The sequence below is a fragment of the Homarus americanus genome, unplaced genomic scaffold (assembly GCF_018991925.1).
Source record: "Homarus americanus isolate GMGI-L3 unplaced genomic scaffold, GMGI_Hamer_2.0 scaffold45698, whole genome shotgun sequence".
NCBI classification, from domain to species: Eukaryota; Metazoa; Arthropoda; class Malacostraca; order Decapoda; family Nephropidae; genus Homarus; species Homarus americanus.
The window spans coordinates 5,426,603-5,570,781 of NW_024735554.1; the positions used below are offsets into that span (position 1 = coordinate 5,426,603).

At 37.9% G+C, this 144,179-nt stretch overlaps 6 protein-coding genes across 19 annotated transcripts in view; 2 read left to right on the forward strand and 4 right to left on the reverse strand.

Annotated features, from left to right (window-relative positions):
• Nucleotides 1–16,354: 16,354 nt before the first annotated feature.
• LOC121871444 (ubiquitin domain-containing protein 2-like) lies at nucleotides 16,355–26,977 on the reverse strand. Of its 2 annotated transcripts, none has more exons than XM_042373748.1 (5): nucleotides 26,787–26,977; nucleotides 25,522–25,764; nucleotides 24,521–24,640; nucleotides 23,764–23,882; nucleotides 16,355–22,670 (listed from the first exon to the last, which is right to left on the reverse strand). In XM_042373748.1, the coding sequence occupies exons 1-5, from the start codon at nucleotides 26,866–26,868 to the stop codon at nucleotides 22,518–22,520; spliced, it is 717 nt and encodes a 238-aa protein (XP_042229682.1). In that variant the 5' UTR covers nucleotides 26,869–26,977; the 3' UTR covers nucleotides 16,355–22,517. The 2 variants fall into 2 exon arrangements, with proteins under 2 accessions (XP_042229682.1, XP_042229683.1); XM_042373749.1 differs by having other exon boundaries at nucleotides 25,522–25,749; nucleotides 26,787–26,976.
• A 5,627-nt stretch (nucleotides 26,978–32,604) lies between these two features.
• Nucleotides 32,605–90,985, reverse strand: LOC121871446 (protein bark beetle-like). 8 transcript variants are annotated; one of them, XM_042373755.1, is made up of 38 exons: nucleotides 90,389–90,985; nucleotides 75,743–75,903; nucleotides 68,769–68,959; nucleotides 68,228–68,364; nucleotides 67,304–67,508; nucleotides 66,605–66,843; nucleotides 66,293–66,384; nucleotides 65,531–65,688; nucleotides 63,749–65,277; nucleotides 63,048–63,211; nucleotides 62,155–62,381; nucleotides 61,604–61,798; nucleotides 60,841–60,963; nucleotides 60,376–60,473; nucleotides 59,858–59,962; nucleotides 59,514–59,649; nucleotides 58,942–59,062; nucleotides 58,004–58,216; nucleotides 56,661–57,737; nucleotides 55,675–55,883; nucleotides 55,213–55,366; nucleotides 54,636–54,932; nucleotides 53,558–53,815; nucleotides 52,924–53,186; nucleotides 51,862–52,073; nucleotides 50,781–51,011; nucleotides 50,075–50,199; nucleotides 49,316–49,441; nucleotides 47,510–47,572; nucleotides 46,072–46,197; nucleotides 45,582–45,759; nucleotides 45,047–45,200; nucleotides 44,638–44,888; nucleotides 42,987–43,180; nucleotides 40,901–40,999; nucleotides 37,760–37,900; nucleotides 37,417–37,479; nucleotides 32,605–33,934 (listed from the first exon to the last, which is right to left on the reverse strand). In XM_042373755.1, the coding sequence occupies exons 1-38, from the start codon at nucleotides 90,701–90,703 to the stop codon at nucleotides 33,652–33,654; spliced, it is 8,913 nt and encodes a 2,970-aa protein (XP_042229689.1). In that variant the 5' UTR covers nucleotides 90,704–90,985; the 3' UTR covers nucleotides 32,605–33,651. The 8 variants fall into 8 exon arrangements, with proteins under 8 accessions (XP_042229689.1, XP_042229684.1, XP_042229685.1 ...); XM_042373750.1 differs by having other exon boundaries at nucleotides 40,901–41,089; XM_042373751.1 differs by lacking the exon at nucleotides 47,510–47,572 and adding an exon at nucleotides 48,781–48,795 and having other exon boundaries at nucleotides 40,901–41,089.
• A 99-nt stretch (nucleotides 90,986–91,084) lies between these two features.
• On the reverse strand, nucleotides 91,085–104,542 carry LOC121871447. The gene is made up of 11 exons (XM_042373759.1): nucleotides 104,383–104,542; nucleotides 102,634–103,023; nucleotides 101,535–101,788; nucleotides 100,864–101,044; nucleotides 99,464–99,564; nucleotides 98,834–98,929; nucleotides 95,559–95,756; nucleotides 95,032–95,281; nucleotides 94,545–94,765; nucleotides 94,103–94,414; nucleotides 91,085–93,913 (listed from the first exon to the last, which is right to left on the reverse strand). Exons 1-11 carry the CDS (start codon nucleotides 104,456–104,458, stop codon nucleotides 91,883–91,885), a joined length of 4,110 nt encoding a protein of 1,369 aa, XP_042229693.1. The 5' UTR covers nucleotides 104,459–104,542; the 3' UTR covers nucleotides 91,085–91,882.
• A 618-nt stretch (nucleotides 104,543–105,160) lies between these two features.
• LOC121871448 (HEAT repeat-containing protein 6-like) lies at nucleotides 105,161–120,990 on the reverse strand. Of its 3 annotated transcripts, none has more exons than XM_042373761.1 (18): nucleotides 120,603–120,990; nucleotides 119,460–119,726; nucleotides 118,018–118,485; nucleotides 117,388–117,628; nucleotides 116,617–116,792; nucleotides 115,608–115,613; nucleotides 114,356–114,528; nucleotides 113,700–113,926; nucleotides 112,215–112,444; nucleotides 111,744–111,875; nucleotides 110,807–111,023; nucleotides 110,286–110,416; nucleotides 109,857–109,935; nucleotides 109,011–109,132; nucleotides 108,085–108,368; nucleotides 107,368–107,698; nucleotides 106,639–106,854; nucleotides 105,161–106,339 (listed from the first exon to the last, which is right to left on the reverse strand). In XM_042373761.1, exons 1-18 carry the CDS (start codon nucleotides 120,762–120,764, stop codon nucleotides 106,067–106,069), a joined length of 3,735 nt encoding a protein of 1,244 aa, XP_042229695.1. In that variant the 5' UTR covers nucleotides 120,765–120,990; the 3' UTR covers nucleotides 105,161–106,066. The 3 variants fall into 3 exon arrangements, with proteins under 3 accessions (XP_042229695.1, XP_042229694.1, XP_042229696.1); XM_042373760.1 differs by having other exon boundaries at nucleotides 115,608–115,616; XM_042373762.1 differs by lacking the exon at nucleotides 115,608–115,613.
• Nucleotides 120,991–126,180: 5,190 nt separating this feature from the next.
• LOC121871449 lies at nucleotides 126,181–133,510 on the forward strand. Its single transcript, XM_042373764.1, has 5 exons — nucleotides 126,181–126,526; nucleotides 129,054–129,482; nucleotides 131,372–131,565; nucleotides 132,133–132,274; nucleotides 132,780–133,510. The coding sequence occupies exons 1-5, from the start codon at nucleotides 126,352–126,354 to the stop codon at nucleotides 133,337–133,339; spliced, it is 1,500 nt and encodes a 499-aa protein (XP_042229698.1). The 5' UTR covers nucleotides 126,181–126,351; the 3' UTR covers nucleotides 133,340–133,510.
• Nucleotides 133,511–135,422: 1,912 nt separating this feature from the next.
• Nucleotides 135,423–144,179, forward strand: part of LOC121871450 (brain-enriched guanylate kinase-associated protein-like) — a 31,330-nt gene continuing 22,573 nt past the window's right edge. Inside the window, exons 1-3 of one of the 4 annotated variants that reach the window (XM_042373766.1) lie at nucleotides 135,423–135,998; nucleotides 139,248–139,312; nucleotides 140,706–140,908. In XM_042373766.1, coding sequence (XP_042229700.1) covers nucleotides 139,289–139,312; nucleotides 140,706–140,908 — 227 coding nt within the window. In that variant the 5' untranslated portion in view covers nucleotides 135,423–135,998; nucleotides 139,248–139,288. Of the gene's footprint in view, nucleotides 135,999–136,018; nucleotides 136,346–139,247; nucleotides 139,313–140,705; nucleotides 140,909–144,179 lie in introns of those variants that run through there. The other 3 variants (XM_042373767.1, XM_042373768.1, XM_042373765.1) reach the window with 3 other exon arrangements.

The following is a 144,179-nucleotide window of genomic DNA, read 5'->3' on the forward strand; positions in this document are numbered from 1 at the left end:
CATATATTAACGTCAACAGTCATTTAAACCTAAAATATATCCCAAACAAATTATATTCATTCAGAAACCACCTTCTTTCAAGTCACTCCAGCTCAAGAGTTTACATCGGGGTAACTTAACCCCAAAACCACTAACATGAACTGTTCCCAGGGACTGCCACACACCGCTAGACAAGGTTGTCCACAGACGTCTCGAGCGGCAACAAGGAAGCGCGCTTTTCAGACCCTCATAGGATTAGATCGGACGCGACGGGTGATGGATGGAGTTGGATCCTGAATAAGTCCATTGGAGCACGAGCAACCAGGCGGGTAATGAGAGAGATGGCGAACATAAGCGATAATTAATGCCTCTTGACTACCTTTGCCCGGCCAGGACTCCATATGGCCATTGGAGCGGACTGATAAGATGGGAATTTATAGCCCGCCTGCATAAGAGTAGGAATTACGAGGATGGCCCAGAGTGTGTTGCGGTGAATGGGTCTAAGCTGCCACCAGTCCCCCCCACCACTACCGTCTTGCTTAACTTCTCCTCCTGCAGAAGTCACACGACAAGGTTTTAATAGTGTACGATACATAAACTTCTCCAGGTGATTTTCAATGTAGGTTGTCACAATTATTATCTAGCAAGGAAGATTTACGAGAGAGAGAGAGAGAGAGAGAGAGAAAACATCTGGTAAAAATTTCTTCCTGGCTTTGTTTTATCCTGAAGTTATAAAATTCGTCAAAACTCACAAAATTATACCTCCATAAATAATAGTTTTTCCTTGATTTTTTTTCCCTTTTCATATTAATTAATATTCCGGTGAGCGGAGAGGAGTGAAGAGCACAATGAAATCAAAAGCCGAGAGTTAAGGAGCAAAATCCACGCTTATGTAGGCATGGGGTGTGTTGATTGGTCCCTGTGTATCCTGACGTCCAATAGTGTCCTCCCAATGTCAGGTAAGCTTAGACCAGTTAGATAAGCTTCAGGTTTTGGGTGTCAGCTTAGGTTAGGCAGGTGTGTTTTATTTGTAGATTTACGTTGGTTTAGGTTAGGTCAGGGTTGGGTTAGGTCGAGTCTGGTTACAGTTGCTGTGTTAGGTATGGAAGGGCCAGTAGAGGACGTCAGTGTGGACAAGGGCCAATTAGCACCTATTAATAATAATAATAATAATAATAATAATAATAATAATAATAATAATAAAGTAATAATAGTAATAATAATAATTCACCATTTACTCTTAAGAAATGCCGCATGCGCGTGGATTATGCCAGTACCACCTTTAATTTTCGAATGTTAATGCCTAATGTATGTAGTAATCTAGAATGCGCTCTTAGTTGTTACACCCTTCTCGATGAGGCGTTTGAGAATACATCACTGGAAGATTCGACAGTCAGTAAGGCTGACAGCTGCATGGTCATGTTTATCAGAGACTCTACAGTACGTGGTAATAACTGGGGGAAGTGGAATGACAGCTGACTGATACCTATTCCCTCTTCCACCTCACTCTCCTTCTGTTTCTCTTCCACCATTATACTTTCTCCCTCTCCCCTTTATTCTCCTCCCCCTTAGTTCTCTTTCTCCCTAAACTCATCTAATGGCTATCACCGGAAAAGAACCTCGGTCGTAAAGTCTAATACACAGAGGCCACAAAGACCGCCCGGCTACATATCAACATCAAAGCGATCGACTTGTGTTAGTATATAAGCGAAATGGATTAACTAATTATTAAGTTCTTCAGTTGACGTTCGGTGAGAATTTCTTGGGGGTGATCACTTAACAGCGGTTGATTTTAATAAAGCAAAGTCACCGGAGAATAAGCGACCTTAACCAGTGACCGTGCTTAAAAATACATCTTATGGCTTATGGTCACAGCTGAAGTTTAGAAAAAAAATGTATTGCAATATGTATTTTATAAATTTGAGGGACTAAGAAATTTTCACTGTTCTTACTGATTGTGTTCTCTGATCCTGGTTCCTCTATGTGCCCACTCACTGATGTAGAAAAGCTAAGGTTCGTCTGGTTAGTTTTTAACGATATAATTCCTGGGTTAAATCACGGCAGTTGTGTTACTGTCATTAATTCTAAATATGTGTTTACCCTCTTTTACACTCCAAAGTTATTTTTCGACCTTACCATTACGCTTAAAATTATTATACAAAATCAAGGTTATGCATTCGGGTCAACATTAAAAAGAATCTGTAAATACTAAGAGTCTCTTTCTCGTTCTTTTCTTTTTAGGACTTATAAATGTTAACTTTAATACTGTATAAATAATAAAACTATCATTGTGAAAGTCGAGTGGATTAGTGTAGACGATCCCAGATGTACTGGACAGTAACCGAGCGTGGACAGTTGGATGCCTCTCTCTGGCATCGTTGAAGTCACTAACTACGTAAATTTGGGCTAATCAATCCGAAATAAAAATAATTATGACACTAGTGGGACAACAGCTTAGCACTCTAGACCTCAAAACAAAACAAACCATTATACAAGACGTGGAGGTAAAATTCAAATTTACCCGTCTGAGGAATAATTGTTCTCTAAGTATAATCTAAAAAAAATAAATACTACAGTACTTTAACGGCACTACTATCTGAACAGTTTCCAAAAGTACTAAACCACATTATGTCATTAATAGCTTATTTCCGTCAGGGTCCTTATGTGTGGCTGAGAGTAATATAACAAAATAGGACAATATTGTATGACAAACATATTAGTAAAAACTTTGAAAAAAAAAGTATTATTAACCTGCAGTCCTAAACTATACTATTACGTGCTTTGTTAACAAGATTAAATGCCTTTGTTTTTATTTACAAGATTAAAGACGCGTTAAAGAGCCGCGCAACAGAAGCGTGAACAATCAGTGATGCTCCCTAGACGACCACTGTACACCACCACCAACACCTCTAAGTCATTTACTGTTTACTCTAATCTTATTGGTTTTTAAGCAAGAATAACTAATCATATCTACCCTAACCAACCAATAAAGGCTCTAGGCTAGGGTATACATTCATTTGGGTTGTGTTACAATGTCTGCTTATAATAATGTTTGGAGATCATGTTGTCTTCCTCCCACTTGCACAACAAACACCTTTTATCCTTTACAAATATTTACGTTATCATCAAATACGACCCAAATCCACCTGACCTAAAAGAAACAATAAAATTACATAAAAAAATCGCTAATATTACGTATAAATCGTTTACACATCTTTAATTATCTTTACTTAACGTCAACCCACGTAAAAGTTTGTACTAGGTTTGAGATCGGTTTTAATGGCATAGTTGCAGGTTCAATTGAGTTCCACGGTATTCATGTTTTATAAAACCTAACCTAACGCCCTTAATGTATTGATTTTGCCAAGTTAGTTTTTGTTTGGTTCCTGTAAAGTTGTAATAAATGACTTCAAGCAATCGAAGTCATTGCCCCCCGACGCAGGCTTTGTTAACATCATAGGGGCATTATACGGGACAGATTTTCATTACACTCGGTTTTACATGCATTATTTTTTATATTGAAACCTAAGGTCGATTAAGAAAATATTAAGTCAACGGAGTTGTGCTGCATAATTAATGTGACAAATACTCCGCGTTTACTCCTACGTTTTTTTTTTATTCACAATATATTTTGGTAACATGAAATTGTTTATGTTTCTAAACTATAAAGCCATTCTGGAACATTCTGAAAACAAATTCCTGAGTATTAGTTTTCAATTTAAAAAAGACGCGCACATATTCAATGTTTTATTTTCTGAAACAATAAATCATTACCTTAACTGTGTTCTGAGAGCAGGCGGAGCGTATCTCTACAGGTAGTTGTAGCAGCAGCAGTGGTTAGTATCCCATGGGTGGGACTTGACATAACCTTTCAGTTTCAGCACTGTATCTAATCACACTAGTAACTCTAACACTCCAGTTATGTCGCCCGTAATCCTTCACCATCCACTTTGTCAGTCGCCCTACTTACACTGATTAACAGACAACTACTTAGCTCTTGAACTGATTCTCGAGTGAATAGGTGTTGTCAGGGCGAAGTACCTCGTTTAGTAGTTAGGTACTTCATTCACTTCTTGTTTCTCTTCAGCGTCTCACTATTATTCTCATTTAATCGTCATTTTTCAACGTTTGTAATCTTTTACAAATGTTAAATGTATAAATTCGTTTTATACATCAGTAGATCTTAAGTATTTACACAATATTAGGTTTGGTCAGTTACGGTCAACTGGCGGTAGGCGTGAACAGAAATCTCTATAGTCTTTTCATAGCTCCGCGTTACATCGTTCTCATTGTAATTTCTAAAATCAAAAGATTGTTTATACTTCATTAGTTTTGCCATTTTAATAATAATACTGTGCATATTAATACAATAGATAATATGCCAATTTTACGTTTTTAACTAAAGTGCATTTCTTTACGGCCGTTATGACCCAGGCGTTGACGACCTGTGAATAAGACCAACATGGGGCGGGTCCAGGAGCGTCCAAATGGCGGGGTCCAACAGGTGTGGGTGGGGGGATTAGGGGGCGTTGTAAGCCCACAGACTTTTTTTTTTTTTTAAATCTGACCAATATCATGAACATTTTGAGGTTTTTTTAAACCCATGTGCACTTGATATTAACAGATATTCTGAGGTTAATAGAAATTACCTTTTACTATACAAAAACGCCTGAGCACAATACTGCATTAAAGAAAATTAATTTTCCCTGGACTGTGAACACTAAATAACATTATATCAACCCCTATTTGATCTATTTTGAATATTTTAGCTAATATTTTTTTTTTAAATATGCTTACATATTCTGGCAAGAGTTATGATTACATTACGAATTTTCCCAGAAGCGTGAAGACATATTATCATCTGTGATGTAAGAAGGACCATCAATATTCAACTAAAGGTTAAAACACTGCACAGACTTGCTAATATTTGACTGAATACAATAAACATCACTATCATTAATCTGTAGCAACATATGCAAAGATGTTTGATAATACAACGCAGCATTTTATAAATTGCATTATAATTATGAATGGAAATACTATACTGTATTCAGTAGAGTACATTCATTCAATATGTAGTGATATTTATACAGTAATAGTTAAACAGTACAGTAATAGCAATTTATTACTATTTCACAAAATCGTACACTATACTATAAAGCATTTATATAAAACAATATCGAGGCGAGACTGAAGGACAATAGATAAATCTAAACTTAAAACAAATTTTTGTGAAGGTCAAAATCATGAAAAAGTACAATGATCAAAAAGCATAGTTTTTCTATAAACAAATATGTAAAAATACAGACAATTTTAATCGGATGAATGATGTACCCACAGCCATTCCTCTCGTCCACATGTTGTTTGTTGTCTTCCATCCACCTCCTTCATATGCACTTCTCATTATCCTGTTTCCGACATTATTCTATCACAACTGAAATTCATTGTCTAAAGTCTTGTTTCTCTCACCAGGGGTATAATATTGCCACCTTTTACAACACTTTAATATCTCATCAAGTCTCCAGACACCGGACATATTAACCCTTCTCTACAACATGTTTTATTTTAGTTAGCCCTTAACCTCAACTTCCCATATCGTGGCAAGCTCTACCTCACAGTCTTATACTATTTCAACAACCAGAAAATCATTGTCTAAAGAAATCATCATATAAAGTGACCTTCCATTAACCTCTCACCTTAATCTGTATATACTGCCAATAATCTCCTTCTCTAGTTGGCCACATTAAATCATTACTACTATAGCGTGCAGTCTACAATCATACTTTAGTCTACCCGACCCTAATCTTACCTAAAATACTAAATCACTAAAAAAAATTGATAATACACATCCTAAAGTATTGGGACAAATTGTTGCCAGCAATCTATCGTGTAAATATGTTGTATATTGCATGCTACAGTAGCACCCATGAAGTCATTATGATAACACGTACCCATCTCACCCCATCATTAATCTCAAAACATTCTACTCACACTTCTGTTTTAACTAATACTTCACCTAACCCTTTACATATATGGCCATAGTACCACACTCTCAATCTATATACAAAAAATTATACAAATTAATTCCTCTCTACTCCTTCTTACACAGTTAATGGAAGAAAATCCACTGTAAAAAATAAGTCTACTTGTACCTACGACTAAATACACCTTAGTATCTGCCACAATGGGATATAAATTATACAATACACAAGTGATACTGACTTTATTAACAATCACAGTAAAGTTCCTCTCATCCTGGCTGAACATGGAGTCTCATAAGATCTATTTGCCATATTAACAGAAACTTTCTCTCTCATTACATCCTGCTGACATTTTATTTCAAATAGCAGAAACTCTTATTCACTGTTGTTCAAATAAAACTCTGCAATACAAACTCGCCTAAGAGTTTTAATTTATAATCCAATTACAAATTATCAGCTGAGAAAATCCCTAAAATATGGCGGCAAGATTATTTTTTACATTTCATGTTCAAATCATATGACTGACTGCTTTCAGACTGATCAGTATATGAAGGTTAAGTCACTCTTAATTTTTTTTGTTTTGTATTTTGTGCTGTGCTTCCTATATTCAGCTCCTGTGATATATATTGTATGTGATTAAAAGCCTTAGGCACTGCAGCAGTAAGGCAGTTTTCCCTCATAAAAAACAAAACAAATTTCTCAGTGAACTATAACCTGAAAGTTGTACATCAGACACCGAACAGAGTTAAGAATAAATGACTCGTATGTGACACAATAATCCATAATAGCTGTGACATATCAACTTTAAAACATATCTATTTTTTTACAACACCCATTTGATAGTAAATGGTAGATACATTAAATCTTACTCTGCATAGTTTACACCTGCCCAAAGGTTACAAATATGTTTTGACCTGGTAAGGTACTCAGCAAACATTGTAAATTTAGGATATGAATGATGAGAAAACCAATTAAGGGAAACCCTAACCTCCTGCCTTTTATAACAAATGTTTGTTGTGTTCACTTCTGTCTAAAGGAATGATGTGGATGCATTTGTAATGGTTATGCACATATTTCTAAAAATTGCTCTTCAATCTACAAACAATCTTGATATGTTCAATTGAAACCAAATAGTAATATTGCTAGTTGCTATATCCATGTTAAACGTTTGTTCTACTAGTACATGTATTCTGATATAGAAAAATGGTGGTATTAAAAGTATTTCCATCTGCAGCAGTTCATAAACTTGTGAAGTGATCCAAAACACATTATATTGCTGCTAATATCATTCAGAAGAATGAACTAACTACAAAGTTTTTTCTAGTGCAATTATATATCAGAATAAAAACTAAGTATTCAAATAACATTGTAGTATACCATTCTGCATACACACAGTGATTGTATATCATTTGTTTCGTTGACGTTATGAAAAGAGTAAAACTCACGACTGATTGCCAGAATAGCAGAGGAAATGAAGGATTCTTTTGGTCATTGAATCAGAACTATAGTAGGTATGGTACAGGGAACAGACTACTGTATAATAGGATGTGTACAGTATAGAGATATGGACAGTAACGAATAATTGCAAGTGAATGGATTACACAAAAGAATCAAGATTACAGGGAACAGTGTAATAAAATGGCTACAAGGGAACAGAAAGTCACAGAAGAAAAGATGCGGTGAACCATGATGGTGAAGAATGTGTTCGTGTGACCCCAAGATGACCCGGGTTAAACAGTATGAGCTTAATGCTGTTTTCATTTATAGTTCTTACATGAATTTTCTGGCACAAAAAAAAAAAAAAGTATCTGGGCAGAGTTTTTGGTTGTCAACTGCTTAAGCCAGAACTGACACGTTGTAAACAATACAATTTTATCACGCCACTATTATATACAATAAATAAACTAGGAGTACTGTTGGAATTAATAATACAGTAATTATACCTGAAGACTGTACAGTACTGTATACAGTGTATATATATAATTAAAGAGTAAGAAAATGTCAAAAGAAAGAAAACAATTAAAAAAAAATCCTATACTGAATATTTCCCTGAAGTTGTAATACATTTTCAGTAGAATACAGGACATACAAATACCAAATTGTTTCCAATTTTACAGTTTACACAAGACACTCACAAAAACCGAGTCCGCACAGGATTTATTATCATCTATTACTTATACATTATTGTCAACAAAATAGCAGAACATCCGTCAAACATTCTCAAATATAACTACTTAAATCATGGTGGTACAGTATTATCACTGAGACATCATCATCATTAATAAGAGGCTAGGTCTTTCTTCTGTACAGTGGAGTGTGTACCATGCTGTGCCTCCAACTGCAAGAGTCATACAAGATCAGTCATTTGCAAGAGTATGACTTACCACCTCCACAGTATACATGACTTGCCACCTCTACAGTATACATGACTTGCCACCTCTACAGTACACATAACTTGCCACCTCCACAGTATACATGACTTGCCACCTCCACAGTATACATAACTTGCCACCTCCACAGTATACATGACTTGCCACCTCCACAGTATACATGACTTGCCACCTCCACAGTATACATGACTTGCCACATCCACAATATACATGTACTAGTGATAGCCTTTCATCCCAAGGTCTTAACGTGCTTTACCTATAACGTGGATGATCTTAATATTAACAAACAATACAGTCATACACACCATTGTCATAAGTAAGAGTAAAATTAATCTTTGAGTCTCTTATACTGATGCTAATTCCAGTTTCTTGAGTTAGGTATGAATTACAACACGCCATCAAGTGTAATGTTCATGGTAAGGAGAGAGTTGATATGAAGAAACAGAAGTAGGTGTATTGGGGTTATGTTTTGTGAGGAGCTTCAATAATCTACTTGTTTATATTAATTTTCCCCCTTGCAATACAAACTGACGTCAGAGTATATGAGGTGCAGATTGCAGAAGTTCATGAAGGAAGAAGAGAGAGAGAAGAAGGATGGAAGAAGAGGCTGACGATGAATTCAGTACCGAGTATAAATGTGAAGGTACGGAAAGAGGATAAAGGCAGCTACAAGAACTTAAGAGATACAAAGAAATAATTCATAGTCAACTGGAAGCAACCTTAGTTTGCCTAAGATAACACACCCCAACTAAATACTGAAATCAAATAATAATAAATAGTCAATAACTAACGTTTTACATATACACCATAGAGTATTTCAGCCTAAGTCAATAAGCATTACAAATAAAGAGATAATTGTTTCCACACATTTTATAAAATAAACACTGTACTGTACGACACAAAACAGTAATATTATAGATAAAGACTGAGAGGCTTTGAGGAAAATCTGAGTCACCTTGTTCTAAATGCAGGAGACTTGGTTATTCATTATACAAAAACAAGAATATTTCATAATACATCACATTACATGCCTAAAAAAATGCCATCACATAAAATGCCGATTTTTAGAAATGTGTTTATTTACCTTATATACAATACATAAAATAAAATAACCACGTCTGATCACTGTGCTGACTTCATATACAAGTTCAATAAATTACACACATACAGTACCTGAAAAACTGTGTCGTATTCAAAGTTGCCGAGTATTGCATAGAAACGAATCTACGGTAATTATCTGCCTCGTACAATAGAGACACTACCTTGAGGCCATAGTTTAGAGTATTTTCCTTTAAGATTGAGGGCTTTTCAACACCTATTATATACCTGTACTGAAATATGATCTCACTTGTAGGAGGAATCTTACTAAGCTAATATAACAAATCAAACAAACCTCCCATAATATAAACCAGATCAAAAGCTTTACTAGAAACAGCTAATTGGAGAGTAATTAATTCAAGAAAAAAGTTAGTCAAGGTAATACAAACTGGAGAGAAAGTTATAGAGTTAATTTCCTGATTAAATAAGTGCTAATTTTCCTAAGTGATTTAAATGCACATAGACTTCATCTGACAGAGACACTCACACAGAATGTATCACCATCACAGGCATAATGTCAATCACTCTCCCACTTGAGCTATATCAATCTGTACCTTAATAACGAGAACACAGTCAGCGTGAAATTCAAAATGGCCAATTAAACCTATGTACCAAGTCTGTTTACTGGTATGTGCCGCATAAACAACGATGGAGACAATTTCAACTTGAGTGAATTTTACACACACTAGATAGATACACAACAACCAAACTACCTTTACAGAATCTATAACAAGAATACCGAGATGATGCGCTACAAGGAAATACTTTGTATGTTGCATAGAATTATCTGGCAATCATATACTCATCCCAAATCTCTGAAGAAAACACTCAACTTTAACGGCAACCGAGATCACTTGTAGAGTACCCGGTTTGTGGTAATGTCCAACCAGATGAAGAACTCTCGTTATGTTGGGACAAATTGAAGAAAGCCGTGGGTTACCATGATTCCAAGCCATGATAATGTGAGTCAATTCAATAAGTGGGTAGAAAAACATCTCTCCTTCAATCAAAGGTCCTCTACTGTATGCTGTAGGTACTACTCAGCATGCTGATTCTGATTCTATGGTCCACAATTCCGTTGCGGGGTAATTAGTAGTCATAATGACGCTTGGAAGATTCTAATGACATTTTCTCAATGCTAATTACTCTCCAACTATGGGTTTCTGAGGTGTGATTTTGTTGTTTTTGTGTAATTCTTAGTACTGTACTGTACTTAATTAGTTAAACCCCTTAAATTCAAATTCCAAAAGAAAAGTACCGGGGTAGATTTCGGCAGAATAAGCACTAAGGCGTAAGGCTAACATTTTCAGTGGTTTCAACCTAAAATTGGATGTAGTTTAAAATTTCAGTATAGATACTGTTATACAAGTGCAAGATGCATATAGTAGTTCTCAGTTAAAGAAAACTATTAAAAATTCCCTATAACTCTCAAAATTGTGCACAAAAAATTATATACTGTATAGTCAATACTCCTTATCATATAGATGTACTGTACAAGACTAAGACAAAGACATTATAAAATTACAGGACTAGCCTAAAATTTTATGGCTATGACACACACACACACATAGGGCACTTATACAGAGGAGCACACACCTATTAGGCTATTACCCTGACATCAATACTGTACCATCTTCACACACATTTATAACCTTATCCTCCATCTGACCTTGAAAAAATAATGAGACTAACACGACTTTTTATTTATAGAGTCAAATGAGTCAAAATAAATCAATACAGCATACATGTCCGCCATTTCTCATAATTTACTTACCTCTCTACTTACGAAATACAAATCTGTCGCAGAAATAAAATGATAGATGGATCTAATTACTGTACTGTACACACCTCATATCAACAGATGAAGAATGTTTATACTTATGAAACAATGTGTTTGGAAAACTTGGTTCAGTAGTTTTGTTTTATCATTGTCCTCAAAATCATGAAGGTATGTAAATTTTGCCAGAAATGGTGCCATCATAAACACCCAAAATTGTATGGTGTATGGCAAGTATACAATGTTTATTACTGTATGTACAGTATATATATATTAGAGATCAGTTTAGTAGACTAAAATAAATTAAAATTAAAAATAAACACAAAATATATCATCCAGTAATAAAGGTTACATAAAGTTCCCGAGTTATAGAAGGATTTGCAAGATCTTTTAAATTCAGTACTGCCTAAAGAAACATCCTTTCAAATAAAGTACTGTGTACTACTCTCTCTACAGTAATACCTAATTATTCAACCTATAAATGTTTCCCAAAGGATAGAAAGAAATTACATTTTGTAGTGTTTGAATGTCAAGCAAATAAAATCTTTAATTATTCTCCTATCTTCAGCCAACTTCCTATTCTGATACTGTATCCTGCACACCACACATTTTCAGGCCCTCATCTTTGTAATGTGACAGTAATATAAATATAACACTAGAAATAACTGGCTCATCCTTATATAAATGCCATATTAATGTAGATATGACTCAGCCTCTTACCTATAAAATTTTATACAGTCTGTGTATTCATTAAACAACAATCCCATTACTAAGAGGGTGTAAGGCAAAGGTATTTCATGTTTACAGTTTACACATCAGTAAACAAAGTAAAAGGTGTGCTTCCCTCTTCTTCACTCTGTCAACTTGACTCCACCCTCAAGACTATGGGGAAAACTGGTGCATCAAACTCACAAGTGCATTACTCTGACATGAAGAGGTGCACTGGACTCAACACACACAGGTGCACCATATCATATGTGATGTCCTAGACTCACAAGAAGAGGAACATCAGATTCAAAGCAACAGTTACACCACTCACAAAACAGGTGTACAATATGGGACTCCATAGAACAAGTAGTGTACCTGACTCACAGCAGACCAAGAAACACTCAACCTTCACTCACTGTTATGACCCCTCGTCCACTCTTGTGCTGGGTGGATCAAAGAGAACACAAACCTCCAAGGGACAAAATAACAAGGTAAAGTGGTGTGAGATGAGTGTAAATAGTGACAGGAAAGGTTCACGACAAGATGCAGAAATACCTGTGCATTCTTACAGATACTCTCAACTTGCAGATTATATCTCCTTACTTGATAACATTTTGATGAAATTCTACCTAATAAGAAACTAAGATGATATACTGTTTTCCTTACATATCTCAAAACTTTGGTATACATTTAATATATCTTCATCATCACACCTTCATATATCATATTAGTGTAGTGGAAATATCTGAATAAACATAATTGTTCAACTTTCTTGGTCATATACAGTGCTGTAATTTTTATTCCTTATTTCCAGGCCCCTCTCAGTTGTGGACCTAAAAGTATATGCCTCCTGAAGACCTGAACATATACCCGTACATGATACTTTTATTAACACCAAAATCTTTTAATACACACAAGAGTATACAGTACAGGTATCTAAAGAAGGCAGATCTGAGTTAAAATCATCACAGTGTTAACAGGTAAATAATGTGGCGGGTTAATATACTAGATGCTAACACCGGCAGCTCTGATCTTTGACTACTCAGCAGCCCACAGTTAGTGAATCTACTTGTCCTTAAGACTGAATCAGTGCATTTTGGTTCCTAAATAAGACATTTCATTTACCAGAATACGTAGTGGTGTGTGTCAATACCTCCGGTGCCCCCATGATGACCCCACCACGGATGTAGGTAAGGTGCCACCATTAATGTTCCTGGACAGTGACAATTAAATTTGATCCAGGACAGTGCCAACAATTGCTAATTTGGTCCAATAATGAGATAATTATTAACTTGGTTCAGCACTGACATACAGTAATTGTTTATAAAAGGAGAATTTCTCGTATATGTTAACTTCCAAAATCTACACACATCAATATCCTCCTCCTCCTTTTCTATTCCCTATACATTGTCAAAATTGTCTTGACCAATCTCCAGGGAGAACTGTATACTTTTAACAGAGTCTATAAACCATAGTACTGTACAGTATGCTCATTCTTATGAGTCAAGTTACTTGTTATGAGTAGCAAGAGGAGCTCCATGTGTGTTCTGGACACAATGTTAGTTGAATTGGTGTGTGTGTTGTTCCGACATGTCTATTTTCCTTAATAATATACAGTACCTCTAAAACAGCCATAGGCAGATTTATCAGGAATAACAGGAGGGATCCTCAACAAGCTGAAAAATTTCTTAACCAAGAACACAAAGTAAGCAAACAAGTGAGCAAAGTATATGAGCGAGACCGGAAAAATATATATCTGTATACTGTATATTTTGTATACATATAATGTGCATATAAATGGTGTTGAGTTTTTTATATAAGTACTACAGTAAAAGCTCCCACTAGTGGATAACTACCACTCTGGACAAGCCTCAATTTGCATTTGTTGTCTACTATTGGAAATCAACAAAGGTAAAATCCTGTAGTGAATGGGCAATTCATTAACTACATTCCATCTGAATATTTTAATCCATTATTGTTGTCTGTTACTTAAAGCCTTCAGGGGAAAACCCACAATGTGTTCAAACTTATTGGCTCATGCTGGAAGAAGGCAACACAAGTGGAGTCCCACCCCACCACAAGGTCTCCAGGTGCCCTCATGCTAAGAGGTGTTTCTGAAGTTAAAACATTCTTGCAAAGAACTTTCAAAGACATTCACACAAATCCTGGTGTGACTAAAAACATTGTGTTATGGTACACTATTGCCAAAAACTTCTCTAAAGAAGAGCCATACAAAGAAAAGGTTAACTGGGAAGGTTTCGTCTGCTGATCCAGAAAAATGGTAGTTGTCCACACCACTTGTCGACCTCAGTCTACAATATGGTATTGTATCAAGTGAAGACTGTGTATCTTTTGAGAGAATATTTACATCTATTGTCTTAGTGTGTCAGGTTAAATTAATATAGATATAAACTAAAAATTTGCCTTCGAATTAAAAGCCCCTACAGCCCCCACAATGGGACCTGTACTTAATAGAAAGTGTCCATTTATGGACAAATAAGTGACTACTGGGAGGACTTAGTGTACTTCACCCCAACTTGATGTGCCATGACAGCTGTATGAAAGTAACATAATATAAAACAAGCTGTTCCCTACCAGTGTCCACCAGTTGCCCATTTTTTATCTAAACCCAAAACCATTTAAAGCATTACAGTATCGTCTATTTTCCTCTAAACTTGTACAAAGTTTGATGAAAAACTCTCAAGTATTTTGTATAGTGACTGGGGATGGAAAATTGTGGACAGACAGACACATGGACGGAGAGCAATCCTGTACTCCCCCTCTGGCTTCACCAGTAGGAGACTAATAATATGTTACCTAATGCAACAATCACAGCAAAGGAAAGAAATAATAGAAATACAGTACTACAAGCAGCATTCAGTATGATGCATAAGAAATGAAAGGACATCTGGTATTACTGCACAATAAACTGTTGGTCGCTGAAAAAGTAACGTTGGAATTGTAGGTAGAGAACAGATGTGTACTTTAAAGACTCACGCTAAAGATCTTCTCAGGAAAGTGAATTGTTGAAGCGAGATCAGATCCCAAAAGCAAAGCCCTGTGTTAGGGAAGTGTACAGAGGTTAGCAGAAAATGATACAAAGTAAATAAAAAAAAGTTGATAATATTTGTAAACAACTGCAGACAACACAAACATGGAACAATAACAAAGTAATTTCATCAGTCAACCTCACTCCATTCATAATCGACTAAGAGTGGCCGAGGTGCCCACCATTTTAAGTACCTCATACAAATCCGAAGGAATAATTAGGATTTACATTCATGGTATCATTATAAAAAATCTAAAAATATAAGCAATGAGAATAATTATCTCCTTCACGGCTGATAACACAGGTTCACGCATGGAAACTTATAATCTAAGTCGCTTTGGGTCTATCCTGCTATCGACACAAAATGGCCTCTTCACCTACACGTAGCCTATATCAATGTATGTAATAAGTCATTTATGTCCAATGTATATTTTCAGCCTTCGGGCTGCAAACTTTTTCAATAAACCGTTTATTATTATTATTATTATTTTTATGTTATCTCGAGACCAAATACATGTACTACTCTATCTTCTACTTACAAACGAACCCATTTACTTTATAATTATGGAGAAATCCCCAGTTTTCAATATGATTAAGTACCAGTTGAGTACAGTACACTACACAGTAATCATGTACAGCCTTCAATATCAGAGACAAGAGAATTTAAAAGCACTATACTATCTGGTTTCTTTCTTCAGAACCTAAATAATCTGTCAAATTATGTTACATTCTTCTGTACCTGTAATATAATCTTACCCTCAAGTAAAAGGCCCATCAAATACACTCATACCACTCTCTGACGGATTCTGTGTAGTGTTATGACTATTAAAATAAGAAAGGAAATGCCAACTGCTTGCAATATATATATATATATATATATATATATATATATATATATATATATATATATATATATATATATATATATATATATATATATATATATATATATATATATATATATATATATATATATATATATATATATATATATATATATATATATATATATATATATATATATATATATATATATATATATATATATATATATATATATATATATATATATATATATATATATATATATATATATATATATATATATATATATATATATATATATATATATATATATATATATATATATCTATAAATTAAAGTTATAACACAAAATAATCTACAATACATCTATCAGTAAAAATTCTATACCTAAATTGGTCAAGATCATATAACAGTTCTTCTTGCATCTGTAAAGTCTAGTGTTTGTATTTACTGTATATGGTAGAACTAATCCCTTAAGACAACATATAGTTCAAGCCATGTAAGTAAAGTCAACAAACACAAAACAAAACAGTACCTTGAGTGTATTCTGTGTTTGTGTGCATGTGTTAATGCTGCTTGCTAAATAATAATAATAAATAATAAAGAAAGTTTAGATCACCTAACAATATTTCCACTGGTAACACAGCTCAGTGAAAGTTACCTCAAGCCACACGAGAGATAGTACACAATAAGTAATTCCTTGACATACCAGTCAGACAGTGGGTACAGCATAAACACACACAATACAAATATATATCAAACATCACCTTGGTAAAGCCTGTTCACATCAGTTACTTCATCCTTCATGGATTAATTGCAAAGAACTAAGTCTCCGTTTCTGTTCTTTCTCATTCAAGATAATAAGAAAAATTACCCGACAATCCTTAAAATATAATTAAATTTCTAAGAGCACCACTCGGGTTATTTCCAGTAAAGTTACTATAGAAAACAATGACAAAGATTCAGATAAATAGAAAAATAGTTTTCCTATAACCTTTCCTTGGAGTACATGAGAATGACCCAACAAAAGCTGCCTCCACACACACACAACAGCATTCCAACAAATTCCTACAAGAAACAAATTCCATCAATGGAACCCCAAGAACTCCCACCTAAACATCACTCAATATACACTTCTCATCTAGTCTTCTTTCTCTTCATCTATTCCACACCACCTCATACACTATCATTTTCTCCACCTCCATTCTCTTGTCAAATATAAATAAAAGTATTCTTCTAACTTTTGTTGCCCATTCCCCACATAATTCATCTCCTCCTAAGTCCCTTTATTTACCCAATTCCATTTCATATTTATATTACAGTACCGGTATTCCTTCCTTTTGTTTCTTTCACTCTCCAATACTTCCACCCTTCTCTTGTATCTCTTTCAACGGTTAACCATTACAGTATTTGATCACTTTCCTTAGTCTATGTCACATCACCACCTTCACTACCAGTCACAGTCTCTTGTACCAAGAAGCTGACAGCCTTGGTAACATTAAAAAAACCCTGCAAACTTTACCTAAAAATTTTCCTTTAAAAGCAATCACTCAAACTCAGGCTAAGACTCCATTACCTCACTCATGTAATAAGGGTTGGCTGTGAACAGCTGCCTAGTACTGTGTGGGACTACTGGAGCTTCCACTATTCTTGTGTTATTACGTGCATCACAGAATTGTTCAACAGGCAGCTACTAAACAGATACCTCACCACATACAGTATATGGAATCATGACGCATATTCAGACATATTCATATACATATCCAGGCTAATGGAATCTAGTACAATTCCTAACAAACAATCTGTTCTCTTGAAAGGAACCTTTCTGTCTCTCTCGCACCTTTCCCTCAACACGATAAACTTTAAACACATTCAAGGATCATTTTCTACTCCCAGTACAGTACTTAGTTTCATGATTAAAATAATGTTGCACAGAACAGGAAAAGTCTGCCTTAGATTATTTTTATAGTACTTTAGTACAATAGTACCTGTATATCCATTCTCTCTTTGTATGCAGCAGACGAGTTCCTTTTAGGGTTAACATCAAATTCTGAACCGATCATGAACTACAGTACAGTACTGTATAATATGTGTCCTTCTAATTTTGAGAGTTAAAGTTTGCCTGCCTTAATATAATGCAGAGTTTTCATCAACCATAACTGTTGGGGCTGATAAAGGAGGAGGACATGAGACAGTTGCTGAACAATTTGCAAATTAGTTTAAGTATCAACAAAGAAAAGTCTTTAAAAATAAAATACATTTTCCTCTAGTAAATCAAAGAAACAATTGGTTTTGAAAATACTATATACGTTTCCAGTAACACAGTTCACTAGGTAAGTGTGAGGATAACAAGTTTTGAGGTAACACTCAAACGTGCTGGACTAAACAGTAATGCTACAAAAAATGCCAAAGAAGTAACTTTCTAAATGCAAGAATAGAACATGAATATCTTTTCTCTGTATCAGGGTTTACAATGAGAATCCCAGCAATAAGGTAATTATAAATAAATAAATAAATAATATTCTAGAAATAATTCTCAAATATCAAGCTTCGAACGAACGAACGCACGCACACATTCATATACTGTATTACACTAAATTTCTTCTAAATTGACAGTTCACCAGCTGGTCGGGCTAATTTATAAACAAAATGATCCTATTTACTAAATGAATGCCGTTATTTCTTTTTATAAACAATACATCATATTTCCTACAATTCTTCAGCTCTATTAACACTAAAATAGTCAGACAGTAACTACATGGATAATTACCAATAAAAAATATCTGCATCAACACAGACTCGAGCTGTTGTAATTCTTTATCTACTGTACTAAGATTAAAGACACAGACGTGCAGGAGGTGTCTCCCATACATATGAATATTCTATAATAAGATCTGGAGCCTCTTACTACCCTGATGAGACACTCTTCCCCACTAGCACCATCAAGGTTAGTGTTGTTTTGCACTAGGCACGGAGATTATCTATTCCTCATGCACCACATGTCTAACTCAATTAATTACCTAATATAAATTAAACAAAATTGAGCACTATAGAATGGTAGCATTTAGCAATATGGAAATATAAAGGACTGATTCTGAAATCCCATTTGATAACTGAGCAAGGATAAGGTGACTCATATATAGTGAGACAAGTTTAAAGGGCGAGAACCAGACTCCCGCAACACCAACTTGTAAATTGTAATTAAACGTTGAAATACGAAATCGAAAAAGGAAACAAAGTGTATATTTCATCACCCCTGAAGCCAGATACACAGTGTGAGTTATAGAGACAGACTTTTCCTGAACTCCCATCCCAGGTAACTCTATGAAGGGACCCAAAATATCATCTTTGTGTCCTCTGACTACATCCTGCACCTGGTAAGACACTATCTTTATACACTGAGTTACAGGTGGGAAAAATAAGGCTGCAGTGCTGGGCAGTGTAGACCCTGTAGGCAGCTTCCCACCACACCAGCCACTGGGTTGTTCAGCAATGACAAACATTCTTGCACTGTCAAGTAAACATATTACAAATACAAACACCTGGGACTGTACAACTAGTCAAACCCTCAACGCATGGTGATGAAGAATCCTCCTCCTCCCTCAGTAGTGCCCCATACAAAGTGTTACCTATCAAAAAATCTGATGCGGCAGGAAAGGACTTTTTTTTTCAATTTACAATATTTTGTTCAAAGTTTTGTTCCAGTTACCAAGTTGTGGTCCCCTTGAAGATGTGTGATTATATACGAGTCACCTGAGACTTAAGTCAAGCTATAAAATACATAAACTTACAGACATAATTTCTGAAGATGAATGGTTGACAAACTCTGACTGTTTCTACCCAACTAAACTGTTGATGACAAAAAATTTACAATGACAAAAATAAATTGACAATTTATAAAGCAGGTCTCACTCTGAGACGAACGACAAACCCGTCAAAAGTTTTTGCGCAATGCACTAAGGGTATTTCACCTTACCAAACTGTATTGAAGATCATAAATTGAACTCCTAAAAGTAAAGAAACAAAGTAGCTCATTCATATCAATCTCAGATCAAAGACTATGCATACATGCTTGACAGACAGCCACACTTTTTAAATGAACCAAGTAGAAATATTTTCACAACCTATTTTTACATTTCACTGAACGGCTGAACCTCGTGGTGAGCCAAATACCACAACAAATGCAACTTTTAGGGACATCATGGCCAAGTGCTCAAGTTCAAATGATAAATTACAAGAGAGGAAAACACATTTACATCCATTACATCAATAATAGTAATCTAATAAAGCCCACAGAGCTGAGGCACCAACAATGAAAGTACCGTAACTTTTGGGAGGCCAGATCCTGAGTTCCAGAAGCTTCAAGATTCCCCTAGCTTAAAAAATATGGCTGTCACAATGAAATATTTTGTAACTGGCTCTACGGTTATGTGTTTACTTCCCAGGCCTGATACCAACCCATAATTATGAGGCTTACACAGCTGTTTGTCTCCCTGCTTCCAACACTGACAAACATTTACCACAACACAACAATCATCACCACCAATTTTACTTGCTGGTAATGTATCAAATAGAACACTATACATAAATGCTAAATCAATAAGTACAAGAATACAAATTCACTGCGTACAAACCCAAGCACAAATCAAGAATAACTGTGAATGAATAGAAGCATTAGTACCTCTAACACACACACTCAAACAACACACAGTACATAGTAGTATATTGAAGACATTTCATTTTAAAAGTTCAAGAATAAGTAGTAAATAATTATATGGATTTAGTACTTTTTCCTCATCACTTTAATTGATTTTTATTTATTTTTTAATATATAACCACAAATTTCTTATATTCCATGATTTTACTTCTGGAATGGGTCTCACATTCACAAAGAATTACTCTTAGTTAAACATGCTTACCATATTGCAAAAATTTAATCCTGAATTATTCCAATTCCTTAAATAAATTTGTCCCTCCAGTGACTTAGTTGAGTTCACTACTGTACTGTCTATAATGTACACTCACCAAAACAAAATCCTGTCAGTCCCCTCTCCCAGCCATGAACCCTGAGACTCGAACCTGTGAATCTGAGACATCACACATTAGATGGTCCACTGTGTGATGTCTCAGATTCACAGGTTCATGAGTCTCAGGGTTCATGGCTGGGAGAGAGGACTGACAGGATTTTGTTTTGGTGAGTGTACATTCATTCATCCAATTACAGTACTTTGATATTTAAAATGGCTATCTCAAATCCAATTTTAATTCCTCAATAGATGGAACTAGACTTAATATTCCCACCAAGCGAGTGAACAGTATACCTAAGACTCAATATTAGTTCATATTGTCATAATCAATTACCACTATATACTGCTATGACATTTGCTTCTTCTCGCATCCTGATTTTAGAATCATTGTGCTTCACTAAAGGTACAGACAATAAATATCAAAATGAGTGTACAGTATTGAGTATTGATTTGTGAGACTGACAATTCTTCTCAAAATAATATCAGTTAATTACCATTATTGATTTAAAAAATAAAATGGCATTGTATCCTCAATCTGTATTGAGACAATCCATAGAGTGCCTTCAGAAAAACAATATATTTCTATTATTATTAAAGATTAAAGACAAGGTCATTAAATATAGAAAAAATAATAAATAATTTTCTAGTGCAAACTTTTGAAAACTCATTTGTGTGATACCCAGCAACAAAAGGCACATACTCCACAGATTGTTAATACCTCAACTTGTAATAACTTTTAACACTATATAAAGAAGTAAAACTGTTTTGAGCTGTGTACTAAAGTCATCAAAAATTCATTACAAAAACAGATCTTTCACTGGCCAGTTTGTAGTACATTTGTTTTACTCCTAAATAAAAGACTAAGAATATCACAAGTCCACTAGTAACAAAACTACTCCACTTTCCATTTTCTTACCATTGTCCCACTAGATACAGAAAGGTTCTACTGTATAAAGGTAACAGCAGCTCCTCATAATAAATAAAACCTAACATTAAGTGAGCAGATGCAATAATCCTCGAGAATGGTGAAACAGATAAGTAAACAAAGTTGTCTTCAGTGTTTATCAGTGTATGTTTCTATCCAAGAACTTGTCCCCCCCAAAATATGTTCATACCTTCAACTCTTACAAACGTTTGCTTTGATGGAAGGCTTGCATTTCACCACCGTCATTATTTCTACCTTCTCGTTAACACTTCTCATGGGAGTTCTTAAGATTCTGTGAGTCCTACTGTAGTTTCAATTCAAATCCTTTGCTTGTACAAAAAAAAATAATCCCACAACTAAAGACACAGAGTCCAATTAACAGTAACTAAACAGTGCGTATAAAAAGCTCCGTACAAAGTCACCATTGTCTACCGTAACTCTGACAACTGAGGCACATTGTCAGTCATACGTTAAAGTTAGGAAACGTACCAAACCAAACGCTGGAAATTATATCAATATTTAAACAAGAGTGTCACTGGTACATCCTCTGCTTAAGATTAAAGTATATGGATCATGGTCAATTCTAACACATCTGTTGAAAGGCAAACAATTACACCTAAAGAATCCTCATCCTTTGAAAACTACGTACGGTACTCTACAAAATAACCCAAGAGCTTCATATACACTTCATTCACTCACTAAATATGACACATCAATTATCACATATAACAACAGCTCCTAGTATCCACCTCAAATCCTCAACTATCAATGGTTGTCATGAAGTCCTCTGTAATAATGGATTGGACGATATAGCTAGGATGGATGTTGCACTCACACACTAGCAGACGGTCACCGAGTAATTTTCCGCCATAAAACCATCGCTGACGACTACCGTTCAGGTTCTCTTGAATCTGGAAAAGTTACTTGGTATCAATTATGTAAACAAAAAGCATGAGACAAAAGTAAGAGACAATATCTATTCGTCACTCTTTTAAGTTGTTCTCAGTGAAATGCAGGAGGTCAGAATCAAAAGAAAACAAACACACACACTTATTGTCATTCATTCACCAGTCAAAAGTAAGACAGATGTATTATAAATTAAGGCCAGCACTGAGCTTCCAATACAAGAGTGGAGTGTAAGCATCCAACCTTGAGGCTCATATGACTGCAATTGAAGTGGATGATCTTGTGTTTTATGACTGGGCTAAACAAATGATGGTCGAGGAGTGTGCAAGCTTGCATAGCACCAATGACTCAACCCTCTTCCCTTGAGGGCAAAACTCCCTGACCAAGTGATTCCTTTTCAGTGAAATAATCCCTTATGATCATCTGGTCTTAACACAAGAGAGATAACCTGGTAGACAGAAAAATGTCAACACGCACTAGCCATTAACCTATCAGAGAACAGTGTTTTTAGACCACCATTCAGCATGTGGCAACATCACCAGCACTGTCACCACACTCTGGGGCGGGGATGGCACCAAACTAAATGCACTCTGAGCCGGATTGGTCTGCTAAAACTGTCCTGCAAATACCGGACAAAAAGAAGTCCCTTACGTGAATATCCAGCATTCAAACTTTCTGATCTGTACTGTTAAGTAAAAAGAAGAAAAAGAAAGAAAAAAGTGAAAAGATGCAATTCTAGAAATGTTATATTGTATTAAGTTAATCCTTTCTAGTACAAGAGATATGATAATTAGTTAATTTTAAAATTTTCTTGCTTATTGTGGTATGCAAAAACTGAGTTTAACTGACTCAGCAGTGCCTGATTGATAACTGTGACAACCAAGTTCCTGCAGCAAGTAATATGATGTTTGTAAAGTACCTAGATATATGATTTGTTCTCCAAAAATGTACTATATAAAGTACTGCTACTTCATTACTTACCAACATTAATTATATCTTCCTTGAATAATAGATAAAGAATTACATGTTAAAATAAATGCAGACAGACACAGGCACAAAACACCTACAGAAAATTACAAAGTAAAAAATGATACATACATCAAGCTTTCTCTTTGATGTAGCTACTGAGTCTGTTGAACGCACAGCCAGCTTTACATCTTTACTGGTTGTGGAGAGACGGACTTTAAGAATGGTCTCTTCTCCCTCCACACTTGCTCCTGAAACCCAAAAGCATAACAAGAGATGAAAATTGTCAACAAATAATAATAACTCAAAATTATTGATCAGAGCTTTACTGTGAATCACAATTATGTTGTTGTTTATAATTTTAGTAAGTTCTGAAGAATAATCATTAATTTGCTGCTGAAATAAGATCTGATCATCAAATGCTAATAAATGACATGATGTAGTGTACAGTACAGCATCACCAATGGTGTGATGTGAACTGGGGGCTGAGGTTGTATATGTGTCAGGTGAGGTCTCAATGTTACCATCACTATATGAAGATGATCAGATAATTTACCCCCACAAACAATGACCTACACCACATAATGTATGCTCAGAACATAAATATTGTCCATTTCTACCAACCAATATTATGATTTTCTCCTAAGATCAAGGATAAAATGTTTAAAGGCATTTTCATCCGTAACTTTGGCCACCACTGTACTTGATTCCTAAACAAGCAACACTGCTATCAGCACATAATGTACTTGTATACTGTTGGCCAAATGATCAATAATTGAACTTATCATGTCTTTACACCTGTAGCCTTGATGTTGTTTGATGTAAGAAATACATTAACAAGCTATGGTAAATTTTCAATACTCGAAAGTTGAGAAACAATTTACCGTACCTGCTTCATTTTCACCATCTTTATCAGGTGTGCGCTGAAGGATGTTGAGTGGGTAGGACAAGCAATAAACAGGTAGCTGGTACCTTGTTCCCAGCTCATCGTAGCAATCAGTCAAGGCACCTGCAATGGACAAACACTTTCTCAATACTGTACAAAAATGGTTTACTATAATTAGATTAAAATTTATCAAAAAACTGTTGAACTATCATACATTCATGAGTTTTAGAGCAAGAACAACTCATATATTACAATGCCACATGCCATGTAGTACAATGTAAAAGAAGAAAAATTAATAGCAAAATTAATGTCACCTGAGGAGAGGCAAATGTAATGATTATTTCATATTTATTTTACTGGAAAGATTAACAGAGGAAATATAACAAATTGGAAAAGTTGTTGTGACTACTGTATTAACTATGTACGGTGCAACATTAAAGAATACAATAACAAAATGGAGGATTTTAAAAAAAGGTAAAAAAAAAAAGTATGTACTGTACTGGTAACCTGTGATACCTGCATTTAACGACTCTCAGGCAGAGCTTGCACTGTTCCCGTGACAGTCTTCACCAAACTATTAGGCCAGTGTAACTTACAGCTCAGTAGCTCCTTGTCACATAAGGCAAGTCAAATCAGCTATATATAAATTCCGACCAAAGTGGTTGTTTCAAAAGCCTGAGAAATTCCAGGTTCACCAGAATGAAACCCTGGGAGTGATTTACTTGTAATAGTCATACAGTAGTGGTTAAAGACAGACTGCAAGATTTGCTAATAGCATGAAGCATTGAGTGTGACACCAAGTTAACCTGTGACTGAATGAATAGGGAAGTGTGAGGTGTGTACAACATACTGTATAGTTGGACAGGTGTTACTTACACAACTGAAATAATTCCAATACAATTTGTGAGATAATTTTCATTAACCATGAGCCACCCAAAATATCACACTAGTGAGGGTTCAGTGTACAGTACTGCACTCATTAGGCAATGTTTCAAGATACTCACCATTAGGAAGTGTTATATTTGCTCCATCAATAATTGCTTGAGCCAAGTCATAGTCTTGATTCTCAATGGCCAGCGCTGCAGCTTTGAGTGCATCCCATATCTCACGACGACCCTCAAAGGCAGGAGCCGTGTCCCAAAACTCGTCTCTCTTGCTCCTCACTTGGCCCTCCGTCAGAGGCATGTCCGACTTCCATCTGATCCTCTCGTGCCGCAGAGGGACATTCTTTCCTATTGATGTACCACCTGAAGTTAAAAAACTTACTATTTTATTGTAAATGCTTTCCATTTATTTCTATCCCTTTGAATTTTTGCTTGAATAATTTCATCAATAGCTATATTGTACAGGTATATAAAACAATCAAAATATGAACTAGAGTTGTCTTTATTAAACACTGTATTCCACTCAGCTGTACTGTGCTGTACTCACCCACACAACAGTCATCTTGGAAGACTTTAAACACCAATACTGTGTCTCACAAGTTGCTGAATATTATAAAAATAATTTACATATGGATACTAATATTCAGATCTAATACAAATCTACCAGAGCACAGAAACACAAAAATTAAGTTGTTACTCGGGAATTTCACTTCACTATCTATACATGGGGACCAGCTGAACCAATTGTTGATAAGGGATTAATTTTAATTTTTATTTAGTATCTGTGACTCCAATCACAATAAAACAAAAAATCTACAATTATATTTATACCAATGCAGCGCTTCATACCATAAGAAAACTTCAACAAACTCTTTCATTATTACTAACAAGGGTAAAATATTAGTTTGTCATCCCTGTATTGTGAACTCCAAACTGAGATTTACAACACATAGTAAGATTTAAATCGTTCAAAACACCTCAGAACAATAGAGTTTGGATATCTAACCTTACCTAAACTAATTTCTAAAAATCCCCGGATGAAGGAAACTAAAATAATACCTAACAGAGCCTTAAGGTAGTGGTGTTACCCCCTCTATACCCTTCACAGTAATGACCATCACCTATCACGACTGGCGGTGTAAGGGGGCAGGATACTCGGGGCAGGATACTCGGGGCAGGATACTCGGGGCAGGATACTCGGGGCAGGATACTAGGGGCAGGATACTAGGGGCAGGATACTCGGGGCAGGATACTCGGGGCAGGATACTCGGGGCAGGATACTCGGGGCAGGATACTCGGGTCATAATATTACGAGACATTTCCGGTTATGATAATACTTGTGGCCCAACAGAAGTTATTGGTTATATTAAGTTAGGTTGACTCACCTCTCATGGACGTGGATCCCTCAGCAGAAGACGTACGGCTTGAGGCCGAGCCTTCCCTGGCCGTGCCTACACACCCCCCCATTTTGCCCAGTCCTCACTCAAGCCACGGTAGAGCAATAATCTTTGCATCTTCCTACCGAGTCCCACCGACCATTTGACAGATGACCAGCAGTGTTAGGACTTTCGTCATTTAGGTACATTTGTTGCTTTATAAAATTTCCATTGGTAAATATATTTTGCGTTTTAATGATTTGCTAAATGACGCTAGAAATTATAGTAAATTTGATTTTATTTTTACTATCATAACTTTCTTATTTTTGATATAGTATGATCGTTAATTTCACCTTTCGCCTAAATAAAAATGTTGGAACAGTCTGATAACCAGCTGATTATATTCATGTTCTATAATAGAAAGATTCAGTAACTGTTCCTGTAAATTAATTGAAACAATAGGTATGTTTAAGATAACGATATTATCTTTAACAAACAAATACGTATCGACTTTATCAGCTATTTATCTTATTTCAATATTCTCGTCATGCCTTTAGGTAAATATTAAAATATTTAAATCAATGATTAGTTTTATTAAATCTTTGATAGTGACAAAACTATCTGAATATTTTGTTTACATAAATGTTCTATATTTTGTATAAAATTCAATTCAAGACATTGAGTAATTTTTCCTTAAAATAAAGTTTTACTCAAAACAGTTGCCATAACTGTGGAGGCTTGGTGCACATCACAAATCACTGGATCAATCAAGTTAAAATATTACCAGGCTGTTCATTGCAAGCCAAGGCAGTTGAGGGTATTAAAATAAATAAGGCTAATGAGGATAGATAAATAAATAAACATGTGTAACCAACATACAATATAAATAATGTATCCTCCAATCTTCCCGGAGAACCGGATTTAAATGTCAGTTCAAATGTTCAATCACAGGGTGAGAGCCATTAAACACTAAATAATTATAGAATTATAGAGGAAGGAACTACTGTACTACCCCCGCATATCTTGGAGTATGTCGCACTAATGGTCATAATTGATAATGTATTAACTGTGATGTTTTTATATCTCTTGTCTACTATGTTTTGCACTTAATGGAGAATCATATACAAATCAAAACCAGTATCAATTACACGCCCTCACGTCTGCAGACCACTTTCAACATTATTCACAATACCTTACAGAGCTGGTGCTGGTGCATCAACCTGTGGCTCAAAATGTTCATCACCAGGAAGGGTATTCTGTAAGTAATGGCAATATTGTTAAACCACCAATACCATTATAATTTTCTGTTTCATCTGTGTGGATGGGTATCCCCAGTACCCCAAATGCCCTCTCTATAACATTACAGGTTTTTATGTGAGAAGTATTATAGTTTTTCTCTTTATCACTGGTGGGCGAGAGCACTGGAGTGAGCAGGTACTTCCGGCAAGGATAGCCAGAGTCTCCAAGAAGGATAAGAAGAAGTTAACCTTACCTGAATGTTTAAAAAATGACCAACTTTACTCACAAAATTAACATTCATATTATGGGGGAGTTTTTTAAAATAGACTATGAAGATGTTAGTTAAAAAACAATTCTGTGTGAATCATGGAAATTAAAAGTTTATATTTTCAATAATTTAATGTACAAATTTACAAGTATAAAAGCTATCCTGCTGTGACACATTTACACAATAATTACTTTCATTTACATACGTTCCTATACAAATAGCTTGTATAACACGTCTCATACAAAAAATGGAATTTTTAACAGACCAGAAATAAAATTTCTGGGTTATATATATATATATATATATATATATATATATATATATATATATATATATATATATATATATATATATATATATATATATATATATATATATATATATATATACACTACAGTATATTGTAATATTTATGGAAATACAAATGGTCCACAATATGGATAACAAGATATCAGAACCAATGACTTAAGTCAATGCACCATCCAAATTTCCAAAGTTAAGTACAGTGCAGTATGGAAATACAGAGACAAACAATGCCACTGTACAGTGATATCCCAGTTAGCCGGAAAAATTGGTGCAGAGCATTTCCGGGGATGAGAGATTTCCAGGTAACAAGACGACTCTCTCAAAGCCAGAAAAAATCCCCCATCCGGAATTTTCCGGGTATCGGGAAAAAAAATTTCTGAATTTTCTGAGAAAATTTCAATTCTGGCTATCAGAGAGTTCCGGGTTTGAGGGATTCTGGCTAACAGAGATATTACTGTACATAAATGATTTCTTTTAAATTTGAAATACAAGTAAAAGTGGAGGAAAAATAATAGATGGAAAAAGATATATGAATCAGGAATAAACTACTGTATAGTGCTTGGTCCTCTTTATGTAGGTTCAGTACCAGCCACATGAGAGTTGTTTAAAATATTACAAATAAACTGTATTTACATCTTCAATATCACATTATTGTGAGGGTGAAGGGTAAATTCCTCCAACTTCCTTCCTATAAAAATCATAATTAAATACAGTGGAAATAACATCCATACATCCTTAAAAAAAAAATTTCAACAAATAAAAAATATAGTAAAAGTTGACTTAATACTATTAGTTACTAGAAGTTGTTGCAGCTGAAGTAAATCTAATGTCTCCCTCAACATAAGTTTGGTAGGGACAAGGCACAGGTGCTCATGAGAAGGCACATGGATGCCAGTGGTGAAAGCGAGTCAAAGGACTCGGGTCAGTGCTGGGGTGCCACTGGTTTACTACAAGTGAGATACAGTGTGTTGTTTCTGGCAGGTTCATCTGGATATTTAAACATACAATGCCATCCAATAGAAAATAGCTGAAAACGTCTCACGTACACAAAGAGTATAAGAAGGGGGGGGGGGGTTAAGGCCATAGAGCAGTACTGTACAGTACACGGTAGTAAAAAATACCTCACCAACCGCTGGGGTTACGTTCTAGCATTCTTTCAGGGTTGGTAAAAGTGTGGTTGGCAAAGGCCGAGTCTAATAGGAAATAAAAGCCAAGAGAAAATGACCCCCCACCCGAGACATACCTAAAATATAGTTCAACGTTAAGAATAAGTACAGGGTGAATGTTGTACTTAAAACAATAGATATTATGCTGATAGAAATACCATACAGTACAATGTGTAGGTATTACCCCTTTCAGTTCTACCTATGTACTTCATACACTTGGAACCAGAGCTCTATGTATGTGTGGGATACTTTTTGATTTTCCCTCCCCATTTCAAATAACCTGGAGCATCCATGAGACCTATAATGATGCCATATGTAACCAGCAGTAAGAACACACCTCACGAACTTCACACCTGCTCAGTTACCTTACAAACACCATGGTGGAAGAATGTTTATCAGAACACCTATCTGGCAGCCTTGAATGATACCCGTGTGTCTGGTAACAGAATCATAAATGTGCAGTGACATGGGAAGACAAGATGCAGTTGTGATGGAAACTTGTGATACAGATAAATATGATAATGAAGTTCAGCTTTGAATATGTAAACAAACTGTCAGCTCAGGGATTCAGATTTGACCCATGCAGCACCTGGAAAATTTTACTGGAAACCCCAACTCAAGGAGATATTGGGAAGACTTAATGACCTAAACTATCTTACAGTTAAGGAAATATAGGACTGCAACATACTAGAAAGTCATTGTATAATATGAAGGATGAAAAAACCAAATTGATTTGAAGATGTTATAGAAGGAAGAGGACCTGGGCACCCTAGATTATGACAAATAAGATAAATCAATTGACTGTTGGATCCACCAAACATTCCCACTGTGCTGGGTTTGAAATCTCCTACAGTTCTCATGGGAATCCCCAGATACTTAAAGCTGGACTCCAAGCTTGGTAAAACAGTGGACAAAATACGGATACTACAAAACACAAATGGTAAACTGTGATTGGCGAGGGTATGTACTGTAACCATGTTTCATTGAAGAAGATTTTTTTTAATATACAGTAGATTTTATCCACACAATCAATAACACAGCAGAGCATTAGAGTCAAATATTAAAACACTGAAAATTGACTCAAATGGGTGTTGACTGTCTATGGCCGTAACCCCAAAACATACATCAACACTATTGAGGGACATTACCACCATGTAAGTAAAGGGTTTATTGTATTTGAACATTTTTAACATTATCATCATAACTTAAATGTGACCAACCAGTTGAATGAGAGTTATGTGTACAGTATTAACCTAAGAAAAATGTCATACACATCTTTCAATACATTAAACAATAGCTATCATTATACAGTAAATTTTCATGGACTAAAACAAAACTAATGAGCAATTCAAATGCATATTTTTTCTTGCCTAAACATAATCTAAAATGCCATTTATATACAGTGACTAGTTATATAATTACAATACATAACACTTATACACTACAGCTCCATGTGTTGCAGGAATTTCTTCATTTTGAGTATAAAAAATTAGACAGGAAGCTTTAGAGTATAACTAAAAGAAAAAATGATCTTTGATAGTTATTGTATGAAGTTTTGCAATCAAACATTTTGTACAAGAACTGTGTACTATATCTAATTCTAAAAAGGAATGTTTCTCCCTATCAAGAGTATATAACACATTCAACATAGTACAGTACATTATTTGTCTCCTAGATCACAACAGTGTTCAAAGCTGTATCACAAACACACTTTTATTTGTCCACAGAATATATAAAATATCTTATCTTCTCACACTACTGTACTCACATAAATAAGAACTCAAAGTTAATCATTCTTAGCTTAATGCTATGACTTCTATTTCTCTATACAGTATATGAAAATATCTCCTAACTTTTCACTAAATAAATTTTTTTTTTTTTCAAAGTATGATAACAAGGGTACTTTACATTTGAGAGAAGGTTACTTACATTAAATTAATTTACCTATATAAACACAAAAGGTTTAGGCTTCTCTTCATAACACTGGAAGATCTCACACCACCTGCCTTCTGAACTACTCTACTCTATACTCTACCTATATCAAATTTCAATAAAAATTTTCTGATCACATAAATCACTAAAATGCACATACAGTATATCAGTACTGACTTAAGCTTTACTTTTACTGTACTCATACAGTATATTACTCACAGGGTGAAATAATGCACAATAGCATTTTTCTGTGAGAATCTATAACAACAATGAAAGTCAACATCAACACATATGTCACTTTGTTATGTGCACAAACAAACTGTCGGCCTTATTTGTGACTGTTACTCCGAGTCCTACCAAGTGACTGTACACCAGTAACAGTACACCAGTAACATGTAGGACTAATAACCACCTCTTACTGAAGGCTTCACAGAAGCCTTTTCTGTGACAGTATTATATAACACTCAACTTTTACAGCTAAAACAATTTTGATAAATTGAATATTATGACCTTGTTGCTATATATTGGTACCATTAACTAGGGAACAACTGCTCTCCAACATCATCTCCCAATTTTTCCATGACAGATCAGACTCCTTATAAGGCTTGGGATGCAGTTGCTCACAAAGTGGATTGTACAGACATTTAAACTATGATTCACAATGATGCGAACCATTAGTTCAAAAATTTATTATTTATAAAAAGTTTGTGTCCATTAGCATAGTATTTGACTATGCAAAACAGTGTATACAGTTTTTTAAATTCATTATCCATATATTTGTTTTATTTATATTTGGGTTTTTCTTTTCATTCAATATGCTGCAAATATAAATGTCAACCTTCAATTAAAAAATATATTTTTTAATATGAATTGGTTACAGTAATTCACTTTCAGAGTAACTACTGTGCTAAGTTCATGTGCTGTGCTGTGCAGTGCTCAATCTGCTATTATGGAAGATATTTCAGTCACTGTAAAAACCTTTGGCCTCCCCAATCATTATATTAGTTCATCATTTTCTATGATAAAACCACTAGTAGTCACGGTAATATCAGTGTAAACAGTCACAGGTTCTACACTGACAACATCAGCTTACCTTGATGCCATTATCTGGATGTGTGGACATAAATTCTGGAGTGTGGTGGCAGTATTGATAATGTACTGTACCTGTTATATCTAAACTTTGCCAAGGCTTTCAACAACATACCTCAATAAAAACTAAACATCAAACTGGATGGTACAGCATTTAGGGGAGCTTCCTAGTGTGGATCAGACTTTCATTATGACCACAACCAGTGTGTGGTGATTAATGGCACAAATTCATCATGTGTACCCCTAACAGGTGGGGTGCCACAGAGCAGTGTACTGGGACAATTGTTGTTTGTTTCATAAATGCTATTCCAGATGCTATACACTCCTCCAAACAACAATGAAATGAAGTTTTCAGATATTACCCAGTCAAGTGTTCATACTTGGAACTACCCCGCTAAAGGTCACAGCCTCAGGATGAAGAAGCCATAAGTTCAGAAAATTGTTAAGGCAAACTTTTTCAAACACTGGCACAGGTACAGATACATTCTGGAGCCGGTGCATGCCCAGTACTTGCCAACAGTGCATAACAGAGACATGACTGACCTCCCAAACGGCTAACAAGCCGATCAGTGGCAAAGAGGATAAAGTAAAGTATATTGCTTGTGGTCCTCTAGCATAGTCATTCTAAGAAACAAAATCTATACAATCCATAATTCCAGTAAACTTGAATCTGAAGCTGTACAGCCTCAGGCAAGTTATATTTTAACATTTCTTTATGTTTTTTTTTTTCAAATTCTTTTGTCTGAGACAAAAGATCCAATTTAAAAACACATATAATAATTGTTTCGGTACCTAGAAAGTGAAGCAATCAGTTCCTAATATTGCACTACCGTATATCACTTAAAATCATACAGAACCTTACCGACTGTAGCTTCTACATTGCTGTTTCTAAGGGTTGACTTTGTGACCGCCCTTGAGAGAAATAATCTTGTGAGTCTTCAGATGGTGTACTTGACTGTCTGCCTGAGAGTACATCTGCAGAAACATAATGGAAAGGTGGTGCTTGATCCCTTGGTAGAGTAGCTGTGAGGTGTGGGTCTTGAGTGTCTCTTGACAAGTCCTTTTTCATCTCTAAAGTTGAGTCAGTAGCAACACTACTTACTGCCAGCTGTGGGTTGGATCCACGAAGAGACTCATTCTTAAAGCTTGATGTTGTACTGGTGGGAAAACAAGAAAATATAAATAAAATTAGTATCAATAGATACTGTGTTTACATCTGACCCAGTGGTTCCTCCTGAGGTGCCTGAAGAAAACCAGAGTTTACCTATGGAGACATCATCGCAATACACTGTACATGACCATTACTCTTGGTAAACTTTACTCCTTTACCAACTTATTGGCAGTGGACAAGTGCTATTAAGTTTAGTATTGTTCCATCCTTTTTAATTAATTCTCATGACAAGCACAGCCTGAACCTCCAAAGCCAAAGGTTCTATTGATATGTTCTAACCCCCAGAGCACATTATTCTCAACACAGTTACTATTACACAACATTGTCACACCACATATAAGGTTCCAAATGTTAGTACCCAAATACAGTCTCTCCTCGACTTACAACAATCGACTTACAACAACCCGGACATACGACAGCCATGGTCATATAAAATATTTTTCACGTTACGTATTTTCGAGTCCCGACGTTAGTGATCGCGCTGTACCGACAATTTTTTTTTTTTAATTCCCTTTAAAATGGCTGGCAAGCATAAAAGTGATAGTTCTCGTGGTGCTGAGAAGAAATAGAGACCCATTTTAGAATTCTATGTATTATTTTCGCTTTTTCGACTTACGACCAATTCGACTTACAACCTGGTCGTCGGGACGGAACCCCGTCCTAAGTCGAGGAGAGACTACATAATACAGAAAACAGCAATATCCTCATCCTTCCTTGCATGATATTCCAACTCTTATCTAGTACACAGTTATGTACTACAGTACTTTGAAAAGTTATGAAAGTAATGATATGGTACCTGATATCTTTCCTGTAACTACTTTACAGCAAAAATTGATGAGGCTTTATATACTGATGAATTTTAATTTTCTAAAAGAATAATTGAAATACTTATTTTGTGCAGTGAAATTTTCTATGTAGAAACTGTTAAGTGAGACAGGCAGCTACAGAAATAAGTTAGTGGAAGAAGCACTTTCAGGTATAATTTAAGTGTCATTTGTATCTTCCTGACCTACCAAGGGTGAGGCCTGGTGCAAGAAGGGAACACTGTATCCTGGTTTATGCTGTAACAGTCTTAAATGAGCTTCTACTTTAGAGGCTGTGGAGGCTTACTGAGAGTCCACTTCAGGATTTAACAGATTTTCATGGAATAATTTCCTTCAAGCGAATATTCAGGATATCTGTCAGTTGATTGTTCCGTGAGAGTAATTATCATAGGTAAATAGGCCTTGTCTAGGAGAGAACCTAGATTTCTCCAGAGTACAGAAAGAATACATCAAGTTCTTCAGTAAGGTAATGATCCCAACACAAAGTTATACATTTACACTATACATTATGCACAAAAAAGCAAGACAACACAACTTATATATAAAATGTATTATTACTCTAAAAATCAATAAACTTGGTAATAAGAGGCACATGGATAATTTGGTATGATTTTAACCCTTAATCACTGTGGCTGATAACATGTATGGTTTCAGTTCTTGATTATGTACTGAACCTTCAAGATGTTTCCATAGGCTAGAATCTGATGAAGTGGAGGAGTCGCCTTGGCTCCAGGCGGTACTGCACATTCCGTCCACGTCATCATTTTTTAGTACCAAAACTTGTTGACAAAGATGAATCTTAGTGATGATGCTGTACCATGGATGCTGCTATCCAATTTACCAACTTTGACAGCACAGACTCAACACATGGAGTCTCTTGTAATGAGTGACTGTGACAGGTTATATTTCAGACTTCACTGTGTATACAGTACTGGGAATGAAACACATTGTGCATGATGAAAATACAGGTACGTACAGTATTTCTGGCTCTGTTGTCAAAACAGTTTTGACTCCTCATACACAGAAAGCAGATGTACGGTACTCTATGTTGACAATTGGTACACCTGCCCCAACCTCTCTCTCTCTCACTACCTTTTCGCCAAAAATTATTGGTGCATGAAGAACTAGAAAACAGCCAAAACTCCCTGTGGTCAAGTGTGGTGAGTAAATGATACAACACATTCTGTACATCAAGTGGTGTGACAAGAGAGTTGTGCACATGCTCTCTACTGCTCATGAAGGAGGTATGTAAGACAGTTACAATAAAGACTGACAACAAGAAGTTGTGAGGCAGCCCTTGACTGTTAGAATATACGGTAATAAGAAAATGAGGCTGATGGACAAAAGTGACATGTTCCTCAGGAGTAAAGAATGTGTAAGGAGTGTGTGGAGTGATGCTTCAAGTTCTCATTACATATGCTGAACCTGTGCTGATTTTGCATCAAATGGACACTGCTAGACTTTTGTAAAAATATTGTCCACCAAATGACTGAAAGGTATTATCCTGGCTGACATCATATCAAAGGCCAAATTGGAACACATGCCTTACACCTGGTGGTAAGGCACTTCTTTGAACCTCTCAAGGGATGCAGATATGCATACAAGTGTCAACATTATGATGTCCCTCTCTTAGTCCACCCAGGGTTTGAGGTGCACCACACTGAACAGTGAGGAGTTCATGTAAATATTCTGTGGATACATAGTGGTGTGTCAGCTGATGCACAGTGTGTGTGTGTGTGTGTTGGTCTGGTGTGGTGGGGCAAATAAACTCCTCATTCCAGTTTTTTATGTTTAGTTGAAATTATCAGTGCATTGGAAACTTATTTTTACTTGAATATTAATGTTGTATAAGGAAAGTGTATTATACAAGACCACTGGTGAATATATAGAAAAAATATAACATATAAAAGAGAAGAAAAAATATATTTCCATTGTGTGTGACTGTGACATGACTGTGTGCTCCACCTTGCACCAGAACACACAATATTACCCAACACAACGACTGAGCCAGGAGGGTGCCTGCACCCACACCAGGATACATCCACCTATTCTTGATCACAAGTGAGTACAGTACAGTACTCTGTTTACTTATACAGTTTAAATATTACTGTATAAGTAATTATATTTCAATTTCCTAAAACCTGTCACAGCAGGTAGGCCTAGAAATTATACAGCCAAAGTGAAAAGAGTTAAGCAAACCTACAACACAGTACAGCACAGTACAGTATTATGTTCTCACTAACTTTATTTTATTTGATACAAACAAAAGAAAGATAAGCTTCTGACTCTAAATGAAAATATTAATAAACAGAGAACAAAATTTAATTAGGAAATCATATCTTGTTTCTCTCTACTTTTAGTTGTTATGAAATCTGTTGATGCTTTTAAGTGAAACTTTTTTAAATACAGTACTATCATAAAAATTATAACAAAGTTAATTTTTTTAATTCTTGGGTACAATATTTACAGTTCCATCTGCTGAAAATAATAACTTGTTTTTCAGGGTTTATGTTAATTTAGCTTTACACAGATCCTGACCTAGTTTTGGCGCTGTATTACTGTAGCATCTTAATCGTAATAAAGCAACACGGACTCTCATATTCAAAGCAACACCCAACATTTATACTTGTGAGTTTAACGTTACCCGTGCAAGGACAGGGGTCGACCAAAGGTGCACATGTAGGGATTGTTGACACTGTATGAATGGCTGTGGAAGGAAAATTGTCATTACCATATACCAAGTGAGTGGAGATTATTTCATCCTATCTATTTTAAGTATTTGTATTAACTGCATACGCTTTAAGACTACTGTACATTATGTCTAAGAGATGTGTGGAAATGTTTTACCTTTACAGCAGATTCTGTCTCATGCATTCTGCTGATATGCAAAGAACTGACCAATAGAGTAAACCTCATGCATCCTGCATGCAGTAGCAAGCAAAAGAATTGTAATATGTAATTTTATCCTTCAAGTACTGAAGCCCTACCTTGGAACATGTGAACCCTTCCATATAGGGATCGGAGGTAGGGGTCTATCCCCAGGTGGCCGCGGTAGTGGTACATACTGATGATTTGTTGAAGGCAGGCGAGGGGCATGACCATAAGTAGAGAAAGTAGGTTGGCCACAACTGGAAATGTAAATACAAGGCTTCGTATACGCAGAGGGAGTGTCACTAAGGCATTCAAGAATGAATTACCACCGTGTTCCTCTGTGTAAGTAGAAGACAGCTTCTTGGCAACATCCAGTATGTGAAGTAGGAGATAGTTTTAGATAAGAGGGTATAAGAAAAACTGACAAGATAAAGGAAGCATACTGTAGATATACCAAGTTGAGTACACCAATGAAAGAGAATAACTGATCAAGCAATTAACAGTGGGATGCTCAGCAGAACAGGAGCTTCTAGCATGGATGACTTGAGGTTCTGTACATAGAAAAAAAGTGATGTTTCACAATTCTGAACAGCTTGACAGCTGGTTTATTCTGTGTGACTTCTATAGAATCAAACCTAAATCTTTATCAAAGTGTGAATGTGTTAACCAATATTGAGTCTTCTGCTTTAATAAATAATTGTATTCAACCTGAGAGTTGAGAGCAGAAGTGTACACAACTCAAGAGAAACTCTAGTCTCTGCCATATTGCTTAGTTAAAACTTAACCAATTAACAAGCAAAAAAAGCATACTTATATATAAGTTAACAAGACAAAAAACATGCAGTTTTAAGAGTTTATGTAATTGCATACAACAAATTTAACTGAGAAAAGCCTCATATATCTAGTAATAAGGAGCAATAAAAGTTCTGTGCATCTACTGCATATAACAGCAGACACGACAGCATATATGTAGTCTAATGATCCTAAAATACTCGGCCTCTTGGTTAAACTGTGGCTGAGCTGGCATATACTGTAGTGAAGGTTACATGGTGCTATTAACGCCTGGCTGCCAAGAGGTTAATAATATCAAAGACTGAATCAACATTATCAAAAATAATTACAGAGTAGAAGTTCTATGATAAGAGGTCTATGATAATGTGGCTATGATATATACGAGTATAACTTTAGAGGTGAAACTAGATATTATTAAATGACATGAGCGAGCGCAGTGAATAAGCAACAGTTAATGAACGACCCTTAGAGGGGAATAGGACACATATGCTTCTTAATAAATCACTCATTACCACAACTTAGATACAGTAATTATTTGATGTATATTCTTACATTTATTACATGCTTACTGTTTTAATGTCATAAGAAGGGTAAAAGCGAGCTTAGATGGTGATGGTGGCCAGTTAATACGGCTGTGGTGATGGTGGCTAGTTGATGTGGCCGTGCTGATGGCAGGCCATTTGACGAATGGCTATGAGATAGAGATTCTGCACATGCCTTTATATTGACAGTATTTTACATTGCATTTCAAATATATTTCTATGTATGGTATTTCATATTACTTTTATCAATTTTTAAGTGCTTCTGAATGAAAAAATCAGCTCAAGTACTGTACTGTACCCTGAAAAATCACGATCAGAATGCCATGCTCAAGTAAGTAAGCTCTCCAAACTCATTAGAATATGTAGAGGTGATGCAAGCTTACCAAATGATGCCACCACGTGTATTATATAACCCTTCAGCTGTGGCTTGTGGTAAATTTGTCGCACATCGAATGCACAATTTAAACAATAAAATTAAAGCTTTTAAAAACCATATTTTCATATTACCATAATAAAGACATGCATGCAGACTAATGGGAAGCAGAAGAGTTAATAGCTTATCTACCTTGATTAAGCTGTGGTGAAGGGCTGAGTGTCGTCATTGTGGTGGTTTAGACACGAAAATTCTAAGTTCTTAAAACCCATATTTTCATCTTACATAAGTAAAGATATGCATGCAGACTAATGGGTAACTAGAGAATTAATTATTTACTCTATCTAGATGTGTGTACTGTACTGAGGTATGGCTAGAGGTCTGGGGGTGGTGTAGGGAGACATGGAGGCCTATGGGACACAGTCTATAAAAAATAGATGCCAAAATCTTGGCAGCCTGCTGGCTAATAGCAGCCTCTATAGTGGATCACTCTACCAGCTTTTCAGTGTAAGTGTTAAACAGACCCAATTTAATAATGGGGATAGATATACTACACTGGATACAGTACACATAAAAATGTGAGACCACCTGAAGATTCACCCACCAGATTATTTCATCTCACAATCAACCATCCTAATTCTAACCTAACTCTCCGACCGTCCTTGGGAGCACTAGGACATTTAATCATCGACCTGTGGTGTAATGGTCACCATGGTCATCTTGCAAGCAAGTGAACCCAGGTTCAATCCCCAGGCAGGGTGAGATTATGTGCAAGTTTCTTTTCACCATTTGCTTCTGGTTACCCAGCAGTAATTGGGACCTAGATGTTAATCAATTGGTGAATCATGTTCTGGGATAATGGTTAGCCAGTGCAGTTAGCGAGCTGCCCGGTCTTCTCGGATTATTCTTCACACTGGGTCTTACGGCTCTTTGGCTGTTGTTGTGTTGGAGACAGCTTCTACATCATAAACAAATTCATGACTATGTGGCCCTAGGGCAAACCTGGCCAGCCTAGAACATGAGGGGCAACCATTATTTATTGATTCATCACGTGAAATAAGCTCTACTGTACTTAGTATGTGATAAGCATTGCACCAAAAGATAAGATTCACTGCATAACATTTACAATAAGGAATACTGTTTATATGCTAAGCCTCATATAATTTTAACAACGTATTATACAGGGGACACTTTAGAAAATCTATATTGTACATCAGTTCTAAGAAAAATTCTTATCTACACATCAGAGATAGATATAATTTTACGTAAGAGCAGTGTAAATGTGATAGATGGTAGAAGCAAAATAGCAATTAAGATCTTGTGGTAGACAAACACCGTACCTCCTTCATAACCAACTAAAGTTTCAATAATTATCACTACAGATGAGCATCACTTTATAGACACAGTTTACCTTCTGACTCTCTAAGACCATAACTTGTGCTTAATAGTTTCATATGCCTTTAAGGTTTCATGTACCTGTACTAATGTTATAATTGTAACACAGCTGACATACCCAAAGGAAACAATGTTACCAACAACAATTAACATACCTGGAGGGAGGAATGTTATTGTTAGAACCATTCCACTGCTGTGCGCGAGCTTCAGCAGTGAAGGTGCCGTTTTCTCGGGAGTTAAATGAGGAGTTGTCCCTGAACCCGTGATTTTGGAAGGTCATGTTAAAACTTGGGTGTAATAGTTCTGTCACACATGCATTTTCTAGGTTAGGGTCTGCAGAGAATCTGTAATGAAATTATGAAATAACTTTTGAGACTCAAATGCTGAATTTATCACTACAAATTTAATGATGGGGTGTTTAAAATCATTACAGTATTTAACTTCCCAAGGTATGGAATGAACCAAAGAAATGAATAACTGAAATATATTAACCAAAAGTAAGTCTAACAACATTTTTTTGTGTTATATAACAGCAATCAAGTCAAATACTGTACATACAAGGTGAAGGGGGACTCTACTCCTTTAAAAAAGAACATACAAAATGCATCTTGCATATGAGACTTCCATGACCAGTAAGTTATAAGAGGGAGGTAAGCAACAATTTCTACCAAACAAGAGACCGCCCACAAACTCAACAACAGCATTGACATAGCCAACCACTCATAAAGTATATACAGTACAGTACAGTACTTTACATGTAGCCCTCGATATATGCATGTTGTATATGACAATTGGTTGTTATGCGAGGACCCTCTCTGAAAAATTCATCAATTACAGTACAAGAAAATTTTGGCTTTGTGCAAATGAGCGTGCGAGAGCACGTTCCATATCAGTTACAGTGTGCCTCTCAGCACCACAGCATCTTGGCCGCTTCTCAGCTGATGTTAGTGAGTGATGCATGTGGGTGTGGTTGGGACTCCACACATCCTGTTGCCACATGCTGACACTGGCAGATCTGGGCTTCTTGTGTGCATTTTGTGGTCTGTATAACTACCATTCCAGTACTGTACTTATTAGAGCTATGGCTTCCAAACATCCTGCAACTTCATCTCCCATTGTCTCTAAAACACCCTTCAAACAGAAGAGGAATGAATTGGTGCTAGAAATGAAGTTAGATATTCTAAAGTGTGTGGGAGCTGGTGAGGGACTCCTTTGTGCCTGCAACCTTGGTAAGTCTTCACTACTGTATACACTCTCAGCACAAAGATGGTGGACAGGAAGAGCCCTTTATAGCCAGTAAGGGCTGGTGAACCACTACTATCACCTCTTGTACTGGGCTTATAAGTCTGCTTTTGTTTGTGGGTACGAGGGTTCTTTACAAACAGTTGCTATTTTGACCTAAAACTTCATTTAAATCCATTTTTTATTACTGTATATACTTGTGTATAATTCGACCACATTTTTGGGTAAAAAAAGCCTGATTTTTTCATATACTGTATCCAGTATCATGTATGACTAAAACGTAGCCTTTGAGAAATACTAGGAATAATCCTAGGCATATTTTGTAGCAAGACACCAAACTTTCACCAACGCATCTTGGCCGTAACTACCACCACCAACAGATGACACTATGAACAGTGTTATCAACTCTGAAACTAAATTCCCACCAAAGTTACCAACTCCTATACTGCATAAAAATTTTGTTAGACACAACCATAAAAATAGTTTTAGCAGTACATTTAACATCAAAACTTCAAATTGTAGGCATATACCCTGTACAGTAAATAGCAATAAGGAAAGCATATAAATAGCAATGATGAAAGCATAAAACAATATACAAGTTAGTGTATATACTGTGGAAGGCTCAAGGACACTCACCATAGCAACACAGCCCCCAGCTGGGACGCTGCCTCTCTGCCTCCCCTCAGTGCTCAGTGCCATGGGAGGTGTACAGTACAGTATAATGCAGTAATGGTGGGATATGCCTTTATAACACTCAGCACTTAATATGAATTTGAAAGGATATTTTTGTCTAAATAAACTTTAAAAAAGGCAAGAAATTTGAAATAGTTTTATTATTGGTAGATCCTGTGGTGTGATGATTCACATTATGGTAGATCTTATCAAAAAGTTTTCAGAACAAGATATTTAACTGTGAGGAATTAGATAAAACAACATATACAGTATATATATCTAGCTAAAGCAGTCTCATTACTTAAAACATCCTCCGATGTCACTTACCTATTATCAAGCTCTGAGGTGTAACCGGGGGGAGACTGTGTTGTTTCCTCATACACCACAAAGCTTGGATCCTCGTCTACTGAGGAGTTGAAGTTAGACTTGGATATGGAGTCAAAAGATCCATGGAGACCATTCATTCTAGATGCTCCTCCAACTGAGCCTCCACCCTTCATGGGCACCGCTCTCTGTGGCTCCTGTAAGGTGTGGGGATACTGTACAGGTGTTTGTTGAAGTCACTTTTATATAACTATTTCTAACTGTCAACGATTAAACATATTCTTTAAACTGTACTGTACTATAATGTACCTTGTAATTTAATACAGCACATTCAAATGCAAGGATGCTTGAAAGAAACTTGAATGATGTAGCTTACAGTGCTTTCTATCAAAGTACAACAGATCAACCCCAACAGAACTTGCCTTTAAATGACACAAATTTGTCATTTATCAATAATTTCTATTGAAAGATAAAAGCGACTGGAAGTTTGAATATAAAATTTACATGATACTACTCTTAGTAAAGAAGCATCACAAGAACTGATCAACAAAAACCTGGTAATGAACATGGCCCTGAGATGTGATGCTGTAAGAATGGAAGTACACACAGCCATACTTACCTCCGAATTTAAAATAAATCCTAATACCGGTAATTGAAAGTAAGTGATAGAGACATGAGTGTGGAGCAGCCATACAATAAGGTGCACCAAGAGGTTCGGTTGAAAGTGAAAAAGATTTACGAATAAAAGAAAGTTGCTTGATGGAGTGAAGGCATTCTACAGGAGCAGCAGTAACTAAGGTTGGGTCACATTTAACAAAGGACCAAATGAGAGCTTTAAGACAAGAATATGTAATGTCTTCAAAGTTGTTCCTCTTATTCATGGATGGAATAGTAATGTTAATCAAGGCAAGAGCACTGAGGGAGGAACAAAACTGAGGCAGGAAGGTTGGATGTGACCTCTGGTGTAACACTATAGTTTTCACTAAGAGTGAACAGGAATGGCAAAGAGTAGTGAACGAGTGAAACAAGTTGTGTAAAAGAAGTATATTAAAGATAAATACAAAGAGAAGTAAGGTAATAATTTTGCGAGGAAGTATTCTAACATGGTGGACTTAAGTAAGCCAAACAGGTTATAAAAATTTAGCAAATCCAAATGAAAATTATAATAAGGAATAAGATACTTGAGGAAGTTAGAAAGATGTCCAGTACAGTATCTGGGAGTGAGGTTAAGTATGGTATGGTACTGAGATGAAAATAAGGAGTAAACAGTAAAGAGGAGAATGGTGAAGGAGGGAGTAACACCCAGGGAAGGGAGATAATCTGGAAGACAAAGGAGGAACTAAAGAGATACCATAATAATTCCTACATTAATTCCTGGCAGGAAAATATGAACTTGGGAAGGAATAGAATGTATCCTAATTAAAAAGTTTGGAGTGTAAATACCACACAATATCTGGTTTAAAAGTTATCTAAACAAATATTGAAATTTTTCCTCAACAAGAGAAGAGAATTTGTCTCTACTCAAAGTCTATCATCAACCTAACACAAGTATTAAGGAACTGTTGTATAAAACCAGGAGGCTTAACCCAGAGGAATGTATTTAGTTCGTGTAATTTCATGTTTACTTTGTTAAGACCACATATCTGGGACCCACCTCGATGATCCTCCTGCGTCCTATATCACTGAACCCTCCACTGGTGGTAGACAAGGCAGATCTGTTGGAGCGGATAGATGCACGAATGGAGTTCCTGCGCATTATGCGTTCCTTGCGTCGATTTCGTGACTTACACACCCAGCAGGAGACACAGGCAGCAACAAGGATCAAGCAACCAAAAGTCACTGTGATGGCTGCCACAGCCAATGGGTCAGAGGTCCAGGCAAATTTATCAATAGTTTTATCTGGGTCTGCAGATACAAGTGTAGACATTAGTAGGATGTATATTATATCAAAGCTTTCACAATATTCTCATATGTTTTCAGTTTCATACTAAATTAAATGTAGGGAGGATATGCTCAAACAAGGTTTCAATACACTTATACATGATTTGTAAACAATAACTCACCAGATTCACAAATGAAGGGAAGATTCAGGTTGCAGTCGACAGAACGGACTTGCCTATAGACGAAGGCAGCACATCCACGTATAACATCCAAGTGCTGCACCCACACCATATCATATTCCCACAGATACTCAGGCTGCTGGTCTAACAACCAATACTATAACAAAACAGATATAAAATTTCTTAATCTATCCCCAGAAGACTTAAGGTCTGAAATGAAATGGGAGTTGTGGCTTAGATACTGTCAACAGTTTTCTTCCTCATGTTGTGTGGGATCAACCAGTGCTGGCACCACACTCTTCAACAAGCCAATTTCCCTTCAACTGTAATTGTAGCAAACTGCAGCACCAACTAAACCATTCACTTTACCAGGGACCTTGATGGTGTTTCTCATTCACTGCCTCACTCTCACCATTTGATATATAGTAAGCCCAAAATACCTACTGAACTTTATTTACATGACCTGCAACTTTATTATTCAACACTTTGATTTACTTCATGATTCAAATATCTTAAAAGGTATTTAAGAGCATCATACCTGCACTTCCCAGTACCACTTCTGTAGGAATGGTAAGGAGGCATTGTCCCTTTTGCAGAATGCCTTAGCTTCTTCATGTGTGACTGGACCACCAATGTACAGATAACAGGCATCTCCGACTCTAGTGTAGCCTGGCTCACACCCTTGTAGTAATGAGTAGTTGTTCAGCTTCCATTGACTGTCAAGGAGAGTCATGTTTACTTAAGATCACAATTTCTAAAACCTGAAATCATCCAAACTGGTGATTGTATGAAGATATGAGAAACGAGACATATTCTGACGAGTTTCTACAAACACCATCTGTGTGACGTTGTAGTTTACAAAATTTCAGGCCCTGAGTGACATAGCAAGTAAAGCTCTCATTATTTTTAATCAATAGTAATCAATTTAATTCCTGACCTCTGCCAAGCATAATAATGAGCAATGAAATGCATAATAATAAGTAATGAAATGTATAATAATGTAAAATATCAAAAGTAGGATTTTATACCTATAATCAACACGAAGAAGAGTCACATCGTCTGTTTTATCGTGGATACGTCCGGACACGGCCACGGATGTGTTGAACCCCCACCAGTTGTCTCGAGCATCAATGGGAGTCTTCCAAACATCTGACCTGTAACACCGAGCAGTGGGCATAACTTAACCTTAGAACAATTTCTTGGTGAGGAAATAGTACCTTAATAATTTTCCTGGCTCAAGGCTGCTGAGATAGTGGTACGGTACATGAATAACTAAAGTTTACTGCACTTAAGACCAATGAAAGGTGCAAAAAAAAAGAGGTTAAGTGAAGATAAAGTTCTATTACAATATAATACTGAATATCTCCATTCACCATTGTAAGCTGTTACTTCTCAATAACTGTATATATCTACAGTATGTATGTTTAAACTATCATAGAGGAATAACTAAATCCTAATTTACTTCACAAGATTGATAAAGTAATTCAATGTCCTTAAAAGTAATCATTGTCATAATTTTCTTTACTCTGTCACTGTTTAGGTAATTAGGTTCAGAAAGATTCCCCAAAGTTGTCAAATATCCAGAACAAAAAGTCTTAATTTGATCTTTTATTTGACTTTAACAAAATGAAATGAGCAGACGGTTCAGATATATAACAGGAATTAATCTTGAAAAGGATGTTAAACAATGAAAATTTAAATATTCTGCATATCATAATGCCATGGTGTGTATAAGTTACCTAAATTATAATAATATGAATCAGGCACAAGTGGAATGTAACACCAGCATGAAGGAAAGTTTGGCACACATTTCAAGGCCACAGGAAGGATTATAGAATGTTACAAAAGAGGGAAAAACATATGACTGTCAACAATAACTATCAACTGTAGTTATCTTTTGAGTGAAATGGCTCATTTACTTTTGTTCTTCTCACTGATATTAAAACTTGTCTTTACATTGTTATTAAAGCATATAAATTGTACTGTAGTATTGTTACTTCGTCTCTATTTAATTTTCAGTTTATCGTTGGGAAATTTTAATAATACATGTACATTATATTACTTGTGAACAATACTGTACAGGTGAACAGTAAAGGTGAACATTTACTGATAAGAACATGCAGAGTCCAAAAACTTCCAAAGGTGGGATTGTACATAATACTACAAGAGAATTACAAACTACAGGTGCACACAAGGTAAATATCTCCTACAATGACAAGCCAATTTCATTTAGAGCCAGGGCAAGAGAGACAAATGCTTTCTATAATTTTGTCTTCTAGTGCAACATAACATCCCCTATAATTTTGTTCCTCAATGGAGTATCATGTAAAATATCCCCTTCTATATTTAATACATTACATCCAAGAGATTATCAAGTACACAAAAGTACAAACTCTCACCAATGGCTCATTTCATTTTGGTTAGGTTATGTTAGGTTTGACTAGGATAGGTTAGGTAGCTACTGACCTCTCATCAACCATTTCATCGTAGGTGTCCACTTGGGAGCATTCCGTGGAAATGTTGCAGCGTCTGTAATCCACAAGCAGGCATGCAGTGGTGTGTTCATCAATATATACATGCACTTATCTAACCTCAAGAAGAACGGCCAGTAACTCATGCCAAACTAAAGAGTAGTTGTGCTGTACCCATCATGAGATTTATACTGAGGTGCTTCTAAATAATATGTGGTGAGTGAAAAGTGTCAAGGAGAAAATATAAAAAGCTAATAACCCTAAGATTAAAACAACTACAATACAAAGAAGCAAAACTAATAAGAGCACCGACCCAAAAACTCTTGTTTATAGTCATATCTTATGTGTTGAACTGGGTGAGGGACCTTCATGTGTAAATAAAGCAAGTTAATGGAAAGTGATGGCAAAAATGGGCAGGTAACTGAGGAGCTGGTAATACTTCATCCATAAACAGTCTTGAGACACATCTACAGTATCTTGAGGTCCTATCTTACACGTCCATAGAATACTGTACAGTACAGTACCTCTCCCACACACTGTTGGCAAGTACTAGGTACATATAGTACTGGATAAGAATGTATCTGTACCTGCACCAGTCGTGAGCAAAGAAAACAGGTACAGTTATGTTTTCTATGGCCGGGTTGAAGCAAGAGGCACAGTACAGTAAGGTATAGATGCTTTGGCAAAACTAATGAGTTAATGTTATTATTGTTTTACATAATATAGAATTATTATCCTTAAAATATTATTTTAGATTTGACGGGTGCAGCTATGAAAATCTGATACATGACATAACCTGGCAGTTATTCCTTATTCACAGGAGGTGATCAACATCATCATCACTGACCTAATGTTGTCAATTGTATGACTTTTATCTTCTTCATGGGAAGCAAACTTTTACAATTTAATTCATTTGACCAGAATAATCTAATGTAATTTTGATGTACCTAAAGTACTTAAGATTATACAAATAATTACTTCAGTTATTATTGAAATCAAGCAATTTGTACTCCAGTATAATGCTTTTCCATCCATTTAAAGTTACCAAATCCATGAAAGAAATTTGTCTTAATGGTAAGAGAAAATATTGTATATACAAGTATGTACTGCAGTGTACCAACCACTTTCTATTGTCCAATTAGATAAGCTCCTGAAATGCTTGATATAATCCTTTACCTTCTTCTACACTGTAGCAGCATCCTAAAGCATACAGAAAACAATTGAACATGCAAATCTATTGTTCCCTCTGAGTCGACATGACCTTACCTACTGAGTCCAGACCTGTGCGTGGGCAGTCAAGGAGGCGTGCGAGGTGCATAAAGTAGTGTGATTAGAAATACATATTTTTCTTCGCCCTAAGAGTCATGTTTAGAAAATAATCTCAAGTATTTTTACGTTCTTAAGTTTGGTTCCAGGAAACAATCATTGAGTTCAACTTTGCTTGGAGTTGAACCACAAAGAGAAAACTGAGCCTGCCACTTTTATCCTTATACAGTACTGTATTCCTCTAGAGATAATCCTCTACACAACACAGTCTCCTGCTGTCATAATAACTGCTATATTGAGGAGCTACAAAACAAACAGTACAGGTAATTTATAAAAATACTGAACTTATTCCAATCTGCTAAGCTAATTTCTTAATAAAAACAGCTACTGTACATAGATACATGAGATAACTTAAAACTAAAATACATTTTTTTTCAATTAAACAAATTAGAAACTAAAAAGTCAGTTATTACATTAGACATAAAGATAAATATAAAACTCAAATACTATATAAAGAAGTGTTAATGTGACTTACACAGATTCATTGACAGCGACAAGTTCATAAGCATTGTCCAAGTTGTAGAAGACATTATCTACAAACTGTTGTCCAGCGCTGCCAGCTATGATGGTGCCTTGGTAAGTTGGGTCCATGGCCATGTTCCTGTTGGCACAAGATTTATACTTTATGACCTGATGAGGAACTATACACAGTATTTATTTTTCTGTCAAGTATATTGCTCTTCTGAGTTAATGGGTCTGGAGAGATCCACTTAGGTCATCCAAAATATTTCTCTCAATGATTTAAACAGCACTACTTATAATAACAATTATTCTCTCATAAAAACTTTCTGCAACAAATCTGAAACTTTCAAGATAATGGAACAAAACACCACAAATAAAGCTTAATTTACTACAGTGTGGAGGAATCATTTGCCAAGTATTGGATACTGTAGATAACATTACCACAGTAGCATCTGGTTACTCAGGACAAGCATCCATGTACAAAATCTTATCCATATTTTGTGGAATCATTTATATCCTGTTTGGTAATTCTCATATTCAAAACATGACAGAATAAGGTACAGATATTTAACCCTTTTACAATGATGATTTTATTCAGCTCAGAGGTGACCAGTACACAAAGGGTTAACAGTCACTTCGGCTTCTTTAAGTTTCACAGATTTAACTGGGATAATTAGCCCACTTTTTCAGCTCCGAAAGGACTTATTTCATGAAGCATTATAATCTGGTATAGATGGGAAAAAACACAGCCTTTCAAGGTTACAACACTCACTTGGCAAAACTGTTATGAGATGTAGTCTGGTACACGGGCAGACGGACTTTCTGGAAGCCATAGATGTCTAAAATGTGTCGGCCAATGTTGCTGTGAAGGTAATTATGAGTGAACACAGACACCACCTGCAAGGCAGTTTAGTATTAATTTTCTGGTGATATTTCAGATATACTGTACATATAATACTGCTTCTGTGTTGATGATAAGTTCATACATCATGAGGAAGGATATGTTTAAATATCCTTTAAATCATAAAGTATACTGTACTGTACTGTATTACTATGATGATAACAACTGCAAGGTTTATACATTATACATGAAAGATATATTGATTACTTTGAGATATTAATGCATTTATGTAGAGTCAACGAGACAAAAGCCCTGAAGAAGCTTTGTCATGAAATCCAATGAAAATTATGTTATGATGGAATATAAGAACAACTTACACAAGATTGAGATACAAAAATATGATAATTTTCCTCATCTCTATATTCTGATCATTGGTAGACTATAATAATTAAGAATTTCCTAAGCAATTCCAGTAATTAAAAATACTTACCTAGACTATCAATTATCAAACACTTAACAAAATGTTCTCCTTAAATTGTTCTTTAAATGGAGATAAAAGCCAAATGATGAGAACCATAGACAAACTAGCATAAAAATCAATGAAACTCATAAACATGTTAACATAATGTCTGCTAACCTGAGCTAAGGTGATGACGTCATGGTACGGTGAGTAAGACCAACTGAAGTCATTATAGGCTATGAGTGCGTGCTGGTATGCCGAGTTTTCCTTGGAGGCTATGAAGAGGGCCGGCCAGTGAAGAGTGTCCTCAAATAGGTTGTTGGTGACGTTGGCTTGCAGCTTCGTCGCAGAACCCATGGATCCAGCATTAATGTAAACGCCTCCAGTATTGTTGCGCACCACATTATTCTGTTGCGATTATCAACACGTAAGACTCTTCGTGTAAATTAGAGACAAATATCAATAAAATAACATGAGTTTGGAAGAATAAACAGTACAGGTAGTAGGAGAAAGTTTACCTATACAATACTGAATGCATATAATGTTGTACAGGAATGAGTAAATGTAAAGTGGTGAAAATAAGGTGGACAGGATAATGAAATATTAGTAAGAGACATTTAGAAGAGGTGAGGTGTTTTAGGTCTTGAGGAGGTGAGGTGTTTTAGGTCTTGAGGAGGTGAGGTGTTTTAGGTCTTGAGGAGGTGAGGTGTTTTAGGTCTTGAGGGGGTGAGGTGTTTTAGGTCTTGAGGGGGTGAGGTGTTTTAGGTCTTGAGGAGGTGAGGTGTTTTAGGTCTTGAGGAGGTGAGGTGTTTTAGGTCTTTCAGAATGTGCTATGTGGCAGTGAATGGAATAACACATGATGGACTGACTCACATGAGGAGCTGAAGGAAAGAAAGTAATAGATGCTTAGTGAATGTTTATGTTAAGTTAATTGAATCAAAGATGGTTATATTATACTCACTTTTCAACCCACTGACTTATCAAGCTATATTTGAGTCTTTCTCTACTGTACTTTTACTTTGCTTTGCTTTAATTTACTTTACTTCATCCTCTTGTCTGCTTACTCACTTAACCCAAGCATTTGGTTATACGTACTGTACTGTCAATATAAAGAAGCAACATTTATTTAGGGTTGCCGGGACAAATACAAACACACATTATTTACTTTTTTATTCCTAAATAAATAAACAAATACTCTTCTCCAACTAGAGAATAAAAGAAAAAGATAAAAGTGTATAACAGAAGCTCAATGACAAACCTTGATATAAACATCCTGCATATTCTGAAGGTCTAGGTAAACAGCTGCTCTAGTAGTAGTGAAATTCGCATAGAGTTGTCTCCCGTTGTTCTCTAAGCGGCTGTATGATAGACACATCCATGGGTGCACCTCCCCAGCCGTGGCGGTAAAGAAGGCACCTTCCGCGTTGTCATAATACTCATTATATGTAAAGTTATGCAGAATGTTTCGATCTGTTAAAAAAAAAGTAATAAATTTCCTATTTTCCTTAAATTTACATAATTCTGGATAATAAAATATAACAAGATACAGTACTGATGAACCAGATGCTTTTCCACTTTGTTATTACAGTAAAGCCTCTCAAGCTCACACTTGACTGGCCAACATGTGAGTTAAGTGAATTAAAGAGAGATTCATAACCTGGGTACAATGGACTTTGGGACCATGAACCCAGAATTATCAGGTGAGTAATACTGTACAAATGGTTGGACTGTAGATCATGAACACTAATCACTGGTCAGGGAAGGAGGAATAGAGTCGTAAGAGGGTGAGGGTATGGCTACTGACAGGTGTACCCAGACCAACACTTACATCACTTAGTCGGTGGTAATGAAGCTTCAGGAGAGGAAAGCATTTGCATATTTCTTATCATTTACAGTAATTCTCTAGATCAACACTAATTATTTTTTTCTTTTCTTATATATTTTTTAGCAGTGTTTTGAGTATTTTTTCTTTATAATTAACTCTGTTGGACGATCATAAATTTGAGAAAACTTAGCATGAGTAAAATTAACACAAAACCATCCCATAATTTGAAGTGTCAGTTGGGATTTAGAGACATTACGTTGCCATGATGTAATGTTTCAAGAGAGCAAGGGAGAAAAAATTAAAATAGTCAAGAAGACCAGCAGGAAATATACAGAGAACCACCCGCAAGAAAATGAGACACGACTTTAGGCACAACAGCACAGTGGAGATTTTTCAAACTACCTAACATTGCATATACAGTACTTAGGTACTGATGCCAAGTATATACCTGTACTTACTAATGCCAAGATCTGATTTGGGAAGGTATATACTTACTAATGCCAAGATCTGATATGGGAAGGGTCACAATTTCAGCAACAAAGCCAAGATCACCCGAGGCTCCGGTAGCGTGAACCTCCACAGATAAGCTCGTTCCTTCCGTCTTGAAGAATCTCATGTGATTTCCGCTGTTCATGTGAATCTCGGCAAACTTCACAGTTGTATAGTTGTACACGTCTCCATCATAGAGAACGATGCGGTCCTTCACAACTGGGTCATCAGTGTGTACGGTGGAGTCATACAGATTAAACTGAAGAAGCCTAATTAATGAGACAAGATATGATGGTTAATAGAAGATTTTGTCCCTTGTTAAATCTTATTCTAAACCTCATTAGTCACATTTATATAATTTGGTTGCTGTACTTATGAATTTATTCATTTTATTTCAATCAAATTTTTGAGATATACACTGATAAGACCTGTATTTTTAAGTTAAAGATAAAAAATTTGCAATAAGGCCTAAAACAGAGAAATCAATCAAAAAATGTAAACTTGAAAAATCTGCAAAATTAGTACAGAATGTGGGAAAAAGATTAAAAAAAAAATCATGCCAAATTCCAAGCCCAACAAAGTGAAATTGCACTACAAGTTCAATAAAAACCAATTAGAAGTTCTTTTAGACTCTACACACCTGAATCCAAAATTTTTTACATTGAACACCGATGAAAATATCTTGACACAATCCACAGGTCGATTATCATATTTGTAGTAAAGGATGATCCTCTCCTCAATCCTGAGCTCTTTGCTAGAGTCACAGATGTCTACCATCCCGAACATGTGGTATGGGAGACGCAGCTTGGTCAGAGGGAAGAACGATGACTCTTCAGTTTCACGTGTCTCTCCGGTGAGGCCCATGAGAGTGACACCCACACCCAGATTATTTTGAAACCTGATTAAAACATGAAAATAATGACAGTCAATGAAAATAACATTAATATACTCGTACAATGAAAAAAAAAACCTTTCTAAACCTTCTGCCTTGACAGATATATTGTAGGTAATAAAAGATTAATAAGATCAGTACAAGTATATGATTGTATGGTATTGTACAGTAATTCTTGCTCTTTGCTAACTTTTTTACCTGTCCAATAACATCCTACTTTTTCTTCTCTTTCTCTACTGTAATCCTGAGGGGGTGTGGCCTGTTTTCCTACTTCCTCCCTAACCTGACCACATTACAGTACTTGGGACAACTGACTTATTCAAACTTTCTTATAAATATCTTGAAAACTCATCTTATCTTGTGATTTCTTACTCTCAGCCTCTTCTGACTGGCTCTCGGGATCTCCATACACAATAATGTTGTTCTTATGCTCAAGATGATCCTCGAGTTCTTCCTCTCATGGACCCCTAAATTTCTTCACACACACATTCACCGAGGCCCCTAACTGTTGTATGACCTGTATTATAGGATCCTGGCACACACTTTCATACCTCTTCACACCTCCTTGTTGGCCTCTAGTCTGACAATCCTTTACTTGATTTCACATCACTTCCACTTTATATAATACACAAATCATGCTTTCCAATTTTTCATCCAATGTCTTTTTAAACTTTAGTTTTATAATTCTATCCTGACAACAATCATAAAACAAAATTATTTCAATCTTGATTACTTGTTTGACACATTCCTGATACTGTACTGTAGCATATCCAAACCAATCTTCCCGCAAACAATTATTTTAGGAAACAAACTTGTGATGACTTACTTGTTGTATAACATATCAAAGCCGTCCTTAGCAGAGACAATGGACAGGCCATCGTATGCCGAATTCCTTATGGTAACTCCCCGTAGTTTTGGCGTCTCGTGGAAAGAAAGAATTGCTGGAGATTTGTCATTATGAAGTATTCCTGCACCTTCAATATTTACCCATTTCATCACAGAAGGTAACACAGTTGTGTGTGAGTTACCATGCACTAGCGGGTGGGCGTGAGCATGTTCTGGGCTGTTGGTGTTATGGATCCTCTGGTACACATCCATGTGTTCAAAATTAGGGATTGAAAACCTGCAGGAATGAATCATGTGATAAACTATGGTACATACTGCATATTAACACTAATCCTTCAGTTTTGAATTACTGTAATGTAATTCTTAATTAATTATCAACCCATCTCCAATACTCTATATTTGGTTTACAATGAGCTGCATCCCTTTTGGTACCTCTCTCTCATACCCGTGTCTCATACTACATATTATCAAGAGCAGCACACAAGTTTGGCTAAATGTACACTGGAAATACAAAATAAATGGCTGGTTGTGATGAAGAGAAAACATAACATGCATACCTAATGCCACCCCAGTATTCTTCATTCTCATTCTCTAAGTTGAGATCTCCACAAGATATATAAACAAAGTCACCATTCCAGGAACATTCATAGGTGTGGTTGAAGATCTGGCCATTCATCCTGAGGGAACATTCATTTAACGCCATCTCTGTACCTGAGAAAAGAAAACAAATTTATAATACCAAAACTTGTTGCACCTGACCATGGCCTTTAAACAAGAACAATGCTGCTCATAATGTTACTTTAGATCAGTCTCTCACAAGTGCTGGACATGGTTTATCACTTATGGAAATAATTTTTGCTTTTCAAATGGTAAAATTACAGGAATTGATGAACTGAATATAGATACTGACAGAGAGCTCAGTTTTTTTTTTATAAAAATATTATAATATATATGTGTTAAAAAATTTTTATGATTGATAAAATTTTAAATTCATGTACTGTAATTGTATACATTCTTACCATCACACTGAATAGGGTCAGGCCACGATCGAATGCGTATTAAAGCATTGGGGAACATCTCAGTCCGCTTATTGCGACCATGGAAGACGTTGACTATATTGTGTCCAAGTTGATTACACACTACTTGGGCGTTGCGCTCAGTGAATCTATTATCACAGATTGGTACCCACTGCTTCGTTGTACCATTAAAGATGTCCAAGAACCCGTCTCTAAATTGGCATTCAAGAAAATGTATAATTGAAACAAGACTTTCAAACTGGGGACGATAATTAAGATAAAATCTACTTGGATCTTGCTCAAGTTCCAGCTTGTCTCATAAGTTACTTGTATAAATATTCATCACTAAAGTCTAATGCTAAATCACAGAACTAATTTTGTGAACAGAATTAGACATTCTTATTACTGTAGAATTAGAATATTGAATTTTGAAACACCATCTTTGGGATAACAATTGCTAAATCAATCAACACATCACACAACTATTCTGAAACTATGGATATTCATTCTTCAATTATTCAATGATATCAAGAAATAGTTTTCTGATGAAACATAGACTGAATATGACTGAGTGCCACAATAAAATATAGTTTAATACAGTAATATCTCTGTTAGCCAGAATCCCTCAAACCCAGAGCTCTCCGATAGCCGGAATTGAAATTTTTCTCGGAAAATTCCGGCTTTGAGAACGATTTTCCGAGGGGCATATTTTCCGGAAAATTCTGAGAAAATTTTCCCGATACCCGGAAAATTCTGGGGATGAGGGATATTTTTCCGGGTTCGAGATATGATGTAATGGGCAATTTATGGAACTTCCGAGAACATTTTTCCGTTACCCGGAAAATTCCGGGGATGAGGGATTTTTTCTGGCTTTGAGAGAGTCGTCTCGTTACCCGGAAATCTCTCATTCCCGGAAGTGCTCTGCACCAATTGTTCCGACCAACGGAGATATCACTGTAGTCAAATGTAAAACTGACAAAGAAACTTACCTTCTGCCGTCACAGTCCCCTTCTACACATAGTCTTACAGATTCTAAAGATGATTTTGTGTGGCGGCCAACTCTGTAGTGCGTTGCCGTTGAAGTATCAACAGGTCGCATGGTGATGCGGTTATGTTTGACACCTACTGCTTCTAAGCGACCCAGAACAAGCATTCCAACGCTGGGAAAGAACTCCAATGTAGCTCCTGCTTCAATCACCAAGGTCACTCCCGGCATGACAGTTAAGTCAGACTTTATGACATACGGTTCAGAACGTTTTGTTAATCGTAAATCATGTAGAAGTCGACCACCAATGGCCTCCAGATCCATTGTCTTCTCTTTTGTTGTAGATGATCCCACTGATGACACAGGTGCTCTCAGGTTGTCTTCAATGAGGTATGGAAGATAGTCGGCAAGTGCAAAGTTATTCCAGTCATCAAAATCAAAGATGCGCTCCTCAATTACTTTAGGGTCACGGGAACCCCACCAATTAGCTTCGACATTTAGATAATTATCAATCCTACTGGTAAAGAGACCAGCCAGTAATTCATAGTCCATTTCATTGGATCCAAACTGGTTATGAGTTATGTTTATTTTCTGAAGACCTCGCACTGCTATAGTGTAGCTGGCTGGCTGATATGCCCTAGATGGGCTGCTCCTAAGCTGAAGAGCATGTCTATTTCTTTGAACTTTGTTGTATTCAAAATGAGCTTGTACAACCCCAAGGATATCACTTTGACTGTTAGTGTTAAATTCAACAACATATGAGCCAATATTTGAGGTTATGGTGTTATCATAAATGAACATCTCTTTCTCCATGCCCTGCAGCGATATCAGACCTTGTTCACAAGTGTTCGTCTCAAATTTGGAATCGGTCATGTTTATACGAGCAAAATGGCCATCTACCAAGAACTGGAACCGAACGTTATTTAGGAAAGACGATTGATTGATGTAAATAGTATGGGTGAAGTTCTCAGTGTACTGCCACACATATGGCAGCGTTAGTACTATACCACCACCACCATTGTTTTCCATTACAGTCTCCTGCAGCACCCAGTGGAAGAGGTTGTTGGACTCTCGAACATCCCTAAGAATAAAACAATTGTGTGATGAAAAAGTCTGTCACCAAGTACATAAAATGATAAACACCTAATTCTGAATGTAGGGAAAGGAATGCATGAAAATGACATATAATCATGATTTTCAGAAAATATGACAACTTACAGTATAGTTTACTAATGTATAAAATGAAAATACTGATAAAAAACTCATCACTTTGCTATCTTGGGCTGTATAAAGCCACAATTACCATTAGAAATATTTGATTGAAAAACATCTCTGCAGTAAACTCACCAACTGTACTGGTCAATGCCTCGGCCATTGCCTGATATGGTGGTACCGTTGAACATGAAGGTTATCTCTGCAATGTCGTCATTATCCATCATGACTCTAAACGGTGAGAGTGTGTACACTGCCTGGTTGTTATTGTTTATAATCTTAGAGTTAATGACCACCATACTCTCATTAGCACATCGCATGAGGTGATCGCCATCATCTGTCAGATATCTGTTGAATGATAATATACTGTAGCTTGTTGGTGCATGAGACTGAAGGTATTATTACTATACAGTCAGTGTCCGCTTAACACACGCGATGATCCTGAGAAGCTGTACGTTGACTGCACTGAATGCGTGTGGGGTTCTTTACATAATGTGTTGCTGTAAATAACATGTTAGCTTGAGATTAACAATAATGGATGCAGTGAGTGACAGATGATAGCTTGGAAAAAATTTATAGTAATATAGTGGAAAGTAGAAGAGCTGAAATAGTCTGTGTAATAGATAATGTTATTCATTTAACAGTTAAAGTTGAGGAAGAATATGTTAGAGGACTCTGGGTGGGAAGATAACCACAGACAACACACAAAGAAGGGGACAATTGAAATAAATGTGAAGGATCCATACAATTCTCCTTTACTTTGTTTCCCTCCACAGCAGTTGATGGTCAGTAGATTAACTTTAGCTTTACTTTATTTTCTGATATTCTGTACAATTGTTCTCTTTTTATGGTAATAGTTATTGTGTCTTTATCACTATAATTTACTGGTAAATATAATGGGTGAGCTTCAATTAACAAAACTGTAACAATAAAGAGATATAAAATACGTTAACATCTTCTTGGGACACTAAACAATACATTTATCTATGAAAAAGTATAAATGTTTACATACACAGCCTAGTTACGCTATAGCTTCATGATATTGATCCTTAGTTAAGACTCAAATACAGTACCTGTTGTAATGCAGTGTAGAGATGCCAATATCATTTTGTTGAATGTTTGTTTTGTCAATGTACAGCATGGGCCACTTAGCACGGAAGTTGCGTAGATCTCCAGCCTGGGCGATGTCCCTCCCTAAAGAGTAAGTCATTGGATTATGTAAAAAGTTAATTCTAGACAAAAGATGAAGTCTTATGCTCAGGATGGGTAGCTACAAAATCAAGACCAAATACAGAAATGTCTCAATGGTAATCTATAAATTATGTTAACAGGATAGAAAGTGAAACTTCATCTTTAACTCTTTCTCACCAATTGTTGCAATTCAAAATCTTATTCTTGCTATTGCCAGACAGTCTTACTCACCTTAGGGAACCTCTAAGGCCAAAGGATTAAGAGATATTTAACAGTTTTCTAAATGGTTAATCATCATCATCATCATCTTTTTACGGTCATTTTCCTTGCATAAGTTAGTAAAGGTTACACAGAAAGAGATCTAACTGAGCAATGAATAAGAGAATAAGTTAATGTATGACCACAATGATGTCTTGTGAAAAACTATAAAACGTTGATGCAATACTTGACTTACTATCTATAGCTGTCAGTACAAAGATGACGTCACCAAGAGCATAAGGTCCTGAGCTGTACTCAATAGTTATGGCATAACTACCGGAGGTCGTAGGGAAAGCCACCTGGTCCCCTCGCAGGTCCCAGCGCGCAATATCCTGGAAACATCAAAATTTGAGAAAATATTTCAGTTAGGCATCTCACACCCTTTGCTGCTACATAGAGACAGAATTATGAGACTGTAATGTCTTGTTCCATCTAATACTACAAGTAACCTGATGAAACAAATGAATTTCTGTAATAAAGTAATAAGTCATGTTAAAATGCCACTCTAATGGATGACTTACAGTGGACAACATTTCTCACCTGGCTCTCAATAATCTTCTGGTAGTCATATATCACAATCATCTCGGTGCTCTCTGGTGTGATCGGGTTCAACACTTGGATTCCGATTACATTGGAATGTGACGTCTGAAAAATTACTGCCGATTAGAATATCATATTGACATGAAAGTGCAGTAATCTCACCCATACCGGGTCACTACAACACTCTTTTGAATGGAGGTGAGAAAGACCAGTTACTTTGGTATGACCACAGTGCTAATGAGCAACAAATACTAAGACTTGATGAGTGTAATATTTTGATCGTTCATCATCAACATTTTATGGCCCTCCAGGGGTGTTGAGTAGACCAAGTGACACAGTAACCATGGTAAAGTCTACCCCTGGAAGCAGCTCAAATTGTCTGAATGTTATATATAATAAAATTACCAGTAAGTTTGCTTCATGATCCCCAATGGAAAAAGTCCCTCTTGGACATATTGATAATATCACTTTTACCTCACCTGAAGAACGACCATAACTACCCGGTATGTAAGTCTTACCGAGACGTGGATGGTCATCTTGGTGTCAGCGCCCCGTAGTGTCTGTGTGATGAAATATTCTGGCTCATTGAGTGTCAGCTGGATATCCTTTGGAGTGTCTGAAAATGATTTTTCTTAAATTATTTAGTGATATGGAAATACTGTATTATCGTTGTTAGGCATAGAACAGGAAGCAGACTTAGATAATTTATTCAATCATGCACATTTATTGGTAAGTCTATACAAAATATCATATCTTCAGTGCCTGGTGTACTATTCATTCATGCCATACTGTAGACCAATTCTTAAACTACAATAACCACATCTACATATCTCACAGTATGAAACATTTAACATATGTATTATACAAATTTACCTGATTATAAACAGTTTACCTTGTATTAGACATATACTGTACTGGTAATACTGTACTTGTGAAATATAAATTTCCTATCTTAAGAAACTTCAAGTGATAGAAATACTAACCTGGAATTTTTCTGTATCTGTCATGCAGCAACTTGAGCCACCCTGTTAGCTCCCTCTGATCAGCTCGAGACAAGAATGGGTTGAAGTGGATGCCAGAACCATCATTGCCTTGTAGCTCCGAGTCTTAGAAAGTACAACAAGTGTTACCTATAAGTGTCAAGTTACAGCAGCTGAAAAATGTCTCGATCAAAGCGACATACAGCACAGGAAGATTATTCATATGTTCAAGCATTTTCCCACAATGACTCAAGCTATAAAGATAGACGTTGCTCTCCCACTATCGGCTATACTGTATGTGTGTTATGTTCGTGTGCATTTAGAAGCTTTCTCTCATGTGGGTGTGAATTTTTTATTTTTTGCTTATAATGTCATTGTGAAAACTGAAACTAATTGCAATAGCTGTTGATCAGTGATGGAAACACTTAACAAAGATTGTAGGTGTATGATACATCTGTCAATGTGAGAATAATTAAGTGAGGATTTTTTTTATTGAAAACTAATTGACTGACTTATTCATTGGTGAGATTGAGGTAATGGCAGCCATAATAACGATGACTAAAGTAAAAGTATAATGACTGATGGTAAATATGATTACCCTGTATTAATGAGAGAATGATAATAATAACAACAACCATAATGATGATAAAAGCTGTCATAAACTACAATATAACATCTTGCAAATTTTTCATTCTACTCTACAGTAACTTTCAATATAAAGATGAATGGAACAAATTACTTCCCTTTCCTTTTCACCGTCACTTACCAGTTATGTTGACCCCCATCTGCTTCACACTGATGCCGTGTCTTTTATTCCGGCTAAAGGAGCAGCCCTTGAACACCCGAGCGTCAGGGTTGGCAATGGCATACTGGTTACTGTAAATAACACCCACGCCGTCCTGTGAGTTGTCCCGGACTTCAATATCTTGTATAACGTGGTGATGGAAATCAATTTGCAGAGCTGAGAGATGTAAAGCATAAATAAGGTTAGGTTAGGTTAAGTTATTTCAAATATAACAACAAACAATAAGTAAAAAAAAAAGGGGGGGGAGGAGAATTCAAATATGTTTAATAATTCATGATTAAAATAGAAATAATAAAAAGAGAAACACAAAAATGAGAATTATAATCCAAGACTATTCTATCCATTAATGAGAGAAATATAATAGCCAATACACATGATTCAGTCCATTATATAGAGGGTCCATTAGACATGAGACCCTCTGTTATATGGAGCTTTCACTGTTCTTTCATACACACAAAAGGACTTGAAGCAATCAGCAACATCAACCAAGAGCAGAATCTCCCATAACTCACCAGGCTTAAAGGATCTTGTGGTATAGTCAAGGAGCCCTGCCTTCTCGATGATAACACCCTTTATGTGACTCTCGTGAGCTGTCATGCCTAAACGTATGCCTGCCCAAGTGCAAGGGTAGCAGCGGATACCTACATCTTCAGCGTGCGAGCAAGAGTTCTCTAGTTCCCACGAGGCATCACTCTTGCATCGTGTTATGTCTGTGTCAAACTCATCACACTGTACATTGCTGTTGGTAAATAATTCATGGTATATATCAGGCAACATTTCTTCATAGATAAATCTAACAAGTGTTTACTATTATATAAGATTTCTCATTTAAGTCATCAAAGAGAGCAGTATGGTATCCATGGCAACCTACAACTGTTCATAACATCCTTGCAAATAATACAAAACAACATTGACTAATTTTTAGGAAGTAAAATAAAAAAAAGGGCAAAATGTTGATACCAAAATTGAAAAATATGAGAATTATGACAAATTTAACAAAATAATTCTTTGTTGTAGAGTTTCCATCACTTAAGCTGCCTGGAACAAGGATTTGGACACAGAAACTGTTTCGTGGCATTCATGATGTTGATTCTCAGCTAAACTTGCAAAAACTTTTCACCACACATAAAAAACTGGACAGTAGCTCTACACTGTCTGTACTGCAGCATGAATCAACTGTATATGTGTACTTTCGTAAGCATGTATGCATATATTTTCCGATTAGTTAATAAATAAGATGCACTCACAATCTCAAAGTTAAATTAAAATCTATCTTCTGACATGGGACTTTTGTTTGCTTCCATTGTGATCTTAATACAGTACAAATATATGAATAGGATCTACTGTACTGCATACACATAACAATCTAACTAAGAATAGTTTATAGTAAAGATGAAACACTAACCTCAACAAAATCCTGGCAGTCTGACCCTCTGGTGGCATGTGACCAGGCTCCAGGAACCAGTCCTCTGGGTTGAGAACATGACCCATCTGTTGGCAGGCAGCCGCAGCAGCATCTTGGGTCCACCCATGGTTACAAACAGTCCCCCACTCACCACCTACATATACCTGATTATAATAAAGGCTGGTCATTAAAGGTAATTAAAACTGATAAAAAGATGTGTAATTAAGTAAAAATTATATGATGGACAGTGAAATTAGGAAGAGAACAATGCATGAGAGAAGGTCGATTAAAGAGCTGGGAAGTACGAAAGCTTGGAGGCAAGGAAGGAACTCAGAGGTCAGTATAACTATTCCTGCCTTAATTTGCAGCACTAAAACATGAACCTGGAGCAGAATGTTCTAAGACACAGAGAGCCATTACCTGAAGAGTGATCTGGATCTAACAGAATGGAAGGAGTGATGAACAGTGAAGTGTGTGACAGTTACTTTCTTAAATATTAAATTACTCTACTAGAAAAATATACCTAATAACAAGTAATGCAAAAGCTTTCATTTGTAGTTAACAAATGCAATTGTATGTTGTTATAATTATAATTGACAATTTAAGATGTTTTACATTTTTAGTAAGCTTTAGGGTCAAGTGTTTATAACTGTGGTTAAAATAGTACAAAATTAAACACAAATACATTCTGATAAACTTACCATCAGTCTTCCTTCAAGGTCATTCTTGCCTCCTACAAGCTTAACAGGAATGACTGGGCCCTCCGTTACATTGGACACCAGTACGCTAGTTGTTATATTAGCATGCTCTGTACCATTCAGCACTACCACCTCTTCTTCTGCATAAAGTGCAGCTCTGGCAAATGTCTCTTCCTCTGTGGTACCTTGGAGGGTGAAACGGACATCACGTTTTCCAGATCCTTCAGTGCGTAGGAGTCCTGCCACCATCATGCCCATACCTTCAGCAAACTCCAGTGTGGTGCCAAATGCAATGGTCAGTGTTCCAGTCTCGTGAACATATATGTCCCGAGTCACAGTATAAACTCCATCGTGGAGCGTAACCTCACCGTTCACTTCTCCACCAATAATGTGATTATCAACTGGATCAAAAAAATTTGGTTCACTCATCTGCCCTGGTTCAGTCACAGGCGTTTCTACATTGTTGCTGCTTAAAAGAAACGGGTGAAACACCACTAATGCCAGGTTGTAGCGGTCACGGCGGTCAAATATCCTATCAAATATAACCCTCTCAAATTTGTTTCCAAGCCAGTTGTAAGTAGCATTAATCGGTGTGCTCTGATCCGTTGTATGTGAGCTGATTTCGTAAAATGAACCAGGATTTTCAATTAAGTTTCTGTACAGAATGATATTTGAGGAACCAACACATATAACTCCTGAAGCACGACTTCTGGATTGAATGTTAATATAAAGTTCTTTGACAACATTGTCTTTTATTGTATTCTTTTCTACACGAAGGGTTTGATCTAGTCCGCGTAGGGAGAGAGTTAGACGAAGAACAAACCATCCAGTGTTGTCTCGAAAATGATTCCTTACTATATGCCCAACAAAAGGTAAACTTGGCAGCTCTACTTTGTCTTCATTGTAGATCATCACAGTCCCTCGGTCATTCTGTTGAAACTCATTGTACTCAATAGAGAGATTCATATTTACAGCTGGAGTAATTTTTACAGCTAATCGGTGGTTCTTCTGAAACAAATTTTGGCCTATTTGAACTGTTCGCCTTCCACCGTCTCTAAGCCAACAAGACTCTATCTCTATTGCTGCTCTGTGACCTTCCGTGAATGTGTTACTGCTAATGTTCACTAGGGCATCCCGGCAAAAGTTACCAATTCGTAGACCCACATCTAAATTTCCAGTTATAATTGAATAAGCCACACTGGTCTTATGTTGAATCTTGGTATCTAGTCCACTTTCATTGAACCACACAGCAACACCTCGAAGTGTGTTGTCAGCAATATTGCTCCATGTAACATTCTGGAGACCTCCTTCATAAGTTATATTTACACCATCGCCAATATTCTTGTTGATGGTAGAGTGAGTCACATTAACATCTCCCGCTCCCATCTTCACATTCAAACCTGATCCAAAAATATTCGCTGTCAAGTTGGACTGATGAATGTGGACGAGGCTGCGCAGGTTTTCTACAGCAACACCGTGACCAATGTTACCTCCAACCAAGGAATTGTGAAGACTAAGATCAAACATTTTATCTGCAAGGAGAAAATAATTGTGTTCACAAAGAAAAATTTACAGAAATTAAGATAATAATAAAAATCTAACATACTGTAATTGGTTTAAACCAATATAAATAAAGAAACATTCTTAATTGCAGTATATCACTTAAGCAACTCTCATTCCCTCACATAGACCTCTGGCAAGATGTGTGTGTAGGAAAAGTGATAAATGTAATTTTTGTACAACTATATTACCTATTTTCAAAAAGGTAAATATACTGCAACTTACATTTGCTTGCTACCACTTCCATGAATATAAAGGAGAGCTTCTGAGACTTGGCTGTAAACTTGATCCATATGGTGTTTCCTCGTGACACAACAGAGGACGGGAAAGTGTGGTTCTTCAGTTCAAACTTGCTCAATAAGTCCCCCCCTTCATCACGATCTCTGTTGAAATATTTTATTTATGAGAAGTGAGTCAAGTTTATTTACCATCACAAACTATAATTTCTCAATACTAGTGAACATCTTCGGTTGATGATTAATAAACATGTCACCAGTACCGTACGTGGATCTCCACACATATGCTGGGCATTTTTTCACCCATTTACAGTACAGTATATCTCAGCAGTTTCCCCCAATCTTAAGAATTTATTTTATTTTTTTTATTTTAACCTCCACTTTAGAACTTAAACTTTGACACCTGACAAACACCTGAACTTGGTGCTCTGTTTACTGTCACATTAGGAAACATCAACACACAAAATTTCAATGAGATCTATCAAGTCGTTAGAGAGATAAACCTACAGGCAGGGAAGACTTCATAAACCTCAGCACAAGTTAATTAATTAAACCTTCAATTGTGGTAGACTTATTAATTACAACTTATAAAACAAAAAGTCTAACTAACTAAAGGCTGATGGACTATACAGTATTCATCTCTTCATATGCTTTCATTTTCTGTAACAAATAATCACACAGTAACATTACACACAGGAAGTACAAAATGTGTTATTTAGTAAAAAGATCAATTTAACACAGTGTGATCTACCTGACTTCCACTGTACCAGCTCCATCCTCCTCAGTCTGCATGTATGAGAAGTGAACTGTGAACACGAAGTCTGATTTTCGGATGTAGAATGACTGTGGTGAACAGAAATAAATAATAACAATACATTACATTTAACGACAAAAATATAAACATAAAACAAAAATGTCTTCCAGTATGTTAACACTCTTTACAGTTATCACCACCATCAGTTGCAGCAGCACATTAATAAAACCTTCCTTATAGTATATTTATGAACATGGTAGTTACAAATAACAAAACAACAGTCAAACTTTCTTTGTTTATATAACTTACTTTAACACAAGTAATGTCCTTGAAGGAATACTTGTCCTGAGTGGCGACTGTCACAATAGGATAAGCTTGGTTAGGGTTGGAGGCTCCTGCACAGAAGTCCTGGAAAGTGTCTGACGCTGAACGGTTTGGTTCACGGTGGTGGAAGTTGTACTTGACTCCATCAGCGTTGTTGTCCATCACTACAGACGACTCATCTATCAACACTGAGCCAGTTGATGTGTTCACATACACACCATAACCTGAAAAAGCCTCCTCATGTACAAGATTTTATACAATAATTTATTGGTCCTATTAAAGTCATCCTTTAGGAGAAGAAATAATGTTATGAGAGCATATCCTTGTAATTATAATGTTGTAGTACTTTATATTTACTATGTGGAGATACAGCTCACAAGGATGCAGTGTGGCACTCAACCACTTTCACTTGCCCTACAATAAAGTTTGCTACCCATCAACAGCTGGGTGAAGTAGGTCTCCTGGCCACAAACCAACTGTTCATCTTAATTAATTAAGTAAAAACTACATAAAAGAGAAGCACAAATAGAAAATCTCATAAACACCAAAAGTCACTAAATTACATGTGACAAACAGAAATGCTCTGTCCACAATGTCTTTTAATACATTTGTCAAAATAGGTATCATCAGAGAATGAGATAAATAAATCATACAGTAATACAATAAGAACATATTATAATTTACCGCCATTTGCTTTAATGGTAGCATCTTGTAGGTGAACAAAGGTGTCTGGTAGGGTAATATTGATGCCATTGAAGGCATTGGAGTTGATGGTGACATGGCTGATGCGTGGAGGGACTCTGCGACTCATCACTGCAGACTCCACCTCTCTCTTGGGCCCCATGCCAGCATACTCCAAATCCACATAACTTAAAACTGATTTTGAGACCTAAAATGAATTAATCTCAAATGAGTTTAAAATCTCCTGCAAAAGTTGACACTCACATTACACAACCAAATCAAAGAACATGACAAACTGGACATCAAGAATATGCAACATAAGATGAAAAGATAAAAAACTTGTATTACAGTAAACTGTTTCTTAACCGAAAAGAGTGGAACCAAGAAGCTTATATAAAATGTATAAATATGTAAAATGGATACATTACTATGATGAACATTCATACATAGAATGCATATAATAAACCATAGTACAGTACAGTGTTAGATCTGGTGTACATTATTACATATTAGAGTTTCTGCAAATACCTGCACACTAAGCTACTTCATTATTCTCAAACATTCTCAATGTTATTTATTTTACAAATAAGCTATCAATGAGTCACCACTCTTCCACAATCACCATATAACTTACACCTCAAATTCACGTGAAGACAAGTAGACTCACCACCGCACACACACAGTAACTGAACAGTACTATTGTACAATAATATAAAATAGCAAGTTCAATTACATTTGCATTAATTTTAATTACTTAAGACAGTCTTTTATTGAATAAAATTTAAAATATAATCTTGTACAATGTCAATATGAACCTCTTGTTACAATATGGTGAATAAATATACTGTCTTAAATACTGTACTGTATGTAGTACTGTATGAGTCACACCTAGTATCACACTGTGTACTGCAACAGTATGAACTGCACCTTTTGATATAATGTTTTCTCCTGGAAGAGCTGCCCTTCAAACTCTGCATCATGGAAGAGGATCCCCCGCCAGTGGTTGGTGCCCCGCCAGAGGGCATGGTAGCCCTCACAGTCCAGCCCCAGGTCAGGGTGCATGTCTGGGGGTAACAACACAATCCATTTATTTCAAAATGAAGAGGATTACCAGGGAGAATACGGTACACATACATTCCCCATCATCAATGTTGTCATGATTACTTGGTGTGGTGTCCCAGTTGACATCAGACAAACCTGAAGCAAGTTGCCCTCCCTATCACCACCACTTTTACAGAGTGGAACTGGGTAGTATATGTAGGACCTCCAAGTGCCTTCATGTCTGACAAGGCGGGGTCGTTACTCCCTGAGGTGATCAAAGCTAAGCTACCTGCCTACCTGTAACACACACACACACACACATTGATAAAGTTTGATAATATAGAGAGTAACCAGGTCACACATGTTACACACAATAATAGTAAAACCCCAGACATTACTCCATAAAACAATAATAACAGTAACGTACCACAGACACCTCCGCCCATGGAATGTGTGTGCCAGGCACACTTGGTGATGTCATCCTCGAGGCCGGTACAGAGAGGAGCTTCGTACAGAATTGTGGAGGTGTCATTATTGGCACGGTCCTGCCACTCCCAATACTTGCCACCGCTGTAACCCATCTGACGACAACCAACAGTCATGTCTTCCGCCGTCCAACTGGAACATATAATGTACAGTGTTAGGAAAATACTTACACCTTTATATTGCTAAGAAAAACTCGAGAAATACAGGCACAACACAAGTAATTATATTGATTTATTTATAGTTTCACCACTTGTCACCATACTAGTCAGTTGGGTCGTCGGTTGGTTCTGTTTATACACTGTTGACAAGTACTGAGAATTCCCTGGTTTTTTAATATATTTGGACATGTGCCAATGGTAGTCAAGTCTAGATTTAATGAGCTCACAATCGGTGCTGTCACAACATTCTCTGGCAGCTTATTCCCAGAGTTCACAACTCTTACTCTAAAAGAAGTTATCTATGGTTCGGCAAACTCTATGCAAATTTGCAGTGATTGAGTAATGGAGCAGACTATTAACTCCAAGAGTTGTTCAATTTCGTTATTTTTTTTCTACAGAATTTCTTTGGATAATAGTAAATAATAAAAGCATGGAGGATGAGAGAGATTGCGGGGTAAAAAACGGCGAAAAACTGATCATATGACCCTTAAATAAAGTCTCTATGTGCTTTGTACGCGAATAAATGTAATTTTTACCATAAATATTCCCCCGAAAATTCAGGGCCTGTCTCCCTTAAATTGCCAATAAACGGGTGTCATTTCGGGGACTTTACTACCGTACCTTCATTATAGGCTGAGTGTCTTTTTCTTAGCCTTCAGTAGTCAGAGTAAGCTGTTAAGTGGTTAAATGACAACTGAAATTTTAATTACAAATTAGTAATTTTTATTAAATCACTGCTTGCCTTTATAAACTGAGCGACTGTAAATGTTTTAGTCTCTTGGTAGGTGAGGTATCTGGGTGCCGTTCTCAATTGGCAGTATTGTACTGTATTTAGAAAAACTTGGAACCCAACATAATTGGAAAATTCCAGGAGAGGTGGCACCACAAGTCTCCAATCCTTGGGCCCCCTCTTGAGGGCCACAACAGACTGTTGTCAACAGTAATAAGTTGGCCGCGCAGGTCGCAGGTCTTCTTGTTACTAATGTACAAAACAGGCCCTCGCTCCTCCAAAATGTTGGCTAAAAATACCAGCCACCGATCTCGTCTAGAATCAGGTTGTAGTACATTAAAATTCATTTTTGTTCTGGTTACTTTATTCACAAGAAAAACGAATACAATGTCCTGTCCTAACCTAACCTCCTCCCCCCCTCCCGGGTGGGGAAATTCTCCACATCTTTAACTTCAAAGTTTAAATTTAGTATTTTAAAGTGGCGACAACGAGCACGAGATACACAAACAAGACAGGTTAAGACAATACAGGTATATAAAAAGGGGGAGAGGGTTAGAACAATGATGGGCAGACGTAAAACCCTTGACGGCAACAAGTCTGGGAGTCAGGGAGCATACAGGAAGTAGCGGCACCAGACCGGGAACAACCTTACTACATAAGTCCCTTTACGGAATAATTTATTTTTCTCTCTAACTTGAGATATAAGAACGACTGTGAAACTTTACTTGGGTAGGTGCATTATTCCTAGGCCAAGTTAGGAAAATAGAAACTACCCTGCAAATATTTAAGAATCCAGATCCTGCTCTGAAAATTTTGATTCCAATCAATATATATATATATATATATATATATATATATGAAATTGTTGTTAATGATGGACGATACACAAAGCAAAAATGTAGCACGGTAACTGTGGTTGTGGAACAAACACACGTACACTACAAGACATACTGTACTGATGTCTGGAAGACTTATAACACAGTACTAACAAAAACCGTAAGAGACTAAACTTGGGGCGAGTCTGGTGGTGTTGCTTGGCCAAATTCAACACACGAATTGTTTCACATTGTCTACAGTAAGCGCCTATCGTTCACCAATGTAATACAGACTCACACTGTAGACGTGTCCGTTTGTCCTGATTAACAAACATTAACTCCCCCGTTTAAGATGACGAAAACTACCTAAACACCGGTAGGGTACAACAGTGAGCCAGCACCGCCCTTCACACCACACAACCACACCTTTCCCACGGGAGAACCTACAATTTTTATCCACGAGTTCATGTTCCCAATGCCATGGCCGGGGGACTGCTTTTTTTTCCCACACCAACAATAGCGATATTATTTATAACGAGGTATACATACTGATCTTTTCCTAATGTGACCTACAACACATAGTGGACTCTCAAGCTGTTACTGAGGACATGGGGAAGAGTGAGCAGAGGAATGGAGAAGTGGGGGTAGTGGAGGAACTTTGGGTAATAGGAAGGATAGAGAAGTGGGGGAGACATGATGGGAGGGAGCGGGAGAGAAGAGGATCATTATCTTGCGGGCGATGAAATCTCCCGCCGTTGTTGTTGTTGTTGTTTTTAGTTCCCTTCACCAAGAGAAACATTTGGTGATCCATTGTTCGCTTCCGCTTCGTCTTAACTCACAGTACAACGCTCAAAAGGACCGTCACAACCTCCTCCTCCTCCTCCTCCTCCTCCTAGTCTGACAGATGTATTACAAATATTTCCCAGTTATTATCACGACTTAGTAGAAGCTATTAAAGTGACACAACGGTGGGACTGAACGCGTATTAAATATTTGTACAAGCAATATTTCATCATTCTGATATTTAGTATTTACTGAAGTGAAGCTGTTTGACACTACTAGGACTCCTCATACCTTTAACATATAACTGCATTCTAGTTGATTATGCAGTGAGCACTAAAGTTGATAATTATGTAACATTATTATACCGTATCATAAAGGTAGTTAGATAGCTATAACTTAGTTCATCCTGGAAATTCAAGACAACTAGTAATACATATAAAACGTTAAGTGTTGGTTTAGGTGATAGGAGGCGTCACTCCGGCGAGCGCCTCGTGTATACTGCACAGTAACCTATAGCTGACTACTCTAAACGCTTCTAAATACGTTGCATCAAGAGTTAAGAACACACCCGGTAAGTGCTTTCACGTCACTCTCTTCACTTAATTACCTGGTATAATAGTATACAATCTATACATGAATATAAGACAATACCCAATAAAACGGTGACGAAATGATGCCAACATTACTCTTCACAAAGTCTAACGGTGTTATGTTTCTTTCATAAATTATTAAGATGATCTTGACCGATAAATATGTTAATCTAGCACCCAGAGTGAGTCGGCCATTATTAAGGTGGGATGTAGCCTAACGAGCAGGTTGACTCAATTGACCAGAGTTGTGCGTGCAAGTTCCCGACTCGCCACTCTCCCTCTTACCTCCGAGAAGGTTAGATTAAGTTAGGTTGCTCCTGTTAAGTTAAATTCCTTCTTACCCATGTTAGGAAATGTTTACTTGTTGGGTTACATTAAGTTAAACAAGGTTGGTTTTAGAATAACTTGAGTGAGGTTAAGTTGGGATAACAGTTAGGATACGTCAGCTTAAATTAATTTAAAATAAGAAGCCAATTCACTTCAGAACATTATCCAATTTTTAAAAGATAAGATAAAAAAATCATGATTATCTCAATCAGAAGAGAAGTTGTTGCAAAAGATAAAAGGATTTCTAACCGGACGTGTTCACATCGTTGGTCCGAGAAACAACCATCTTATTTTCCTCATGGACGGATGTTTCCCCTTCCTTGCCTGGCCGCCCTGGTCACGGTACCTGCCCGGGAGGCTCCTAGGGCAACTCGATGCACGCGCTGCTGCCCCCACAAATCTCAGCTGCCATAAACCTCACGCCCGGGAAAATTACTCAACTTCCGGTCCAGCCATTCTTGCCATCCCACTACCAAGTTCTCAAGTCCCTTACATTTAAGTTTTCGAAAAATATACACAATTTTCTTGATCTTTGTGTAAATATTATATAATTAACAAAATATTAAGCTAACTTTTCAGCTATAATTATATCAAATAACTTTGTCGATGCCCAACTGAAAAGGCGGTAAAAAAAATTGTGTATGAACAGGATAATGAAAACCAGAGAGACAACTTCCTCCACCACTACAAGATGGAGCTGTGATACGCTACACTGCGTCACCATCGTCTGCTTATAACTTCCTGAAGGAAAGGAATGATTGAACTAAACGTCACACGAGTGTAGGATGAAACTGAGAAGATGAGTGAGTGCATAATGGCCACCAGCTATCAGGTAAAAAAATATAACACCAGGACATGGGCAAAGGATATCCGCTCTGAGTCACCAACAAAGGTCATCAGGTTCTTGCTCTTCAGTCCATTTATTTGTGTATATGTAACATGTATATCTGCAGTATACGTACCTATGTATGTTATTTTGTTTTTTCGTACATTTATTTTTATTTCTATTAATTATTCTTTATTGTTTTAGGAACATTCACCACCATGTTGTGACCTGTTCATACACCGCCGCCACAACTCAACAAGACCCTGCACGGAGTCTACCGCCCAAGCAAGGCAACTTAGACCTTACGCCCAAGGAACAATTTGTGCCGAAAGTGGAATTACGAAAGATGCTGTTTTAAGGAAAATGAAATTTGACTGACATCGTAACACCCAAGATCTCTAATTCCCGATAAGTTATATTTTTACGAATGTTTGAGGTACTGGATCTTGTAATTACCGTATTTATTTTTAATGCCGATAGCAATGAGATAATATTTTTTAAGCCTGATTACATGAAGATTACCAGGGTCTAGGTGAATCAAAGATGCTTTACTTTCTTCGTGTACAAGATGTGTTTGTGTGATACTATAGCCGTTCTTTCTTAAATAATTTACAAATAAATTAATAAACTTCCTGAAACTTGGCGAGACATCTGTTTAAAGCCCGGGAATCGGAACAATTAATTCATCCCACACAAACATAATTTTCTTGACGAAATCACAAGTTATCCAATTCTCAAATATTCGTATGATAAGTTTAAATAAGAATTTGGAATAAAAGATTGTCTTTGGTTCTTTTCGTTTCATAATTTTTGCCACTTATCAGGTTACTAGCCATTCAGGCGGTGGGTTCTAAGTACAGGTGGAAACCAGAGAACTCGAAGAAAACCTGCCATGTTTGGTAGTGCCACACTGGATAACACCCTTCCCATGTGTGTACCGGGCCAGGCCTCGAACCCAAGATACAATGGTGAGAGATACGCCCGTTACCGCTGTACCACTATACTGTTATAAATACTGTATAATGACGTCTGCTGTGTTGACAAAACAATGGCATAATACTTCACCACACATTCTCAAACACCTGTTTTAGTGTGTGTGTGTGTGTGTGTGTGTGTGTGTGTGTGTGTGTGTGTGTGCCTTTTGTCATAGCTGATAGTGAGGTGTTTGTGTGAGCGCAGTGATGGGTGGGTGGGAGGGTTATGGAGGTGTTTAGCACAGGCATCACCCTCACTTCCGCTACACCCACACACCCTCCCATTCACCTCCTCCCCTTATCACCTCCATCCTCCTCCTTCCATGCACTACTTCATTTCCTCCGCACCTACATTTTACCTCTCCCTCCCAACACAGTGTCCACCCCTACCTCCTCAACTCTACCTTCCCTCATATCCTTCCTCACCCCTCCCTCCCCGGGAACTAAAACACAAGTATTAATGCAGGAAACACCTCTCTTATGGACCCCGGGGCTGTGTTGAGGGAGTGTGGGGGACCTCAGGCCACGGTACTTGCCTGTATTTCCTCAGGAAGTGTGTAAGAAAAATGGGGGGTGTGGGGAGGGTAAAGCTGCCATCAAGGGAAGAGAAAGTGACACGAAATAGAATCCATGTGTCTGGACGCTGATAGTATGCGTAAAGTGTGAGAGTAAGGAGGCATTTTCTACAGTGAAAACTTTGTTGTTCAAAACTTTTATTACTTGTAAGGCTGTCGGTCGAATCATATACAGGTGAGCAAGGAACATATTCTCAACATTCCGCACGCTAAATATTCCTCGGAAGTTTAGACGTAAAAATGAACCCTTCTGATTAACTTCAACTAAAATATAAAATCAGTACAGTGTGACTCGCTTGAACTAAGATGAAAATAATGACGGAGAAACTCAATAAAATTAAACCAAACTCCTATCGTACTAATTAGATACATTATATCTTTCCAAGTGAGCACAAAATAAATTAACTTGCACATCTTTGAGACGCGTGACCGAGTATTGTAAGAGGCAGCAAGAAGGGGGGAAGGTACACTGTAAATATTGCCGCCACAAAACATAACTCACATTAATTAACAAGTTCTTTCTGAGCTACTACTTCATCTCCAGTGGATGTCAAATATAATTACTAACAATACACATACCGAAATGACTGGTGTGGAAAATGTTTTGTAATCATGAAATCTGAACTAAATAGGTGTTATATTACCATCAATCGTCTATCAAAATAATCTTTATCCATGTTTAGTGCTGTCAAATGTCTTCGTGTTTTATTTAACTATACATCAATCTAAAGTGTATATAATTATTTGTTTCAGCATCAGAGGTTCAGTTAGCCCGATACTGTGTGTGGAACCTGTGATTATGTTGTATAAAGATGTTTAAGTTGTCTCTGCTCTAAGGGTCTGGAAATTAGTTCTACCACTATACTTCTGATGGGGAGCGAGGAAACGATGTGAGAAAAGCATTAAGGCCATAAAAACCTAACCTAACCTAACCTGACCTGACCTAACCTAGCCATATCCGCATAATAATTACAAGGCTCTAGATTGTTAGGTTAGTAGCATTGTGTTTGCTTAATTAATGGTCTAATGGTCTTTTCTGTTCTATGTATTATTATAAACAAACATATCGGTGAAAATAAAATCAGCAATGTATTTTGTGGATGTATCGTAGAACATAACACCCAGGTGATGACTTACTTGCGGGAGTTGGTACATATAGAGCGCCACTTGTCCTTGTAGAACATCTGTAGTCTGCCCTGTAGTGGTGTAGGACCGTCTACCAATCTCAGTGTAGGTTTGGGCAGGGGTGTACTGGGCGGCTGACTGCTCGTAAACGTGATTCTCTTCATTGATGTACCCTGAGGAAGAAGGGGATAAATAAACTCGCATCAGAGATCGTTCCAGACCAAAATACACAAACTAAGAATAATATACAGATGATAAACAAAAATACTATAGGCTCGTAATCACCATGGCGGCGGATAGGCGTTCAAGACCCAGAAAGAAAACACAGACAGAAATTTACCTTCACAACGTAATTTGCTTCGTTGTGTCGGTTATGATGAGCAAAATAATAACATCTATAACTGAAACGTAAGGTGTTCAAGATGTTAATATTGGGAAAACTGCTCGAGTTGTATTATAATATTGTATTCAGATAATTTATGCTTAGACTGTATCGAATATTAATAAAAAACATAGAAGTTAACGAGTTATTATATCGCCGACCCACAGGTTTATAAATACAACAAAATACAACAGCCCCCCAAAAACGTGTATCTATTAATGTTGTCAATAATGAAAAACTAATGGAAGAGGAGAAAAGAAAGATGAAGGACAGGAATAAAGAAAAGAAATATGAGGGAAGAAAAAGAGCAAGTAGGAAGCGAAGGCGGAGGAAATATAAGAGAGAACAAGGAAGAAGAGGAACTGGGACACAGGAGAGGGAGGTGGTGAGTGAGAGACTGGAGGGAGGGAGGGAGGGAGGGAGGGAGAACTTCGTGCAGGGATGGTTTCTAAACCTGTTTTAGACAATTGACGGTGAGGAAGAGTAGGGGTTAGTGAGAGGGAGGGAGAAGGTGAGTGAGAGAGAGGGAGAGGGTGAGTGAGAGGGAGGGAGAGGGTAGGAGGTGAATGAGAAGCAAGGAGTGGGAGGCAGAAGGACGTTGAGAGACTGGAGGGGAAGAGGAAGAGAGGAAGAAGACAAAATAGACCCGTTTGAATGTTGTGTGGTATATATGACGTGTAGGCCTAAAGGTAACTCGAGGAGCCGTATATAACTACATAACAACAGCTTGCTTTCCGTTTGGTTAAGGCTAGGATAGACCAGTTAATACTCTCTTTATATTAACAAACTCCGGAAAAGAATTACACGAAATTTACTAGCACAACAGATAGAAAGAAGGATTAAGTTGAGATAAGAGAGATAACGGTACAGTATATCACCCCACTCCAACGACCTACCGTATCCACCTATTACAAACAGTTAGTTGCAAGTACTATCATTCGTTACAAATTCATATGCTAAGTTCATATCACTAATTCTCCGACAAATACAGATTAATTCCTCTGGTGTTTGTTGGCGACATTAACCCATACACGAATACCTTGTGTTAATGTATATATGAAATTATACCTAATTATGTATATACAGTAAATGTTTGCTTTCGTTTCATGGAAGTAATCAAATATAAACAAACTTTCGATGTGTGTTATTCTCTCCCTGTGTTATGTTCCCGCCAGACACAGTGTGGTGTAGCGTGGCTTATCGATTTCTTTCTCAACCCAGAGAGCATTATGAAGCCTGGATGTAAACAGCGTCGACTAATAACACATTCAGGGTTTCACAGGCAGGGATCAGCGTGGTGTTGGGGAGGAGAGTGATCACAAATCTTGGTAGGGGGGGTGAGTAGCTATATGAAGTATAATTTTCTGGGTCTCGACACCACTCACTGCAGTTGATATTCTTCCATTTCAGTGAATCGAGAACAACATTAATTTTGAAAGTGTAATGCAGGGAGAAGTCCTCACGTAAGCCACCCAGTCCTGACAAATAAAATGCATTTGAAAACTTAGTCTAACTCACTATCAATAGTTTGTTCCATCTATGAGAGCACGCCATGTAGGCTAGTTCTCTGCTGTACAAACACAACAGGTATTAATAGATGAATGATGGCGTCTACGGGCTTATAAACCCCTCATTCCGTCTACAGATGTTCATGGTGAGTGATGTACATTGTTCATGGAGTACAGTACAAGAGGTCACAGTAGAATACAGAGAGAGAGAGAGAGAGAGAGAGAGAGATCACTATACCATACACGTCATATCTCACTATTATCACATGTTATCACCACTATCTAATCGCAGCCTCGTGGGAAAGATAATGCCAACTTTCATCATAACTAAGGTAGATAGTTCTCACCTTACTCATGCTTTAGTAATCCTTATCAAATTCTCAAATACCCTGCTAGTCATGAAGGACCCCCACCAAGTCGTTATCAAACACCCGGACGCACTGAGGCCTCTTGGGAACTATGTGTTAACAAGTTCAATATTTAACCTCCGGGAATGACATCACTAACGAGGACATTCTTAAATATAATTACAGACTCAAAACACTAATATACACTCCGTCATTTTCTTCAACATGGTCACTATGATATTTTAATTGGTCATTTGAAGGAGTGACGTATATCGTTCATTGTGTACAAGAATTTATAAAGAAAAATATGTATGGTTACTTTCGGGCGGGATACGATATGTTTTGACTATGTAACATGTTAATGGTTTTCTCATAGGAATTATAAAGGGGAAATAATATACGTTAAAGGGTTGTCACTCCCCAGCTTAGTACAAGTAGGGGGCGATGCTCTAAGCTTGGTTGGCGCTCCCCAGCTTAGTACAAGTGAAGGGTGTTGCTCTATGCTTGGTTGGCAGAACGTGACAACCTAACTCGTTACCTAACACCCTACTTTTTGTTCTTCTTAAAAATAATAAAAATACCAATATAATAATAATAATAATAAATAATAACAACAACAATTACGGGCTAACATAGTGTACGTCAACATAATGGAGTGTTATACCTGGCGATTATTCTTGAGGATACTAACTTAAAACAATATTAATTCACTTATAAATTACAAATACATAAAGATAATTATTCAACAACAAAAAAATTGCAAGAGAGAAAAAGTAGAGTCCTGTATCGCCCAAGTGTAAGCGGGGATGGGGTGGCCCGCCTACAAAATACAACTAGTCTACAATTACAGTAAACGGGTGCTGAAAGCTTACAAACTGCTTTTATCTCTACGTGGTGGAAGAGAATGGAAGTTGAGGATGTCCGGTAGGTAAGCAAGGAGGAAGTAAGGTAGGTAGATTGTAGGATGAGGAGGGGGAGAGTGGGGGGGGAGGAGCTGGGGTTGAGGGCGTCACTAGGAGAGGTAGAGAAAGAGGAAATTGTGTGTGTAGAAGGTGGATTGTAACGGGAGGAGGAGGTGCGTGGGTGGAGGGTGAGAGGCTTGTGGGGAGGGGGACGGACACACACACACACACACCCATCCTAGTGAGTCATCTGGGCCGCCTGGGTAACGGGAGGTTGGGTGCTCACATGGAAACTCTTCCACCGAGGTGAATCTACTGTATATCTCCTCCTCCTCCTCCTTTCTCTTCCTCTCTGTGTCCTTCCTTACATATTTCTCCTTCTCTCCACCATAATCACTCTAAACTCATTTTTAACCTTATAGCCAACGCACTCTTTTTTTTGGTGGGGTTCCCTTTCTTGTTCTCTCTTCGATTCCTTCCCTTCCCCTCTACCTTTATCTTTAACTACTTCCATTCCACTTCCTCAAACTATCACCTTATTTCCTTCCACCATCTCAACGCTCTCCCCAGGACCACCATCTCAACGCTCTCCCCAGGACCACCATCTCAACGCTCTCCCCAGGACCACCATCTCAACGCTCTCCCCAGGACCACCATCTCAACGCTCTCCCCAGGACCACCATCTCGTTCTCTTGGCTGTATACAAACCTCACCACAGCCGCCACAACATTGCTACATCAGCACACGTAATCCATCAACATCCCGCTGTACCAATCAACCATCAGTAAGCTCCAGTCTAGGTTCATGATAGGAAGATATTTATTCCTTAAAATCTCGCCATACGCGTTTATATTGAGTCAACACGTGTACATAGATCATACAGGCACACAGACAATGGTAAACGACAAATCGATTCGACCAAAGCCATCATAATGGTTATTTCCAGTTGGGTCCTTTGCTTAGGTTGAGGGACTGATCGGTAACAATAGATCTAGAGAGAGAAAAAATAGCGTAAATGTATTGTTAAGCGAAATATGTACAGCATTGCGCTTAAAGTATGCGAGACAATTCAACATTCATTGTTTAGTAAGAAAGAAAATCACTTTTCTCTTGCTGTAGCTTTATCAACTCGTACGCAATTTTCCCTTAACTGGTGATGTGAAAGTTCAACTACAGTTAACACATTTAACCTGCACTAGAACTACCGTAACAGGACAGAAGATACGGCCTCTCCCCCGGGAAGGCTAAAAAGAACGTGTGAACAAATAATTATATAGCAAGAATAAAAGTTCTCAAAGAATATGTAGACCAAAATAAAATAAAAAACACGACAGTTTTGTGATTTGATATGTTTTAAAGAATTCTAGTCTTTCTTAACCACCTATAAATTAATTACTCCATAATCCAATCAATGCAAATGATAGTCACGGAAAATCAACGATAACAAGATGCCTTAAGTCACACACCAAAGAGATATCGCCAAATACTGCAACCACGAGCATAGCACCAAACCGGTGACCTACCCATGTGGAAAACGAAACGTTGCGCCACGGTAACCCAAAAGTAAGTTTTGTAACACCCAATGTCAATATATGCCACATCACATGTCATGCCACAGTGACGCCAACCAAGTGTCATCACCAGCACAGCCAAGGCTACAGTATAGAGTAGACCCAAGGCTTAGAGTGCAGAGTAGAGCCAAGGGTAGAGTCCAGAGTAGAGCCAAGGGTAGAGGTCCAGAGTAGAGCCAAGGGTAGAGGTCCAGAGTAGAGCCAAGGGTAGAGGTCCAGAGTAGAGCCAAGGGTAGAGGTCCAGAGTAGAGCCAAGGGTAGAGGTCCAGAGGTCCAGAGTAGACCCAAGGGTAGAGGTCCAGAGTAGAGCCAAGGTAGAGGTCCAGAGTAGAGCCAAGGGTAGAGGCCAAGGGTAGAGGTCCAGGAGTAGACCCAAGGTAGAGGTCCAGAGTAGAGCCAAGGGTAGAGGTCAGAGAGAGCCAAGGTAGAGGTCCAGAGTAGAGCCAAGGGTAGAGGTCAGAGTAGACCCAAGGGTGAGGAGGTCCAGAGTAGAGCCAAGGTAGAGGTCCAGAGTGGGAGGTCCAGAGTAGAGCCAAGGTGAGGTCAGAGTAGAGCCAAGGGTAGAGGTCCAGAGAGAGCCAAGGGTAGAGGTCCAGAGTAGAGCCAAGGGTAGAGGTCAGAGTAGAGCCAAGGGTAGAGGGTCCAGAGTAGAGCCAAGGTGGAGGTCCAGAGTAGACCCAAGGGTAGAGGTCCAGAGTAGAGCCAAGGGTAGAGGTCCAGAGTAGACCCAAGGGTAGAGGTCCAGAGTAGACCCAAGGTAGAGGTCCAGAGTAGAGCCAAGGGTAGGGTCCAGGTAGACCCAGAGGTAGAGCCAAGGGTAGAGGCCAGGTCCAAGGGTAGAGGTCCAGTAGACCCAAGGGTGAGGTCAGTCCAGAGAGGCCAAGGGTAGAGGTCCAGTAGACAAGGTAGAGGTCCAGAGTAGAGCCAAGTAGAGGTCCAGAGTAGAGCCAAGGGTAGAGGTCCAGAGTAGAGCCAAGGGTAGAGGTCCAGGCCCAGAGTAGAGCCAAGGGTGAGGTCCAGTAGAGCCAAGGGTAGAGGTCCAGAGTAGAGCCAAGGGTAGAGGTCCAGAGTAGAGCCAAGGGTAGAGGTCCAGAGTAGAGCCAAGGGTAGAGGTCCAGAGTAGAGCCAAGGGTAGAGGTCCAGAGTAGAGCCAAGGGTAGAGGTCCAGAGTAGAGCCAAGGGTAGAGGTCCAGAGTAGACCCAAGGGTAGAGGTCCAGAGTAGAGCCAAGGGTAGAGGTCCAGAGTAGAGCCAAGGGTAGAGGTCCAGAGTAGAGCCAAGGGTAGAGGTCCAGAGTAGAGCCAAGGGTAGAGCCCAGAGTAGAGCCAAGGGTAGAGCCCAGAGTAGATACAGCAGCATTATTGCTTTACAAATTTATTATGCCGGGAAAGGTCGGGCTGACATAAGGGCCTCATCTGCTTGGTGTCTCGCTATTTAACTTGTTCTACTTGCAATATTCCTCCCTCTTTATACCCAAGTGATGTTCTACGTATAGTTATATTTTACGAAGATGTCAGTTTTATCTTGTTTATGTGGGCGAATAAGGCGACCACTTGCGATGGTCACTAAATAATACAGTGGCAAGGCTGCGGTTGGCATTCGGGGTTCAGGAACATCGGCACCTCCGCTTGTCAGTGTATGTCTTGTGGATGTGTAATAACTGGTACTGGCAAAATATCAACAAGAATCTAGATCATAAGACATAATAGTGTTCACAATAATTACTTACAGGCGCTAGGTTAGTTGATATAAAGGTTAAGATTGTATAGACATTTATCAGTTACTTCATTAAGAAAATCAGATAGATTTCTCCGTACTTGAGGATGAGAAAGTTTACTATAGTCACGGGAGTTCATTGTAATTTCGATGTCATTTTCCTCTCGTCAAAGTGAGCTGCCGTTATTGCATTCTCGCAGCAGCAGTTAAAGGGATAAATAACCTAACCTATAACCTAAAATGTTCAACCCTTCGTACGTTAATGTCTGGCTCAAATAATGTAAAAAAAAGTGTAATTAGCCGCGAGGGATTACGGTAGAGAAAAATATCAAGGCAGGAATGTTCGGTGTTATGGAAGTGAATCAGGATTAATATTGTACCTGCAGATATTTGAGTCAGGGGCGGACGATTATAGATGAAAGGTGTTTTTAAATAGTAAGGCGATATTTGGAAAATTATGGTCCCCCCCCCCAGTTAACCCAGTTGTAAATAGGTACATAATCTTACAGTTGACGATGTGGAGGCGGTCGGTTGCAATGGCTGCCAGGTTGTTTACTGAAGGCCATAGTATATTATCCAGTGTTTTGTATCACTATCGGGCAGTGAGGCCTATGGGACCTACTTTCTTATTTATTATTCTGAAATGGATATGGGTGCCCATCCAAATCTCCCAAGTGGAGAATTTGTCTTCGAAGTTTAACCGACAGACATAAAGGCTGTCAGAGGCAAACAATGAGAGAGGTATACATTGAGACAGCCGGGGAGGAAGTAAAGGGGAGGACAAAGGAACTGAAGCTGAGGAAGTTGAGGTTTTCCACTATATACCTTTACCTTGGCCCCTCACCTCACTAAACAACTGCTTCCATTTTTTAGCCTTTCTTCAATACATTCATTACGCTTTATATGCTTCACAGCCAGATGTGTCCCCCTCTGTAAATCAACCCAAGTCCCATTCTCTTTAATTACATAAATAGTTAATGAGAGTTCGCGTCCTTTGCATAGTAAATTCATATATTCTTTACTATAGGTCGGTACTTTTATTTTTTACCTTTGGTGCTCTGCTGTAAAATTGTGTCCGCTTTACTATAATTCCATATCCTCCTTGCTGTAAATTAAATCCCTTTTAAATTTATGTCTCTGTTGTAGTCCGTATCCCCTTCAATGTATATCCGTAAACCCCTAACCTAATAGCATGTCTTCCCCCCTATCAACCCGTTTCCCCCCGTGGCAGCTACGGTCATCGATCTCCGAGACCCAGAGTGTAGTGTGTTATTCATAAAGGATAATTAAGGTGTGCACGTGGGCAGTGACTGTGTTCGTGAATAATGTGAGGGCGTCGATGTGGGCGTTCTTGGTTAAAGGCTAACATGGCCATAACAAGTGCGGGTCATCCATTTAAACGTCAATTATGTTTAGTGATATTCATACAAAAAAAAAAGACATTAATCTGTATTTTATTGGGGTGACTAGTCTCAGTACTCACCTGAGGCTGAATGAACCAACCCTTTACGTCTATGATATAACGTCAACATTTTATAATTAACGTTGGCATGTATACCCTATAACTTAAGGGTGCAAGTTTGTCTTCGCATCGCTAGTAATTTGTTTAGATTAATTTAATATTAAGAGGGTGTGTCTTGTGCCGTGACCTTGTTAATAGAACAGTAAGAAGAATGTTGTCGTCCATTTAAAATGAGAAACTGTTATTTAACATAATTTTCTTTAAGTTCTTTATATTGTGTACATCCTTGGAGTCATATTGCTTGTGATCGGTTTAATAAACTCTTCAAATACTAATGTCGACGGTGTGCGTCCTGGGGGAATGTAATCCCTCAAGGTCATGTTGGAATTCAATTACTTTGCAGTGAAGATTCATCTTGATTCTCAGAAACTATGAAAAGCAAACAACAACACGCATTTTCACACTAAGGATCACTTACAAATTTATCGACATAAGGTTTTATTTACGAGAAAGAATTTTTTTTAAGAAGGCAAAGAAAATGGTGGTGGTGGTCAGTGAGGATGGTGCGCGCGCAACACCCCCCCCCCCCCGTGGTCACACACTCCCTTGGCAACTTCATATATTATCTCCCTCGAACTCGGTCACTTCCTTCCAGGGTAAATGTAAGAAACCTCTTCTTTAGACAAATAAATAAATTAATTAAAATTTGTGTACAATATGATATAACTTTAAAGCTAGAAAAAAAAACAATTGATGAGATAAAATGATGAAGAGGAAGTGGCAACTGTGAGATGCGTGGTTACGCCTGAGGTGATGTTCCTCCCAACTACCCGCTGGGCTTTGTTCCCTCCCCAACAGGTGGACTGAAACCTGAATCAATACTAATAACCTCCACTTTAGGGACAAAGGTTCGATCAGTCGCCGCAGACCATGACCACTGTACATGAGAGCGTAAAAGCTTAGGTGTCACTTAACAGAAGTACTGTATCTAGTATACAAATTTTAAAAACAAGTGGGCCAGTGGCGGTCATGCTTAACGTTAAATAAAGTAATATTTATAACAGCGTGCGTACCTTTAATCCAACCCCCCCAAACCTCACGTGATCCACCCAGAACCCCAATGGAGTCTGAGGTTGTGGAGTATAATAAAAAAAAAATATTTGTATTCATTAAAAACGTTTTTTTTTTCACACTTAATTTAGCTGATTGGATTTTGTCCTAGTTTGGCGTTGAAATTTTTACTCTGGGGAAATTTTATAGTGAGTTCCTCCTTTAGTATTTTATACATGTACTGTACTGTACTGTGCGTACCTGCCGTGCAGCCGCAGGGGGGGGGGGGTTGACGACTGAAAATTGAGCTTCATATATAATGTGGGGCTCCCTTGTGAAGCTGTAGCTGAGTGTAGCCTCTGTGTATACCTGCAATGTCTTTAAATTGTACAGTATACGTGCACGATGTAGCCATTAGGTAAATATAGTACGTATACATACATACTGTAAGTGACTATGGTGGTTACACCGATGTATGACCAGTACTGACGATGGTGGCCTGTAGTAACGATGTTAACATAACTACCATGACCTGTAAAAGTGGTTGCTTAACTGACCTAACCTGTAAATTACGGTAACCTGCAGTGGTAATGCCACTGTTCCTCTGGCACTAGATGTCCTTCTACCACAGTGCTCCCCCCCCCCCATGTAGAATTTATGGACACCCACAAAATAATATACATTGCTACAACCAAATGTTACCTTGACTGTTGCAGTTTATCGTAATTGTCACCTCAGTTAAGGAACAATTGGTGTAGATTCCTCACATTACTAACACTTGACCTGATTAAACCTACGAGTAATGCTTATTGTTGGGTGGTGGAGTGAGTAGGGGAGGGGGGAGTTCACACAGGTCATGGTGATAATCTGTCGGCTCACCCAAATCTCTCACTTACACCATAAACAAACCCATCCATACTTCCCTCATCCCGACCACAACATCCTTTTCACTCTCATTTCATTTATCCGTCTGTTTATCATTCTCTCTACCTGTAATTTTCTCTCACAGGTGTAAAATGTAGAAATAAATAGTGACAAAAGAGGAACGATTGGGTGTTAGGAGTGTTACCCCTGGATGATTCAGAGCGTAAACCCCCCCACCCACACACACGCCCTGCAACCTCTAGCCCAGCCACCTGTGATAATGCGCCTCCACCTCCCTGTTATCATTATCAATTACTTTATTATTAGCTGTCATACTTCAGTTTCTACGTAGCTTTTTTTTATTTTTCTCCTTTCTGTTGATATTTTTTTTCTCTGTGTTAATAAATGTAAAGACTTTTGGGATTGTGTAAATTCGACGTCCAAAAGAGTAATGGCGTCTGTGCAACCAAGGCATTAACTATCTTTGAGAGAAGAGACGTAATAATTATTTAAACCCATAAAGCCAAAGAGTTGTTGTTAGTCTTGAGAAAACAATATATTCTCCTGAAATACAATGTGATCGAAGAATGAAACTGGTTAAAACACACACACACACACACACACACTAAACAACTACTGACACGTGCATCCATAACTGCATTATATTTGAGATGACTTCGGAACGATGGTATCAACTATAACAGCGCTTGAACGTAACAGGGAAGAAATGGAGCACCAGTTATCTTCGACCTGCAACTTTGCGACTCATTTTTCAGAGAACATATCCTCACACACTGATGTAAATGAAATAGGCAACTTACATCGTATTTATATGTCATATGAATAAAAAAAACTTGTATACAATATAATGGGTATATAATGTAAGAAGTATCCAGTGGCTTTGTTGGCCTTAACCCTTAGCATAGTTGGCCTTAACCCTTAGCATAGTTTGTATACCAGCACGGTCCATATACACTGTTGCAACGAAGGTCTTTAAGCACCAAGCAAGGTTACTAAGAAACAGTCCAACAACAATGAAAAATTATTAGACAGAATTCTTTGTCGATATAATGAATACCTGCATTAATTGTCTATTTGAAAACAGAACTGTATACCTACATTGTGTTTATACATGCTGAACTGTATACCTGCTTTGTATATATAAATGCAAAACTAATTGTAAACTTGCATGAAGACTTTACTGAATAAACATCCATCAATCTAAGAATACATAAGTCATGGTATTTGTTGGCAGAGTAACAGCATGCTGGCCTGGTTAATGCACTACCAGACGCATGACCTCAAAATTACTACTCATGGTTTTGTACCGTTACCGCGTTAGCTGGGACAATACCTGTTTATTTGCCTCTTTCTCTTTCTTTACTGGAATCATAGCCAAGGCGGAAGTGATGGTTATTAGGGAACAGTTTGATGCCACACCCATGAACTTCACGCCAACCACAGCTTATCGTTACATTTTTAAGTTTATTACCGTACGACAATCCCATTTTTTTCGTTTTTTTTAATGAGCTTTTCTATGCTAGGAAATGCTGTACTGTGATAATTAAGGTACGTAATTTGATGACGAGCTTCACAGCTACGCAGACTCGCTTATCATAATTCTGTTGTTATTCTCTGTATATACCACTTGCTATACAAACATTATCGTTTGTCCTTTTTTTCTGGTAAAGTATGAAGGGATAGAAGTGATGCTATATTCGGTTAAGAATCTGTCTGGTACAGCTCAACACTACAAACCCGTTAAAAAGTTCATTGATTCACAATCTTTAAATAACTCTCCCCTTTTAGAGTTCACCTAATGTTAAACGTGAAGGTGGTGTAGTAGTGGCCACGGGTCATGTTTACTGTGTGTTCTTGACCTTTATAATAATACAGGCTGACGTCTGATGCCTGACCCATCAAAAAACATGGTGACGTCACTAGTATATACGCCCAATCATTTTATAGTGTAATAAGGTTTCATACGAGTTCACATTGATTCAGCATGTATATAAACAGTTCAGGTATACAAACATCACACATAGTACCGGAAACAGGTTTACAGCCTAATCGGTGAGCGCACATACACGAACGACTCTTGAAGTGTACAGTACGCTAATCAAAGTTTGTTGTACCTCCCGCCCTACGCACACCCGCGTTGCATAAATTATTAATGTTCAGTGTAACACGCAAGGCGGAAGTACAGTGCATACTTCCGTACAGACTCATGATCCAGACAGTCTGGTCACCAAGGATTATACGACAAATATTCCTCACAACAAATTATATAGGAAGATACATACTTGGTTGACAACAGCTAAAACAACAAGATCCCATACCTATGTAAATTTGCCTACTAATAAACGTAATTAATTGTATTTGAGTCTCAGTGTATTTCGATATTATAAGATGTTAATTTTATACATTAGCCCAAGGTAGCCGAGTTGATACACTCTTACACATCACCACCAACAGTCATCGTGCTGCTGGCGTCTCTCAGTGCAAGATGAGGAACATATGAGCTACAACACATGAGTACGAGTTTTAAAAGACCTTGGGTGTTGAGCTGCAGTAGTTCATTATAATATCAAAATGACGAGAACTTTCTTTTAATACAAGATTATTTGGCAAATGTTGATGAAAATAATCCAACTAAAATTATATAAATGCTAAGTATGTAATTACCCCAATGTAGCTTTGTTCTTCTTCACATTTACATATTTATTTGGTTGTGAATTTTAAACATGGACTTAAACGCCATTTATTATACATGTTAACTGTAATATCACACTAAATATATCAGATATCAGTATTTCTTACCGCTCATTAAACATTCACTCGTACAGATAATACACATAATTAAAACAGACCTAACAACACATTTCATGATTCCTAGTTAGATATTCCCGATTCCCAAGACTATGTAGGGGAGTAGGGGAGGAGTGGGGTGGTGAGGGGTACAGTATATCCACTCATCGACCCACACATTCCTCCCAGGGCAGCAACTGACTCACTATCTCACCTGGACAACTATTTCTATTGTCCCTCCAAAACCCAACACCATACCACCTGACCACTTTATTTCCCATTGGACAAAATACATACATGACTAAACCAACGTTCATATGGACCAAAAGCAAGGAAGGGGAGACTATAGTATTGTGCATGGTAGTAATACGAGGGACCCCCACCCCTCCTCAAACTACTGTGTGTGTGTGGGGGGTGAATGACACCACATTGATCTGCTCCGTCACCCCCCCCCCTCCCTCCATCCTTCCCTGACACCCCCCTTCCCTCTATCTTTCCCTCCCCCTCCAACCTTCCCTCCATCTATACCTACCTACATTATGATCTTAACTTCTACATCCTCTCCTTCTCCCCCCCCCCTCCTTTCTTAGACTTTCCCCCCTCTTATCTCCTTCCCCACCATCCTCTCCTCTTACCTACTGTTGTTAAGTTTATTTTCTGTTTACTTAAGAGGCGTTGCAGGTATAATGAAAGACAGTTACTGTATATTATTATGATCGTTAACCCTCTGTACTCTCGTCTTGGCTCTGTACTCTAGTCTTGGCTTTGTACTCTAGTCTTGGCTCTGTACTCTAGTCTTGCCTCTGTACTCTAGTCTTGCCTCTGTACTCTAGTCTTGGCTCTGTACTCTAGTCTTGGCTCTGTACTCTAGTCTTGGCTCTGTACTCTACTGTAGTCTTGGCTCTGTACTCTAGTCAGCTCCAACAAACGTTTTTGAAAATTCCATAGAATAAAACTGAAGAACCCCTTATTTAAGTCTGAGGTGTCGTCATTTCTGCACAAAATCAACACATGTACAAATTATAAAACAAACCTAACCTAAGATAAAAACAACCTAACCTAACCCAAAATAAAACAAAAACTAACCTAAACCACGAATACTGAAGTAATGTTCTTGTTGGTTTAATCCGTTGAGGTCAGTGTATTTTAGAGACCACAGACGCAATCTTAGGTAGACACGCATCATTTGCCTAGTAAAAACTAAACTAACCTTCATACTCATGCATTTTTTGTTACACTTTCCTGTAAACTCTTCATTTAATTTCATTCTCTTTTGTTTTCCATCGATATACATTACCGTTAATATACATCTATACATATATCTTAATTACTTGTCACAGACAAAACTTTCTAGCTTGATTCATAAACAGTATCCTCATAGTAAATCAAAATCCTTCCTCGTTCATAGCACACGTCCACACATAACAGCACACGCCCACATAACACAGCATACACCCACATAACATAGCATACGCCCACACATGGCCTAGCATACATCCACGCCCGTTGTTCATGTGTACCAACTGTTGCTTTCCGTTAGGTGGTTGTGTTGGTTACGACAGGTGAGACAATGCTTCCTGCCACACCAAGTTGTTCCTCGTGTTTTACAAGATCTTCGTGTTGTCTACTGTGACAAAGGCGAGTCGTACGGCCAGGTTTACTCTATATATAACGAGCAAATGAAAAGGTATTATCTAAATGACCATGACGAGGAGTGTAAAACTTGTAATATAATTGACCAATTGGTACACTTCATGTAAACATCCATGTAGAAAGGACGTAAGCCACTGAGTGTTGCTTAAGCAACTCATCTCCATGAAATTTCTTCTTGCCGAGTCACAAACTATGGAACTGTACAATTATAAACATCTCCATTACAATATAAAACACACTAATAACAACCCTTGACGGGACTATTGTTTATAAGTCAACTTGCAGTGGTTGAGGTGGTGAAAGGAATGGCAGGTGTTGGAAGGTACTCCTCGCGGCAGGTTTAAATCCCAAGCCGATACATTCCTCCGCGGGAAAAGTATGTGGGGGCAGCCTTACCTCAGCGTGTAGGACGCCCTTCACAGTGACGCCCACACCCGGGTCAAACTGGACGGTCACCCCAGGCTCGATGGTTAGTCTCCCTCCTGGTTGTATGAGGATGTCCTGGGTGACCACGTAGGGTGATCCTGACACATCGTACACAACGTTGTCGCTGACGGTGCCTCCAAGACCAAGCACTGGCGGCGCTAACACTACCATTACTATGGCTGTCCACCATATTACTGCCATACTTCTACAACGCGTCACTGCCATGCTACAAGTACACCACAATAGCCACATCGAATTTTCACAAGGAGCTGAAAGAGTTAGCATCCCGCCATGATCACGTCTCAACCACTACTGACTCTCTCCTCCCAGCTCAGGTGTAAACATCCTCATTCAAATGGCAAAAGTTTATCACATTCATATTATACTGTATGTTCAAGAAGAATTTTCTGTATATTACTTATCTTTGCTGTACATTGGCAGTTATTCTTTCTTCAAACTATTTACAAACGTAAATAGTTGAGAAATAAAAAGAAATTTTATTGAAGCAGCGCCGTAGACAATAGCGTGCAGGTACGATGTGGTCACGTGACCATGACGTCATCCAGGTAACTCCGCCCTTCCTTAGCTCGTATGTTGCGGTTCATACAGGTAATGATCAAACATGGATTTCAGATTAACTTATAAGAGGTTAATTATAATCATATAAACATTCCCAGGACATTTATCAGCACCTAATACATTGTTTCTTGGCACTGAATCGTCTTTGTTATATTAGGCAAGATAAGAACACTTGAATGCCATCTAGTGTCCAAAGTCCACACTGTACAAGTGAGGGAGTGTACAGTACAGGCACAACTAACTGGGAGGATTTATTTATTTTTTTTTTATAGAAAACAGGATAACTAGAATGGACAAGAGAATCGCGTGCGTAGCTGTTTATCTTGACAACAGATTATCAACAGAACAGAAACTGCCTACAATTATTTGATTTTTAAGAAATAAATCTTATTTCCCAAATGAATGAATCACATAAATACAAGACAAACAATAAAACAATTAATATACTGTAACAATGAACCAACAAGAGAAATGTCTTCTTCATTGGTAATTATATCCAATTACCATATAAACTGACTTTCGTTTTTCATTATAGACAAAGCTCCTTTAATCATTCCATTATCAACCTAGTCACTCTTATACTCGCCATCATTATAGTACAGTACTCAGTTCTTATATCTTCAATAATTATAATACTATTTATGATCCCATGTATAGTACTGTACTTGCCTTCCACTGAATGCAAGATTTTTTTTTTATTTACCCTTATTATAATCAAGTCTCTACCACTTCATTATTTGTAACATCACTTGAAATATGAATCATTAATCAGCGAGTCAGACAAGACAAGTAGAAGTTCATCAAATATTCCTACAAAACTGTCATCACACGTACTATTAAAACACCGTTAGAATAGGGAAACATTGTATCTTGTTCTGACATATATCAATCGCATTTCTCCCTCAGTTGCTCTAGATAGTTTATGATTGCTAAGGTGACGTAGTTGGCGCTCTCTGAAGTATGTTGGGGATCTAAGACCAAGCGAATGTTCTGTCTGGGCACTCTTTCTCCTCGGACATTAATTTCCGTGGCTCTCTTGAACGTGGATATAACATGCTCTAAGAATCTGGATGGTTCCCAGTCATCTTCCTTAGAGTCTCTTATTTCTTCGAGGAAAAGTGACATGAGGAGGTTATTTGAGAGTGTGTGAAGACGGTGAGTATAGGCATGCCAGGTACGGCCATGGCGGCGACTCTGATGATTAGGGAACCACCAGCATGACCACAACATCTTCCTCAACATCTTACATGCCTTAAACACCAGGAGTTGTTCATGTGTCAGCCGGCTGAATATGCTGTCTTCCATCTGTACAAGAACGTAGGTCCAGATGTCATCCCTAATATTGGCCAAGTGGACGGGGACATTCTGGTCCACGCAATCCTTTGCAAAGGACGGACACTTCTCCAGATTATCATCTGGGTATTTTACCTTTATCATAGGTATGAATTCTATTCTTAGCAGGGTAGTTATTTTTTCCTGATACCAAGCAAAATACACTGACACCCCAGTTTCTATCATTGTCACAAAAGGGTAAATTAACCACAGTGTTGGTAACTCACATTTATATGTTTTAAGGGTTTGTTTTACTGCCCTTTCAAAGTCAGCTTTAAACTGTGAGGTTCCTAACTTTTCCTGTTTGGGGATTAATTTAAGAGTGACAGTACATGTGTCAGCACACTCATGCTCACATTTTCCAGGTTCTAGACCGTCAACTTCCCAATATATCTGCAGTGAATCAACAGGAAGTTTATTTAATGGTTCAACTTTTCGAGACCTAGAAACAATAGTCCCTTTGAATCGCTGATCAGTTTTGCTGACCTCGCCTAAAAAGCGCTCCATCTCGCCTTGCAGCTGTACTTTCTCCTTCCCAACCTCTCTTGAGCTCCAATCCATAGCACACATGAGTAAAGTATCACTGTTTGTTATGTTGAATTGTAGCCCCTTTTTCTCCAGCACAAGTCTAGCTTTATCAACATCACAGAGTTCACTGAGAACCTCCAGTCCATATTCCTCAGGCAAGAGCACTGGATCAAAGGCCTTAACCTGAGACTGGTATCCTTCAGCCAACTGCTCAGGTGTTGGTACAAGTATTTCACCTGTAGGATGGTTGATATTTATGCCCTTGCTAGACTTAAAGCCAATTAAGTACTCCATGCATTCTTTATTGCCTTTGATGGCAGCCAAGTGAGGTGCAGTAAGTTCTCCCTTGGTTTTTGCAAGCACATTTGCTTTATTGTAGAGCAAGTAATCTACCAAGCCAATGCAACCATAGAGGGCAGCCATGTGCAGCATTGTGTATCCTGTCAGTTCCTCAACAATGGTATTAACATCAACCTCATGAACATTATTTCTGAATTTATGAAAGAGAGAAACTAAACCATGGCGGCATATTCCCAACAAAATGATCTTATCTAAGGATTCAGGCAACTTATTATGGTAGGCGTCATCAACCTGCTTGATTAAGTTTTGACAACTCACAGATGAAGGTACTCTCCTCCTGATAAACTGTTTAAGTTGCTTCAGTTCAAAGGTTTCTGCTTCTTGAGAGAGTTCTGAGGGAAGTTCTTCCACCTTCATTATGGAAAGTAAAGACATGTTGAGGTCTCTTCGTAAAGTATAGAGAGTCTCATATTGATGCTTCTCAAGTGAGAGTTCTACAGGTTGTTCGTCTCCAGGTAAAGGATGAAGATAGACACCTTCCAGCCCCAACATCTGGCAGGTAAGAGACATTCCCAGGCCAGCTGCTGAACACAGAAGTTTTCTGGCCTTCTTAGATGCGCTTCCACCATCCAAACCTTGTATGAACTTCCATGAAAACTTGTGTCCCTTTTCTCTCACTTCAGCAGCCAGATTCTGCACATTCTCATGTAAGGGGCTACCTTTACTGGCTTCATGATCCAGTTTATTGGCATATTCCTGAAATATAAATTGTACAGGACTTATAGTATGACAGAAAAATCATTTACATTATATAAATGACAACATTAGATTCCCAAATGTATCTCACCATGCATATACTGTACATTATAATGCATATTATAAAGCAAAACATCTGAGTGCTAATCATCTTCTTGTACAAGAACACAGAATCCCAGGAACCCTCACCTTCCTCATAATAGCAGGGAAGATGGCTGGGAGCCGAGGACGTCCATGAGATCCCTCGAGGGCAGTGATGGAGACGAGTGAGCGTCCACAGAGGGGCGACCCGGCACTAAGCAGTAGCAACACAACTTCAAGATGACCATACTTCACAGCCTCTGTCAGAGGGTCTACATGTGCCCCCAGTGGCAGTAATGGGGTGTTGCTCTGCAGTGACTTTTTTAAGGTTTCTAGGTCATTAGCATGGACAGCCTCCACCAATTTCTGAAACTTTTCATCTACATCTTTATGGGTGATGTCTCCTAGTTTCTTGCATTCCTGTGTGGTGCAAGAAAAGTTAAGGTTATTGATAACATGGATGTGAATGAAATCTCTTTCTCTCAAAAATAATCATAAACAGTGAAAGCTGACAAAATGAAATACAGATACAGTACTGAATATCATTAACCTTAATCAACAATTCTGACAGCTCAATTTTTCCCTTCCTCTTGGCAATTTTTTGAGGCAGTTGACCCTCATTGTTGTTTAATCGTGGGTCAGCACCAGCTGAGATGAGTATATTGGCCATCTTTATCCAAGCAGCAGAAACAGTAACTTTCTTACCATCCCAGATGATCATCAGGTCCATAATGTTTGCTGCTTCAGCCAACAGGTGGAGACATGTACAACCTGTATAGACACTACAGTTTGATCACACTTGTGTACAGAACATTAAATGCACTACGAGTTAAATGATATTCTTGATTTTACTGCATCATGAAGTTGAACTAAAATGAGTACAACATCTTACAGCAACTGATAAATTAAGCAGTTTATTTGGCGGCTTGTTTCCAAGTCACTGATTGTGCAATTTATATACAATATTCTTAAAAAGTTATAAACAAGATAGAGTTTAATGTTTCTACCTTACTTGTTATACTTCACCACGATCTCACCTTCATAGTCACGAGCATTGAGAAGACAGTTTTGGTCCTTGACGAGAGTACGGACGTCAACAGCCTGCCAGAGTGGTTCTCCATCCTTGCCTTTGGCAGAAGCAGCGTAATGGATGATATTGCGACCATATTTGTCTCTCACCAAGGTGGACAACTGATAGCTCCGGAGGAGAACATCGACACCACCATAGCACTTGTACTGGCCAAGAATTGCGGCAACAAAAATCTTATCCACACGACACTCGTACTCCTATTATCAACCAGCCCACAAAAGAGGGAGTGAACTTGTAGTTACACAGCCACTGGTGTACAGTGATATATTCACTGTCATAAGGTGAGTTGAACTTGTTAATTACAGGAGAAAGTCTCTTAGGTTAAGTTGGTGTTTTACAGATCACAAACATTAATGTTACTGACCTTGTATAAATTGACACAACTGCAACTCCTTCAGACTGAGACCAGTGAAGGGCAGTAGTTGATGAAAAAATAACAACACAAGTGAACAATTTTGAAAAAAGTAAGATCACCTTCATAACCTCGTTGATTAATTCATCTCTAGGGATGGGCGGGGACACGGATGCTAGACCATCCACAACTTGCTGGGAGCCCAGGATGTTAGCCTCAATGTAGGTGTTTCGGTTCACAGGTACACATTGTTCAACCAAGTGGCTGATCTTCTCGGGACAACTGGACATCACAGCATTCCATAGTAAAGACTTTTGTGACTGTGAGAGAGAGCAACACTACAGAGGCAACAAGAATGATACAGTATAAGATGAGATTAGTTCATACTACAGTTCTTGCACAGCAGTTGGAAAGTCATTAACTGACCAAGAGAAATAATTTTTACTTTCGGGTTTTAGTTGTGTGTTGAATTTCAGTGTTCACAGTTCTTGATCTCATTGTCCCAAATTCTACAGTCACATCCAATGCTCTTATCTGTGTAACTGCACCAAACATTTGTTTTCAACCATAGAGAATATTATAGAAGACCAAGTTTTGCTTCAGATGTGACATTTAGTACAGTACGCATATATATATATATATATATATATATATATATATATATATATATATATATATATATATATATATATATATATATATATATATATATATATATATATATATATATATATATATATATATATATATATATATATATATATATATTATGACCTCGTAAACACCTCGTTAACGTAATTTCGATTAACGAACTGCCTTCCATATGATCTTCAATTCGTTAATCTAAAAAATTCGCTAATCTAACTCTGGCCGAACCGACCTCAACATGTTTTCGCTTGCACTGACCGGTCAACCAGCTTTAGTATCAGTCCGCCAATACATTAATCGGTTCTAGGGCTTAAATTCCTTACTATTTTTGTAAATATCAAGAAGTTTATACTATTCAATAATTTTAAAAGTTTAATATTCAATTTTTTAGTCATTTTAACAATTATTGAACGAAATTGAAGGTAAAGTGACTAGTTTAATGCGCGGCATCCAGCCTCTTAACACAGCAAACAGGCGTCAGTCTCTCTGTTTTCACTGGAGGTAACATCTTGCTTGAGACTCTCTTCAACTAAATGCTTTTTTTCTGTGTTTCCAAGCAAATTATTGGTCATTTTGAAATATATTTTATATATTGACAATATATAATGCAGTGCAGCGTTGATTTAAAGAAAATAATCTTGAATTAAACCAGAGAGCTAAAATTTTATGGGTGACATGGCACCATGGGGTGACTTCTCTTCCACCCCAATGCCTTCTCTTCTTCCTTCTCCTCCACCCCCATTCTAAATCCCATCATCATCATCATCATCCAGGAGCCTTCTACATACCCACCTCAAAGTAAGTGAACTTTTCTACCATTTTTGTTGAATTTAGGAAATTTTCGGTGAGCTGGAACCAATTACCCAAAAACCCATTGAAACAATGGTTTCGGTTAACGAACGACCTTCTGGAACGGATTGAGTTCGTTAACCGAGGGGCCACTGTATATCTTGATAAAATCACACGGGAAAATGGAAACAACGGAGCACCTTAGCTTTCGTCTTTATTCAAGACATCTTCAGTTGCCTCTGAAGATGTCTTGAATAAAGACGAAAGCTAAGGTGCTCCGTTGTTTCCATTTTCCCGTGTGATTTTATCATTATTTATTTATCATTTTATTTATATATATATATATATATATATATATATATATATATATATATATATATATATATATATATATATATATATATATATATATATATATATATATATATATATATATATATATATATATGCTGATAGCCACAAGGAAAAAGAAAACACGTTGGTTATCAGCATATACCTGGATCACGCGCACCTACAGTGATTTATTTGCATATATATATATATATACAGTTGGGTCTCACATTACGCGGTTAATGTAACCCGGAGGGTACCGCGGAAAGTGAGGAACGCGTAAAGTGAACACCATAACATTTGGGATTAATTGAAATGGAGTCCAGGCCGATCCCCAAACTCCACTTTTTGACGACACACAACTATGTTGTAGTAAAAATATTATCTTAACTTTATGATGGCATGCACACACAATTAATAATTAAGAGAAATATCAATAATATTAGGTTTTTTAACACTTACATTAGTAGAAAAGATGGCTGGGCACACGGGGATGGGGGGTTGGTTCCGAGGCAGAGGGCAGATTATTGGCCCTCACCTGTATCACTGGTATCAATTGTATCACTATCCACCACAGAGGCTTGCAGGGCCTCTTTGTTAAACCCCTCAAAGTCCATATAAGTCCATATCCTCACTATAATTATCACTATCACTGACTTGGGCCGGTTGTGGTGGGTGGCGGGTAAAGAACTCGGTAATGTTTTGATGACTGGGCGACCTTGTGCGCACCATTTTCGCGCCTCTTACACAACATGGCGGATGGCGGGAGGTTTGGATCCAAAAATGGCGCGGCTTGCCAGCCGCTCTCCGCGTAATGGGGTTCACGACCGCGGAATGTGAGCATGTTAGGTTCTGGCAAGGCACCGCGTTAACGGTGAAACGCGGAATGCGGGACCGCGTAATGTGAGGATTGACTGTATATGCAAGTAAATCACTGTAGGTGCGCGTGATCTAGGTATATGCTGATAACCAACGTGTTTTCTTTTTCCTTGTGGTTATCAGCGTATATATATGTTGAGTTTCTCCAGCCTTGCTGTGGGCACATGGTTACCTGCACACACAGAACACTTAAAAGTCAGCAACATCCTGCAGTCTACTTTCCACTCCACTGTACCTCTTGTGTACCCACCTTCCACACTCACTGCACATTATTGAGTTGCTGTCAACATCTTTCTTACAGACAGCACAAGGCCAGTTTTCACTTTACACCACAGGTCCTCATCCACACCAATAATAATTATCAATACTTTCGTTTTTGTTACATTCACTCTCAGGCCCTTTGCCTCTGCTCCATCATTCCATTTCTTAAATTTCTCCTCTACCTCTTCAATACAGGGTGGTGCATAAGTGATGCATCATATGGATAGGACGAGAGGTCCTGTAAAGTGGCTGTGCAGGTCCCCGGAACAAGGACCCATAATGAACTGAAGGACAAAATAAACTCAGAATGTGCTGAAATGATGCAAAAAGTTCAATTCTCTTGCTTCAGCCAGTTCAGCATGTGTATACAGGCCAAAGGAAAGCAATTTGAACATTTGATGAACAATAAACTGAACATTTACTGTAAGTTTTTCATTTTTCCTTATGATGCGGAACTTATGTACCACCTTTTAGTACAATGGCAACAAACCGGCTCTGTTGTAGCTGGATATTTGTTGCCAGATTTCAAAAGAGATTCTTTCTCTGGCATCTCCAGGTCTCCAGCTGAAGTCTTGTCCTTTAGCCTCTGCAACACAACCTGTCCTCAGTGAGATGCATACAAGAATGAACTGTGGTGAATATCTGGACAATGCTCGGTCTTACCAACACAAGAGGATATTACGGTACAATCTTCCAATCGCCCACCTCTGCTTGTTTGCTGGCAACATGTTCGAACAAATACTAATCATAACCCATTATTTAAACAACTAATTTCTGCTTCATAGTCCTTATATCATGAAATGAATTTAGTTTACTCTAAGACTGGATGATCTATCATAATAGGTTGTCTCTAAAGCCCATCATACTCTACAGTCTATATCACCTGAAAAAAGATCAACTTATTCAGTACAGTGCACAATATCATATTTCCTGACCATTAGTGTCAACTTCTTTTAGTTTCATATTGGTAATTCTTTTAGCCAATCCTGGTTGATAAGACTTATTGACCAGTTCTCAGAACACAGTTAATTCCTTTTATCATTTCAGTTTATTAATTTATTATCATAGGAAATAGATGACTAAGTTCATTTTGTTAATTTTTGAAATGGCAGTGACTTACCCGAGGGAGGTACCGGTAGTAACAAAAGTAGCCCAATGCTAGGCCTGCTCCCACCACCAACAATAACAAAACACCTAATGCAATGGCTACTGTGTTTGGACCTGTTATTGTGGCAAAAAACAAAATACATTAGTCAGATCACCTGAAGAATCTCCTTCCCAAAGTTTCCACCTGAAGTATCTTCCCCCCGTGTTACCTGGGGCGGATATTGTTCCTGTGATTCTATCAGCTTTTGTGTACAAGATAACACGTACAATATCTTAATGTTAGCCATCTGCAGTACAGTACTGTACTACATATTTAAATAAAAACTGGGTACTGTATTTAGCAAATTTAGCAAAATATCTATAATAATTCTTTGTGGGGCAGTTTACCTGCTTGGGAGCATCACTACCTTACTCCTCCCCCAGTCCCGGGAAGTGAGGCTAGTAACCCCTCCTCTTGTATTCACTTATATTACCAAAATGAGGAAAAAGGAGAGAATATGACTCCGGTGTCTCAACATATGTGGGTGTAATCAGCATGTTATGAAATGACTGACAGAAGCAATGGAGAGCAAAACAATCCTGGATGTCTTGGTTTTATGCAAAACAAAGATAAAGGGCAAAGGTGAAGCCTGTGGGCAGTGAGTGTGAGAGGTGTGGTAGAGCTGCCTCATGGAATATATCCCAGTCAATCCCAAAATATCAGGCATTGCACAAAACAGTAATAAAATTAGGGAATGAATAATGGGTTAACATTATTGTATGTACAGTATGAGTCAGGGAATGAAAAAGGGGAGGAGTTTTTGAGAGAGGTTCCCCAAAACACTATATAAACTGCATTAAAAGCTTCATTGTGAGATCGTGATAGTGATAGCAATTGGAAATTTACATGAGAAAAAGTGATTTGGAAATGCAAGATATTGTGAGAAATATGGACTGCCGTGAATGAATGAATAAGGAGACTGATGGAAATGTGCACTGAGGGAAGGTTGATAGTAAGGAATATACAGGTATACTCAGTAATTCAGAAACAAAGATATTTATAAGAATACTTGGAGGGGTTGCATTAAGGAGATGGAAGGCTGTTAAATTACCCGGTAGGCACTCAGGAGAGAGGACTAAAATGTATAAACAGTAATACAGTACCGGTACAGTACTGAATGATGTGGATGAATTGAAAGGAGTTTCATACCGTATGTTTGACCGCCTGATGTCTGGCAAGGATTAACTGAGTAAACTAAGTGGATTAGTAACTATCTTAGGTGTTTGGCTATTATAGTGCTTAAAGACACATACAGTAGTTGACAGATGAACTTATAAGACATTTCCTAAAAGGCACTGTGAAATTGTACAGTATATTCAAAATTCAACTCTACAGTAAAAGGAAAGACAAGTACTTTATATGTAGTCATTCACCTGCAGCCACAGCACATGGTGCATCAGTGTTGTTCATGGTGGCAGGTTGTGGGCTGGGAGGGTAGGGGTCCTGGAGGTGCAGTAGGAGGAAAAAATCATCACCCGAGCGCCCCTCAACCATCACACTTCCTGGCCACTCACTTTGTTTAAGGGACTCTGAATAGGTTCTTGTCTCACCGAACTATAGACAGGATAATAGAGAGGAAATATTTATGCGGAAAATTCTTATATAGATCAGTGCCTAGAGGCACAAATACAGTGTAGTATTTGATTATGTGATTTTGTTAATCATTCTGATGTACTATACAGTACTATTCCTTAATCTCTATATAAGCAACAGCTAAAGCACCCAGCATAATGATGACACCTGATGGGCTGATTTCTTAACCAAAGAGTCAAAGAAAATGTATAGTGTGGATGAACATTTTATTTTTCATTAATATGAGAGGAACTTAAAATGACTATTAATTTATGAATACAAGAGTAAGGAATCAGTCTTAATGCTGAGTTCAAAGAATAATTATTTATGTGTGCAGTAGAGAAATAAACTGTGTGAACATCGATGAACTTGCAGCTGCAAGTTGCATTTTTATTTTGTGCAACTGATTCTCGAGTTTTGTAAATACAGGTACTGTAATATCATATGTAGCAAGAAATACTCTTTGACCAACCTTTATATCACACATGATGCCACTGGTATTTCCACAGGTCAGGGTAATGTAGTGTTGTGTGAAGGCAGGAAGTGGAATGTTAGAACCACCCACTGTTGTCAGACCATTGTTAATCCAGCCCAGTTTTACTTTCCTCTCACCTAGTGTGAGACTGGGAGACACTCTACTGCTGGAGAAGATGCTCAACCAATGGTCTTCTTTACAATCCAGGGGGACCACTGCTGGTTTATTCTTCACAGCCCACACCAGCATCTCTGACCACCAGGAATCAAGATTAGCCTCACCATTATCATGTCAGCGACCTTTTTGGCATAAGTAGAGTACTGTAGAGTACAGGCACTTTCATTCTAGCTTTTACCACGTTTATAAGTGGCATCCTTGGTCATCTGTATCCCATCCTTTCAACATTGTACTCTATCAGCTTCCTAAATGTCATTCTATACAGTACAACAGCATCCAGTACCCAAAGCTTTCATTCACTAAAACAACAATAATAGATTGCATAGAAAATAAGGGGTGCAGCGGCCAAGTGCGCACAGTGCTCGCCTCCTATCCTAAGAGTTGCTGGTTCTAACTTAGCTAGGCACCTCAAGTCCACCCAGCTATTGAGAGTAGTTTCAGTGATGCTACCTCCTTGTGCAGCCAACTTAATGTTTCCTATTCATTGTGTTGTACCCATACTGCCCCTAAATGGCCATAAAGCCTGAGGACCACTTTTAATAGCAAAGAGTAAGTTTTTTTTTTATCTAGTCGAGGAGTGAAAGCAACCATAATGATTGTTTCACTGTAGACATTGTACATTGAGGGAACATGTACAGTTTGAGATCCAGTCAAGGAAGCAAGGAGAATAATGATATAGGTGTATGTACAGTACTGTATTATAAATAAACAATCATTGTTTCATTGAGTCACACAGTGCATCATACACATTACTTAAAAATGTTTCTCTGATGTTCATAACAAATATTCTTTACAATATACTGTACAACTGGAACAATTCTCAATGATATTCTTACATAAATTTCTATACATTTTCATTTTTTATCAGCCTAATTGACTGCTGGATAATATTTAACCTGTAGAGAGTCAAAAGACTTACTTTTTGGACAGTTGAGGGTGATATTGCTGCCTGTCAGCTCTATGGACTTGACAGGTAAGTTCACAGTTGTGTTCAATGGTATATTCTTGTTCAAGTTGAAGAACTGAAGCTCATAACGGGATGTTGCAGTGAACCCAAACTCTTGCCACCCGCTCCCTAAAGGATCTGCGAAGCCTTGTTTCACCTTAGTTCCTTCCCCGTACCTGACCGGCCAGAATTCTACACCACTGACAGTCAAGGTAATATTGTCATAGGTAACAGGAAAACCATCTTCACCCAAACTGATGAGCAGGGTGAAAACAGCAGAGTTGTGGCCAGGTGGAACCCATGCAGTGAGGTGGGCATCTGACCATAACCAATCTGATTTCCATTCTGATTTAACTACACATCCTGGAAAATAAGACATTGAGAGAAAATATATACAGTACAGTGATCCCTCGGTTAACGAGTTACCTTCCATAAGATTCTTAACTTCGGTTAACGAGCATTCCCCCAATTAATGAGTTTTTTACGAGCCGACCTCAACATGTTTTCGCTTGCATTTGGCGGTCCACCATCTGTAGTATTAGTCCACCAATACAGTAATCGGTTCAAAGGCTTAAATTCCTTACTATTTTAGTAAATATCAAGAAGTTTATACTATTCAATAATTTTAAAAGTTTTATATTAAATTTTTTAGTCATTTTAACAATTATTGAACATAATTGAAGAATAGGAAGCTAGTTTTTTGCGCGCCGTACAGCCTGTCAACACACCATACAGGCGTCAGTCTCTGTCTTTTCAGTGGAGGTAACATCTTGCTTGAGACTCTTCCACTAAATGCTTTTTTTCTGTGTTTCCAAGCAAATTATTGGTCAATTTGAAATTAATTTACATATTGACAACATATAATGCAGTGCAGTGTTGATTTAAAGAACATAATCTTGAATTACACCAAGAGAACTAAAATTTTATGGGTGAAATGGCACCATGGGGTGACTCTTCCACCCCAATGCCTTCTCTTCTCCCTTCTCCTCCACCCCCATTCTAATGCCCATCATCATCATCATCCAGGAGCCTTCTACATACACACCTCATAGTAAGTGTACTTTACATTTTTTGTTGAATTTAGGCAATTTTCGGTGAGCTGGAACCAATTACCCAAAAACCCATTAAAACAATGGTTTCGGTTAACAAGTTTTTCGGTTAACGAGCAACCTTCTAGAATGGATTGTGCTCGTTAACCGAGGGACCACTGTATATATATATATATATGTATATATATATATATATATATATATATATATATATATATATAACCACACAGGAAAAGGGAAACAATGAAGTTCTATTGTTTCCCTTTGACTGTGTGGTTTTATTGAGATGTACCTTGTCCATGTTTCCATTGTGGATCTATACAGTATATTAGAGAGTAAAAATAAAAATTACTCTACACTAAACAACACAACCCCTAAGCCTCTATATAAGGTTAGGTTAAGTAGTACCCTGTACACATATTTTTGGGTGTTAAATCAAATGATCTTGCTGTGCAATATGTAACTGAAAGATTATCAATCACACAAGTTATCACAGTACCAGAATAAAAGAAAGGAAAAAAAAGTCTGGTTTGCAATATCTTGCCATCAGAGATCTTCAGTGACTTCATTTGTGGATGTAAAAAGAGAATATTGTATTCTTTTAGTTGTAAAGAATAAATTGAAAGCTAACACAGCTGACTTAATAACACAGTACAGTACAGAGTTGACTTACCTGGATCAACATAGAGAGCTGAGGTGACTCTTAGAGTAAAGCCTAAGAGTAGAGCCAATGTTTGAATGTAATACATAACAACTTATAAAAAAATCACGTTCACATTGCTGATCCGGTCACTGTGTTCGTTAGAAATGCATATCTGGGCGAGTCAGTTTCATGCAGCCCTTAACTTATCTGATAAGTTCACTTATCAGATAACATTATGGGACTGTGGTAGCAAAGGAAACACTCAAGGATGTTGGGAATATTCCTCTTGATACCTTTTTTGATCTTACAGTCTTCCTCAGAAGAGCGAGGAAGACTGTACAGTCAAAACACATGCCATGATTAAAATTCCTAATACTGTAATAGCTTCTGTTTCCTTTGCTTTCACTCTCCCATCTGGCTAAACTGAGGCACAAATAACATTACACAACAGTCCCGGCATAACATTTCATCTCAGATACTGTACTGAAGTCTGATGATGCTTATGAAATATACTGTAAGAGGTCTCAGAAAAATGTACAGTATACACACTGCCTTACGTATTTTCTTGGAGATCACATAAATACTTGTACAATACAGTATTATAACAACGGCATTGTCGTCACATGTTGATGTACGAGGACTGCCACAAGTGCAGGACACTGAAGCTGCTGTAATACAAACATTCGTGTGATCTTCCCTCTTAATGTACCTTACAATGAAAATTTTAAATACAAAAACAAAAACCTAGAATGTCCAAATAAAAAAGGTAAACCTATTAAAACACAAAAGTCAGTAGCAAAACTCCATCTAACATTGTGTCTTTTAATGTTGACAAAGAATATATGAAAATATACATGAACCATATTCCAAGAGTCATATTTAACACTGTTACATACACCATCTACAATGTTTAACTTTCAACTCTTGTACACTCCAACTTGGTGGGTTATAATCCTTCTTCATCATCAATGGATTAGGTTAGCTAGTCCACCATTGCAACATACAATGAAAGAAATAAGTATATAATTAACCTGTTCCATAATAGGTAGGAGTTACAGTACATTCATTTTGTAATTCCTTAACCATGGCATTAATAGTTTGTGTACTGTACATGTATTTATATTTCACTGTAATATAAGTTTACCTCTACAGTAATAAAATAGTACAGCAACAAATGTGGTTAAAATGTTATTATGTCCAATAGTAAATCTTCTTATGTCTAGTATTTATCTTTCACCACAGATGTAAAGATTCATTACACCTAATGATATAAAGGGATATATTCACTACACTTAATGAACAGTAAAGTTAGAGATATAATAAATCATACTGTATAGGTTAACATTTCCATTTATTTTTTAATTGTGATCACATTTTTTTAACATAAGAGTCATATACAAGTGATCAATACTTTATATAAACGAAAAATATAAAATTATGCTTAGTAGAACAAACAATATTTTTAATTTGGGCAACTCCCTATTGCCACACCCTCTACAGCCACACCCACTGCTGCCACACCCTCTACAGCCACACCCACTACTGCCACACCCCCTACCACCACACCCTCTAATAGTCTCAATTTTCTCTTCTCTACAAGAAAATTCTCCGAAACGTCCTGCTGTCCCGGGAGATTTAATAAGAGTTTAAAATAAATATGCAATAGCACCTTTTCACTTACATATACTGTACTGTATACATATAAGCCATAAACTTAGGTAAAGTTGGTAGTTGTGGGAGCAGCAGTCAAACTGTTCAGTATAATCAAGGCCAGCTGTTGTGATTCTGTAAGGGCATCATAACTCAAGAGCTCTTCCACCCTTGACTGAGCTTTAAGAGCGTGTCCTGTTCTCTCCGGGGGTAGAGAGAGATAAGCCTTCTTCAGCAATGGTGTTGCCATATCCTGATGTAGCTGTAACAGTTCACACAGTGACCCAGCATCCTCCAGAGTAAGATGAGTTGATAGTTGACAGATGCCTTCACATATCTGACAACAGACACAACAATGGTTTACAAAATACAAATATACCGTTGCATTATTTCAAATACAGTGCTTGTACAGGTACTATAAATATCCACTGCATTCTGCCTAATGTAGCAGAATAAAAAAAAAGATTACAACCTCTTCTTACTGTTCACAAGAATAATAAGTGGTGCAATTTTTACTAATACAGAAGGCAAAGTGTATGTACACAAAAAAATCCTAACTTTTAAATTATTTAAAAAACAAACCATCAAAAATTGGCATGAGGGTGGGGCTTACTACCACTCCATCCCTGTACAGACCTGATTAATGAGTTCATCCCTATGTCGTATCTCTTGGTAGTCAATAATATTTTGAGCATTATCTAGTCCGTGGAGCAACACCCGCCATATCCCATAATATTCGGATCCAAATTCTTCCCGAGACCTCAGGCTACATATGGCACTACAAGCCTGGATCCTCACTTTGTAGTTCTTGAAGCTTTCCACCAGGTTGCCAAGAGTAGTCAGAACTTGGCTCTGTGGATGTATATAATATGTTAAAGGAACAGTTCTGAGAGTACAATACAAAAAACTGTGCAATGGGTTTACTAAAATCTGGTGAGAGCACACAACATAATTCCTTTAAAGAATTGACTAAATTTATTTCATAATAAGTGGGTATTATAACTAGTTTTTTGTTTCAGCCAAATCTAATTCATTTTGTATTAAGTGAGATGGAAAGGTAGAACAAGTCTTGCAATGAACAAAATTAAGTCATTTAACTTTAATTTGAGAGAAAATGGACCTACCATGAGATCATAATCTTTCATACATGTCATCATCAACACACCTTTATACAGGCATACCCATGTGTGTCAACAATGCCAAAATCTTACAAATATATAATTACAGACTGTGATGACTGCACACAAACATTCAAGTACTGTAGTAAGAAATACAGGTACCTGAATTATGTGTACCACTAAAGTAATCTTTTATTAACTAAACTTCTAATGAATAATAATAATAAACACTATTATCACTCTGTACCCTCCATGGCATGTCAGCAATGGGTAAGCGGCCGCTGCTAAGAATATTTCCAAGGGCACGACAAGCATTCCACCGGGTCTTCATGTTGCTTCCAGTGCTGGAGCAGAGTACCAAAGTGTCTATTGCTTTGGAAACAAGAGGGGCTATGGTGGGGTCAGCTGCTTGTTCAGCCCGAAGGAAACTTGTTATGTTTCCTACACATCGTACACCATGTGGCTTGATCTTATCTTTATCCTTACAAGCTCTGATTCCCACCTCCAAAAGTTGCACAATGAGCATTGGTGATAAGATTTCATTACCAGAACCATGTTCCTGGCACTTCCAACTGTCACTGAAAGGTAAAGATGATCATTTTGTTTCTTGTATACTGTGCCTGTTGAGGTAAAATTAGCCATCTTCACATACAATACTCATAATTCTCTCTACAAACAGGTGACAAATGCTTCACAAACACACCAATCAAACCACTATACAGTACAGTACAATACTGTAGATGGAAATGTTTGGCAAATGTTAAAATGATGTTGAAGGGTCTATAATAATAAAGATAATATAACATACAATAGCTAAAGTTATTTCAGAGTGATTCCCAAAAGATAAAAATGTGTCGGTGATAAATAACCATAACCAGTAAGACTTCCTATAAAACTGCCTATAAAAATTAACCAAGTACAATGGAAGGTGAACCATGGAAGTGAAACTACATGTGAAACTTACACATAAAGTTCAAACACCGAGGACACATTTGCCAGTGCCCATGATGCCAGGAGACGATATCTGTTCACGTTGTTCTCTCTCTGGGTCAACAGATCACACGTCGTCATGACCGTTGCTTGTAAGAGACTCACCCCGCCAGAATTTCCCACAACACCAGGAAAACTGACTATAATGGCCATGATGCGGGCACCGGCCAATCGAAGGTCCGGGTCTTCGTGGGTGACCAGCCACTTGACAGTTTTTATGATCAGGGTTATGCACTCCTCCCCAAGGCTCTCAAAAATCTGGTGAATAAACAAAGAGAAGCTGAGTAATTGTTACCGAGTTACTGCTGGGTGAATAGATGAGACAAGGAGAGATGCTTGAGAGATGAGAGGAGTGGCTGAGAGATGAGAGGAATGGCCGAGAGATGAATGGAATGGCTGAGAGATGAATGGAATGGCTGAAAGATGAGAGGAATGGCTGAAAGATATTAAGTATGGCTGGGAGACAGGAATGGATGAGTGACAAAGAAGAATAGAAGAGATGATGAGAAATGGGTGAGACATGGAGGAATGGGTGTGAGATAAGAAAGAAATAAGTAACATAAGGAGAGGAGGAAGGGCACTTTAGTCTGTTCATTTTGGTTGGATACAGCAGATGAGGGATGATGTCACTGATGCAGGTGTCTGTCCATTAGTTGTAAATCAAGCAGATGGCAAGATGAACAAGGCAGCTCCTTCGCTTCCCAAGGATTTTAGATACACTTATCAAAAACAAAAGGCATTCTGAAGGAAGAATGAAACAATAACAACAAACCCAGTAAATAAGATCATAAAAAACTATCACTATTGATGGCTGCTGTTTAAGTGCTAAAAAATGGGTTAAATAGGAGTCTTGGGAGTAACAAATTACAGTATATAAACTATTTGTATCTTAAAACTCACAGAAGGACTGAAGTGCGTGAGAACAGTTGCAATGGCCACCGTCTGCTTAAGTCGGTCCTCAAGACTTTCCAAAAGAAGAGCATCTCTGTTCCTCCAGTTTACATCTTGTTTCGGAGGATCAACTGACAAAAACAGAAATCTGAATTAATGATAACATACAGATTATTACAATGCTGATTTAATATACAATACTTACAAAAAATATTTGATTTACACATATGACATAGTAACTCGACTCTATTTATAATCCACAAAAGATTTACTAAGGCAGAAGACATCTCCATAAGGACTGTCTCATGCTGTGGGTATCTTCTCTTTCTAAATATCATAACACATTCTACTCTTATTAGTAATTATATTCAAAATATCTCACTTGGGTACATAAACTTGCAAAATGGATTGGCAATAATCTGAATATTCATCGCAACTAAAAAAAAAAATAATCACATCGAGTTACAGGTGTTTTTAGATGCATCACCTTAATCCTGCATACGTATATTGAAGTGTCATTTTGCTAATTACAGAATGCCCCTTCTAAATGTGATGCCTTGTAATATAGTATGCAAATCTTTACAGTGGGAGATCTCGTTCCACTGATATTCTCTACTAATCTAACTTAACCTAATCTAACCGGTGTAAGTTATGCGAAGTGACCAAAAGTATGGGATAGTAGGCCTAGGTATGGGACAGTAGGCCTAGGTATGGGACAGTAGGCCTTGTACAAGAATACAGAAGAAGCAGTAAGGATACACAAGCTGAGAAGAAAAGAAGAAGCAGATCACATACAAGTTGTCTTTATATTTTACACAACCAGTCAATATCAAGAATACTGTAGTCTTCCCTCACCTGCTGGGGCTCCTCCCTTCTCCATACTACCTCTGGACTGCTCTGCTGCTGCCTGCTTGAACAGTATTTGTAGGGGTCCCTGAAAAAGACAACGTTAAACTCATGTCAGATACCATTTTATTTACAACTAATACTATTTTTACCTAAACTTACACCAAATACTTTAACAGTACTTAAATTTGTACGATACTGTACTTCTTTTTACGTAAACATACATCAAATACTTTATAAATTAAATTTATGTCAAACTTACACACCAAATTCTTTTAACTTTTCTCTCTGTGCCTCTTTACCCAAATAGAATAAATAAATAAACTGTGGACACTCATACTGTACACCGTGGGAACTATAATACAGTGTAGGAATTAATAAATCTCCAGCACACTTCCTTCAAAATCATCAAGACCCAAAAAAGGAGATGATAGTTACCTGTAGCACCCAGAGCCACAACTGCTGGACCTGACTGACAGACACACACGAATTGGCCCCCTTGTCCAGGTCAGCCTTAACTGCTCCCAGCAGAGAGCCAAGTAGAATGTAGGCATGTTCCACAACCACACCTGATGAAAGGGTTTATTCATGACAGTGTATTAACAAGAACATCTCTCTACTGTGTGCTGTAACCTTAAAACCTAGTATAGTACACTTTAGAAATGCCATGAGTGAACCTGACACAGTTTCCTATTATACTGTAGTAACATCCCCCACCTCCCCAAAAGGTGAGAAAGAATTCCATACTAATCTAAGTTTTAATATAACTAGTGACAGACCCACTACCTGCCTTACATTCTTTAATATTCAATGGATTGGTAATTGACTGATAGTAAAAATTGAAGCTAGAAACAAACACAGACTTTCCTTGTTTTCCTGTCATTATTTTGTCCAACTGAGGTGTTCATATACTATAAAAAAATCTCTGAAAGTCTTATTATCTATATCTTGTATCTTACCAGGGTCTGGGGACATGAATGCTGGATCAAAACCTTCTCCAGCTTCAAATTTCTTATGAGAATCAGGTGCCAAGTCCGTCATTTTTGGATGGAAAGGTTCTCGTACAGCTTCACTACACACAGTGATGACGTGTTGGATCAAGGGCAGACTCTGATGGATGATGTTCAGGTGTTCGCTCACTAAAGCACTCAACACCTTAAGTGACTGAAGCTGAACCTGAGTTAAAAATAAAGCTATTAGACAAGGGAAGTCAATTACTGAAGGAAAATCATTACTCATTCTATTTCTGATTCAACTCAACTTATTTATACCTAAACAATAACTTTCCACAAACAAGATAGGGCAGCCCTACAAACCCTGGCCTAGGAGGGGGTGTTACTAGCCCTACAACCCTGGCCTAGGAGGGGGTGTTACTAGCCCTACAACCCTGGCCTAGGAGGGGGTGTTACTAGCCCTACAACCCTGGCCTAGGAGGGGGTGTTACTAGCCCTACAAACCCTGGCCTAGGAGGGGGTGTTACTAGCCCTACAAACCCTGGCCTAGGAGGGAGTGTTACTAGCCCTACAACCCTGGCCTCGGAGGGGGTGTTACTAGCCCTACAACCCTGGCCTCGGAGGGGGTGTTACTAGCCCTACAACCCTGGCCTAGGAGGGGGTGTTACTAGCCCTACAACCCTGGCCTAGGAGGGGGTGTTACTAGCCCTACAACCCTGGCCTAGGAGGGGGTGTTACTAGCCCTACAACCCTGGCCTAGATAGTAGGATGCATCAAACCCCGAGAAGATGACTTACTCGTAAGTTTAAACGTGGTATCAGTTACTATGTACAGTATCTATGTAGCTGTGGTCAGTGAGCTGGGAATATTTTAGTTAAACTGTCAATACTTCCTACTCTTAGTGATTAAATTGTGTCCAGTATAACAATAACTAACATCTTACCTGGATAAAGATGCCCCTCACAGCTTCATGGTCTGGCGTCAACAAGGAGTCAACACAACGCTGTATTAACCACGACACCATAGACTTATCCTGGGCGTTATCTTCAGTCTTCTCTTCTTCGTCCTCACTTAACTGAAATACAAACTAACTTAGGAATTTGCTAAGTGACTCTAAGGCACATATTAAATGCACACATTAACTCATATCTATTTATACCAATTTGACATGAAATCCACACTACACTACACAGTACTGTACTGTACTCTCAAATTCTCACTTCCAAATATTTTTTTCTTATTTATTAATTATCCAAATATAAAGGCTAAATTAAACTCTCAAGCTTAATACCATTTACTATCTGTAGAATAAAGTACTGTACAGTACAGTAATCATATATTTACCGTATTTAACTTAGCCACATTAATGTTAATGAAAATACAGTAATCTATTTCAATAAAATCCTGTCCTCACCAAATTCATTTTCTCCATTTCACTTTTCAAATTAGTTTCAGCTTCATCTTCCTCTTGGCCCGGCAGCTCTTCTTCCATAACCGGTGGAGGCAGGACCTCTGGTGGACACGTCAGAGTGGGAGGGGCTGGAGTCTGGAACCTAATCAGTAAGTGTTGTAGTTCTGCTACTTGTGGCTTGATCATCAGCACGCTCACCATCACAGAGAAGGCATTGGCACGGACCACAGCCTCTAATATGGGTTAACAAAAATAAAGAATGTCTATTAAGTACAGTATAAAATTTTCAACAGTGACAGCAGATTTATCCAAACAACAACTACAATACTACAGGTGGTGCAATATAACCCAAAGAAATATACAAGCCTTGGGTCCACCATCCCCTTATTACTACGTAAGGTGTAATCATTAATATATCAAAAGATATCACAGTAACTACCTTGAACATGCACTCACCACATGGGTTATAACAATACACAACAAAATAACAAACAACATATGTATACCAAAAATCCATGTTTGCACTCATTACTGCTCAGAGAGAAAGTGATAACATCCCCAGTGAGTAAAACCCCTTTAAACACAGTACATTTGTCAGACTTTAAGTCTGATCATACTGTACTTAGACAGTATTTTATCACTAACTTTCACATTATTTTCCATTTCCTTGCAGATACTGAATTAATGTAGATAAGAGTATGATGAAGCATTGCACACACAAAAATGAAAAATAGGCAAGTGTGGAAGTGAAAGTAGGTCCCATAAGCATGTTGTGCATCAATAGTGTAGGAACTGTGGTACTGTACTATAGCAGCCTGGCATGAACAGCAACCTTTAGTGATTCTGTAGCCAGTCCGGAGACTAAGTGAATAGTGCACCTAAATAGGAATTACAGAGAAGTCAAATGAACCAATTCAAATTAAAAAAGTTATATCAGAGACAATGAATCAATCTCTCAGATCATTCCAATGTTTCAAATGTGTTCTCCATGCTTTTTAAGATGGTCCATCACAGAGAATTTCATCTTCATTCATTTTCTACTTTCACACAAAATTTTTCTCACTGTACACTGCCTTGCAGCTCACACCACCACCACATTCCTATTTAAATACAAGATTAATGGCAAGGCATGTCATAAATCTACCTCTCATCCTCCTACATTCCCCTGCACAGTAAGGTCCAACTTGAGGATCAATGCGTGTACTTGGGAAAATGTCTTTTAAGTGAATCCTTGCTAAATGGGATCCATTTTCCTATAGGATCCCATGTTAAAAGCTGAATTGGTTTGCAACCCCCAAATTCCCAACCCAACAATCCATATAATAAACCAGGATGTGCTCCAGCATCTACACATAAACATTGAAGGATATGAGCAACTCATTATTAAGACAAAAGGTGTAGCTGACAAATGCAGGAAAGGTGTGACAGTATCTGAGGAGCATACAACAGATACAGTAAAATACTTAACAAAGACTCGACAGTACTGACCTTTGTACCTCATAAAATACTTCACATGAGTGACAAGTTTGGTTAATAACCCTGGTTTAAGGTTGGAATAGTTAACATTTTCAACAAGCAACTCAATTGTTTTCAGAGTTCTAACAAGGGCACCAGGAAACTTTTCTGAGAGCAGGGCGAGTGCCAGACAACGATGAAGCTCCCGCAGACTGGTGCCGAGCTGGTGACCCAGTGTGGTGTATGAACTCTTTCCCTCACTGTAATACAATGTACATTTTGTAAAACTTCTGATCAAATAAAAATATATGAAACTAAACTTATTAAAAGAAAAACATCGAAGGTTACATTCCTTATAAAATTGTTAAGATCGGTCAGACAAGAAGCTAATGTAAATTTTTTGTCATTACGTTACACCAAAATGCTCGTGTAACTGGCATACTGTACTGTACTATACATGCTTTAGTAAAATACTAATTCCCCAAGTGACTCTCCTACTTGGACATACTGTACATTCTGTATAGTACAGGTATATAGTAAAAAGAGACCTAAATACAAATACATACAGTAATTAATCAAAGTTAAACAGAAAGGAAGACAGTCATCCATTACGACAAATACAAAGTCAACTTCATAAACAAATATGCACCTCCTAATATAGTGAACTTATACAATATTACTGAACTCACTTCTCAACAGCAAGGGTGAGGACTTGTGAGGAATCCAAGAGAAAAGTGTTTATGACTTGGAGTGATGCCATTCTCACAGAGGGAGACGGGTCCTTCAACACACTCGTCATCAAGGATGGCGTCTGACACATTAAAGGTGGCCAGTAGCTGAACTTGTGTTGCTTACCCACTTTCTGAATAATAAACTTTATTATAATTAACCATCAAGGACACCAATGAACAATGCAGGTAGTAATACTGTACCTAATTAACTCAGATTGGAAGATTTTATCCTACCATTATTTCATGCATGACATCCAAACAATAGCCACCCAATAAAACAAAATAATAAAATAAAACTTCAAATCAAAGACTGAATTTCAGCGGTGGCTCGTCTATTTGGGCTGAAGCTCTACCACTGTACAGTACTGGCAGACGTACGAGAGGAAGATGAGGGACGAGGGAAAGAAAAATAACACATTATCACCGAGACAATTTTATTTATTTTTTTTAACGATTAGCCCACCCGGACACAGGTCACTGACCCACATCGGGGCCTGGGGTTGAAAATGTAGTAATAATAATAATAATTCATAGTAAATAAATTTTATAATAACAATGATAACAATAATATAATAATAACACTAATAATAATAATAATAATAATAATAATAATAATAATAATAATAAAGAACTATAAAGAAATACAAAAATCAAAAAAAGATCAACAGTGAGAAGTGATATACTGTATGTATGTTGTGATGTCAATAGTAAGAGAAACAATTGAGACCCTGCAATTGTGTGTAAATGAGGCAGAAAGTCAGATCAGCAACCTGGGACTTGGTCATAATTTTTGTGATGCCATATGGCAGCAGGGTCTACCATTAGACAACACATTATGCTTCCAATATCTTCCCAGGTGGTAGTACCTCCCTGTTTGATAGCTGCCTACTACCTGCGTGCAATATGACGGTACAGAAATATAAAACAACTGTAAAAAAAAAAAGATGTGAAATAATGGATAATCTGTTAAGAGGATAAAATATTATGTGGTAGATATGGTAAAAGAGGTGTGCATGACCGTGAAGCTCCATTTGCATCGTATGTGAGGAAGTAGAGGTAACTATTGTAATGCAAACAGTCCCACGAATAATACAAACAGGAAACACCAAAGTGTCATTCAACACATATGCATACAAATACTGTACCATTAAAACAGAACAATACAGAATGTAATTACTAACATGCCATTAAGTGCTTGAGGTGACTTTACCTTACTCTCCTTGGTGAAAGCAAAGGAATAAAAAGAGTGACAATATATTAGTTACAACACAATATGTCAGTTATACTGTATGATAATATGACTACGATTATACTGTTTTGCCCAAGTTATTGATCCAACCATGACCACGATTATACTGTTTTGTCCAAGTTATTGATCCAACCATGACCACGATTATACTGTTTTGTCCAAGTTATTGATCCAACCATGACCACGATTATACTGTTTTGTCCAAGTTATTGATCCAACCATGACCACGATTATACTGTTTTGTCCAAGTTATTGATCCAACCATGACCACGATTATACTGTTTTGTCCAAGTTATTGCTTTATCGATGCACTAAAATTCCCCATAACTTTTCAGATATCTTGATGATATACATTCATTCATTCAAAGAAAAAAAAGGACAATAAATGATAATGTCAGGATCAATAGCAGGAGTTTATACTTGTAAAATCCTTAAAAATATATAGTGTGTTCCCAGCCATGTTAGTTAACATAATGCAACGTCCTCGTGCTTAACTCAGTAAAATAGTCTTCATCAAGTACTGTGCCTCTAAACAAAATAAATAATACTGATCCCGACATAAGATCAACTGACTATCGGAATGCTACTCTAATTATCGATCAGTGTGAGTACAAGTTCTTATATCTTCCATCAGTCTCATACAGACCATCCCAGGGAGAACATTAAAGTTGTCACAATTCACACAAGATATGTAGGTATTAACCCTTAACCCCTTCACTGGTGGGTAAGATTCCCACTGATGATGGAAGCCATCATTGAAGGGTTGATATAACACTTGTGCTGGCAGGAAGCTTCAACAGACAATAAGGGTTATCATTTCATTTTGCTATTTCAATTTCAGAAAAAATAAGTAAAGACTTAGAAAAATTAATTGATTTTCAGCAATGTCTACTCACACATTAGAATAAAGACACTGAATAATGGTAAATATTAATATCAAAAAGTAAAATATAATCGACACCGAACTTACATCAATGACAGCATTTATGGCCTGAAGTGAGCACTGACGAGTTCGAGCCATTAAAGTTGTCTCCTTTTCTCCTCCTCCATCGAAGTCAGAGAAGTCAGTCTCAGAGCCACTGACACGCGCTTCTACAAAACTCTCATCTTGAGAAAACAGTTCTGGTGAATGCTCGGCCTCAAGTGCTAAGTGAGAAAACAAAAAAATAATGAAGTCCACCAAACTAAAGCAAAAAATATGCAGTTCCCAAATAGCTTAAAAATTACAATGAGACTAGACAGTATACCCTAATGATATACTGTACTCACTCAGCAATTGCTAGAGAATAGTACCGTAGTCACTAGTCAGGTCTGGAAGTGTACAGCTGAAGCAGGCAGTAGCCCACACCACTCCCACAGTAGTCATGTTACATCATCAGATGGACAAGTAAATATTGGCAGTAATTGCAGCTCTTTATGTTTCATCACAATGTGGACAAATAGTTTGGTGGTAACTATGGAATGTTGAGGTCATCATCATCAATATTTTATGGTCAATTTCTACACTTGCGCAGGTTAGACAATGTTACCTGATGGCAGCCCTCCATACTGCACGTTCTCTTACAGCCTCTTATCACATTCTTAACTCTGTCATTTCTTAGAACCTCTCCCCAGGTCTTCCTTGGCCTACCCCTGACTCTCCTCTCCTCCTGCCTTTACCTCTATACAAAATTTTGCCAATACTCTCAATATCCGACCAGTTTTTTTAAAAGTTAAAGGTTAATTGGAAAAATCATCTCACCTGAAGCAGAAATATTAATTGTCTCCTCTTCTTTGTTATGTATCTGCTTCCCTCTGGCCCACTGAGGTTTAAGAGAGACACTAGCGAGGGCAGTTGCTGGTGGGGGTCCTCGCAACCCTAGACCCAGACCATCCACAGCCGCCACCAGGGGACATGGACGACCCTCACAGTCTGAGGTGGACCGTGATGGCTGGGCTCGTTTTCGACGAAGTCTTTTACGACGATTTCGATTGGTGTAATTCTGTAAGAAAAGAAGCATGCTGGTGTAGATCGGACCTCAAGGCCAGTATTCTTTGTTATTTACTTTAAAAAAAATTATTTTTCATGTCAGTCTTCCCTAGAGTACATTATACCATTTATTTTATCTTTCCTATCATTTAGTCTATTAAAATAGTAATAATACTGTACAAAAATAATAATAGTGTGTAGAAGAGAGTTGCCAGAGAGGAAATATCTGGAAGTTTAACTTACCTAACAAAATTATTATTCAGTGTTGAGAATATATTGTAAAGTGTATGATATATCAAAGTTAATATACTGTACAGTACTGTATAATAAAACAACATGAAGAATCTCTAAGTATGCATTATAAAACACTGAGGGCAGTAAAAAAACACAATTACTACTTACTCTGGAGGAAGAATCACTATCCATGCCAGATGAGAGAGGAATATCCACCTCTGGGCTGGTTGTGTGCTTGACAAGTTCATTATGAGCAAAACCTGGCAACCCATAGAACACAAATGGACGGCAAGCACTGACAATAATATTACCCAATACGTCATTTGGAGCACACACAACCAGATTGTATAGAACACTTAGAGCAGATGCGACCAGGTGTAAATACAACTTATGTGAACACACGTCTGGGCTGGGTAATGGTTGTTTTAAAACATATATAACAATTCTCTGAATGCTAGACACCACTGCTGCTGGGAAGATCTCTTCATTGTGCTGACGAGCTTCAGCAACCACTTCTGGGGTGACATAAGTCAACAGGTGAAGACACTGCATTGCTAGTGCACGGTTACGGCACGAAGAACCGGACTCTAGTGTGTAGATGAGTGAACCCTTACTTCCAGCCAGACTCAGGTAAATCTAAGGAAGAAATACACAAAGTATGTCAAGTGGCTGATATACTTCAGCAGTCATTTTGTTACAGTTTATAAAATGGTAGAAAATGTTAAACTGTAACTCAGCCTCAGCTGGTTGGTCCTGTTAATGTGAGGCATGGCAATAGAGACCACACTGGGTCCCCAGTGAGCAGCAGATGCTTCAGCTTAAGATCACCCACAACAGTCAGCAGTGCTTGGAGACATACAGTACTGTACATCTGTTATATCAGGTAAGCAGCTGATGACTAAATTCATTACAGTAAATTGACTCTGATATAAATAAAACAGCCATAGCTGGCAAGAAGTGAGCAATTTACATATACGTACTAGGTAGACAGCTGTTTATTACACCAACCACAAGAAGGTAACCACTGCTTCACAACCATCAACAAATAGGAGGAAATTGCAATGAAGTGGGATGGTTGATTGCTTTATCAGCCCTTAACTGGCAGTCTGTTTCCCTAAACACACCATTAACATAAAAGATACAGTTTGTCCTTGTGAAAATCAATGAAATATTTAGAATGGACAGTTTTAGCAATCACAGTACAGCATTAATCTTACTCTCACAACCAAGACCAATGGTTATAACTTACCATAAATTATCATCAGTCACAATTAATTAAGGATTCACAAATGCAACATGAATGATAATACACAAATAACAATAACAAAGGGTGATTCATAAATTTGTAACCACTGTAATGGTGAAAAAAATACAATAACAGTAACCTGTAATGTTTTTTTATTTAAAATTATTTTTACACAATTACACAGGAAATAAAGTGTCACAACTCAATGTTCCTCTAAAGTGACTGTGTCAACCATTTTCACAAATCAAGAATCTGAGGCGCAGAAAATATTTCACCGTGACAGTGGTAACAAACATATGAATCACCCTGGCATTTACCAACAATTAGCTCTTAATAATAATATACTTAAAAGAGTAGACCTCACCTCCTCAGCATGGTCAGGAGCATCTCTCAGGGCATCTGCCAGAGCTCGTAATATTTGATGGACGGTTTGCCAGCCATCTACGTCCCTCTCATGATAGTGAAGAGCAGAGCTGAGCCAGGCAATGATCTTATCTAGTATTAATGATGGCAGGCTTGTGCTGCCCTGCCGTCTGAGGAGAGAGGCGAGGAGCTGCGATGTCTGCCTCACCAAGGCACTCTTGGGGCTCACAATACCAGACACACAGTGCTCAACCAACGAGTGAATTTGCTGAGGAGGAAATAGAGAGGATGAATAACTCTTAAAATGTTATGTCAGAGTCAGTAAATAATATAGGCACCAAATTTGTAGCTCGTTTAAACGGTCTGTCAAATATTAATTTTTTTGTGAATACTGTACTACAATACTGTACTACAATACTGTACCCATTACTTTTAATTAAAGAAAAAATATACAACACACAACAAATTTTTATAATGCTGAACCGGTCCGACCAATTACCCAAATGTAGCAAAATATAGCCGGAATGAAGTCAAATAATGGTCCTAGATGACTAAATTGGACTGCCAATCATTTCTCGACTAGTATTTGGTGTCACAAAGTCACAAAAAATTGGAAAACTTACTTTAATCTGAGTTAATACATCGCGCGCATGTACCGAGGGAGCGAGGAATTACCCAAATGAAGCCGCAATGAAGTCAATTGATGGTCGTACAAGCGTAATTTGGGCTGTGAATCACTTCTCGATTATTATTTGGTGTCATAAAGTCACAAAAAAATGGTAAACTTAATTTAATCTGAGTTGTGTTGTGTTAGGTTTGGTTAGGTTAGGTTAGGTTAGGTACATGCACTCGATCTATTAACTCAGATTAAATTAAGTTTACCAATTTTTTGTGACTTTCTGACACAAAATACTAGTCAAGAAGTGATTGGCAGTCCGATTTATTCATCCAGGACCATTATTTGACTTCATTCCGGCTACATTTGGGTAATTAGTTGGACCGAGAGGTAAAATCTAACAAGAGTAGTCCAGCCTTAGCACCAACTTGAGATAATGTCTCCAAACAAAAGCTTTCTTACCTCGATAATAAAAAAAAAGCACAAGAAACATATTTTGCATACCATCACTAAACATAATAGTCTTACCCGGTGATCATAGACTACCCTGAGCTTGGCGCTACACTGACTCAGTTCACTCAGCGTGGTGGCCAGGCTCACCTCCTCTCCCGGTGACCTCGGGGCCTCTTGTACCCTCAACAGCAGGGTCACCAGGTCACTCCACTTCCCCTGGGTCTTCTGGGAGGCCATAGTATCAACCAGTCACACTCGTACCGTCACAATACTCTCTGGCAGTCCACAACTCTCACTCCGAAAAAGTTATCCCTCACAGTTTTCTGGGCTCCCCCTTAATTAATTTTGTTTAATCTGACCAATCTCCTGGGCACTTTGGAGCCATGTGTTATTGATAGTTCGAGATTCACGTTATAAACGAGGCGTTACTTTGACCTGGACGCCGACGGTCTGTTGTGGTCGCTTAGTCTCCCACTAACTGCCCAACCATCCTGTTAAAGTGTCTAAACTACTCATGTAAGCTAATGGTCAGTGATAATAACAATAATAATAAAAACATTTACCTTAATTACTATTATTATTATTATTATTATTATTATTATTATTATTATTATTATTATTATTATTATTATTATTGTTATTGTTGTTGTTGTTGTTGTTGTTGTTGTTGTTGTTGTTGTTGTTGTTGTTATTATTATTATTATTATTATATTATTATTATCTATTATTATTATTATTATTATTATTATTATTATTATTATTATTATTATTATTATTATTATTATTGTTATTGTTGTTGTTGTTGTTGTTGTTGTTGTTGTTGTTGTTGTTGTTGTTGTTATTATTATTATTATTATTATATTATTATTATCATCATTATTACAGTTGGTTCACCATGAATATAGACACAACGTGTAGGTAATAGATATAAGCTGAGGGTACCCACTACCCAACTGCTGAAATGATAAATAAAAGAAAGATTAAAAGTAAATGACCCGAGTGGAACTAAGCATCAGACAGTTTTGTCGGATATTCTTGGTTAAATTGTCTTAACGTTTATCATTGAAAACTATATACCTTCATTGACTCAGTGGCGGCTCGTGCTTAGGGCTGCAGTCCCCCCAGACACTCACTGCCAGGCGTATGATTCCTTTAGAGAGACAGCTGAATAATACACTACCAACAAATATCATTTTATATGTTATTTAATTATTTTCAATACGTTGCTAAGTGAACTTTCATTAAAATCAGACCAAAATTTAAGTTACTTTCATAGTTGCTGTCAATGCTGTACGATTCATGTCTGTTATCGCCGCCGCCGCCGCCGCACTTGAAGCAGCTCAGTCTCGTACAACGTGTGGACGGTGTGGTTAAATCGTGCTTTCTTTAATTACCCTTTGACCATGGAAAATCGAGTGAAGTATTTGCAAAACATCAACTTTTCCCAGCTTTATTTTCAATTAATACTGGTCCATCACCACCAGCACTACTACCATGCCCTGGGAATTCGTGGACATCAACTACAACTCATACCTGAGGTAGGTCACCTACTGTTGTGTGAGGCTTGCAGTCCCTCCATTTTATTTTTCACGAGCCGCCACTGTTAAATATAATAATAATCATTGTCTAGGACTCTAGTATACATTGAAAATTGTATATTTACTGTACACTGTCTAGGTAAAACTGCATACCTTAACCAGGGACAGTGAACCGGGCACAGGTCATCGACCCACAACGGGACTTAGAGGGCGAAAAGATAAGAGTAGAAAGAAATTAGAAATAGAAAAGTAAAAGGTTTTATTAAGCTACACCACGATGATGCCGGAAAACCAGCTCTTTAAAGTGAGTCATTGTATGTCAGCAGTTAAATCTACTGGTCGTTCGAGTGGTTAGTCTGTTCTTTGTTACTATGTTAATATTTTTCAAATATATTATTAGTACAGAGAGGAGGACTCTAATAAATGGTAGAAATGATAATATACAACATATCTCTCAGGTTGTCCGTATGACTAATGATAGCAACACGATAATTGTGATGACTCGTACTACACCAACAACAAGGGTCACTGGTGGAAGACAACGCCAACACTGCACCACTAACAAACTCTACAACACAACCATTATATCAAAGTAGATTTTCTAGTGTATGAAGTCAGGTATGTCTATTCTTTCCACAGTACCATATACTTTCTGCTGTGCCATATATTGTCTACAGTGCCATATACTTAAATGTATAATACGCGAACAGTAGAAGTATGAGAAACAAAATGGATGATATTAGGGACTTGGTATGTACCGAAAAAATAGATATAATAGCATTCACTGAAACATGGATCAACCTAGACACACGTGAGTTACCGGTCGAATACCAAAGTGCGGGTTACAAACTGTTCCATACCGATAGGCAGACCAGGAAAGGAGGCGGAGTAGCAATCTATGTTAGGGATAATCTGAAGTGTGAAATAAATAAGGAAATAAAAACTGAGCGGAATACAGAAACAATTTGGATAGAATTAATCGACGGTAGGGAAAAATTAATCACAGGAGTAATATATAGACCTCCCAATCTTGATAGAGTCAATGAGCGACTTATCTGGGATGAAATGCGCAGGGCTTCCATACACAACAAAGTCTGTATAGTAGGCGACTTTAACCTTGGCCAAATAGATTGGACTGACCTTACAGGTAACTCAGAATCAGAGGATTTTCTCGAGACGATCCAGGACTGTTTCCTAAGTCAACATATAACCGAACCCACACGGGGTAATAATATACTCGATTTAGTTCTGTCAAACAGAGAAAACCTCATTAGCAGTGTCGAGGTAGGGAACGAACTTGCAAACAGCGACCACAAAGAAATTAGATTCCAGTTAGATTTTCAAGGCAGACGTAAGGAAAATTCCACCAAAGTACCAGATTTCAGAAGGGCGAACTTTGACAGTTTAAAGAGGCAGCTGAGAGAGGGGGTGTCGCGCTTGGCCGTGAACCTGACAGATGACACCGACCTGATAACGAGATCTGAGATTGCCGAGTTCCACGTCAATTTAAATGGTGAGTTACTTAATGCACAAAGGCAGAACATACCATACAAAAAACTCAGATCAGACAACAATGACCCTAAATGGATAAACAATTATTTAAAGAACATCATCGGCCAAAGGAAGGCTATAGGTAGAAGGACAAATCGTGGCGAAATTCACCTCTGGGACTATTATAGGGTATTGGCGAGTAGGGTTAAAACCGAGATAAGGAAAGCAAAGATGAATAATGAGGTAAGGATAGCAAGGGAGGCGAAGACAAACCCCAAAGGATTCTACCAAATGTATCAAACTAAAACACGAGAAAAGATTGGACCAATACGGTCAGACGCCGGCGAGCTCACTGATAATGACAGAGAAATGAGCAATAATTTGAATAAATATTATTCAACAGTTTTCACCACCGAAAATTTAAACATGATACCCGAGGCATCGACTCTATTCAGAGATAGTGAAGAAAAAAAATTAAGCGAGATAGTAGTGACTAGTAACGATGTTAGTAAGCAAATAGACAAACTAAAGCCTAATAAGTCACCTGGTCCCGATGAGATATTTGTCAGAGTATTAAAGGAATGTAAGGAAGAGCTTAGTATTCCCTTAGCAAAGTTGTTTAACATGTCCTTAAAAACAGGTGTAGTACCAGAATCCTGGAGGATAGCGAATGCAATACCGATTTTCAAGAAGGGGGACAGATCACTATCCTCTAACTACCGCCCAATCAGTCTAACATCAATAGTAGGCAAATTACTGGAAGCATTCATTTCAAACTCTATTCGAAATCACCTGGAGAAGCACCGATTGATCAATGATTCCCAGCATGGCTTCACAAGCGGACGTTCTTGTCTAAGTAATCTATTAACATTCTTTTCATCAGTTTTCGAATCGGTGGACGAGGGGCACAATTATGATGTGGTATATCTCGACTTTAGCAAAGCCTTCGACAGAGTCCCCCACGAAAGACTAATTAGAAAGGTAAGCTCATGGCATCAAGGTAACATCCTTAAATGGATTGGGGCGTGGTTACAGGACGGGAAACAGCAGTGAGCGATACTTGACACTAAGTCCCCATTAGACAACGTCACAAGTGGGTTCCCCAGGCCTCGTACTTGGACCATTATTGTTTTATTATATACATAAACGACATAGATATCGGCATAGACAACAACATAAGTAAATTTGCTGATGACACTAGAATAGGACGTGTTATCAAATCTGACGAGGACTCCGCAAAATTACAGGAAGATCTAAACAAATTTTTCGAATGGTCTGAAAAATGGCAGATGAAATTCAACGTCGACAAATGTAAAGTACTCAGTATGGGAGATGTAAACAGGGAAACCAGATACCAGATGAACAACGATGCCATAGAGAAATCCGACTGCGAGAGAGATTTAGGAGTAATGATAAGTAGGAACCTTAAGCCAAGTAAACAATGTGTTTTTGCTCGTAACAAGGCTAATAAAGTACTTAGGTTCATACAAAGGAGTGTTAGTTACAAGACTAGCGAGGTCATCCTAAAACTGTATCTTGCTCTTGTGAGACCACACCTGGATTACGCAGTTCAGTTCTAGTCACCGTATTACAGAATGGATATAGAATCCTTGGAAAGAATTCAGAGGAGAATGACAAGACTTAATCCCGGGCATTAGGAACCTTGAGTATAGAGACAGGTTAAAGCATCTTAATTTGCATTCCCTCGAGAGACGTAGAGCGAGGGGCGACCTGATAGAGGTGTACAAGTGGAAGGCAGGGCTAAACAAAGGGGACATTACAAAGGTACTCAAACTATCCAACCAGGAGCGAACTCGTAACAATGGTTTTAAATTAGACAAATTTAGATTTAGGCGGGAAATAGGTAAACACTGGTTTGGAAACAGAGTGGTGGATGAATGGAACAAGTTACCAAATATCATCATTAACTCGAATACGCTGAATAGCTTCAAACATAGGTTGGATGCTTATATGAGCAATAGGGGTTGGGTGTAAACGGGACTGCCCAGTATGGGCCAATAGGCCCGCTGCAGTTTCCTCCATTCTTATGTTCTTATGTTCATTGCGTGAGTAGCGATCACTGGCAACTCAGGGTTATATATACCCTAAGACGAGCCAGTGAGAGCGTTCTCTGACGCTGCTCCCATATTTCTCCAGATCCCATTGTGATTCTTGCAACCATTCAACAACGGCCCCGGATGTAGTAAATGACCAACAGGGATCATATACGAAACGATGGCACCGATGCGGCCTGATTAATGTGCCCCACGGCTTCGTTGGGCCAGACCCCAGACCCGCCATGTGTCTGGCTACCCCACAATAACAACGGTCGTGGGCCCCAGTGCTCTACCCTGGGTTACTCCTTGGAAGTGTATGTCCACAGAGAGGGTTGTAACATGTATGTTAGGGATAATTAGTTGGAAATAATTATCCCATGTTGGGTAGTGGGCCCCTGTATATGCTAGTTTAATTATTAACGAGTATGTTGAGTAAGTACTGAGTTTGCACTAAGCCCAGGAGTTGAGCCTGGTAGTTATATGAGTGATACTATATCTTTCCCCATTGATTGCATATTAATAAACTTGTTTTTAGAGTACTTTAGGTGTAAGAGAAGTAAGTAAGTTGAGGGTGGTGTAGAGATAGAGAGGGGACCCGCGCCCTCACATCCTACTTTGAAAAGTACTGTAGATAACGTGGTAGAGAACGTGCTGTTTATTGTCAGTATCCTTGATAAAGTGACTCGGGTAAGTCATACTCCTGCTGCTGCTGCTGCTATAGTGACTTGTGCCTTTACAATGGGACCAAGAGGTGGGCGACCTGTACGTGGTAATGGACGACCTGTAGGTTGTGATGGACGACCTGTAGGTTGTGATGGGCTTCGGTGGACTCTACAGACGATGCTTTTGTTGTTGGTGATCATGGCATCAATCACCCCAGGTCAAGGGGCCGGTGCCATCACCCAAGACAATGGTAAGTTTCTTGGTTACCATAGAGACATACAGTAATTGGGTAGATAAGCGGATAGATACATAAGCTGATAGATGGACAAATAAGTAGACATAAAAATTTGTACTTATGAGGGTGAGTGGAGTGAATATAACCTTTACTTACCAAGCCCATTTCCGCAAGAAAGAAAGAACGTTTGGATTTTTTCACAACGTGAACTTGTGATTTGTTTATCAACTTTTATCTCCCTTCGAATGTACTACAATATATATATATATATATATAACCTTCGAATCTAATAGATGAGTGAAGTAAAGTGTGAAAGGATCTTCATGCTGGTGCGTAGATTGGTGGTACGGGAACTGAACTTGAAGAATGATGGTGGAGTTTGGAGGGACTTGGGGTTGGTATCTTGTTTTTTCCTTTGGGCGTGTACTGCAAGGAGAGCCTGCTTATAGCCAAGTTTATTGTCGTGTCTAACATTGGCTACCTTGCATTGTTCCCGCCACGTGGGACATAACTTGCCGGCAGAGAAATTAGGGCCGCCACAGGCTGCGCACTTCTTTTCTTGGTTAGGGCAGGAGGTGAAGCAATGCCCGGTGTTTCCACACTTGGAGCAAATATCCTCCTGCTCATTGCACTTGTGTACGGTATGTCCGTATTTCTGGCATTTGTAGCAGCGTGTAGGCTTGATGTATGGCTTGACTGGGATGGTTACCCAGGCCAACTGAACTTCCTTGGGCATTGTCTGGGGGTGCCCTATTACTGCTGTAGTTTCGGACAGTTTCTTGACAACGCCGAGCTGTCCGTCTAGTAGTTGTTCTAGTTCTTCATCGTCCATGTGGGCTATTTCGTCGTGGGCGATAACTCCCAGCTTCAGATTGTCCCATACATAGGCAAATGAGTGCAACTCGATGCCGTTGATGGTGTCGTTATCCACGAGTTGTGTGGCCTGTTTAGGCTCTGCAAACGTGATCTTGATAATTCCGTGGTGCAGGCGTTTTACTTTGGTGTTTCCTTTAATATTCTTGCTATCGAAGAAATTCTTGAGGACAAGAAGGTTAATTTTTGGGGCGGATGTTTTCTCGACCGGGCTCAACCGAGCCACTTTGGCAAGATCGACAGACCAAGACATGTCGGCTTGTGCTGAGTGTGACAACCTGTAAGATTATCAACATCCGCCGCTGTGTTATACCACAACTTTTATCTTAACTCTCTCTCTCTCTCTCTGTATATATAAATATATATAAATATATATATATATATATATATATATATATATATATATATATATATATATATATATATATATATATATAAATTAGAGTGGAATTTAAAAACATAAGTATAATGGGGGAGCAGTACAACCTGGGTTGTGCAGTAATAAGGTTGAACAAGAGGACAGAGCTTTCAGGATTATGTCTAGTTGGCAATTATGTGTATTGCAATGGTAAATACTTATTTATTTACATGATAATTTCCGATAAAACGGATTTGGTGGTACAATAAAAGCAGGTACTGTAAATATAGTAAGTGTTACAAGAAATATTAATACTTCGACAATAGATATTTATTTAGAGATGATTTAAAGGAAGGGAGCATGATTTTTAATTGTTGGTGTAATAATGAAAGTACTAATTTTGTTACGCGCGAAAACATCTTAGTTGTTGAAGCGCAGTACAGTAATATAACAAAAACAGATTCACATGGGCAGGTACGTACTATGTAGTCATAAATACCAAAGACGCTTATAATGTAATCAAGAAATTAAGTTGTGAACAGGTTATTTACTCTATCTGCCACACTAACCTAACATGACTTGTGATTGTAATACTTCACGACCTACTTGCATGTCGAGAATGAACTTCATGTTATGAAGGATTTGTAGCTTGAATTTTAGATTGTGTCGAGGCAGAGTACCACATATAGTATTATTACTTTTACCGAGTTATGTAATACATGGATATATTAGCTCTGCTCAACCACTATTAATGGAATTGAGTTCAATTTAATGTTGTGTCATTTTGGCCGCCATTTTCCAAGATGGCGACCAAACAACGAGATTGAAAAAAAAATTCCAAGCTCAATATTAACATAAAGATCTCTATAATGAGTTCCGATCATAAAATAAATGCCCCCCCCCCCCTAAAAATCACACGACCCCTTAAAGTCTTAAGCTCTAATGGCGGTGGCATTTACATAATACAGGAAGAACATGGACCCAGTGTACTCCCTTGTAGGACTCCACAGGCTATCGATATCTGAATGCTGACTCTATAATTTACAACGACTATTTGTTACCTGTTGCTAACATAAGATTTAAACCAGTCAAAGATCCAACGCCAGGAGCCTACAGTGTTTTGTTGTTTTACGCAGTAGTCTTAATAAACACTTAAGACGACTGTGGGATATTAGAATACACAGTTGTAGTGACTGATAAAAGGGTTGTAATGATTGCGTGGCTGTCAGAGAAGGATGAGTAGCAGTGACTGTATGAAGGTGGTGGATTAGGTTCAACTGTAGCCTCGTATAACTGGTGTTCCTCCCACAGACTGTAGTGTGCACCACGTAGAGAAGAACAAGACCCTCACGGCCTACTTCACAGGAGGGAAGGTTGTCCTTGGTCTGCTCCCTATGGATAATATTGACCAAGTTCTCTCTGGGATGAACTTCAGTGTATACAAACACGACAACACCTCTATACTAAAGTTCTGGGTTCCACTTTTGAATGGAGGAGAATTGAAGTGTTCACCAAGCAACAGTGACTCAGATTCAATCTCTGCGGATATACACAAATTAGAAAAAAAATCATTTTTTGAGTGGAATAACATCAGTTTATCCATTAAGAACGAGAGTCTGAGCTTGAGCTTCAGCGATCGTGTCGTTTGTCCAAGTGTCAAATTTCAGGACAATACCGCCTACTACCTCACCGTGACGCCCACCAGAAACAACATTTACGTGGTGCTGAACTGCGACGAAGGTGAGTCACCTGTACCTCGTGAAAAAGAACTAACTACATATTTAGATGTTTCTTCCCTGCTATGTACAGTACAGTCAGAGGAAGGCCGTAATTGCTACACCCCCCCCTAGTAGCCGGAGCCAGGGCAAGTGAAGGCCTGCCAAGCGGACAAACACTTCTCCCTTCCCCCTCTGTCGAAACGTTGCTGGAACTATTTTTACTTTTATCCTCTTCGCCACTGATCGGCTTGTTAGCCGCTTGGGCGATCGGTCACGTCTCTTTTCATTTATATTCTTCACCAAAAGATCGGCTCGCTAGCCGTCCGGGCGATCGGTCACGTCTCTGTCATGCACTGTTGGCAAATACTGGGCATGCACCGGCTCCTGAATGTACCTGAACTCGCTCCAGTGTTGGTCAAGTCTTGTCTTGAAAGAGCTCACACTCGGTGCCGTCACAACACTTTCTGGTAGATTGTTCCAAGAGTTTACAACCCTCACTCCGAAAAAGTTTGTCCTCACGGTTTTCTGGACTTGCAGCTTCTTCAATCTTGAGCTGTGACCCCTTGTGGGGCGAGCGTCCGCCAGCTCCAAGTAAGGACACTCAACTGAGTAGTGCCCCCTGAGATGCTTATACACCTCAACTACAGTAGGTCCCCCCCTTGCCCGTCTGTAGTATAAGCTAGGCAAGTTCAGGCGCTCCAATCTCTCAGGGTAGCTGAGGTGCCGAAGTGCAGGCACCAGTCTGGTGTGGAACTTGGGATGTTGTATTATATCAGTATCGGCCTTCACAGGCTGTGGCTCCTGCTACTGGGGAGGGGGGAAGCAATTACTGCCCCTGACTCTACTGTAGGTGGGGTATATCACTGGGGGGTGGGGTATCTTAAATAAAAACCTACATATAAATCTAAGAAGAAAGAGATAATCCTTACTTATAGATAGTACAAATAGAGCCATTGTCTGAATGACATGAATGTCCCGCTGGAATATGTTCTTTGTTGCCTATAGATTCTGATAACAGCTGGCAAGTGATGAACAACCACATCTGATTGACTGATTCACTCACCAATAAGCAAAGCGTCGTGTCCAAAAAAATATAACGACGTTGAATAAAAAAAACTTATATTTCTGATGGAAACATTATCGTTTGGTTTTATGTAAACACAAAATGGCAAAAAAATTTACATATAATTTCTTAAGGCCAGCACACCAGACACTAGCTACAGAATATAGAATGCGGGAGACGTTTGATCAGAGATGGTGCAGTATTATAAAGTTACACTGTACTGGTGGTTTTACCTTCAAAATTAATGTTGAGGAAAAGGTTGCCAGATGGCACACAGACCCTCTGCCGTCCCCGTTAAGTCCAATAAAATAGACGTGTAAAACATAACTATGTCTCAATATTAGATACAAAAAATATTGTTCATCAGTCTATTTAAAAACTATTCCCTGTCTTAAATTTGAATACTATGTGTTTGTACAGTAAATTGAAAGTTATTTGAAAGTTGGCTGTAAATTTCTTTTCATTGTAACACCATTGTTCCTAAAAACTGGAAGGACGGCACCGAGTATGAGCTCTGTTAAGACAGACTTGACCAACACTGGAGCAGGTTCAGGTACAGTCAGGAGCCGGTGCATGCCCAGCACTTGTCAACAGTGCGTAATAGAGACGTGACCGATCGCCCACGTGGCTAATGAGCCGATCAGTGCGCGATGCGGATAAAAGTAAAAAGTAAAAAAGTTGATCTATTTTTGTGCCTTGAGCGTGTAAAGTTACGTGCATTTTGTTGACTGAGGAAGCGCTCTTACACGAATCTTTATTTTTTCATCACATTATGTTATTCCTAAATTCTGATCGTCTGTTCCATAATCATCTGTCACTCGTAAGCTGTATAACCCACTGGCCCACAGGCTGTCCCATCTTCGACGACTCTCTGGCCCGCTACAGTATTAATGATCACCGACTGGAGACCAAAAAGGTGTTCGTTCGGAATACCTCGACTCTGGCCTGGGCAATATTATCTCAGCTCTCTGGTACGGAATCCGATGTGGAAATTACCGCCTCCCAGATCAACAGTGGTACTTGGGAGGAACTGAACATGGAGGTCAGTGTTGGTTCAGTACATTACTTGATGATAGTACAGGCAGGCTTTATTCTTTGTTGGTGAATGCGAGAGGAGAGAATCGGTTAAGATTCAGCAATGGACATGGGCGGAACTATATATATATATATATATATATATATATATATATATATATATATATATATATATATATATATATATATATATATATATATATATATATATATATATATATATATATATCAGCAGTTTCTTTCCATGTCGTAAAATACAGAAAATTTTTATTAACGTTTTTCCAAGAAGTAGATCGTCTAATGTTATATACAGTAGATAGATAGGTAGTCAGTAAAATCATCATATATATTTACAATTGGTTCAGCATGTGTATAGATAATGCAAGTATACAGTTTATCATGTATAGTGATAATGCAGGGATACAGTTAAACTTGTGTATTGTGTAATGTACTGTATAGACGACGACAACGCAGGTATGCTGTAGTGTTCCTAGACTGCGGTGTGAGTATACAAAAAACACCAATAATTTAGCTACTATACTCACAGATGCCTGACTTAATTCATTCCTTTCAGGAAACCGAAAAAAACTCAGCAGAGCTGAGCGTCGGAAGTTTTAGTAAGACATTTAATTTTAATACACCGACGGATAATTTCGATTTGGAATTGATAAACTCAAGTCATATGGAATGGGCGGTGGGATGCAAACCAACGGAGAGTAAGTACAGCATTTATTTATATTATATTACTGATGCATTAAAATCAACCAACTGCCATTTTAATTTATCAATATGAACTTAACGGGGATACAAACGAATCAATATATATATATATATATATATATATATATATATAATATATATATATATATATATATATATATATATATATATATATATATATATATATATATATATATATATATATATATATATATATAATACTGTAGTTAGATAAATGGGTTAAAATAGTCTTTGCGTCAGGTAGAGTTAGGTCAGGTTAGCGTTAGATTCAGTGTAGATTACGTTGGTTATGTTAAGTTTGTTCAGCTTAGGTCAGCGTAAAGGTTAGCATTAGTTTATGTTGTTTTAGATTAGGCTAGCATCATGTTATGTTAAGACTGAATAAGTCAGGTTGGGTTAGGTGAGCATTAGGTTAGGTAAAGTTAGATTGAGTTAGATTAGCGTTAGGGTGTTTGAGGTTCAACTTTATTTTTGTTGTAGGAACCTCAAGACGTGTTGATGAGGAAGACTTCAACGTCTTGGTCGCGATTATTGTGTCGGTGCTGCTGATGAGTCTCCTCGCTGTATGTCTCGGCTTCTGCCTGAAGAAGCGACGACGGTCTGGTGCAAAGAATCGCTCCTCTCTCCAGCAGAACACCAACGACACGTCCGTCGCATACCACTTATCAGCAGGTTCTTCCTCATGCTCCATCCATACGGGTAACACGAGTGGAGGACTTCCAAGGTCATGCAATCCGCCTTCACTTCCTTCTTCGCCTCCTCCCTGTGTGCCACCGCCTCTTTCCACATCCCAAGGGAGGCCCCAACTCCAGCTGCCACCAGGGGTTACTCAAGGAGGTGTGCAGCATAATGACAACGTTAAACGGGGCGTGACAGATGAAGATGATTATTGCTACGCTTTCTTTGATCTAGATGCGGGGGATCAACTTCAGAAAGAAAAGGAGGAAGAGGGTGAGGGAAACTGGTTCAATTCTGGGTCTGACAATTCCTTATATGAAGGATTCAGTGAAAATGAGGAAATATTATCAGAGAAAAACTGAGAAGATAAAAAAGAAAACTAGAAAGGTTTGAGGATGTGAAAGGTCTAGGCCCAGGGCAAGAACTCGCGACCTTTCATTTTTTTTGCTTTTATCCTCTTTACCACTGATCAGCTCGTTAGCCGCTTGGGCGGTCGATCACGTCTCTGTCACGCTCTGTTGACAAGTACTAGTCATGTACTGGCTCTCTGTTACGCACTGTTGGCAGGTACTGGGCATGCACCGGCTCCTGAATGTACCTGAACCTGCTCCAGTGTTGGTCAAGTCTGGTCTTCAAAGAACTCACACTCGGTGCCGTCACAACACTCTCTGGTAGATCATTCCAATAGTTCACAACCCTCACTCCAAAAAAGTTTGCCCTCACAGTTTTCTGAACTTGCAGCTTCTTCATTCTTGAGCTGTGACCCCTTGTGGAGCGAGCCTCTGCCAGCTCCAGGTAAGGACACTCGACTGAGTAGTGCCCCTTGAGATGCTCATACACCTCAACTAGGTCGCCCCTTGCCCGTCTGTAGTATAAGCTGGTGGACCTTTTATTGACAAAGGTTAGGATAAAAGATCTGCATACGTATGGAATGCAAACAAATCATTGTGAAAATAAACAATGTGTCAAGAAGCACGTAGTTGATGAATACATGAAAAGGGCCTGTTTGTATTGTTTTACACCTGCACTGGCTTCGTATTGTACTGTCTATTTATTGTTTGTATACCTGTACTGTCTATGTATTGTTTATATTATACCTGCACTGTCTGTGTATATTGTATACCTGTATTGTCTACATAATGGTTAATGAATGTAAAAGTGTATGAACATTTTAATGACTATCTATGTACTGTATCTATCAAATATTTTGTTTTATTTTAAAGGAAGACATAAGTGAGTGAGATATAAATGATACACGCAGTGTAAACCGGTAGTAATACTTTTACTTTTTTTGCTTTTATCCTCTTCGCCACTGATCGGCTCGCTAGCCGCCCGGGCGATCGGTCACGTCTCTGTCATGCACTGTTGGCAAATACTGGGCATGCACCGGCTCCTGAATGTACCTGAACCCGCTCCAATGTTGGTCAAGTCTCGAGAGCCACGACGAAAGTTTCTCCATAATCCCTAAGAGAGGATGACCAAAGATGGGTGCTGTAGGAGAGCAGATCACCAGTAGATATCGCCTGGCAAAAGCCCTACTGGTGATCCGACAAAAGAGAATGGCGTTCAAGGTGACGGAGAAAATGGGAGTTCAAGATAGTTTCGAAAATCTTATAGAGGGATGAAGTTAGGGCAATGAGGCGATAGTTAGAGGGATTAGAATGGTCACTCTTCTTTGGGATGGGCTGAACCAAGGCATGCTTCCAAGAAGAAGGAAAAGTTTGGGTTTCGATGCAAATGCGAAAGAGGCGAGCAAGCACAGGGGCCAGAATTTCAGCACACCCCCTCAGAACACGAGGGGATATTACGTCCGGTCCATGCGCCTTACTCACATCCAACCTGGATAACACACCAGCAACCATACGAGTGGAGATTATAGGAAAGTGCTTAGGTTCAGTAGAAGGAGAAGGAGTAGGAGGGGTAGAGTTGGAATCGTCTAAGGTGGAGTTAGAGGAGAATAAGGTGCCAAAGAAATTTGTCTTATCAGGGGAAGAATTGGCTATAGAGTTATCAGGTCGGAAGAGAGGAGGAAAATAGAGTGCAGAAGTTATTACAGATGTTTTTGGTTGAGGACCAGAAGGGTTTACAAGAGTAAGAATTAGTCAAGACAGCGGTCTTTCTTTTTATAAAATTCCGCTTGGCCCTATGAAGAATAGCCTTACAACGATTCCTAGAAGTAATGAAAGGGGAGTGGATAATAGGAGGAGATGGTTTCATAGCTTGATATGCCCTATCTCTCTCCCTGCAAGCAAGAGAACAGGAGCGATCAAACCATGATTGTAAAGTGAAATTTTGGTAGAAGATAGGATAAATACTGTACACTCATACCACCCTGTATAACCCCAGCAATGTTGTCAGCACATACTGAGGCGTCCCGAGTGGAAAAGCAACATTCATCTCAAGGAAAGTCGGTGAAGAATTCTCGCAAGGATTGGCAGTTTGCCCTCCGATAGTGCCAGTTGACTTGATTCACCTTCTCACGATGGTCTGAGAACTTCAGTTCGTTGTCGACATACACATCCAGGTCCTTTTCACGTCTCGTTACTGTTGTTACGACAGAGGTACATCATTTTACATTTTGTGGCGTTTTCCAGTCACTGGGGACCTTTTGCTCGTCAATGCATCAGTAGAGATCATGAGGCAAGCTCATTGCACAACTCTCTTCATGCTCTGGGATGCACACCTCAGCAGGACTTTTATCAACGTTTCGTTTTGACAATTTGTTTCTATTACACTCTTCTGAGAACTGTGCGTCAGCGCTGAATCTCTCGTGAACACTGAGGTAAGGAATTTTATTTTAAGTCTCCTTGTCTTGATTCATGGTGAACTGTATATCTACAGTACGTTGTCTATACTGTACAGTACACATGCTGAACTACTGTCTATCTAGGGTTAGGGTAGTTGAGGCGGCGGGCGGCAGGTGGCGGCGGCGTCGCTGTGTTGTCATTGATGCCTTCGTCAGCTGTCAGCCTCAGGCACCACCATATTCACCCTCAATACTTCCTTACACTTCCCACCCTCGTGAGTATATCCCCGTGAGGACATTTTAATGTCATATTAAGTTGGTTTAGTGATTATTAATATTGGTTTTATGCAGTCTGCGGTGGAGTACGGCCGTGTAGTAGGTCAAGGTTGAGGGTGACTGTGTGGCCGTGTTTGTTTACTTCACTATACTGGACGAGGTGGCAAGAAGGATAAATTAAATGGAGATTTTTATGCTTTGGTTGTGTAATTATGTTTACCATAACCTGTTTCTGAGTTACTTGTGACAGTGTGCAGTGTGTTGCAACTCCCCCTTTTGTTGTGAAATATAAGGAGAGCGAGGGAGGAGTGAAGGTTGAACCAGGAGTAGTGGTCTAAGTTGTTGGGTAAGACTTGGTGTGTATAGCCTGTTGGCGGGTCTATACGCATGTTTGATGTGCTTAACTGAAGCAATTGATGGAAAATTGTCTGGTTCTTGTAGTGCAGCAAACCAGAGTTTTTATAGAGCTCCAACTAGTGTGGTGGTTGCAGTTATTTAAGTGTCAGACCTGTTTTTACAGCTCTGTCAGTACCTTGTCTCCCATCTTATTATTTCTTTCTGACTCTAGGTTTTTTTGTTTATACAATGTACTGATGCATCTTAACCCAAACCTTACATAACCAACTTTGAGGCTCAATAAATTGATATATGAACCTAAGTATGGATGGATGACCATTACTGCCTTTTGATTTGAAATGGGACTATCCATGATTATTGATATAAGTGTTATTTATTGTAATCAAGTGATTGATGGATGATATTTTACCTTCGGTAATTCTGATACCATGTGAATTAGAGTACAGCATATGTTATTATTTACAGTTTCGTATTTATACTGTAGTATGTATGGGTCTATGGCCTTACATCATATATAAAAGATGACATGAACCTAACTAACCTAATGAAATGATCTTCAGTTATTTGTTTAACATACATACATGGTTTGGTACCCTAAATAAAACAGTTAGGATTCATGGACGAATTGTTTTAAACCCTTCACCACAGGGACGTCACTTTTAATATTTATTTGGGTAATGCCAGACCATATTCTTGAGCAGAGAGAGGACCCCTGTACCCAAGTGGTTAATAGACCTTTCCCCAAACCTATCCTTAATGACAGTGTTTTACTATAAAATAGGTGAGGGTAGACTGCAAGCTCTTATATTAAATATCTGTACAGTACCTGGGGTGTACAGCTATACAATCTCTGCCTTATTTTTTTAATTTAGGTTAGGTAAGTTGTTTCATGTGATCTTTTCATAAATGGTGTAATAATGTAGTCTCACTTTTACTCTCATGTACTGTATTGTATATTTAGTTTCAGGTGATGGGTTGGTTCTTTACCAGAGTGAGGTATGAGCGACCTCTATCTGTATAGCTCATTCCTAACTTTTTCTACTCCCTGTTAATTAGTCTTCTGATAAGGAAAGGTTTGGGGCATCCATTCCCATGAGTTTCAGCTCTTGCCTATGAACAACCATGGACAAACACAATAAACAATTTTGAGCGTTCTGTTACCTAAAGGTCCAACCACATGCCTCCCGTGCTTGCAGGCAGTGTGCCTCTGAGGGCTGGCAAGTACTGTCCAAGGAAAACAAAGCCTTGGACATTAAACACAACTACAGGAAGCTTAATAATGAACAAGCATGAAATCAAAATAGGAATGTGGAATGTGAAGACATTATATGAGGGTGGAAAGTTTGTACTGTAACTGTTTGTAGGAAAATAAAAAGCTTGCTGTGGGACATTCTGGGATGAAGTGAAATAAGATGGACAGGTTCAAATAGTATTAGTGGTGAAATTTTTTACTATGTATATATATTAAGTTCGTGAAAAACATGAAAGAGGTGTTGGTATTCTTGTAAACCAGAAGTTGAGCAGTAATGTAAATGGATATTGGGCAACGTCAAATAAGAGTTTTTTAAGTCAAGTTTAATGTTAAATCCATGGAGTTGGCAATAATACAAATTTATGCAATAAATGACAGTAAGGATGACGTTTAGAAAAATGTATGAAGATTTAAAGAAAGCAAAGGACTGTGAAGTTTAATGAACATCAGATTATAATGGATGGTTTTATGCACAAGTTGGGAAAGGGAAAGTAGCAACAGAAGTAGGACCACATGGAATGGATAACAAACATGAAAGAGGAGAAATATTAATTGACTTCTGTTAACAATTACTGTACTACATGGTTTAAGTAACAATTACTGTACATGGTTTAAGCAACACCCTAGGCATCTCTATACATGGCTATCACCCCAGAACAATGTAAGTAACGGTGTCAGGGATCAAATAGATTACATTTTATTTCAGAAAAGATTCAGAAATTTAGTAACCCAAAACAAGACTTATCCAGGGGCAAGTTGTGGGTCAGGCCACATCCTAGTACTGTATAATGAGTTTAGTGAGGCTAAAACAAAAACAAAAAAATACAAATAAGTATATGAAATTGAAACAGAAAGCAGGATTTTTGTATGAGTCAGAGCGTAGACACTTTCAGCAGACACCAGAAAGTGGTTAAAGGCTTTTGAAATGTGGTGTTATGGGCGAGTGTTGAAAATAAATCACACTGACTGGAAGACAAATGAAGAAATACTAAGATTGGCAAAAACTTCCAGAGAAAGACTTAAAATTTACACAATAAGGAAAATAAGATGCTTTAGTTATACATATATAATTAGAGATGAGGGAATAATAATAGAAATAGTAATGAGTAAAGTTGAGGGTAGGAAGGCAGAGACTGGGATGGGTGAATGAAATTTAAAACTGGGTCCCCAGAGAGATGCAAAATATCGGAGGATTGTTAAAAACAGCCTGAGAATGTGTTCAGAGTTGAGAATGTGTTCAGAGTTGAGGACTGTGGTTGTCAACCCTCAGACATGAGGACGGTACTTTGATTGATTGATTGATTGATATTTAGTATTATTATATTGTAAGTAACATTCAAGTCCAGATACTGCACAGTACTGTACTGTATTACAGAAATTTATCCGTGTGAAGAAAATAGATTACGGTAATGTTTTAACCATGTAAAGTAATGTATACAGTATAGATAAATACTGTATGTGTAGGGCAAAAGTGTACCTGTTTAATCTGAACCATTTAGATATTGCTATAATTAATCAATTCAAAGTATGACTTGTATGTGCATGAATAACTACTGAATCTGTTAGTACAGTATAGTACTGTATATCCCATAACAGATCTTTTTATCAACCTTTGATATAAAGTATTCATCTTTTTCAGATGGTGAGAGAGTTGAGGGTGTGTGAGGGACACCCAGAGAGATGAACAGCGTCCATGGCCTGCAGGTGAGTGATCAGGTGCTGACCATATCCTCTGCAACACTCACCAGAAACAGAGCCTCAGATATTCTAATACAGAAGAAGAAAGTACAACAATGCCAGTACCAAAAATTCTTGACTTTAAACTATAATATTTTTGCAATCTTAACTTTTCTATAGTTGCTGTGTACAGTACTGTACTGTGCAGTACATAACACTCTAATATATAGAAGTCTTAGGAACATTGTACAGTACAATATATCTTCACATGCATATAGCTCAACTACCATCTCGTAACATATAGATTATGTTTCAGAACTTTTTACTGTATACTATATGCTCACACTTTTATTTTATAACAAGGAGAACAGTAGCTACATACACAGTGACTTGTTAATTTATTTTCTTTTCCGTACAAACTGTCTTGCGTGTGTGCCGACTGTCAGTTATTATGTACACTACCCGCCTCTCAGTTATCGCTGTATGTTGCAGTTGTACACGTCCAGCATTCTAGAACAATTGGCACTTGAGGTTATCTGAAACAGGATGTCTGGAAAGCTGTGGTTCAGGAGTATAAATCCCTAAAACTGTACTGGACTGCCTTTGTGTAGGCTGGATCTACTTCTTTTAGTCTCTGTCCAGAGGTGTTGGTAATGCAGTTAGGATTATTTTTTAAAAAGGATGCTAATCATGTTAATGTTTCTGCTTGTACCAACATCTAAGAATATTAATACTGCACTATATACAGTATGTGCAGGTTTTGGAGAATAATGAGATAGATTTATTTGTAAAGCAGATGATTGCCCTTTATAGTAGTGTTCATGTCCCACACTAGTGACCATTCACAGACCATGCTTTGTTAAAATAGGAATTGATAATTTTATTAAATACAGTACTATACAGTATATGGGTTCCTGGAATAGATAGGCAAATTTTCAAAATAATTGACTATTTGAGAAAGCCTCTTGGTCCCAAGGCATTCAGATTCCAGATACTCCAGTGTGTAACAAAAAAAATGTACTAGTGGTTTTAGCTGTTGGACATAGTGATAGTGTACAGTTTGTGGCCAATACATGCTCTAGAATAACAAACTTCTACTGAAATTTATTGTACAGTACCATAACTGACATTACAGGTGTAGTACAGTACTGTACTGCACTCTCCATGAAAGTCAAGGATTTCAAATATTTGGTCTAAAACTATGGAACACATTACATGAAACCCTGGAACCAAAACTCATGTTATCAATAGTTGGCTGTGCTGGTTTAATTTCTTTTGCTAGGTTGAACTTTACTTGTTACAGTATTTGCTCACACTGAGGCAGTTTCAGTTTCCCAGATTGAGATTAAAGGACCTGAATAAATGCAAGCCTCATTCATTACTTAGAATAGCGCCATTGGACTGTATTTTTCATTCCCAGGGGGGTGATTGTGTCAACTGTGGCGTGAGCACATCTGCCCTGCGGAGTGAAGTATTGGTGCTAAAGCGACGTCTGTTGGACCGAGACGTAGCCATAGTGCAACTGGAGGCACAGATGGCACAGGACCGACCTGATCACTACCCACAGGGTCAGGTGGCCGTCCTTAGGGCACAGTGTGATCACTGGCAGGATAAATATGACAGGTAAGACAATCCTCTCACAAGTATACTTATAGGGGGGTGGTACAGTGGTAATGTGCGTTTCTGTCACTACCGTGTCCTAGGTTTAATCCCTAGCCCGGGACATGGGTGAGAAGAGTTTTGTCCAATGTGACACTACCAAACATGGCAGGTTTTCTGCAGGTACTACAGTTTCCTCCTGTAATAACACTGGATGGTAAAGGTCAAAACAAAGAACAGATCGACCCCTTGAATGGCTAGTAATCTGATAAGTGGTGAAATGATGAGTAAATACTATGAGGTTTTAATTTTCTTTACCCAAGTATTGAAGATGTGTTTTATCTTTTGTCAGATTTGCTTTTTTATTTTTATGCTGTTTATAGACATTACAGTCTGTAAACAAGAAGATAGAATTATTTGACAAATTAAGCTTTCAGTAATGTGATATTGTTCTTATGTTTTGTGTAAAACTCCCGTTCTACCCATAATGCTCATCAGGGTGTGGCGGTAATGAACAAATGTGTTACCACCGTGTTTTGGGTTTAGTCTCCTGGCTCGGGACATGTGTGAGAAAGGTGTTATCCAGTATTACCCTACCAAGCATGGCACAGTATACCCATATCTTGTATTGTATACCCGTGTACACTATACCCATGTCCTATTATATCCACACTGTACCCCCCTCAGTACACATTGATATCATGTACTCCCATATTATCTTCTCTATTCATTCTTGTTTCCTTCTACTTAATGTACTGTACAGGGTGTCTCAGAAAAATGTGTACACACTGCCCTACAAGTGAAGACAATGTTGTTGCTGTGGTAATAAAAACATTTATGCGAGATCCACGAAACTCTTTAAGGCAGTGTGTCTACATTTTTATGAGACAGCCCTGTATTTGACAGTGTATGGTACAGTATACTGTACTGTATTGTATAAGATCCATCTAGACATCAGAAGGAAGTGTTTAGGAGGAATTTATTTCAGTGAATATGTGGTAGGTATTTCATATTCGTTTTCATTATTATAAAACAAAACATCAGTGCACCATAAAAGGAAAGTGTGTTACAGTATAGTGAAAGCCCCATGTAATAGACTGTGAGGTGGGGGGTTTCTCATCTAACAGACCCTTGATATAACAGACTTTCCTCTCCACGTACTCCATTAAATAGAGGTTTCACAGTATTATCTTATTTATCCATTGTGGAAGAAAACATCAATGCAGCATAATGATATTTTACTACTAATCTTGGAGATCCAGAAAGTGTCCATCACTGTTGTCTCATCTTCACTACTGTTACCTGTAAGTGAATATGTGTACAGACTATTATAGATCAGTTGTATGTCTGTTGAGCTGTTACTTAAAGATTCCATCCACCTGTGAGAAACATCACCCGCAGGCGATGTCTTCCCGGGTAAAAAAATTGTGTGCCAAACACAGTGTACTTCAGTATCCTCAATTGCTTCAGTCACTTGAGCTTAAGAGTTATTATTCTCTCATTTGTGAAACTGGAAGAGAAAGCAAATTACTACATTCCAGATCTGTCTGTCAGTTTTGGTAACAGGAACAGGTCTACAAAATATTCCTGGGTCATTCATTACTGGCTTTCTATAAAATGGACCTTCATAGTCAAATCCTCTTTACTTTTTTTATAGCTACTGATTATGTTTTCATAAATTTTCCTTTGTCATCATGAAATTTCCTTTCTGAAAACAGTACAGGTACTTGAACAACCATACTTCTGTAAAAAAGTACAGTAGTAATAGTTGTAGTACAGTATTAGCAGTAGTAGTGGTGGTAAAAGTAGTCATCAATTCTTCAGCATTCATTTCTCAAGCAAAAAGTTCCTGGGTTTGATTCTCAGCAGTATTGAAGGACTGGGTTCCTTTCTTGTATGTATACCAGCACTTGTTCACTCATCAACAAAATGAACACAGTTTTGGGGGAGCTTGTTGCTGGTGGAACAGTCCTTCACCCAGTAGTTGTTGAATGCTAAGAATAATAGAAAAAGCTTCTATTCAAGAAGATTATAAAGAATTAAGCTGTGCTGGGATTTTCTAGAGAAACTAAAGAGGATATACTGCAGTGTTAATGTTGATGGACCAAGGTCTAGTACAGCCACCTCTTGGTCAAAATCTATTTATCTCTATCTATCTATTCCTTGGTCTTACTTCACTATGCCTCTGAAGAAACCTTAGTTTTTTTTTAAATAAAGTAGACCAAATATGCTAGAACCTTCAGGAAACATTGTGGTCACATACAAGAATACCTGGAATAAATCAGAAAAAAATTCTGCATATTGATGTAACTTATTCACATAGTGAAATGCTCTCCTTATAATAGTCAATACTTTATGATCCACATTGAACTGAAAGATCACTTGGCCCTCTCATAAGACTACAGGTTGTACAGTATCTTCATCATTATTAGCATTTGTCTGTAAAATAATAAGATTGTATCTAGTCAGTCTTGACCAGGGCTTGACCCAAGTTTCCAGGTCTAAATTGTATTAATTTTGACCTTGACCATAAAGAAAATATTGGAGTCTTGAGATGTATGACGATTAGCATTGATAATCTGATAAGCAAAAGTAATGTTGTTGTCACCTTCAATTGTTATAGAGTTCAAATTAATAAATAATAATTATGTCACCAGGTGAACAGGACTTAAAGGTAAGATTTGTTATTATCTACTTTCTATATTTAATTTTAAGATTTTGTATTTTGCCCAATTTTTCTCTACTAGGATTTTATTAGCCATGAGATTTATTAGACAATTTTTCTCAGACCCTAAACATTTTTACTTAAGAATTTTTTAGAGGCTTGAGATGCCTGAGATTGTTTTTCTATAGTTAAAGCCCTGGTCTTGACAAGTATTTTCCATTAATTTTTACTGAACAAACAATTTCCCACAGCAAGAATAGAGGATAATCTATGCAGAATTTTCTTAATGTACCACAACCACTGTATGTGTCATTCATCCATGCTTATACATTCATACGTTACATTCATTCTTGCCGACCCACCTCTGCTACCCTCTACAATCACACGATCAATGTTACATTACTACACACACCGTAGTACTGTTTATGTGCAGCGTATATATAAATACACATTTCTGTTTCTCCTATCTCCTCTTTCTATTTATTGAGCCCTATATTTTATTTGCTTCATTCCTTTACCAGATCTTCTATACCTTTAAAAAATAAAGCTTTCCTTTATGTATACAGTATCATCTTTTATCCGTTATCTTCGCTCAGTCATTCATACTATGGCCACCAGTGTATTCTGTTT

Coding starts and splice junctions, on each gene's coding strand:
- LOC121871444 (XM_042373748.1), bottom strand. CDS start 26,868: ATGGGGGGGTGTGTAGGCACGGCCAGGGAAGGCTCGGCCTCAAGCCGT. Junction 23,883..24,520: donor AGATGGTGAAAATGAAGCAG/GTACGGTAAATT, acceptor TTTGGGTTTCAG/GAGCAAGTGTGGAGGGAGAA. Junction 22,671..23,763: donor CATCAAAGAGAAAGCTTGAT/GTATGTATCATT, acceptor TAACTTTTCCAG/ATTCAAGAGAACCTGAACGG.
- LOC121871447 (XM_042373759.1), bottom strand. CDS start 104,458: ATGTATTACATTCAAACATTGGCTCTACTCTTAGGCTTTACTCTAAGA. Junction 99,565..100,863: donor ACCATGTGCTGTGGCTGCAG/GTGAATGACTAC, acceptor CCACAATAACAG/GTCCAAACACAGTAGCCATT. Junction 95,757..98,833: donor ATCCAGCTACAACAGAGCCG/GTTTGTTGCCAT, acceptor TCTCTCTCACAG/TCACAAAAGTCTTTACTATG.
- LOC121871448 (XM_042373760.1), bottom strand. CDS start 120,764: ATGGCCTCCCAGAAGACCCAGGGGAAGTGGAGTGACCTGGTGACCCTG. Junction 117,629..118,017: donor ATAGTGATTCTTCCTCCAGA/GTAAGTAGTAAT, acceptor CTTTTCTTACAG/AATTACACCAATCGAAATCG. Junction 111,876..112,214: donor AAATGGAGAAAATGAATTTG/GTGAGGACAGGA, acceptor TTTGTATTTCAG/TTAAGTGAGGACGAAGAAGA.
- LOC121871446 (XM_042373750.1), bottom strand. CDS start 90,703: ATGCTAACTCTTTCAGCTCCTTGTGAAAATTCGATGTGGCTATTGTGG. Junction 68,365..68,768: donor CATGGGCGGAGGTGTCTGTG/GTACGTTACTGT, acceptor TGTTACCCCCAG/ACATGCACCCTGACCTGGGG. Junction 45,760..46,071: donor CTTCTTCGTGTTGATTATAG/GTATAAAATCCT, acceptor TCTCCTTGACAG/TCAATGGAAGCTGAACAACT.
- LOC121871449 (XM_042373764.1), top strand. CDS start 126,352: ATGGGACCAAGAGGTGGGCGACCTGTACGTGGTAATGGACGACCTGTA. Junction 129,483..131,371: donor GGTGCTGAACTGCGACGAAG/GTGAGTCACCTG, acceptor ACTGGCCCACAG/GCTGTCCCATCTTCGACGAC. Junction 131,566..132,132: donor GGGAGGAACTGAACATGGAG/GTCAGTGTTGGT, acceptor CATTCCTTTCAG/GAAACCGAAAAAAACTCAGC.